Genomic DNA, 144,179 nt, shown 5'->3' on the forward strand with positions numbered 1-144,179 from the left:
GGTTTGGTTTTCAGTTCCCATTTCAAACTTTATATTTGTCATATCGGGCAAAGTTTTCACCTTAGTGATCAACCTACACCACTCTCCCCATAAAAATATAACTTTGTGTTAACTCTATACCAGTAATATCTACACTGATCAGCCACAACATTAAAACCACCTGCCTAATATTTTATAGGTCCCCCTCATGCCGCCAAAACAGCGCCAACCCACATCTCAGAATAGCATTGTGAGATGCTATTCTTCTCACACAATTGTACAAAGTGGTTATCTGAGTTACCGTAGACTTTGTCAGTTCGAACCAGTCTGGCCATTCTCTGTTGGCCTCTCTCATCAGCAAGGCGTTTCCACTCACAGAACTGCCGTTCACTGGATATTTTTTGTTTCTGGCACCATTTTGAGTAAATTCTAGAGACTGTTGTGTGAAAATCCTAGGAGATCAGCAGTTAGAGAAATACTCAAATCAGCCCATCTGGCACCAACAATCATGCCATAGTACAAATCACTGAGATACATTTTTTTTTACACATTCTGATCGTTGGTGTGAACATAAACTGAAGCTCCTGACCTGTATCTGCCAGATTTTATGCACTGCACTGTTGCCACATAATTGGCTTATTAGATAATCGCATGGATGATTGTTGGTGCCAGACAGGCTGGTTCGAGTATTTCTGTAACTGCTGATCTCCTGGGATTTGCACACACAACAGTCTCTAGAATTTACTCCAAATGGTGCCAAAAACAAACAAAAAAAAACATCAAGTGAGTAGCAGTTCTGCGGATGGAAACACCTTGTTGATGAGAGAGTCAACAGAGAATGGCCAGACTGGTTCGAACTGACAAAGTCTACGGTAACTCAGATAACCGCTCTGTACAACTGAGGGGGGAAGAATATCATCTCAGAATGCTATTCTGAGATGCGGGTTGGCACTGTTTTGGCGGCACGAGGGGGACCAACACAATATTAGGCAGGTGGTTTTAATGTTGTGGCTGATTGGTGTATGTGCACGTGGTATATTTCTTTGTGTTAGTGCCATTGTCTCTCTAGTGGCTTTAAAATCTGCTGCACAATGGACCTACTTAACATTGTACCTTTCTCACAATCAAGATGAGTTTCCTCCTCTCTCTCTGACCTTAAATAAGTATACAAGTGTTTGAATGTGTGTGTGTGATGTAGATGAGACTCTTATAGATATTCCCCACTCATGGATGTGACACACATCCATTGATCCAACAAGAACAATACATTTCCTTTCCCCTTTTTTCCTCCTCCCCCTTTTTTCTTTTCCTCCTTCCTAACACTCACAAGCCAAGAACAATAGCATTTATCTTATTAGAACACACACATAAGTGATTATTGATGAGGCCTGTAGCCACTCCCATTTTCAACTGAATATCCAGCCATGTTGCGTTATATGTAAGATGTCAACAAAACAAGAGATAAAGAAGAAGCTGAAGATGGATGTCAAGCTCTGTGAACTTCATCTGAAGTACTGGGTTGAATGTTGTTTGTGATCCCCAATAAGTAGCACAACATGCCAGTATTATGAATGTCCCGTAGCTATAACAGCCATCAGAAATGAACAATACAGATTGATTTTGCTGGTCCGCAGGCATACAATCGTCCAATTCCTTTTTCTGGCACTGCTAGATAAATGATACACAATGTATTCCCTCAGCATTCTTATCAATTTGTATTGAATTTTGTCCCAGAGACTCCCTTTCTCTCTCTCTCTCTCTCTCTCTCTCTCTCTCTCTCTCTCTCTCTCTCTCTCTCTCTCTCTCCCTCTCTCCCAGTAATGACACCTATGAATCCCTTAGTACTCTGTGTGTGTGTGTGTGTGTGTGTGCGTGTGTGTGTGTGTGTGGATACCATATATCTCAATTGAGACTTCATATTTATTATAGAATAGACAGTATTGTGCTGTAAAACTGTATTAGTGAAGTTTAAATTCCATATCATGACAATAATCATCTCTCATCCCAAGAGACAGAATCACTTTATGGTCAAACATTTTTATTTGAAACTAGGGCTGCTAATTTAACATTCTAATTTTATGTGGCTAATTATATAAAAACTTCAATTAAAAAAAATAACACAATTAACCATGCCACCTGGCCCGTTTGTAAATTCCAGAAAAGGAATTTTCTACCATTGGAGCCAATTTTGTGCTGTTTTTAAAACAGACTTCTTTTACCATTGCGTCGTGCTTTAGTGTTTTTGAGCGTTTTACAGGTAGGTATTGCTGCAGGCCTCTCAGATCTCCAAATGGGGGTGGAATATCCAAAACAGCGCTGGGTTACTCTAGAGGGAAGTGAGGTTACTCCAAAAGGAAGTTATGCCAACTCCAAAAGGGGGTGTCACTTTCACACACAGTTAGGGCTAGGTAAAGTGTTAGGTTAGGGGCTCTCTATATCTTGCTGGCAGTTTGGAGCTCCCACCCCTTTTTGTCACCGGTCCTACTCGACCTGCCTGAGCGGGATTCAAACCGGCGATCCCCGGCATCAGAGTCGGATGTGCTAGCAAGGAGGGTATAAAAGCCATGGCTTCTAGTCTCAGTCGCTAGTGTGTCTCTTAAGGCCAGGTGAGTGAGGTTTACACACTGCACAGCTCTCACGTACTTGCTGGCTACTGTTACACCCACCCCTTAAACATCACTCCCAACCAGATCATGGCACCAGTGTCACCAGTCATCCTCGACACACCCTGAGCAGGATTCGAACTGGGATCCCCAGCATTGGAGTCAGATGCACTAGCAAGGTGGCTATGAAAGCCATGGCTTCTAGCCTCATTCACTAGTGTGTCTCTTAAGGCCAGGAGAGTGAGGTTTACACACTGCACAGCTATCACTTAAAAGCTTGCTACCGTTACACCTGCAGATATATCCTTCTCACCTTTCACGTAATAGTGCTGCATTTTTTAGACTTGTCAATTTAAAAGGACTTCAGCTTTTAAAAACGCATCTTGAGGCACCTGCATTCTATTTTATTTGTTGCGCTACGTCTAGCTTTTTTAATGCAAGAAGTTGTTCGGACAGAACGGCCACTAAAGGTCCTTTCACACAGATGCATTCTTGCATTCAAAGGCAGCTGAATATTTGAGACCAGGACCATTTCTGAGCAAATGGGGGCCCTAAGCGAAATCCTACCTGGAACCACCCGCTTATACCACTTATAGTTAGAAACAGCCCTGTTTGAGACACTACATTTACCTTGACATGGCTTCTTAAAGAGGCAGCACTCATGGAAATGCAAGACATCGAAAACAGCGAAACACAACAAAACAGACAGAGGCATCTGTCTTGTATATATTACATATGTGAACAGCATCTAAAGCCAGGTGCACACTATATGATTTTTTGCTCTTTACAGTCCTTTACGATTGTTGCTTGTCAGACTGTACGAAACAATCCCAGTGAAAGCCATTTTTATGATGTCTGTTCAATGCTTTCAGCTGCCACAATAATGTTATGTCTTTGAATTATCTTCATTCCAGGGCTTTTCTTAGCCTAATTTGAAATATGTGATTATTTGCAATTCATTTAATTAACTGATATATCATAATAAATTTGATCCCATTTATTAATCAATTGACCGCCCTACTCAAAACATAAACTAATCCTTTCCCTTCTCACCAACGAATAATTCAGGCAGGGCTATTTTTAACCTATACCAGATTCTGTGTCTCTTATACACACATTCACATACAGACAACTAGAAAAGACAAACGACAAGTAAATGGAAGTAGGGTGAGGGTTTTCTGGGTCAACACACCGGTTGTGGGACACAGAAGAGTGAATTTAAACTCACAGAAGCATTGCTGGAAACTAAGGACACACATGCACACTGCTTTAAAGATTCCTTAAGATCCAGTCAAACTATTTCAGCATTACCCCATGAGTGTGTCTAACAGCTTCAGACAAACCTGTTGTTTTTTTTGAAACAAACAAAATTACATTGCTCTGTCAATGTGGTTTATGTCTGGCATTTTGCAGCTGAAGATCTGACAGTGTTTGCTCAGAGAAACTAATACAGAGCACCATATGATCTGAGCGACCCAGTCTTACGTTTCACTCAGGATGACCTTTTTGAGAGTGGCAATTTAATTTAGCATTTGCATAATTAGCTCATAAAGTGTCGATGGTGATTTTGTAAAGACGTGGGCCATAAAATCATATCAAGAGCTTTTTTACACTGGTTCACCTGTTGGGGCATTTGTGTGAAAACAGGCACCATAAATGCTTCTTATACCCTGGCTGCCTCCTATCAAGTAGTTTGCCCAGATATGAAAATTAAAAATAATTTTTTACTCACCCGCATGCCGTTCCAAACTTGTTTGGCTTTCTATATTCTGTGGAACACAAAAAGAGATGTTCACACCCAAGTATGTTCACACTGCTCTTTTCCATACAATGAAACTGTAAAGCGAATGTACAGTATATACTGTACAGTATATATTTAAAAAAAATAAAATAATAAAAACCCCATAAAAGTGACTTGTATGCTATATTCCAAGTTGTCTTAAAGTTGCATACTGTAAAATTGCTGCAAGTTTGACATCATTGATGCCAAACACCAAGGGTTCCCAACTCTCATAACATATCGTGACCTGCCAAGTTTAAATGTGTAGAAACGCAAATGAGATTTGAGGGCTATGAAGGAGGGGAAGATGTTCAGTATTACAAAACCTTGTGATTATTTGTTCATTGTCAGCTACACCGATCAGTGCTCATCTGTTCAATAAAACCAATCGAATTAGCGAAGGAAGTATTGAATTAATAAAAAGCTGTCAGGGGAGCCGACGACTTTTCCATCAGACCACATTCATTGTCAAGAATTTGCAGTTAACGTTTTAAGACCCGTTTTGCCACCCTGCATGTCTAATTAAAAGATGAAAATGTGTTTTGAAATCTCTTTGTGTTTTCTGGTCCTGAGGACGATAGTGTCTGTGAAGGTGACTGATGTTGAGTGATGTGTCAGTCGTGGTCACCTCTGAGAATGGACAGAGAGTGTCGGCTGAACAGGTGGCATCTTGGACAGGGTTCTTGGTGATGAATGACATCCGTTCAGGGGCACAAAATAGATTTTGTTTAGTCACCATCACCAAAAGAGAAAAATGTGCCTGTGTCGTTGCTAGCCTTGGCTTTCAAGAGTTCGGTCTCAAATGGATGAGTAAATGACCCTGTACAAATCCTTTGAGCCCTGGAATCATATTCAGAACAAGTAACCCTGTGACCTGTGAAACAGAGGAGGGCATGAAATCTGATAATTGGGAAAAATGTCAGGTCTAACTCATTTTTCTCAAATGTGTAACTTCTGAATGCTTTTATGGATATATCAAATCTATATAGATATATAAAATGATTAGAGAAATAATCACAGGAGGTCATAATAAATAGGAGATTAAGATCTCTCTTTATATTTCCCCCACCACCACCACCACCACAAAAAAAAAAAAAAAAAAAAAAAAAATGTTTATGTGACTGGATGATTCACTTTTAAAATCTGCTGCACAATGGACCTACTTAACATTGTACCTTAACATATATATATATATATATATATATATATATATATATATATATATATATATATATATATACTGTATATATTATTATTATTATTATTATTATTATTTCTGTTGACTTTGGGATGAAATATGACCAGGACACATTCTTTACAGGTTTCGTGAAATTCTTCCAAGCCCAAATATAAACTCTATTAAAGCAATAAAAACAAATCAGAAACATAGATAAAGATGAAAAGAAGAGGGAAAAGAGCAAGAAAGAGAGAGACAGAAAGAGAGAGTGTGTGTAGACCTCATTATAAAAGGCTGTCTTTATGTCAGAGATCTTTTAACGTCCATGAATGTTTTACACGTAGAGTTGACTCCTGTTTGACCCCTCGCTGATTAGCCCAGTCACACACAGCTCGCCTCTGAAATAAAAATGTATGCACAAAGGGACAAAGATTATGTTTTAAATCAACTGAGAGAGGGGTATACTGTACGAAATGAAACAGTGAGAGAAAATATATCCATCTGCATTAAAGGGGTAGTTCACCCAAAAATGAAAATTCTCTTATTATTTACTCACCCTCATGATATCCCAGGTGTGTATTACCTTCTTTCTTCACCAGGACACATTTGAAGAAAAATAGAAAAATATCTTAGCTCAGTAGGTCCTTAAAATGCAAGTGAATGGAGATTTCTCTTTTGAAGCTCCAAAAATCACAGACAGTCAGCATAAATGTCATCGATACAACTCCAGCGGTTAAATTATGATCGCTTTTGGTGTGAAAAAGACCAATATTTAAGTACTTTTTAACTATAAACCATTTCCGGTCAGCAGCTGTATACAAATTTACGAGAGCACTGATTTCACGTGGTCTCTCATGTAACGAATTCGCGTTGCCATACCGATGTAATCTCACGTTCTCCACTCGGTTGAGACATCAAAGATAAGCACACAAATGCACCACTGTGAGTAAAGAAACAGATAAATACAGATCTAAACCAAAACCAACCAAGCTTCTGTACCGCGTTGCTCCTTCTGCTCTTCCGGCTGTGACGCACATGCCTCAGTTCTCGCGTGTTTCAAATGCCAATGCGATTACGTAATGCGCGTACCGCACTTGACCGGAAGCATGATTTAGAGTTTAAGTACTTAAATATTTATCTTTTTCACACCAAAAGCGATCGTGTCACTTTAGAAGACATTAATTTAACAGCTGGTGTCGTATGGATGACGTTTTTGCTGACTGTCAGTGATTTTTTGAGCTTCAAAAGAGAAATCGCCATTCACTTGTATTTTTAGGACATACTGAGCTATTTTTCTATTTTTCTTCAAATATGATCTGGTGAAAAAAGAAAGTCATAAACACTTGGGATATCATGAGGTTGAGTAAATAATGAGAGAATTTTCATTTTTTGGGTGAACAATTACTTTAATGTAATATCTCCAGTATCTGTTTGGCATTATTAAAAGATGCAATTCATCTTGAGTGATTCATTTTCATTCATTCACAGCTGTGGGAGCCAGAACTCCATCTGGAGTGTTAACATCAGAGAGTCCTCGTTGTGACCTTCACTGTTCATCCTGTCTAAATTTTAATCTGAGAGTAAGTAAGAATCTTATAAGGCCCAAACAACCTGCCAACCTCACTGGACTCCACAAAACAAATATTTGACTTTTTAGAGTGATATTAGGTAAAAAGAATAATTTGCAAGTTCTGGTCTGATTTTTCTTCTGACTTCTTTAGACAGAGTATTGCTCGTCCAGATGTCCACCTTAAAGGTGCTCTCTGTAATTTATTTTCCCATTAAAAAAGATTTACTCCTAAAAAAAAATATTATAATTTTGAAACATTTGTTTAAAATCATGACCACTCACATGAGATGAGGACTCCAGTCATATCAGTAACCTTATAAAAGCAGTTTTATCCTACATGGGGGAGGGGCACCCTCATGGGTGCAGTCATGTTAGAATCACATGACCAGCTGAATACTACTCGCTTAATCTTAGTAACCTTCTTGTTATTGGACACTTTCACTCTTGGATTGAATTAATCATGGCTGATTGTGAATAGTGAATTTCTACAATGGCATTTGAAACTGAAAACTATTGATTTTGAATGATGCTGCATCCACACCACTAGGTGTCACTGTAAGTCCAAGATGACACGAACAAAGAGAACACCTTTAATTAAAACATTATGGATTTCTGCATAGTCAGGAGCCAATGATTGAAGATTTACTTAGACCTACTTGAAACCCTCATTGAATTAAGGCCGGAACAGACTCTATGCAAGTACAGTAAGTCAACGCAGATGCTTCTAGCAACACACACTTGATTTTGTGCTTTGATGCGTTTCAAAATGTGTCAAACCGCAATTCATAACTCAACACAAGTACGCACTGCATTCTCAACATTGCCACAAGGGGCGCTCTAGTGGACATTAGTGTTCTCTCTCCACTTCTACAGTGAGTTTTCTCTTTCAAGCCATCTACTGTCATGGCGGAACAATAGTTTGAAGAGAATATGGCTGAGCAAGTAAGTTAAAGTCAATTTATTTATAGCAATTTACCTAAATAAATCCAGTTTAATGGCACAGACTTATGAAAGGAAACTATATTGCCCCCTTGAGTACTGAGGTTTGTTATCGCCACAGTAATACAAGAATCCACATTAAGCATTTTCAACCAGACCGTGCGTTGACATTGCGTTGACTTAGTACTCGCATCTGCGTAATTGCGTCTAGTATGTTTTTGGCCCTCAAGTCAACATTAAGTCAAAGTTGACCCTAATCTTATTGTGGATGATTCATTGGTGCACATTATTTCAAAGAAAAACTTTAAGTCTTAGTAGTTTTTCATCAGAATGTAATAAATTGCTCTGCCTCTGAAACTACCTTTTTGGTTGACATCATCTAAGTTGTGCAGGCTAAGTATTAGCTAATGTTAACCAGTAGCCACATTTCTATTTAGACATTGTTTAAGGGTACTGCTTAAATCTTGTCAATAGTTAATAAAATAATTTAATATTGGTTCTATTAGATTTTGAAACTTTTCATGATCCAATCAATTCCTGATGGATAAGTTGAATTTCCTGTTTCACTCAGAAATATGTCACATTGCGGAATCAAAATGGTTTGCGATTGCAAATGTCGTTTCATTGACTCGTGTGACAGCTTATAAGAGATTATAAACCAGTTATTCCTAATTCTGAAAAAATAAAACTTTGAACCCAAAAATTGAACCCATTAATAGATTTGCAGTTTATCTACCTAAATAAGGAAAATGCACATAACTGATCAAATTTCCATTTAATGGAAAATTTGTTTGAAGTGTTTGGAGATGCAAATGAGAATTACAGCAGCAAGACAGGAAAAAAAAAAAATAATCCTCAGATATGAATCCATCACACACATTCCTCTGCACCCAAACCTGAAATTGAGAGAGCGAGAGACTGTTACATCGCGGTCACCTCATGCTCTCCAAAGAGTTTCACACTGAAACAGAAAAAATAAACTACTATTACCATATTTAAACTGAAAATAAGTTGCAATATTAATAATCACATTCTGGAAATCTCTGAAGATAGATACACATTTACATATTAACACCCATACTCTGCATAGTGCTCTAAATATCACGAGAAAACATATTCCTTTTCTGTCTAGTACGTCTGTGTGCAATAAAAGATGCCAGCTTACAATACAAGCACACAAAAAAGAAAAACTCCAGAGTTTTGACAGAACTAATACTGCAGTAGAAGGCTGAAAGCATGAACTATTCTCGAATATGTCACTGCAAGCCATTGTCACCAAGTATAATGTTTCATTTTATGTTCCCAATTCAGAAGCACTCACAAACAGTCAGGGACGAATATCTGGAGAAAGGGACCAAAAGTCTGAAATCTCTCTTTTTTTTATTTTTATTATTATTATTATATTATCGGCATAACAATCTGTGTGGAAAATATTAAGTATTTAAAGAAAAACATGAATTTCAGAATTTCTTTGTGTTTAAATGACAACATGCACTCTTGCTGCCATGGACTCAACAAGTTTGTGCAAAACCTGATGATCCATGTTAACCAGCTTGATTTGAAAATGTTCCAAAGAGCATCATGTGTGCTTTAATTGAAGCAAGGAAATCTGACCTTCTGTACGAAGTTAACATGGTCAGTGACACAAATTATAAAAATGTCTTTGTTTTACATTTTTCAGAATACTAAAACTTCTGTTTATTTCCTGGTTTAATTAGGTTTTGAAGGCCAGATTTGTAATGTAATTTCAGACTTTTGGACCCCACTTTATATTTGCAATAGTACCACAAGAGGTTCATTTTGGTCAGGTTACAGTTGATATCTGACTGACGTTGACATAATTTGAGCTAATGCTCTATGATATGCAGATTAGGAACTTTAAGCAACTTGAAACTCATTTAAGCATCTGATTTGCCAAGTATTACTGAGATGGCCTGATTATAACGAACAGTAAGAATGAATAACGAGTATCGCAGTATACTATAATGCACATTTAGTTGATTATGTCAGATTACACATCAAAAAATATCTCACAGGCTTCTTTGATAGCCACAGACATAGAAAGACACAGAACTCCGGTCACTCCCTTAGATTCTTCTTTGTGGATTCTTCCTTACATATTTTCAAGTGTATATCTTTCCTCTTTGTGATGAAGTGCTTGTTCCTGGGCTGTATTTGGTTCATTATTGATTTTTCGATTGCAGGGCAATGTGTTCTGCCTTCACACCCACACCTATATACTAATGATGAGGGGGTTTGAGCAGGTCTGTCTATTTGCCCCGGGCCCAAAGGAAAAATATGAAGAAAAAAAATAAAAGAGGAGGAATAGCGAATGAGAAGGAGAGACCGTTCTGTAGAGGCGAGGAGTTGGTGCATGTGTCCTAATCGGCGTATATGATAAAACCAGAGAAGGTGCTGTACTTGTTGTTGTTGCCTCCGTGGGCTTTGCCCCCATCTAGTTTTATGTAGACTTCATCTCCTGGCTCCAGGTGAAGAACGGCACTGTTACTGGCATAGTCATAGTTCTGATCCGCATCTTGGGCGATGGCGCTTGCACGGACCTGCAGGAGGAAAGAAACATTCAGTCATAAGCTCCAACTGTCAAACTTCAATACTTTATATGCATATTTTATATGCTACCCAAGTGTATAGGACAGACCTAAAAGTCTAAGCAGATAAATCTCCTGAGACCCAGCAAAAAAATTAATTAAAAAAGGTTTGGAGATTTAGATTACAGCATTTTGTGCATAAGAAACAAATAACAATGTTTATTATGTTATTGTCACACTATATCATTAGTATACCATATACTGTATTATTGGCCACACCCCCAAGTCATTTTCTTTGTATAGCACTTTTCACAATAAACACTGTTTCAAAGCAGCCTAGATACCCAGACCTTTGGTATCACAGAAAAGAGCAGAATGTTGTCTTTAAGATGCATCATGGCTTAAAACAGTGCCATGTATAGTTGTCCAGTATGATACATAACAATGACAACAAAAAATATCAAAATTAATGAGTGGGTCTCATGGGGGATAATTGTAAGCAATCAATGCATACTGTAAAATGGCCATATCTCTGAGAATTTTTATTCTAGGACCACAGAAAGAATAATGCCCTCAAATACTCTTTAATATAGTGTATTTCCTTCAGTCTACTTTTTAATGAGACTGTTCATAATGTATCTGTCGTGCTGGTGTTGCATGATACACGGAGAACTGCTTGAACTCACTGAGGCTGTTGCATCTATTAACAGTTTGTGTTTTTATTTAGCCGTGAAAAAAAATCAAATCATTCATTTTCACCTTGCAAACGTTTTTCTTAAATTGAACATACTGATTTGGGTTAGTGCAAAACCCAAATCATTGCTTTATGGAAAATAAAAAAAATGTAAGTTAATATCATTAGAGACAAAAGCAGTTTTCATAAAATCTCATGCTGTATTATTAATTTCAACAGCAGAACATCTGGTAGAAACGCACTGCTGAATGTTTTAAAATGTATTTCTCAAATCAGAACATCTGAGAATGCTACTAAAGGTTTGTAGGGTACAACGGTGCTAAAGGCACACCTTAAGGAAAATTAGCTTTGTTTCTGGTCACAAGGTGTATCAAGATTCAAGAAATACATTTACTTTTATTGAATATTGAAAGAGCAACATCATTTGTGTGAAAAGAAATAACAACAGAAGTTTGTTTTGAATATTTATTTATTTTATTGTATTTTTTAAAGTGGCAAGGGGTCTTTTACCCCACACTTGGGGTAAAAGGCCCCCAGGGGGGTTATATTGATATATTTTAGAGACCAGGGCAATAGTTATAGGGCACAATTTGTGAACTTTTGCAAATACTTTTAAGACTAATTCGAGTAACTAATTAAGATAATGCTTATTCAAAATAACCACTTCAGAAAAAGATGCATTATTTCTTGTTCATTTCAATCACATTTGACATTCCATAACATCTCAATTATTCTATAAACAAATGAACCTCCACTGTGATTGGATCAGTCAATTTCGCAGTGTGTAATGACAAACAGGTGTTTAGAAAAGTCCTGTTGGAATTTTTGTTGCTATTTTGTGTTTTGGGAGAAAATCAAATCAAAGGAGACTTTTACCCCAAGGAGCTTTTAGCCCTGTTGTACCATACATTAATTAACTGGTATTTTAATAAAACTTTATGACAACAATTAATGTATTTATATTGTTATATGATGATGATATTAATAATAATAATTAGTATATATATATATATATATATATATATATAGTATGATAAATAATACTATATAAATTATATTTTACAATTATATATTATTATAATATATATTATATATATAACATATTATATATGATAAATGATTATATCCTAATAAAATAAAATTATATAATATTTTTATATAACAAAAAAATCCATCAAAACATATCACAGAAATGATAGATAGATAGATAGATAGATAGATAGATAGATAGATAGATAGATAGATAGATAGATAGAAAGAAAGAAAGAAAGAAAGAAGATAAAATCCCAGTTTGAACTAAGAAGAAAACCTAAATTTTTAAGAAAGAAAGAAAGAGCTTGGTTTAAAAATGTTCTTCATTCTTCTGATGCATTGTATAATAGTCAGAATTTGTGTTGTTGTGTGTTGAGTGCGCGCTCACCTGGTTGTTCTTACACAGATCAGCCCACATGCTTGTTCCGTCTCCTCCTCGCATGAGCACATGGTAAGTAAAGAAGTAAATTCCCGGTATGGAGCAGGTAAATTTCCCCGTCGTGGGGTCGTAATGATTCCCGAGGTTCGTGACCACATCGTCAAACTTCAGCAGCTCGTAGCCCTCGTGTTGCTTTTTGAGCCCTGCGTAAAAAGCTATTTTAGGTACGGTGCTGTAGGTGGCCGCGCTGATGGCACCGGTGGCCACATTCGGTCCCGGTTGTCCCGGTAATCCAGGTCGGCCCGGGTCTCCTCTCTCCCCGGGAGGTCCAGGCGGTCCAGGTAGCCCCGGTTCCCCAGGCGGGCCCCTCGGCCCCGCTTTCCCCGGGCGCCCCGGTTCACCTTTCGGACCTTGTATAAAAGTTGGTAACGACTGCATTAGGTTGCTGTCCCGGACCGTGTCTGCTGAGACCGTGCTGGTCGGAGACTTTGTGCCATAAGTGTCGCAAACCATCCTGCAGGTGCCGAGCATCTCGTAGTGCGCTGCGGAGGTCCCGGCGGAACTCACCAAAACCGGGATCAGGATTACCAGCACCAGGACCATGACCACGCCGAGCACCCCAGCCGCGATCAACCGCTTCCTGCCGACGAGTCGTGTCAGGACCGGCCGGTCCTCCTGTCTGCTTTTGGGCGAAATTTTGATTGCTGGTGAGGGACCCGTACAGATGAGAAAAAAAGTCCAATTGGATTTGTTAATGAACTTTTGGCCAGGGCCCCAACCGCTTCTCTTTTTTTCTTCTTCTTCTGAACTTCTTTTCTGCTGATGTTGGCTTACTCAAGTCTCACCAAAACACACAGCCCTGCCTCAGCATCCGCACCTCTCCAGAAGCGCATCACCATCAGCATCTCTCCATGTGAACGCGCAAAGAAAAAAAAACTCCACTGACGGACGATAAAAGCACTCCGATACCTTTGCTTTTAGTCTTTCTTCTGCGCACAAAAGACGGGATGAGCTGGGAACAGCTGGATAAATGTGGGTGACATACAGATCTGGAGAAGTGAGACGCTCTGTGCGCGTGTGTGAGCGCGGCGCAGGACAGGAGAGAGAAAGAGGGAGGGAGAGATCGAGTCTTATAACACACCAAACCACAAGAATCTAACAGATCTAAAGCTCTCCAGGAGTGACAGACAAAAAGCAACTAAACCAAAATAAGATGGGACAAGCTAGACATGTCGAACTTGAAAACACAGCGGGGCATGTTGTCACAAAGGGAAGCTGCTGTTTTTTAACAGTGATTTGAGAATATATTTATTGAATTATAAAATACTATCTGAAGTAAAAGAAATTCCACAGTATACCTGTATTTAAAAGGAGTTGAGTTTCTTTTTTCATCTTTGCATTGCAGTTTATAGGAAATTTAATTAAAGCAGAAGATAATACATAAAAAAAGAGAATAAATATCTTGAAGTGTCTTTAAAAATCAATTACAACATACGTAAACCAGCACATAAAATTTATGCTTATAAAATATGTTTATAACATGTATTATATTGGTATTTAATGGCTTTTTAGTATTTTTAAATAAATATAGTAATATTATAATGATGTTTGAAGCAATGTTTAAACAGCAAAAATTGAAAGGTAACATAGAAAAATATGAAAACGTTTTGGCTAACAGGAAATAATCAACTGTATGAACTTATAAATTAGAAATCAAATGTGACAACTTGCCCCAACCCAACATTAATTAAACACTCCAGTCCTGAGAACACAGTTCAACCTTGCATTAAAATCTACGTTCATAAACCCTTGACTTAATTTATTACATTGTGGTTTTATTGTATTTGCTTGTTTAGCTAAGACAAACTGCAAATGTATGATACTGTAAATTTAGTTTGGAGGTTATAATTCACAAAATTAAATCCTAATGTTGAACTAGTTGTTTAAAACCAACATACAAAACCCTCTTAATTGAAAAAAAGCAATTTGTGCAATTGGACTTTTGACTCAAAGCCTTATAGTTATTGAGATATAGCCCCTGTGACAACTAGCCCTAGTCTCCCTGCATGTAAATACAGTATGTGTAACAGATTCTGTAATGTAGATATTTTTTGGCCTCATTAAATTGGGTTTCATTGGACATGCAACCCAAACTTTAGCATTCACGCAGTCCCTTTTTTAGTCAAGTTAATGTTCTAGGTCACAGCACAGTGAAAAAATAAGCTATTGGAAATGTTTATTCATTGTTTCGAACAAGTCCCTGAGAATGAACTTTCAAGGTAACTGCAGAACTGCTAAACGACATGACTGCCAATAGTATAGACCTGCCAGTGATGCGCTGCCACTACAGGACGCTAGAACAAATCATTCATTTAACTCCAATCCGAGAATCGAAATTCTTACAGCTGCACGACAGTTTTGGTGCATCTCTCATAAAATTCAACTGGTCATTTGAGTAGTGACTTCTGATTTGTAAAACTATTGGCTACACATTGTGCTTCATTGCCCTTCCAAAAAGTACTGTGGTGGTATGGTACAATGATGGATAGTTATACCATGGTACTTTGACATATACCATGGCCCTGAAATTCATGTACCATGGTATTTGCATGGTACTCCAAGGTACTTTGAAGAACACCATGGCACTACAATAATACGTGTAAAAAAAAAAAAAAAAAAAATAGTACCATTTTGCTACATTTTTGAATGTGTGTCATTGGACTGATCCTAGGGGTTGTTGTGTTGTGTTAGTGAATTAAAGCATATTTTAAACCTACAAACAGTGGCATCTCCAATCAGCATGCAAGCCATTTATGGTAACCTCTTTAGCAACTGTGTTGGCACTGAATCGGTTTTATTGTTCTGTTTTGATTCAGCGAGATCTTGAACACACCCAATTATTCTCAGACAGCACAATGGGCCACTATCCATACTGCTTACCTTGAGTGCTCGATGAAAGTCTGTGTTCAACAGTGTCTCAGACTACACCATTTCATTGGTCGGCCTGGGACCTGCTCTCTAGAGGAGTTTCCCTCACCCCATAAATCAAGTGGCAAAAATCAATGACCTCGGTTAGCGAAGGCCGTAATGCCCTTCAGCGTATGAGCTGCATAGAGAGTATGCCACGAGAAATCGTTGAAACGGGGTGATAAAACAAACTAAACAAACCAAAAAAGTAATCAAGCCAAGCAAAATTGGCTACAAATCTGTAACTCAAGGAAGAGAAAAAGACATTCAAGGATTTCACCGAAAGGTCAGCGAGTAATTGTTGGCAGTAATGCGTGTCGCCGTGCATGGTGATCCATCGCCATTCAGAGCCATTTTTAAACTTCAACGTCCCATTTCCTATAAACACTGGCAGAAGGATGGTACAAACTCAGGTTGGGATCTAAAGAACCGTTTCTGGAGCAAAAGATTGACTGCTTGATGACTTTGGCCAGCAATGAATGTCCAACAGTTTGTGCCAAACATTGAAAACCACACCTCTCCAAATCTACAAGACTTTAGAGATTGAAATGTTAGGGAATTGAGAAAGTTTCGAAAGCGGATGAAGAATACCAGGGGAGACAGACAGAAATGGAGAGAGTATAAGAATGGTATGTGGTTTGGACTTTGCCATGGACAGATGTTCATAATGAGTTTGAGAGTGTCAAAAGAAACTATATTGGGGCAAAAAGTATGCACTGGACAGATGTGCCTGCTGAGTGTGAACGAGCAGGACATGGTGGCACACACACAGCTTCTGGACAAGGTAATAATGAGATTAGAATATTAGATGAGAGGGGTTGAGACAGGAACTCCCATAGGGCTTTCATAGACCTTCTTCCAACACAAACCCTATCATCTGGCTCACAGCACCGAAAGGTCAGCTCTTTCACCCCCGATCACCTGTCATGGATCTGGTCAGGGCCATGACAGGGCCTCCAATGGGAAGATCCTTTTTAGATGTGATAATCTTCTTTAGCTCTTTCAGATCACACATTCCAAATCAAGCACTGTGCTTTATATAGTTTACATAGATTTCTTAATAACTTCTTTATAACTTTGAAATTCTTCCAAATAGAAAACTTCTGCTTCTATTTTTGAAGATGTTGCTCCTTATCTGTAATGCAAGAAAATCAATGAGTGTGTTTAAATGCACATGAGTGGCAAATACGTGCAGAGTTGGTTTTTGAACAAACATTGTGCCTCATTCATGAAACACGTGCGGATCAAATTTATGTGTAAATCGTTCTGAAAACCTTTTTTCGTAAACTGCCACATTGATGCGGCAATAAAAAAACAATACAATAAAATACATAAGACCTAATTCATTAGAAAAACAAGAGCAGAACCAATTTTTGTGTAGATAGTTCGTAAACCCATTTTTTTTTATTGCATTGATACGACAATAAAAACAATATAATAAAAAAGACCTTATTCATAAAACACTAGCTGAGCACAATTTCTGTGTAAATTGTTCGTAAAATAATTTAAGTAAATTGTCGTATTGACGTGACAATAAAATACATAAGACTTAATTAATGAAACACGAACAGAAATAATGTGTAAATCCTTTGTAAAATAATTTTTAGTAAATTGTTATATTGACGCGACAATAAGAAACAATACAGTAAAATACATAAGACCTAATTCATGAAACACGAGTGGAACAAATTTCTGTGTAAATCATTCGTAAAACCATTTTTCATAAATTGTCGTGACAATAAACACAAAACAGTAAAACAATACCTTAGACCTTATTTATGAAACACAAACAGAAGGAATGTGTCTTCATAGTTCGCAAAATCATGCTTTCGCAAATTCTCGTGATGTGCTTTTCAGAACACTATAACACTACAGGTCTTATGCTTCTACCAATTTACAATTTATGCTGAAATAAGAAATGCTGAATCGTCAAACAAAATGGTGACTTTATTTTCATGTAAAAAATTCAGAACATTGCACATGGTTTCATGTGCCCTAATAAAAGATTTAAAAATATTACAGCTTTATAATGTGATTGCAATAAAACATTCTGTGACCTTTTACAATATACAATACATCTGAAAAAAGTAAAACTTCGAATTTAGCCAAGCTTTGCAGAATTAGAAGATGTTAGTGTACGTAACCTAAAATCGTAGTGGGAGTCACAGTTATTGCTAAATTATTTCTACCACAATCCGGTGCTTTTTAAACACTGTCCTGTTCGGTAAAAAGTTGCACTGTCATGTTACATTGAAAATAATAACAAAGAGAAACAATGGCTGTTGTGTTGATGGTTTCAAAGAACACCATCTGTGTTTTGCTGCGATATCTTGTTGACCCTCTCAAATGGCCAGTGGGACATTTCTGTCTGGATTCTGCTGTGTGTACCATCTGAAGCTTTCGTTTGCAGCCATTCATATCTGTCATTAAGAGGCAGAGGAAGCAGTCAGTGGTGTCCCCCAAGAGACCTGACACAATCCTGCTCAGTCTCAACTAGACTCCAGAACTCTTGCTAAATCCCTGTACGGTTACACAAGCCTTGTCACTAGCCCCCAGAATTGACTAAGAAATGCTGCTCTCCATATGTGGATGGCTGGATAGGACAATACTTCCTCTGCCTCTCAAGAGATCTAGGCAAAAAAAAAAAAAACATGTTCAGAAACCTGATTTACGTCCAGTGCGAAATAGCTTACAAGAATGCTTACCCAAAAATGAAAATTCACATCCCATATTACGTCTTTTTTCAGTACAAAAAAAAAGGAGACATTTTAAGAATGTACTAAATGGTGACTAATGCTTTAATGACTCTTTAATGACTGCATTTCTGATGCAATACAATATATTTGTGTGAGTACTAGACCAACATTTAAGGGTTAGGAAAATTCTCCACCCTCCAGAAAACTTTGAACCAGTCACTGAATTTTATAACCCAAAACTGGATCTGTCGGATTTGTAAACAAATCATTCTGACTAGTTTTGTGAACCGGATCAACTGATTCATTAAAAAGATTCAACCTGTGAACTATTTGTTTGCGAATTGTGCAATTTAAATGTCGGCCTGTTCCTTACAAAAAGCTAAATGAATCACTTTTAAAATACTTTTGTGGTGCTTTTGCATCATTTTGAAAGCTTGAAAGCTCCAGTCCCCATTCTTTATAATTGCATGTAAAAGTAATTTCCTTAAAAATTTATCCATTTGTGTAACCGCGTAAGGCTTTAAAACAACATGAGGTTGAGTACATTATGTTTTCATTTTTGGGCGAACTATTCCTTTAAATCTAACTTTACAAATGCGGCACATACATTTGAAGTCAGAAGTTTACATACACTTAGGTTGAAGTCATTAAAACTCATTTTTTAACCACTCCACAGATTTCATATTAGCAAACTATAGTTTTGGCAAGTCATTTAGGACATCTACTTTGTGCATGACATGAGTAATTTTCCAACAAATATTTACAGACAGATTGTTTCACTTTTAATTGACTATATCACAATTCCAGTGGGTCAGAAGTTAACATACGCTAAGTTAACTGTGCCTATAAGCAGCTTGGAAAATTCCAGAAAATGATGTCAAACCTTTAGACAATTAGCTTCTGACAGGAGGTGTACTGAATTGGAGGTGTACCTGTGGATATATTTTAAGGCATACCTTCAAACTCAGTGCCTCTTTACTTCACATCATGGGAAAATCAAAAGAAATCAAGACAGGACCTCAGAAAAAATATTGTGGACCTTCACAAATCTGGTTCATCCTTGGGAGCAATTTCCAAATGCCTGAGGTTACCATGTTCATCTGTACAAACAATAGTATTCAAGTATAAACACCATGGGACCACACAGCCATCATACCGCACAGGAAGGAGATACATTCTGTCTCCTAGAGATGAACGTAGTTTGGTGCGAAAAGTACAAATCAATCCAAGAACAACAGCAAAGGACCTTGTGAAGATGCTGGAGGAAACAGGTAGACAAGTATCTATATCCACAGTAAAACGAGTCCTATATCGACATAACCTGAAAGGCTGCTCAGCAAGGAAGATGCCACTGCTCCAAAACTACTATAAAAAAGCCAGACTATAGTTTGCAAGTGCACATGGGGACAAAGATCTTACTTTTTGGAGAAATGTCCTCTGGTCTAATGAAACAAAAATGTAACTGTTTGGCCATAATGACCATCGTTATGTTTGGAGGAAAAAGGGTGAGGCTTGCAAGCCGAAGAACACCATCCCAACCGTGAAGCATGGGGGTGGCAGCATCATGTTGTGGGGGTGCTTTGCTGCAGGAGGGACTGGTGCACTTCACAAAATAGATGGCATCATGAGGAAGGAAAATGATGTAGTAATATTGAAGCAACATCTCAAGACATCAGCCAGGAAGTTAAAGCTCGGTCACAAATGGGTCTTCCAAATGGACAATGACCCGAAGCATACCTCCAAAGTTGTGGCAAAATGGCTTAAGGACAACAATGTCAAGGTATTGGAGTGGCCATCACAAAGCCCTGACCTCAATCCGATAGAAAATGTGTGGGCAGAACTGAAAAAGCATGTGTGTGCAAGGAGGCCTACAAACCTGACTCAGTTACACCAGTTCTGTTTGGAGGAATGGGCCAAAATTCCAGCAACTTATTGTGAGAAGCTTGTGGAAGCCTACCTAAGTTTGACCCAAGTTAAACAATTTAAAGGCAATGCTACCAAATATTAACAAAGTGTATGTAAACCTCTGACCCACTGGGAATGTGAAGAAATAAATAAAAGCTGAAATAAATCACTCTCTACTATTATTCTGACATTTCACATTCTTAAAATAAAGTAGTGATCCTAACTGACCTAAGACAGGGAATGTTTTCTACGATTAAATGTCAGGAATTGTGTAAAACTTAGTTTAAAATGCATTTGGCTAAGGTGTATGTAAACTTCTGACTTCAACTGTAGCCTTAAATGGTGTAAATAGGCAGATTGTTGGGAGAAAAAAAGGACAAACTTGACACAAAGACATTCAGAAATGGTTTTTGGGGCATATCTAGGGTGGACCCATCCAGAGGTTAGTGGTTAACATAATACTGCAGCAATATAAAACATATTTTCTGAATAAATATAAAATGGGAAGGCACATGCAGTGAGGTTCAGTACGGAGAGTTGGATCTTCTTCATCCTCTTCTTCACTTGTTCTTGGCCGCCAGGGGCTTACGGCTGATCTTCTTGGATTTGTCCATGTTCTTTTTGGGCGCCTCAGGGTTGGCCTGCATGTGTCTCCCATAAAGACTGCAAAACAAAAACAGACATTGTGTGATCACACCTGGCCGCTCATAGTTTCTGCAAAAAGGCTTGAATACAGAGTAGCGAGGAAGAGGAGTTATATTTTTAGTGTTAACCAGCTGAAAGAGGATTGAGTCCAACACACTGACGGGTCCCCCAGTGGGACACTGAACTCTCTGTGCTGTCCAACACCCTTCGGCTACAGCTGTGTATGGCACAGAGAGACAATTATCCACAACCACCCAACACAGAGTGGAGAGAGAGAAGACATGTAGGAAGAGCAATTTCCAGTCCAGTGGTCCCTCTCTATTTTAGAAGCACTCTACATAGAGTAGATTCAGTGATACAAGGAAAAAGAGAAAGAGACAGAGAGAAAAAGAGTGAACGAGAGAGTAAGAAAAGTGGACGAGAGTGACAATGTGTATTATGGAGACACGATCCAGACACTGGCTCTGTTTCAAAACCTAGAGCTGCCTTGTTTTCCACTGCCTTCATAGACAGCATCCTGAAATGAAATCTCTTAAATGACTGATTTGGAACACTACATAGGTGGCAAATTTGGGCATCATACAAATGGTGACATTAGCATGTTGCTAAACTAATGGCATTTGATTTAAAGTATTTTCATTTATGCGATTTGTTATTAAATAAATGTATTTATGATTGACTTATTTATTCATAATTAAGGCTTTCAATTGCTTAAAAGTTTGGTAACACTTTCTATGAAGCCCATATTTATAATGCATTGTAAAATCATTATAATGCATTAGTAATGTCTCATAATACACCTTATAATATGTTTAACGTCTCATAAATTATTGTAACAACAATTATAATATATTATATTACTTACAGTACCTGTTCATAGTTATACCTTAGAACATAATGCATTATAACACCAGCAACATCCAGTTTTATCTGCAGAATTTATAATGTATTATATATACTCATAACAAACATAATAGGTATGCTTTAAGTGACAAAAGCAATGTCTTCTTATAAACATCCATAAGATATTTTTAAGTGGTTATAAGACATTACAACTCATGCTTGACTTTACATGCATGCACAAAATACAAAATAACACCCATTCAGTGTACATTTTGAGATTTTACGAAAAACTACAAGGTTAAACTATATCAGAAACTCTCAATAAAATAAAATATGTATTTGAATCACACATGTAGCCAATCTTGTGTGTAAACACAACCAAGAATAATAATAAAAAAAAATAACAGAAATCAAACTGATTCTATACGGGACTCCGTTCAATAAACTTAAATGTTTGTGAATCTTATTTGGAGACTTATTTTATAAATAACTTGCACTGTATAAGTTTGACTTGTAAAATATTGTATGTTACAAGTCCATGTTGTGGCTGTTTATAAGAAGATATTGCTTTTGTAACTTAAAGCAGGCAAAGACCCCTTATAATATGATCAAGTCATAAAGCCTTTTGACTGTTTACACTATGCTGCTTTTGCATGACAGCACTTATACGATTAACTTTATTAGCTTCTGCTGCGTTAAAATTGAAGTGTTACAAAAATGTTGCTTGTGTTATGATGCATTATACTCTTAAGTATAACTATGAATATGGAAAGTCTTATAATGTATTATAAATGTAATTATAATTATTTATGAGAAGTTATAACTTATTATAAGGTGTATTATGAGACATTGTGAAAGCAGTATAATGCCTTTATAATGCATTATAAATATGGGCTTCATAGAACGTGTTACCAACATTTTTAATGGAATTAATTACATGACATGCTGATTAATTAATTAATCACAACTAATCGGAAATACACAGTTTTGCTGAGAAAGGCCCCAAAATAAAGTTAATTTAATACAGAAATTATATATATATATATATATATATATATATATATATATATATATATATATATATATATATATACAGAAATTATATATATATTATATATATATACAGAAATTATATATATATATATATATATATATATATATATATATATATATATATTACCGGTCAAAAGTTTTGAAACACTTACTCATTCTTTATTATATTTTTTTTCTTTTTTTTTTTTCAAATTTTAGAATAACAGTAAAGTCATTAAAACTATGGAATAACATAAATGGGACTATGGGAATTATGTTGTGACTAAACAAAATCCAAAATAAATCAAAACTGTGTTATATTTTAGCATCTTCAAAGTAGTCACCCTTTACCTAGAATTTTCAGAAATGTACTCTTGACATTTTCTCAACCAACTTCTTGAGGTATCACCCTGGGATGCTTTTTAAACAGTATTGAAGGAGTTCCCATCTATGTTGGGCACTTATTGGCTGCTTTTATTTTTATTATTTTGTCCAAGTCATCAATTTCAAAAAATTTTGATTTATAATTAAATAAATTAATATGGTGGTACAATTATATTTTGTCTACAAAACTAATTTCAAACATTTAAGCATACGCCTTCAGATCAAAAGATTTTTAAGATCATGAGAAACATTTCGGTCAAGTGTTTCAAAATGTTTGTCCAGTAGTGTGTGTGTATATATATATATATGCGTTCTTGTGTTCCACCTGTGCTGTTTTTAATTGTTGGTCTAGGTACATGTGCGTTAGACATATACCTCTAGAGCATCTCACTGGTTTTCAACGTCATAAATGCCCTGCTTTTATCAAGTTAAAAATAGTTTGAAACTTAAAAAATCACATCTCGAGACCATTGGATTCTGTTGTGCTTTGTCCAGCTGTCAAGAACGCGTCCTATGTGACCGACTCTCTGAGGTTTGTTGATGTGCGCTGACTGCCCCCTGCTGACGCGACTCACTTGAAAGCTTGAACTGCTCCGACGGTAGGAAAATATGTACTTCTACTGCAGAATTTACATACAGGTCATTAATTACGTTATTTTTTTTAACACATACTTTTTTATTTTTTATTATGATTCACGGGAAATAGTAACAGCTATTTCTAATTTCAAATCTATGTATAATTTATCTCTCTACGTTTGCCATCTTAGTTGGATTTCACTTATCTCAACACCATGTATATTATGGGATAGCCTTCTACTCGCAGGATACACACAATGCTACCTGACATTTGACCAAAAGAAGATATCTTAGAAGGCAGGATAATTATGCCTTTTACCATTCGGAACAGCCTTCATGTTGGGAGTGTGCCTCTAAACCCTTAAAATGCAGCACACAGCTTACTAAGTTTTGGACCTGAGCCTTTAACTGTACAGTGATCCCCTCTGCTGCTTTAGTAAACTAATTAATACTCATCTCTGAATGAAATAGTGGCTGGTGACTGTAGGGTCGACATTGCTGCACAAAGCAAGTCAGGCCCTTGACCATGACATTCCAAAAAGTTATTAAAGAATACTATTTGAGGGAGAATTCTAATTGCAGAGCAGCAAAATGTCAAGTGGCAGCTCGAATTCATGACTATAGTTCATATCAAATATTTACAAAGGACCACACAGGGCCAGAATCGAGAGAGCAGTCGTTGGTAGCTCAGTGTTTGAGCCGTTTTTATTATGTAATAACAAGAGAGATGTTAAATGTTCTTTTTGCAAGCAAGTAGTCATTTAGCAGACACTTTAGTGTAAAGTGACCTACAGTACACCTATTATTGGGTCAAATAGTTTATAGGCTATCCCTTGATGTGTTTGAACCCAAAGTCTTTCAGTTGGCATCTCGGAAATGTAACTACTATAACTGTATATTTATGTTTATGAATTTGGCAGATGCTTTTATCCAAAGTGACTTACAGTGCATTCAAGGCTCACACTGTATCACTGTGTGTGTGTTCTCTGGGATTCTCTGGGACTAGCGTTGCTAGTGACATGCTTTGCCAGTTGGGCTACAGAAACACATTTAACCAGTTATTCTCAAAAATCAACCTCCACTGTAGTTCTAAAAATATAATTTGCGGTTGCGTATAATCAAATAGGCAAGGCCGAATTAAAAAGTTGGAAAAGTTACAACAAATTTAAAAGTTGTGCATAATTTGACATCAGTGAAGTGAAACATCTTTGGTTCTTGCGTGTCTCATGAACTTGTCAGTGACATAAAACCTCTCTACACAAAATATTTGAATGTGCGTAAGGGCAAATGAGATTTGAGAGCTACAGCTTTTTGTTTCTTTAAACAAATTTGACATGGCCTCAAAACACTTGGAACATAACACAGAAGTTATGTTCCACATTTATGGTACTTTCTGTCATTTTTGTAGTTCAAAAGCCACCCTCTATATTCACTTCCATTGTATGATACAGATCAGCATGGACCTTTTGCTAAATATTTGTTCCACTGAGGAAAGAAAGTCATGCTTTGGACGACATGATGATGTGTAAATGATGACAAAATTTTCATTTTTGGGTGAAACATCCCTTTAAGTGCCTTGATCAAGAGCGCAATGGTGATATCTTTAACCACTACAGCACGCCATCGGAACACCTTAAAGCAGTTTTGAAAAGTAAAAACCATTTTCACTCTAAATATGTACATGATTTTGATACTTCTAAGGTTTTGTGACCTGTCTGGGCAGACAGGCCAAGCACATCTCTCATATGCATGATGACATCATTGCTAAATCTCTCCATGTGTTTCACAGTAAGTCTCTATCGTTCATTCTGTCTCTTTGTATCTCACTTAAGCACCAGGCAGTTGGTCTATCTATGTGGTCCTGTCTGACGATCTTCCCTTGGGGCCAAAGACCGCTGTTCCTTACTGCCTCCTCCAGAGCTGCCCAGTCAGGCATGGAAGCAAGAGCCCAGCAGGGAGGCACTACTGAGGCCCCTATGGACCCTCAGAGTACAGAAATATCAGAGACCTCCACGACAGCTTTCCATCTCATGCATCCCAGAAAAAAACTAAATAAAAAACACTGAACTTACATCACGTCCAAAAACTGCACAAAAAACTCAAATAAATAATACTGACTGCAAAGTGTGTACATGTGCTGGTTTGTAAAGCGTTACTTCAAATGTTTAGTTTAGTGTTTTTTTGGGGGGGGGGTTTCCCCTTTTTCACCCAATTTGGAATGCCCAATTCCCAATGCGCTTTTTTTTAAGTCCTCGTGGTCGCGTAGTGATTCGCCTCAACACGGGCGGCGGAGGACAAATCCCAGCTACTTCCACGTCTGAGACCGCCAACCCGCCCATCTTATCACGTGGCTTGTTGAGCGCGTTGCCACGGAGACATAGCACGTGTGGAGGCTTCACGCCATCCACCGCGGCATCCATGCTCAACTCGCCTCGTGCCCCACCGAGAACGTACCACATTATAGTGACCATGAGGAGGTTACCCCATGTGACTCTACCCTCCCTAGCAACCAGGCCAATTTGGTTGCTTAGGAGACCTGGCTGGAGTCACTCAGCATGTCCTTAGTTTAGTGTTTTTGATCAAGATACAGAAAATGTGAAAGCAAGATTTTAGAAACAGGCAATTGCAAAAAAAATAAATAAAAGAAATAAAAATAAAAAATGATAAAGACAACAATGTCAACATTCCAGACTGTTTTCATATTGATATTACTGTACAGGGGATGGCATGGAATCTATTTAATCAGTAACAGTTTACAATAAAGTTTGATTTGTAAACATTAGTAAATGCTTTAGGTATCAAGGACTAACAATGAACAATGTGTTTTAAAGCATTTATCATGGCTAATCTAAGTGATAGAATTAAGAGTAGCACTTTACAATAAGGTTCAATTCGTTAACATTAGTTAATGCATTAGGTATCATGAGCAAACTATTAAAGGGATAGTTCACCCAAAAATTTAAATTCTCTCATCATTTGCTCTCCCTCGTGTCATCCCAGATGTGTATGACTTTCTTTCTTCTGCAGAACACAAATTAAGATTTTTAGAAGAATATTTCAGCTCTGTTGGTCCTCACAATGCAAGTGAATGGTGACCAGAACTCAGAAGGTCCAAAAATGACATAGAGGAGGCTTAAAAGTAATCCATATGACTCCAGTGGTTAAATCCATATCTTCTGAAGCAATATGTAGATAAGGGTGAGAAACAGATCAATATTGAAGACCTTTTTTAATATGAATCTCCACCTTTGACCAGCCCCAACTAGTAGGTGGCTGAATGTGAGATTGAAAGTCACTTCCACACCAGAATGTGAAAGTGAAAGTGTAGATTTACAGTTAAAAAGTCTTATGGATTACTTTTATACTGCCTTTTGGGCCTTTAAAGTTTTGGACACCATTCAGTTGCATTGTGAAGACCAACAGAGCTAAAATATTCTTTTAAAAATCTTCATTTGTGTTCTGCAGAAGAAAGTCATACACATCTGGGATGGCATTTTTGGGTGAACTATCCCTTTAACAATATATTTTTTACAGCATTTGTTATTCTTTGTTAGTAAAAATACAATTGTTTATTTGTTAGTTTATAGTGTATTAACTAACGTTAACAAATACAACTTTTGATTTAAAAATGTATTAGTATATGTTGAAATAACATTAACTACTACTACTTCTTCTTTTGGCTGCTCCCGTTAGGGGTCGCCACAGAGGACAATCCATGATAAACATATTTGATTTGCCACAGGTTTTACGCCGGATGCCCTTCCTAACGCAACCCCCAGTGGCTAGGGTACTCTCACTCACACATACGGGACAATTTAGAGTCTCCAATTTCCTTAACCTGCATGTTTTTGGACTTGTGGTGGAAACGTCATGGTTACTTGTGTAACCTCCGTTCCCTGATGGAGGGAACGAGACGTTGTGTCGAAGCAGTGACACTAGGGGTCACTCTTGGGAGCCCGAGACACCTCTGGTCCTTGATAAAAGGCCAATGAAAATTGGCGAGTGGTATTTGCATGCCACTCCCCCGGACATACGGGTATAAAAGGAGCTGGTATGCAACCACTCATTTAGGTAGTTCAGCGTTGTGGCAGGAGGGACACAATGTCTCGTTCCCTCCATCAGGGAACGGAGGTTACACAAGTAACCATGACATTCCCTATCTGTCACTCACTCGACGTTGTGTCGATGTAGTGACACTAGGGGTCCCTATATGAAACGCCACAACTGGCTGAACTGTGTTACGTGAACTGGCGGTGTATGGTGGGCAGACTGCTCTGTGCCTCATAGCTAGCGCACCAGGTCGACACGTAACCTCCCCCAACATAGTTATGAGTGTTGAACGGCCCTTTTTGGGGACAAGTTGACTACCCAAAGATAGAGACAGGCTTAACCCAGTCATGGCCTCTTTTCCCCTTCTTTTTTCCACTCCCTAAAAAAGAATGGGGATTATCCGACTGGGCCGCCAGGTCTAGTCGGGGGGTGTCCCAAGGGGAAGACACCACGGAGACCACACCTCGCCCAAAGGGGGGGGGTATTTAAGTGGAAGAATATGTCACATGGTCTTTCCAACCATGTGGAGAGCCTTCAAGGTAGCTCCTGACCAATGGGGGAGGAATTACTACAAACATGGAGACTGGGGCAGAGGGGTTCTGCCCAAGGAAGACGCAGTTTGCCAGCAGGGAAACGAACTAGCGGAAGATATATATCGCATGGGGTTAGCCTTACAGGGAACCGCCACATGCGGAGCACCTACCCCAGAACAGGGCTCTTAGTTAGCGTGTGTACTGGGCCGGCAGCGAGTCTCTCTGAAAACTCAACTGCCACAGGGCTCGGAGGAAGTCAACCAGGGAACAAAGTTTGTGAACACTACTGGGAATTAATGGCACACGTTCTTTAGCTCCAAGGGAGGTGGAAGGCGCTATGTGCAAGCGATACACCCGGCCAGCTATCCCGGGCTTATCCGCTTGTGTTGCGTGCCACTACCTGGGACGAAACCAGTTCCACCCGGAGGTTGTAGAACCTTGCACAGGTGTTGGGTGTTGTCCAGCCCACTGCTCCGCAAATGTCTGTTAGAGGCACCCCTGCCGCTACACCCCTGGTAGAATGGGCTGGTAGCCCTACCAGAGGCGGCATGTCCTAGGCGACATATGCCATAGTTATGGCGTCAATGAGCCAGTGGGTGATCTCTGCTCTGCGTGCGATCCAAATAGATGCGTAAAGCGTGCACCGGACACAGCGATGACAGGGCTGGGTCTGCCTCCTCCTGGGGCAGCGCTTGCAGGTTCACCACCTGGTCCCTAAAGGGGTTGTGGGAACCTTGGGCACATAGCCCGGTCAGGATCTCAGGATCACGTGAGAGTAACCTGGACTGAACTCCAGGCATGTTTCGCTGACAGAGAACACTTGCAGGTCACCTGCCCTCTTGATGGAAGTGAGGCCAGCTGTGTGCCAGCGTGTCTATGCCGAGGGGGGCCTCAGTCAGGGCGTACCAGAGTGGGCAGAGGGGAGGATTCTTGGGAGGTGAACAGGTGCACCTGTGCCTGTCAAATCGACTCCAAATCGGCTGGACCACCTGAGGGTGGAGTCTCCACTCTCCCCTGAGGGTAACCTGTCGTGACAGCGCATCCGCTGTAGTGTTGAAGTTGCCCGGGATGTGAGTGGCTTGCAGCGACTTGAAGTGCTGCTGACTCCAGAGGAGGAGACGGCGGGCAAGTTGTGACATACAACGAGAGTGCAAACCGCCTTGGCGGTTAACATATGCTACCGTTGTCTTGTTGTCTGTCTGAACTAACACGTACTTGCCCTGGATCAACGGCCGAAACCTCCGCAGGGCGAGCAGAATTGCCAACAACTCGAGGCAGTTGATGTGCCAATGCAGTCACGGACCCGTCCAGAGGCCGGTGGCTGCGTGCCCATTGCAAACAGCACCCCAGCCCGCTTTGGAGGCGTCTGTCGTGACCACGACGTGCCTGGAGACCAGTTCTAGAGGAACACCTGCCCGTAGAAATGAGAGGTCGGTCCAAGGGCTGAAAAAACGGTGACAGACCGGCATGATGACCACGCGATGTGTCCCGTGGCGCCATGCCCATCTCGGGATTCGAGTCTGAAGCCAGTGCTGAAGCGGCCTCATATGCATCAACCCGAGCGGAGTGGCCACCGCCGAGGATGCCATATGCCCCAGGAGCCTCTGAAAATTTTCAGTGGAAACGCTGTTTTCTGTTTGAACGCCTTCAAACAGGCCAGCACCGACTGGGCACGCTCGTTCTTAAGGTGCGCCGTCAAGGAGACTGAGTCCAACTCCAAACCGAGAAAAGAGATGCTCTGAACTGGGAGGAGCTTGCTCTTTTCCTAGTTGACCCGAAGCCCTAGTCGGCTGAGGTGTGAGAGCACCAGGTCCCTGTGTGCGCACAACATGTCTCGAGAATGAGCTAGGATTAGCCAGTCGTGAGATAGTTGAGAACGCGAATGCCCACCTCCCTTAACGGGGCAAGGGCAGCCTCTTCGACCTTCGTAAAGACGCGAGGAGACAGGGTCAGGTCGAAAGGGAGGACTTTGTACTGATACGCCTGACTCTCGGATGCAAACCGCAGGAAGGGTCTGTGTCGAGGAAGGATCGAGATGTGGAAGTACGCATCCTTCAGGTCTACCGCCGCGAACCAATCTTGATGCCGGACGCTCACCAGAATGCGTTTTTGCGTCAGCATCTTGAACGGGAGTCTGTGTAAAGCCTAGTTCAGAACTCACAGGTCCAAGATTGGCCTCAACCCACCGCCTTTTTTCGGTATGATGAAGTAGGGGCTGAAATACCCCTTCTTCATCTCGGCTGGAGGGACAGTTTCTATTGCACCCTTCCGTAGGAGGTTAGTGATCTCCACGCAAGGTAGCAGTGTTTTCGTCTTTCACCAAGGTGAAGTGGACACCGCTGAACCTGGGCGGACGCCCGGCGAGGTGAATCGCGCAGCCGAGTCGGACGGTCCGTACCAGCCCTCGCGACAGATTGGAAAGCGCAAGCCATGCGTCCAAATTCCGCGCAAGGGGGACCAAAGGGACAACGTCATCGGACATACCGGCAGGTGGGGCCTCGCGGTGGGGTGGAGCTCGAGGTGCCACACCACATCATGGCCGTGCTGAGTCTAAGGACATCAAGGCACTAACCTGGCTCCTTGTGACCACCTGGGACAGCCTGGGACGGGGGAGGAAGAGGCCTGTCCTTGTGACCCATGGAGATTGTCACATTGGGGGCGGATTTGTGCCGCAGCTGGGCGCTCAGGGGCGGGAGACGGCCGTGCACACCGGACCCAGGGAACAAGGAAACTGCTCTTGCTGAGCTCGTGAGTACTGCAGCCACTTAGGCATGCAGCGCAATTAAATGCAAAAGGTAACAAAAAGATGGAGATCTGCTTACCAGCTCCAGAGCAGTGGGTTTCATTGTCCCTGGGTCACCCGTCTCAAGGGTGCTTTGAAGCCTTTCACGGGTTCTGGGCGGCCGCGAGACGGGTGGCGTCTGCTTCCTGTGGTGGGCTCCACGCCTGGGCCGGGCTGAAGGGGTGGGCTGCGGCGGAACCAGTGCAGTCACCGCAGGGGGACGCCCTTGGCGATGAGTAGACGGGGTACATCCTTCTACTGCTCTACTATCGAAAACTGCTGGGCAAAGTCCTTGACGGTGTCACCGAATAGGCCCGCCTGGGAAATGGGTGCAGCAAGGAATCGTGTCTTGTCGGCCTCACCCATCTCGACCAGGTTGAGCCAAAGGTGGCGCTCCTGGACCAGTGAGACCCGAGGCGGGAGCCTCTGGGGTGGCTTTCTTACTAAGGCGAGCCGCGACCGCAACGTTGCCATGGACATATTCTCGCAATGAGAACATGACCAACCACGAACGCTGTCTCCGCGTGAGCAGTGCCCAGACACGAAAGACAGTGATCGTGACCGTCAGAAGGTGAGAGATAACGAGCGCAACCAGGTATAACACACAATCAGAAAAGCATCTTTAAAAAGACACGTCTTTAAAAAGACGTTCCGTGTGTGCTGCTCTTTTAGAGAAATATACGCTTTTATTTCTGCCGAAGCGCCCAGGGGCATTCTCTGCAGTGCACCAGTGCAGAAGGGGGAGAAGCCGCTGAAATGCACCGTCAGATCCAGCAGAGGTGAATGAACAGTAGTATTCAGCTCAGTGAGCATGACCATTTGGCTCCGAAGAGAAAATCTGAATGAGTGGTTGCATACCAGCTCCTTTTATACCCGTATGTCCAGGGGAGTGGCATGCAAATACCACTCGCCAATTTTCATTGGCCTTTTATCAAAGACCAGAGGTGTCTCGGGCTCCCAAGAGTGACATTGACACAACGTCGAGTTAGTGACAGATAGGGAACTGGAGCACCCTGGAGGAAACCAACGTGAACACAGGGATAACATGCAAACTCCATACAGAAAGGCCCATTTGAGCCAGGATTTGAACCTTGGGCCTTCTTGCAGTGAGGCAACAGTGCTAACCACTGAGCCACTGTATTGTTGATTGTTAGTTCACGTTAACTAATGTTGTTAACTGATATTAACAAATTGAACCTTATTGTAAAGTGATACCCAATTAGGAAATACAATGTTTCATTGTTTTACTTAATGCATTAACTAATGTAAACATATACAATTTCTAATTTCAAAACTGTACTAGTATATGTTGAAATTAATGCAAACCAAGATTAATAAGTGCTGTAAAAGTGTTGGTCATTTAATTAATCAACTAATGTTGTTAACTAATGTTAAGAAATACAATCTTATTGTTAAGTGTTACCATTTAATCAAACATAAAAAAAAACATATTCAGAACAGAAAAATGACTGAAGTATTGGAGGATTACAGGCTTCCATAAATGTATAAATAAACAAGTGGGGTCTCATTCACTAACTGTGTATATGCATATACTGTATTTGTGCGTAAACCTGTGTGCAAATGTTTACACACAGAAATCATGATTCTTCAATAAGTTGTGATTTACATATTTTGTAAATTTAGGATATAAAACTTCTACCTTCAGACATCTAGTGAACTTACAGTAGAAACAAGTTTTATTTTATATGCCAAGGATCTGCAAAGCTGTCATTGCTGCACGTGGAAGATTTTTTGATGAGAACTCTTTGAAGTAGTTTATTAGTAGTTATAATTTTTTTCAAATTGTAATAGTAATTTTTCACGTTATTAATGTCCTGACTATATATTGTGATCAGTTGAATGCCACTTTGGTGAATAAAAGTACCAATTTCTTTCCATAAGAGCAAAATCTGTATATTATTCCAAACTTTTGGCCACCAGTGTGTGTGTATATATCTATATCAATATATATCAATATATATATATGTACAGGTGCATCTCAATAAATTAGAATGTCATGGAAAAGTTCATTTATTTCAGTAATTCAACTCAAATTGTGAAACTCGTGTATTAAATAAATTCAATGCACACAGACTGAAGTAGTTTAAGTCTTTGGTTCTTTTAATTGTGATGATTTTGACTCACATTTAACAAAAACCCACCAATTCACTCTCTCAAAAAATTAGAATACATCACAAGACCAATAAAAAAAAACTTTTTTAGTGAATTGTTGGCCTTCTGGAAAGTATGTTCATTTACTATATATGTACTCAGTACTTGGTAGGGGCTCCTTTTGCTTTAATTACTGCCTCAATTCGGCGTGGCATGGAGGTGATCAGTTTGTGGCACTGCTGAGGTGGTATGGAAGCCCAGGTTTCTTTGACAGTGGCCTTCAGCTCATCTGCATTTTTTGGTCTCTTGTTTCTCATTTTCCTCTTGACAATACCCCACAGATTCTCTATGGGGTTCAGGTCTGGTGAGTTTGCTGGCCAGTCAAGCACACCAACACCATGGTCATTTAACCAACTTTTGGTGCTTTTGGCAGTGTGGACAGGTGCCAAATCCTGCTGGAAAATGAAATCAGCATCTTTAAAAAGCTGGTCAGCAGAAGGAAGCATGAAGTGCTCCTAAATTTCTTGGTAAACAGGTGCAGTGACTTTGGTTTTCAAAAAACACAATGGACCAACACCAGCAGATGACATTGCACCCCAAATCATCATAGACTGTGGAAACTTAACACTGGACTTCAAGCAACTTGGGCTATGAGCTTCTCCACCCTTCCTCCAGGCTCTAGGACCTTGGTTTCCAAATGAAATACAAAACTTGCTCTCATCTGAAAAGAGGACTTTGGACCACTGGGCAACAGTCCAGTTCTTCTTCTCCTTAGCCCAGGTAAGACGACTCTGACGTTGTCTGTGGTTCAGGAGTGGCTTAACAAGAGGAATACAACAACTGTAGCCAAATTCCTTGACACGTCTGTGTGTGGTGGCTCTTGATACCTTGACCCCAGCCTCAGTCCATTCCTTGTGAAGTATACCCAAATTCTTGAATCGATTTTGATTGACAATTCTCATAAGGCTGCGGTTCTCTCGGTTGGTTGTGCATCTTTTTCTTCCACACTTTTTCCTTCCACTCAACTTTCTGTTAACATGCTTGGATACAGCACTCTGTGAACAGCCAGCTTCTTTGGCAATGAATGTTTGTGGCTTACCCTCCTTGTGAAGGGTGTCAATGATTGTCTTCTGGACAACTGTCAGATCAGCAGTCTTCCCCATGATTGTGTAGCCTAGTGAACCAAATTGAGAGACCATTTTGAAGGCTCAGGAAACCTTTGCAGGTGTTTTGAGTTGATTAGCTGATTGGCATGTCACCATATTCTAATTTTTTGAGATAGTGAATTGGTGGGTTTTCGTTAAATGTGAGTCAAAATCATCACAATTAAAAGAACCAAAGACTTAAACGACTTCAGTCTGTGTGCATTGAATTTATTTAATACACGAGTTTCACAATTTGAGTTGAATTACTGAAATAAATGAACTTTTCCACGACATTCTAATTTATTGAGATGCACCTGTATATGTGTGTGTGTTTGAGTGTGTGTGTGTGTGTGTGATCAAAATTGAATAAATTAGTAACCCTACAAAAAGTCCTTTTCTGAACACATAATTAAAAACAAATATGTAATTATTAGCAGATGTATGTGCTGTTATACGTGCAATTATTGATGGAAATTTTTAGAAGTAAACCTCATTTAATTAGGTATGACAGTGGAGAAAAAAACAGGAAAGAAGCATTAGAGTGGTATACAGTATTGGGAAATGCTGCAAGGCGTATTCAAATTCTTTTGTCTCCCCATGCACTTTAAACACTAGGCCATGGCGTCAACATAAGCATAATTAATTATTTTAATTCAAACATTCGTATCCGTCAGAACCAAACGATCATTTTAAAGGGTCATTAAGACACTTCAAAATCATAACTAACACTGAAGGGTTCATTTTTTATTCTTCTTGTGATTTGATCATGCAGACAGTAAGGTTTTCATGAAGCTGAGATCATGTTAGTGAGCTGATACATGCAAGTAAGAAAAGTATGTGTGTGTGTGGAGAGCGAGATGTTCAGAGTGTGGCTGACTGAAGGAATCAGTGTTGACAGATCCACGTAGATGTTTGCGCTGGTGTCAGGTCTAAATTGGGCTGTTTTACAGCAGGCTGATCTGCAGGGGGGTGTGAGCTGAATCCGAAAGCCGTTCTCTCTCTGTCAGTGTCCTGCTGGCTTGATGGCCCCCTCGAGCAGGAAGAGAACGCTGAGAGGAACTCCCACCACATCTAACACAATGTCTAAATTTCAACATGTGATAGTGTCATAAAACTGTCATCAACTGACCAAAGACTGCATCAGAATCCTGCCCAGCAAACAAGCCTCATCTCTTATGTGACCTCTTGTCAAAAATGTTATGCAGTCTAGACAAGCTAATCGAAAACATAGCCATAAACAGCATTATTACATTAATTTTAATAAAATACTTCATTAAAATAATAATTATTATGGTTGCCACTTCATGCTTCACTACTGTTTTGATACTTTGCTCCATTGCTTTTGGATTTTAACTTCTAATTTTCAAATCAGCAGTTCAGCACAGTGCTCAAATAACATAATTTACCCAAATTCATGTCCAGACTGAAAACACATTTGTTTAGCTTTGCATTGACTGACTGAGCACTGTACTACAGAGCACTGATTTCACGGTATCATTTTATTTCTGTATTCTTTTTCTATCCTTTTTATTCATTTTAATATATTTTTTAAATCAAATTTTTATAAATAACTTTTTATTCATATTTTGATTTCTTGTTCTTAATTGATTACAAAAATTATGTGACAAGGAGGAGGGCAGGGCTGGGCCGTGATGACGCATGCCAGGCCCCTAATCAGGCTAATAAAGCCGACGAGAGGGATAAAGGCCACCGTTCGGGAGAGAGAGAGAGCTACAAGCAGCTGCCCTGTATGTTTTTATGTTCGTGTGTTTTTGTTTAATTAAATATTACTTTGATGCTTGTCCAGTTCTCACCTCCTCCTTTCCCTTTTACCCTGTTACAAATTATTATTATTATTTTTTTTGTAACGTTTTATGTATTATATACACAGGCGGCCAAAAGTTTGGAATAATGTACAGATTTTGCTGTTTTGGAAGGAAATTGGTACTTTAATTCACCAAAATGGCATTCAAATGATCACAATGTATAGTCAGGACATTACTGATGTAAAAAAAAAAATAAAAGCACTATCACTATTTGAAAAAAGTAATTTTTGATCAAATCTAGACAGGCCCCATTTCCTGCAGCCATCACTCCAACACCTTATCCTTGAGTAATCATGCTAAATTGCTAATTTGGTAGTAGAAAATCGCTTGGCATTATATCAAACACAGCTGAAAGCTATTTGGTTTGTTAAATGAAGCTTAATATTGTCTTTGTGTTTGTTTTTGAGTTGCCACAGTATGCAATAGACTGGCATGTCTTAAGGTCAATATTAGGTTAAAAAAAAAAAAAAAAAAAAATGGCTTTCCCTAGAAACTCGTCAGTCAATCATTGTTTTGAGGAATGAAGGCTATATAATGCTTGAAATTGCCAAAAACTAAAGATTTCATACAAAGGTGTACACTACAGTCTTCAAAGACAAAGGACAACTGGCACTAACAAGGACAGAAAGAGATGTGGAAGGTCAGATGTACAACTAAACAAGAGGATAAGTACATCAGTCTCTAGTTTGAGAAATAGACGTCTCACATGTCCTCAGCTGACAGCTTCATTGAATTCTACCTGTTCAACACCAGTTTCATGTACAACAGTAAAGAGAAGACTCAGGGGTGCAGGCCTTTTGAAACAGAAAAACAAAAAGAAAATGTTAGAATGGGCAAAGAAACAGACATTTGACAACAGATAATTGGAAAAGTGTGTTATGGATATGTGGGATCAGCTAGACTGTAAGGTGCGTGAGAAGTGCCCGACAAGCCACAACTATGGCAAGTGCTACAGGAAGCGTGGGGTGAAATGTCACCTGAGTATCTGGACAAACTGACAGCTAGAATGCCAAGGATCTGCAAAGCTGTCATTGCTGCACATGGAGGATTTTTTTATGAGAAGTTCTGAACATATTTTTCAAATTGTAATAGTAATTTTTCACGTTATTAATGTCCATTGTCCATGATACATTGTGATCAGTTGTATGCCACTTCTGAATAAAAGTACCAATTTCTTTCCATAAGAGCAAAATCTGTACATTATTCCAAACTTTCGGCCGCCAGTGTATATGTACATACATATATTTCATGTCCATTTATTTATTAATTTGGTATGTAGCTACGTAATAAGCAGGGTAGTGTGCAGTCGAATGGCTATTATCCCAAAAAAGCAAATTGAAAAAAATAATTGTACTACAAAAATTAAACGCATAATGCTGTGCGGGGATCGCTGAACATTTTTGAATGATGATTCAAATTCACACAAATCTGTCAATCAATTATTTGAACAGTTCATTGAAATCTAAGCCTGTGAAACCATGTTACCACAGCAGTATTACAGTGCTGGTCGGCTACAAACTAAACACACATTTATCCCCCATTTATCTACTTTCCTCTTTGCTTAGAGCCAATTAAAAGCGCACTGGGACAGGAAAATCTACAGAATCTGTTTCCCGACGCAGTCAGAGACATTTTTTTTCTTTGAGTGCTCCAGTTCCACATGGGATAATTAATCTCAGTTACAGTCAAGGGTGTCTAACATAGTCAGGGTGCCCAGCCGTATGTGTGTGTGTTTCTTCAGAATGGTTTCTCAAGCATGTGTTCAGGTGTGTCAGCGGTGAGAGAGAATGAATAAATGATAGAGGTGTGGGTGACTGAAGGCTAATTAATTGGTCTTTGAGGTTGGAGGTAATTTGTACACGTGTTCTAGCTGCTATAAGTGGGTGTTTACACAGGACGTGTTGTTTAAAAACAGGGAGACATGGCGCATTAGTAGGCCACATCCACACTAATCCGTTTTTCTTTTGAAAACTCAAAAATCCATTTTCAGTTTCCTAACGTCATCGTTTCCCATAGTATGCGATAATGCAGAGCATTTTTGAAAATCTATCTTTTCGGTGGAGGAAAATGCCATTCTAGTGTAAATCAGAGGCATAAACGTAGCTAAATCAATTTGGGTCTCTGCACTACAGAAAGTCTACCATGGTTAAGGGGGTTTTAGGCACTGTGCTTAATGTCGTGAATAACACCCCTAAACCATGAATAAAATCAATGTGTAACAGCCTCTCATGGCTAATTTTATTATTTTTTTTTTCAAACAAACATAACTACAGTATATGTTGATGTTAAATGCAACCAATAAATAGGATGGAACAGAGTGAAAGACGAGAAAAGAGAGGCAGAGAGAGGAGGAAGCACATTTCATTGGTGGATGGCAGGTCGTTTCTCGTACCTTTAACTACTGCTTAACACAAAAGAACCCCACAGTTAAACTCCTTTCAGCATAAATACACAACCACTACACTCATCTCAGTATAAAATGCTATCCGTGCTGACAGGCCGAACGGAAATCCATGCACCGGCTAAATGAGAGTAAATTACAATAATGAAGATAGATGGCAAACTGGCAGCAGAGCCGCTCATAACTGATCTCTCCCCTGACGCCCACATTATCAGCAAGAGCTGCAGGAGCGACCGGGCTCCATTACAACCAATCACCGCAGGCTTTACCATCACATTATAGGACCCTAAACAATGAGAATAATATAGGAACCAGTGTTATTATCGTTGAAAGCAAAACGAAAAAAACAACAACAAAAAAACAAACAAAAAAAACATTTTTTTACTGTTATTGGAAAAATTAAAATGTAAAATATATTTTGATCACTACCAAACTAAAATAAAATAAAAATGACCACAAAATAATTTTAGTTTTAGATACACTGTATATTTTACAATTTTACAAGATGGACTTGAGAAATTGATTGTAATTAAACATATTTAAATGATATCACTTAACACATTAAACTTTCCTAAAAGCCCTAAAATACTAAAACTTAAAGCAATATATATATATATATATATATATATAAAATAAAATAAAAAATAAATTAAGTTAATAACAGCCCTGACAGGAATTTTTGTTTATACTTGTGCAATCTTACTAAGCACTTTCACATCGTATACACACAATGAATGTTTAATAAATCATTAATCGTGGGGTACAAATCCAAGTTAGTTGAGAAGTTACCCAGCACTTTCATAGCAGGTCTAGTCAGTAAGCAGAAGGTTTGTGCTTGCAGTTTGGGCTGTTAACGTGGCCTTTTATTGATGAACTCTAGCAGGAGTTCCTGTCTGTGCGTCCAAACTAATGAGAAGTGATGAAACTCTGCTCACCTTTAAAACCTCCAAAACCGAGAGATGAACAACACAAATTCAAAGACCTGAATGCACAACACAAACTCACGGACTGAACTGTGCTCTTAAAGGAGATAGTTCACCAAAAATGTCATTATTTACTCACCCTAATGCCATTCCAAACCCATATGCTGTTATTATTTTTTTCTATGGAACACAAACTGAGATTTTTGAAGAATATTCATGCAGCTCTTTTCAATAAAACAACAGTCCATAGTGACAACAGCTGTAAAGCTCCAAAAATGAAAACCAAAAATAAATAAATAAATAAAAAGAAAAATAATAATATTAATGCTTAATTTTAAGTGTTTTTTATTTTTTTTCCAACCCTTTTTGGATCTTGACAGAGGTGGTCACTGTAAACTGTTGTTGTAAGGAGAATACTGAAGATGTGTGACAATTCTTAAAGGTGCAATATGTAAACTTTTTCATGTAATATTCGCCTTTTTTTTGCCAATGTGTGAACGGCTTGTAACGCAACTTAAAAAATGATCCTGTAGACTGATTTTCATGCGAAGGGCGCGGGTCGCTTTTGCCGGGAAAATCCAAAGGATGTGACGTTTATGCACAGTCCCGAAAGCCTTGCCTCAGACAGTAGCTTCTCTTCCGCTATTCAACAGCGTCAACAGACAGTCTGTAACACTAGGTAACGTCATCTTAGAGATGGAATCCATCAAACGTCCGGCTCCCAGCACAACTCCGAATCCTACAGAAACTCTGAGTAAGCCCAAAAAAAAAAAAAAAAAAAAAAAAAAAAAAGTAAAAGGATTACTGAATCCTGTCTGGTTAAGCGGGAACGTGATCATCGAGCGAAAACTAGAGTGAACATCGGCAGGACATTTGATTCCTGGAGGGACCTTCGTTTGGTTTTGGGGATCAAAACCGACCCTGAATTGGCATTCTTCTTATTGGACAGGCAAGCTTACATAACTGCAAAGCATGTGAAATATAGTGCCATAAGGATTGATCTGTGTAATTTTAGCTAACTTGATCTTGCCTGCTAACGCTGATGAATTGCAAACTACCTTGCTTCGTAACTTTAAAATAATTTCAATGATCTTCTCTTTATACTTAAAGTCAGGTATGGTGATTCACAGTAACTGACAATGTTAATCTGTAATTATTCAGCAAGGTAAACTACAATAACACATGAAATGAATGCTAGACAATGTTCAGGATAATGCATAAAGACCCATTCATTAGTGTAACGTAACTTGGTTATACAGAAAATATATACAATCTATTTTTATAAAACAATAGCGCATTGATATATCAAAATGACAGTTGTGATGGAATCACATCAATACTGAATTGTGTCAACATATTTATAATGTACAGTCTATTTTATAAACAGCTACTGTCATCATCCACCAAATTTAGCAAACAGTTATTGATAAAGCTGGCTAGCTAGCTAACGCCGACATAAGCTTTCGTATAAATGCAGGCAATGTATCATGCAAAGAAAAGTGATTTCTTCAATCTACAGTCTCGCATATTCAGATTCACGAGCGTGATCACGAGCAACAGGCTGCAGTTCACTTAACGGCCACAGGTGTTATTAATAACAAGGGTTTCTGAATCTTACATACTGCACCTTTAAAAATGTTCCTTTTGTGTTCCACAGAACAAAATAACAATGTATGGGTTTAACAACAACTTGAGGGTGAGTAAATAATGACAAAATGTTCATTTTTTTTGATGTATTATCCCTTTAAGGGGCGTTCACACTGACAGCGATTAAACGGCTGAAGTTGCATTACTTGAATTTGGGTTTGGACCAGTCAATCGAAACAAAATGTGAGAGCAGTTTCACTGTAAAACCTAGGTCTCTTCAAATCAACACACCAATTTTCCTTCACTATTTCAGCCATGTTAATGATCACTTTCATGCACCATTTAGAACTCCCAAACTGAACAGAGAAGATCCAGCTTGCAAAGTGTGATAGGGCCACCACAAGTCAAAATGTCCAGCTGATCTAGAGACAGAACTGTGAGCACCTGCTGACTCTTTCCCCCTTTAAACTGCACGACTACAGAATAAGGGGCAATGTGGCAAATCTAGTGTCAGTTCCTTTGCAGCAGAGCTCGGTCTGAATGCTTGGCCATCACAGGAGGCAGCAATGCATGAATATAATTAGAAAGAATATGGAAAGGAGAGTCTGTCTGTGGCATTGAAACATGGGCGCTGGGTTTAACTAGCAAAGAAACTCACTCAATTAGGAGAGCAATGTGAGAATGCATAACAAAACGTACAACCTAGAGTTCGCTTAATACAGGGATAGCTCCTGTGGAATAACCTGAGGTTAATTGTATAGTTTAAGAGCCTAATGGTGATGGATCACATGTCGCCCTTTGTGCGGTTCTCACCTGCAGCATTTCAGGTACCAGCCCAATCTTTAACCAATAGGTTTTAAACAAGTAAAGATCTATAGAGAGCATATTGATTACCCAGTCGCTACAGACAATGATTTTGACTCATCTCTCAGTTTGTAAAGCAAAAATTCCTAAATAATCTGTGGCGACATGTGGCGGAGGACGAATCTCAGTTGCATCCGCGTTTGAGACCATCAAGAAAAAAAATTAAAAAAAATAAATAAAAATAAATAAATAAATAAATATATGTACAAATACAAATCTGTTATATACAGATGCAAGGGAATGTATGGCAGAAGACGTAGGATATGTTGGAAAATAGACTAAGCTGTGTATTGCACATAATTATTACTCAATGGGACAGATTTAACTGTTCACGAGATGGATAGCCTGAGGGAAAAACTGTTCCTGTGCCTGACAGTTCTGGTGCTCAGTGCTCTGTAGTGCCGTCCAGAAGGCAACAGTTCAAAAAGGAAGTGGGCTGGGTGAGTGGGGTCCAGAGTGATTTTTTTTCCCCATTAAATCCACAATGCGATCTGCTCTGAACAGCTGAAATCCCGGCAGATGTAACGCGCTGTCTGGAATGGCTTCACTCAGCCAGGTTTCTGTGAAGCACAAGGCAGCAGAGTTCTAAAAGTCCTTGTTTGTACGGGTGAGGATGCAGTTCATCCGTTTTGTTAGGAAGAGAGCGGAGTTTCACTAGATGAATACTCGGCAGTGCTGTTCGAAAGCAGCACTGACGAAGCCTGACCAGTGCGCCGGCTCGTTTCCCTCGCCTGCGTCTCATAGCGCGTATAAACAACATAGCTGCGCCTCTGACTAAAATGTCCAGCAAAATGTCCAAATAGTCAAAAACTGGGAAAAGATTGTTTGGTATGAGCTGCCGAATGTTCAGCAGTTCGTCCCTGGTAAAACTGATTGGAAAACAATTACTAAACACAGGACAAACAAACAAAAACAACAAAAGAATTGGAGTGCTCCACACCATGGCAGCCATCTATGGTGCCATCTTGATTGTGAAAAACTATGCACTATTTATATTTCTATGCACAATACCCAAATCTTCCATTCCTTCTTTAGAAGCAGCCCTACTCTTCTGTCAACAGACAGCTTTGACAAGTACTTTACAAAACAAAATAAACAAGTCTCTGTGTGTTTGAGAGACTAAGTAGATGATCAAGAGGTTTCATGGATTGTACAGACAATAACCCACATAATCAGACCATCTCGGGAGCATTTCAGAGTTGATATCATCTAATAAAGCTTTAATCCTGTTATGCTAACAGATGTTTTTCATTTCTATCACATCACATCATCGTGCTGCCTTTTTTCTGTCTGTACTGTGAGTTAATCATTAAAACACACAGCAAGGGGACATCTGACCCCAGACACTGTATGAGAGGGTCTCTCTCTGTATCATAAACATGCAACAATTTATGATCTGTGATCTTTCTTTCCAGCTGACTCATACTAGTAGCTTCTCATGCACAGGTCTGATCTGAGTGGATAGATCCAGGACTTGTGTGTGTGTGTGAGTGTGTGTGTGTCTGTGTGTCATGGTCAGTGCTGCTGGGGAAGTTAATTGCGGCTGGTTTTTCAGTCAGCTACGGACAGCTGTGAAGAGAAGTGCAGTGCTTGAACTGCGGTCAACAAGCGTTTAGAGTCGGAGATGAATAAAAGATGGTGGGGAGGCGGCTTTACAATATGTTAATGCATTATGAGCACGGAGAGTCTCCCCAATGCCGTCAGTCAGATATAAGATCTTTCTGTCAGGTTAACAAGCCAGCCTATGAAATATGCATGACAGGTTATTTCCCCCCTCTTCCACTGCCTACGGTTCATGCTTAGACTGAACCAACTGACAGAAGAGCGGCAAACAAGAGGAGTAAGGACTTGCTGTCAATTGCTTTAATTCAAAATATAAGAGAGCATGTTTGACCATATTGTGTGACATCAGAAGGAAGTCCATGAACTGATTTAAAGATAAAAGTACATAGAACATTCTAGTGCATCATCGCTCAAGCCAGAACGTGAGTCAGGTTTAAGACAACCACTGCTAATCTTAATGGCCAAACTAAAGATAAAATAGAGTGGGAAGCACTATAAAATATTGGCTCATTAATATTAAGTAGGTGATGTAATGCTCAACTAGAAGTCCAGACCTGATTTGCTGAAAGCAGACATTGGTAAGTATACACTAAACAGTAGGATTACCTCTTAGCGCTTGCACTGTTTTCTAACATTTAAAAAAAATACTGTTATCCTTCTATTGCAATACTTCAGTTTCATTCATTTACATACGTTTTCAATCTGAATAATAAGATTGAGAATATTTTTTCTCCTACCATAATATTACACCAGTTATAATGGTTATGGTTGCTACACAAAAAAAAAAAAAAAAAAAAAGAAAATGAAAACTGTTTTTAAACCAGTATATTTGTCTTGTTTCATGTAAAAAAAAATATATATATATATATATTTTCAAAACAAGTGAAAAAATCTGTCAGTGCACCAAGACAAAATACACTTATATTCACAATACATTATCTGAACACAGGCCGTTATATCTTATACAGATTTGCTTATCAGGCGAATTTATCTAATTTTAAACATAGTTCCCACACTTGTTGACCAATCCTTCGCTAAGCCCCACCTTAAACGCATTTCTGACCAATCCTGTTTTAGCAACTGTTGCCGGGCAACCATTATTCTGACACGTGTTTGCTATTTTCCAATGAGAGCCTATGGAAGTAATGTGTGTTTGAGTAATTTTGCAGAATTTTGACACGAGGTACCCAGAGAGGATACACGCGATGTTTTTTCTTTCTTCAATAATAATAACAAAAATGTAAATAAATGTCAAGAAGAGCATACTATGGATTAAACTGTCAGTCCTCATTCCCAAATGAACATGAGTAACATCAGCGAGGACACCTACATTTGCTCCAAGGTAAATTAAAGCTAATAACTGAACGTTAATTGATTTACTTGATTCAGGTCATGGTAGGGATGGGCACGAGTACTCGGATGTGGCAGCGATGATCGATGGTGGTCATGCATGATGTGACTTTTCACTTAATTCGAAATTCAGTGACAATTACCTGACAACTAAACACAAAGGTGTCAAAGAGGGAGCTTATTTTTAAATTTGAAATTGATTAAGTTGTGGTGTTTAGGGATACATTGATTGTCAGAGACGTCTCATAGCAACCAAACTGATATACAATGCTGCAATGCTATCATTATGATAACAAAAAGAGTGTAATTAACCATGTTTTGAACTCGTTAATGGATATTATAAAAAAATAAAAAATAAATAAAAAAAAGTGAATGTTTGTTACTAACTGTAAACCTCCCTGCCCTGGGCACCGACATGTTTGCGTGACGTAACACACACCTGCATCTCGACAAAATGGGAGATGAAGATTTCCACACGAGTTTCCAAGTTAGAAGTCCGACATAAAGTGTCATTCTGTTGCACTTTCCCCAGATGAAAGGTGGAAATTCCGACTTTCCGTGTTGATTGGAACGCTTCATCACAGCAACAACATGGAGCATAGCGGCTTTCCCCAAGGGAGCGAACACTTGGGGACACACACGCACACACACACACACACACACACACACACACACACACACACACACACACAAGGCATGTGGCAGTGGACTCAATGTGCTGAAGCAACGCATATACAGCGGGCGAATGTTTCAAAAAGCTAGACAGAGTGAAATGGAACAGAATGCAGCGACAGACAGACAGACGCGCACTGTGCACATTCTTTCACTGAGTTGGGCAGCGAATCTTCACATAATGACAAAATATGATGCATTATATTTTGATCTTTTATACATTTTGTAATGAATTATGTTATAACAGCCTATAATAATGAACAGACAATACACTGGAACAACAAGATGCAATGCAGCAGCCTCATACAATTGTCATTGCCCCTCGAGTACTCTACGAGTACTTAGTAATTAGTCAGAGTACTCGAGTAGATAAAATGGCCAAAATGCCCATCCCTAGGTCAAGGTAAAGGCAATAGTAAAAGAGTTCACAGCATCATTGTGAGTGTATTATGAGACGCTATAAGCAGTTCTGTTCGCTTACGCTAATGTTATTAGGTGTGTAATCACTATCAAATAACGTGTTTCTTTTTTCAAGTAAGTGTGATAATCGTTTGCATTTATTCTGATTCACAGTCTCCAGTTTTCAATCAAATTACTGTGCAATTGAACAATTTCTTTTACAAGAAACGTCAGATAAATATGCCTTACAATGTCACTCTTCATTCCGGCCAACTTGAGAATATTATCCATTCCGTATATTTATATTGAATATTTAGCCAAAAACAGTACCGTTCACAGCAATCTCCCATTCATTTCTATGAGGAGTTCTGCAAAGCTTGTCAGAGCGAGCAACCATAGCCAAGGGGGGGTGGAGCTTAGCAAAGGGTCAATTCCATGACTTTTCCAGGTGTTTCTGATTACAGAATTAAACAAAAATTATAATTTTGATTCAGGTCTCAATCAATTCACCAAGCATTCATACTGGTAGATGCAGCATTACACAAAAATAGAAGTTCTCAGTTACATTTAAAAAATGCACTATTCCCAGTGAGCCATGATTAATTTATTCCACAAGTGAAAGTGTCCAATTGCAGTGGATTATTGAGATAAATCCAGTGATATTTGTTTGGTCATGTGAACATTTTGGTACTCATTAATGTGCACCCAACAACATGTAGAATAGATACAGTTGAAGTCAGAAATTTACATTCACCTTAGGCAAATACATTTAAACTCAGTTTTTCACAATTCCTGACATTTAATCTTACAAAACATTCCCTGTCTTAGGTCAGTAAGGATCAGTACTTTATTTTAAGAATGTGAAATGTCAGAATAATAGTAGAGAGAATTATTTATTTCAGCTTTTATTTCTTTCATCACATTCCCAGTGGGTCAGAAGTTTACATACACTTTGTTAGTATTTGGTAGCATTGCTTTTAAATTGTTTAACTTGGGTCAAATATTTTGGGTAGTCTTCCACAAGCTTCATACAATAAGTTGCTGGAATTTTGGCTTATTTCTCCAGACAGAACTGGTGTAACCGAGTCAGGTTTGTAGGCCTCCTTGCTCACTCACGCATTTTCAGTTCTGCCCACATATTTTCTATCAGACTGAGGTCAGGGCTTTGTGATGGCCACTCCAGTACCTTGACTTTGTTATCCTTAAGCCATTTTGCCACAACTTTGGAGGTATGCTTGGGGTCATTGTCCATTTGGAAGACCCATTTGTGACTGAGCTTTAACTTCCTGGCTGATGTCTTGAGAGTTTGCTTCAATATATCCACATAATTTTCCTTCCTCATGATGCCATATATTTTGTGAAGTGAACTAGTCCCTCCTGCAGCAAAGCACCCCAACAATATGATGCTGCCACTCCCATGCTTCATGGTTAGGATGGTGTTCTTTGGCTTGCAAGCCTCACCCTTTTTCATCCAAACATAACGATGGTCATTATGGACAAATGGTTCAATTGTTGTTTCATCAGACCAGAGGACATTTCTCCAAAAAGTAAGATCTTTGTCCCCATGTGCACTTGCAAAATGTAGTCTGGATTTTTTATGGTGGTTTTGGAGCAGTGGCTTCTTCCTTGCTGAGCAGCCTTTCAGGTTATTTCAATATAGGACTCATTTTTTACTGTGGATATACATACTTGTCTACCTGTTTCCTCCAGCATCTGCACAAGGTCCTTTGCTGTTGTTCTGGGATTGATTTGCACTTTTTGCACCAAACTACATTCATCTCTAGGAGACAGAATGCATCTCCTTCCTGGGCGGTATGATGGCTGTGTGGTCCCATGGTGTTTAGACTAGCGTACTATTGTTTGTACAGATGAATGTAGAACCTTCAGGAAATATCTCCCAAGGATGAACCAGACAATTTTTTTTTTGAATTTGTTTTGCTGATTTCTTTTGATTTTCCCATGATGTCAAGCAAAGAGGCACTGAGTTTGAAGTTAGGCCTTAAAATACATCCACAGGTACACCTTCAATTCAGAACACCTCCTATCAGAAGCTAATTGGCTAATTGCCTCCAAGCTGCTTAAAGGCACAGTTAACTTAGTGTATGTAAACTTCTGACCCACTGGAATTGTGATATAGTCAATTAAAAGTGAAACAATCTGTCTGTAAACAATTGTTGGAAAAATTACTCGTGTCATGCACAAAGTAGATGTCCTAAACGACTTGCCAAAACTGTAGTTTGCTAATATGAAATCTGTGGAGTGATTAAAAAATGAGTTTTAATGACTTCAACCTAAGTGTATGTAAACTTCTGACTTCAACTGTAAGCTTTTCCTCTAAGACAGTGGACACAATTTTAAACAGATTTTTCAAAAATACTATTCGACTATTACTGTTTCTTTCTGTTAAAACATTTAACAATTCAACAAAAAATGAATATACTGAGAGCACCTTTAAGAATATGATTTTTTTTTTTTTCAGTGTGCACCCATGCCTGGTAAAAACGAAAGCAGCCTGTAATTGGATGTCTTTTTAACATCCTGTTTTGGTATTACAAGATGCTGGATCAGTTATCTTAAATGGGAAAATGTCCATCAGGGGAGAAAACTGGATGAGGTGAGGAGCGGTGAGAGAGACAGAGAGAGAGAAGTGCGAGTCTTGTGATTTCTTAGCTGAAGGACATTTAGGCAGGTGAGAGTGAAACTGTTGAACTGTGGACATGCAGCTACTGAGAATTACACACGTTAACACTTGTCTAATGTGAGACAGCCTACTTTCTCTTTTTCACACAAACACGCATTCACACAGACATATAAACAAACAGAAGAATACACACCAGGATCTCTTCCCTGTAATTAAAGGGATAGTTCACACAAAAATTAACATTCTGTCATCATTTACAAATATGTATGACTTTCTTCCATGGAACACAAAAGGAGATGTTAGGCAGAATGTTAGGTATCAGTCACCATTCACTTTCATTGTATGGGGAAAAGATCAGTCCCTAACATTATGTCTAACATATTTTTTTGTGTGTTTCACGGAAGAAAAAAGTAATATGGCTTTAGAACAATTGTTTTTTTGTTTTATTTTGGGTGAAGTCACACCTTATACCAACTCTGCTGAGCAAAACGTCACCACAAATACAAAAGAACTTGGAAAAGATAGATGGCAATTAGATCTGCTTAGTCTCAGATATCCGAGAAATCGAACGTATGTGGCGGTTTTGATGACTACTTGACATGAAACTGATGACAGATCCAAATGGCATTGATTAGCTTAAAAATGCAATGTCAGCTACAGTATCAGCGACGCAACCGTCAAACCTTATGGACTTTAATTCTATACAATGCAATGTACATGAAGTCTCAGACTTGTAAGCAATATTGTTAAGTTTCACAACACAAACAGCATTAGTCAATACCAGTGTTTTCTACGGGACTTCACTTTTGCAGCATGGACATTTGTTTTGCACTCTGAAATAGGTCTGATGTTTTTGTTTGTTTTTCAAATACCATTTATTACAACAGAAGCTCTGTTACAGATATTTAACTTTAACTACACATTGTCATATGAACAATCAGACTCAGTACAGATTGATTCAAGTTTCACTAACCTTACGAATGAGCATTTTTAACGCTGCTTTCAAAAAGTATACATAACACAGTAACAGTTCTCAGCTTATTTCAGCTTATTCAGTGAGGAACCGAGTTCAGTCCATGATTCAGACCAATAACTCCTATAATCGATTCAGTCTGATTCGCCAATTGGTTAGACTGATTCATTAAAAAGAACTGGACTAATCAAGAGATTTATTCTTGAATTGGACAGCAGGTTGCACTGTGCATTTTCGCACGCAATATAGAAATGTAGTAGAAATGCATGCAAAATTGAAAAGTAACAGAAATGCACCAAAACGTAAATATTTTTAATAGTCACTATATTTTACAAAACCATTAAAATATTTTAGATAGCAGTATCTGATTTTTACGCACTACAAAGACACACACTCCCGCACATACTGTCATGGTGTCAGCACACACTGAGAAGCGTGGTGGTTCTAGCTGTGCCTGCTGGGGAAGATCAGTTCTGGTAAGTGGGTTACGACGGTCCTCTCCAGACAGCGGCACAGCAAGCAGCTAAATGATCAAAAGGAGGGGGATTTGATTCTGCTGTTCAGGGGGATTGGTAAGTGGAACAGGGCCGTGAATCGTATGCTACAATTAGTGCGGAAACTTCTTTTCCCAGGTCAAAAGGATTTCGATAAGGTTTTTGTGTGGTTGAGTCATCCAAGCTGTTTTTCACTAAAGCAAAAAAATTAAAAATACTAATTTTTTTAATAAAATGCATTTTGTAGTATGAAAAGGAAAATAGAAAAAGAAAGAGTGCTTGTCTGTGACTGAAACAGAATCATAGCGACAAGACTTTTAGGGAAGCGCCTGCAGCTTTCATTTTAATTAGTTTGATTGTGCATTAAATCATCAGATCCTGAAATAATAAAATAAGTGCACCTTTCCTCTCTTTCATCACCATCCTTAGGGTTGTTCCAGAAAAATATGTGCCACAATAAAACTGGCCTGTATAAAGAGACTAAATTTATACCTCGTATTTAGTGAGAAGTTTCTCTAAAAGGTGCTGTAAGCGATTCTGTATGGAATGGCACACAGAAAAATGTGCTATTACCTGACAGATAAAAACTCAAATAGATGTCCTGAAATATCACACCTGTCTCTGAGACAACGCAAAAAATAAATAAATAAATAAAATCTTAATGGTACAGTTGTATCTTTATTGGGTGGGGTTTTGGAAAGAGGTGCCTGATTCAGAGGCTAAGACTGGAAGAAGTTCCAGAACAGCTAACATCGCTTACAGAACCTTTAAAGACCCAGAGAGGGCATTCGTATAAGGGTTGTGAGGTTATCTTGCTGATTTGCACTTAATCTGATCTAATGGGCTCTGAGTGCCGCAACTTGTGCCGTGTTTTACAGACTGCAGTAAGTTGTAGTATCCGATCCATCACAGAGCAAGCAGGACCGCTTGCTGGCCCCAGGCTGCTGGAAGACGGACACAGTGAGAACAGCACATCTGACCGCAGGTTGGGCAGTACATCAAGCAAACAGCCCTGAGCGCCCAATGATTTTTGAATGACTGATGCTGCGGTTTAAGAGTTTGTAAACCTGTAGATAGATGAGCTGTAGTTTGTGTGACAGGCTCTTTGAACACCGTATCTGTGATGTGTACACACAGTAAAGGACACAATCAGCTTGCTGCAAATCTGACACTAACAGAGGACTTGTTTATGTGGAGTGATCTGGTGCTAAAGGACTGGTGTCGTGTTTACTATGCTTCCTAAGGTCAGTGCTACAAGGGATCGAATCTGTAACCTTTGTGTAAGCAGCCAGAATTCTTAACCATTAAGCTACAATTGCCCACCATCTCTTTTATGTCAGTCAAATACACTGTAAAGGGCTGTGCCTTTACTTTTAACAGCACAGAAGGATGGACAGATCACATACTACTTGTAGGTCTCTGAGCGGATGTACTCAAACACATGAGAGACGCCCAGCTGGAACTGGTCTGCTATAGGAGTCACCCAGGGGTTATTCTCAGCCTTAAACACCTGCTTTGGGCCTGTCAGGTCCAGGTTACCTACAGAGAAAAACAGGGAGAGGGAGAGAGAGAGAGAGAGAGAGAGGATTTGAAACAGGAGAAGAGATTAGAAGAATGTGAAAATGGAAGACATGAGACAACATGAGACAAGAAGAAATGGGACAAAAGGTGTTAAGAGAGGAGACGAGATGAGAAGGCGGAATAAGAAGAAAACAACGAGACAAGTTGAGATAAGATGATACAAGATGAGAAGAGACAAGATAACAGAAGACAAGATGAGAAGAGATGATATAAGATAAGGAGAGACAAGATAAGGTCAAGAGGAGATAATACAAAATGAGAAAAGATGAGTTGAGATGAGAAGAGACGAGTTGAGACAAAAAAAAGTCAAGAAGGGTTGATAAGTGACAAGACGAGAGGAAAAAAAAGAAAAAAAAAGACAAGTCGAGGGGAGAAGAGACAAGTGAAGACAAAAAAAAAGAAATGAGAAGAGACAAGATGAGAGAAGAGACAAGATGAGAGAAGAGATGAGAAGAAAAGAGACGAGATGAGAAGAAAAGAGACGAGAAGAGAAGAAAAGAGACAAGATGAGAAGAAAAGAGACGAGAAGAGACGAGAAGAACAGAAGAGAAGAAAAGAGATGAGACAAGATTAGACGAGTCAAGAAGAGACGAGACAAAAAAGAAACGAGAACAAAAAGAGAAAAAAAAGAGACGAGATGAGAAGAGAAAATTCAAGAAGGGTTGATAAGAGACAAGATAAGTTGAGAAGAGACAAGAATAAACGGTAAAGAACAGAAGTAACAAAAAGAAAAAAAGAGAATTAGTTGAAACTGTACAAATGAAGCAGTACAGGTCAAAGTGCTAATGTGGCGCATCTTGGCTCACAAGGAGTCTAATTAAATATTTCTGATTTGCAAGCGTTGAGTGAGCTGTCAAAGAGGAGGGTGAAATTAAACCTGGAGACCGACACACAACACACAACTCACAAACACACTCAAATATGAGCCACTCCCCCCCCCCCCCCAAAAAACAAAACAAAACTGAGCTATATGTTCAACTGTCAAAAATAAATAGAACAGAAGACGATTGGTCCAGATTAAATTTCCACCCCCCTCTCTCGCTTTTCATATTTTATAACCGTTTAAAACATAAGCTTTACACTATTCTGAATAGCAAAGACAGTCTATCTGTCCTCTTTCCACTCTCTCCTTCACATCCCTCACTTTTTCCTCCTCTTCTCCTTTTCCATTCCTGCTCTTGGCATGTGCGCTTGGTTGCTCCTTGTTAGCCGGGCTCTCTCTCTCTTTCTCAAACACACACACAGAGAGAGAGAGAGAGAGAACGGCAGTCTTAACGAAGCCGGTCTATGGAGTGGGATTACAGGGACATGACAGAGGGTCCTAACAAGCTACACACAGGTCTCCCCTACAGAGAGCACAGGACAAAGACCTGCTGACCAGAGCTCATGCCTGAAACACTACATAAAACTAGATTTTTATATTTCTTAAGAAAATATTAGTGGCACTTGCCCGTGCAAAAGTCGCCACCGTGATGCTGGAGTGTTGTGAATGGTTGCCCGGGCGTTGCTACTCTGTTCCTAGAGTGTTCTAGGTGGTTGCTTATTGGTCAAAAGAGCCAACCCTCAAGACTATATGTTTAGGGCACTTATCAGCTGGTCAGCCTGGGGGACCAGTTGGCCGACCAACTAAACCAGATGAACACCAGCTTGGCCAGGTTGGGAGATTAGACCAGCTAGGTCAGTTTACCCCAGTTAAAACCAGCTAGGATTTTTTTTAACATGTTTTACCATCTTAAATGCTGAAAATCTGACAGCTTAGAAAAGTAATAACACACCTATTATTTATGTCCGTACTTATTATTCAAGTAAATTATCCTCTTAATTCCCCCAGGAAACATAGGGAGGGAAAAGTGAGTGTGTGGTGTGTCCATACTGAGGAACTGTACCAGATGATCTCAATATTGTCAGAAGAGCAGAAGACAAGTGCTTATTTCAGAGGATGTGTTTATGTGACACTTAAGGTGAGTGCTGACATAATGCTTGTATACTAACACACTAGAATAGATTGTTGGAATGGAACAAGACGGAAAGGAAAAATTGCAGTCAGAAGGGCAGTCAGTTCTTGTGTGCTGATGCGTGAGTGTGAGAGCAGTTTGACACAGGTTGACCGCCAGTAGAAACACTCTGTGGGGTCAGTGAGCTGTAGTCCCCTCTGTAAACCTCCAGCCAATCAGAGAAGAGAGACTTATCTACAGCAAATCAGTGTGCCACTCTTGGTAGTAAAATGTATGTGTGGATGTCTTTTGAGATGGGTGTGCAAAGAATTGTATTTGTTGTATGCATCCCTATCAACCAATCATTGCCCTCTGGTTTTAGGATTAAATTACATGCAGACATTTACACATATAATTTAATGTCTTACCAAGTTCAGGAGGCAGTACTGTGAGTCTGTTCCCCTGAATGTGAAGTTCCTTTAGCTGAGCCAGATCTCCAGTCTCCTTGGGCAGAGAGATGAGGTCATTGTCCCTCAGACTCAACTATGAAGAGAGACACAGAAGAATTGGAAACTGTTGTGCATCCAAAAAATCCTTCACATTAAGGGACAGACAATATTACAGACGACATGAAATCAAAATTGACCTTTTTTGATTGCTTAAAGGACCAGTTCACCCCCAAATGAAAATTGTGTCATAATTGACTTACCCTCATGTTGTCCCAAAACCAAATTACATTCTTTCTTCCATGGAACAAAAAGGTGAGTGTTTAGTCTTCACAGGGTTTATATGCCATATAATGAAAGTAAATAGTGACTCCAGTCTATCAAGCTCAAAAATAGACAAAAAAAAAAAACAAACAAAAAAAAACACAGAAAGTAAAAGTAATTGATACAACTTGATGCACTATATTACAAGTCTTCAGAAGCCATTCAATCACTTTGAATACTTCTACTGTGGTTTCATGGTTTTTGTCCTTTTTCGAGCTTGACATTCACTTTTATCTTGCATTATGTGGCAAATAAAACCCTGTGGATAAAATCAAGCCCAGCCTTTTATTATTTCCCAATAAATATTCGGTTTCACTCAGAAATACATCAAATTAAGGAAGTTAAATGCATTGTGAATGCAGTTTCATGTTGTCTTGAATATTTTAATATTATATGATATATTGTAAGCTAAAATATCTCAATTTTATGTTTTTAAGTTACAAAAAGTTAATTATCATCCGTTTTATGTGACTGTGCTAGGTGAAAATCAGCCTCTAAATCACATCTCACTGCGTCTTAAAAAAGAACACACGGCATGAAGAATAAATCCAACACACATGGCACACAGCACTGCCACAAAAGCAATTGATTTCAGATGGAATTTAGATAAATTACTCACTATCTGTAGCTTGGCCAGCTTGCCGATGTCTGGGGGCAAAATCTCAAAATCGTTGTCACTGAGATAGAGCGCACGCAGGGTGGCTGAAATGAGAGAGAGAAGTATGAGTGAGTGAGTGAGTGTGTGTGTGTGTGTACAAGGCTGGTATATTGCAACCACTGATCAATACAAACGGTCATCTCTGATTGATACAACATAACTACAATCTTGCACGCACGCACGCACACCCACACACACCCACACACACACACACACAGTGTACTTCAGTGCAAAGTGACAAGAGATAAACTCAAAAGGCACACTTTCACAGACAATAAACAATTAAAAAAAAAGCTAGTAAACAATATTAAATTTTCTGTACCAAGATAATTTTACAAATCCTATAAAAAAAGTAGATAGTGACTAGGGCCGTAACCAACAAAAATTAATCTGTCAGTTGTTTCTTAAATTAATTGAATAATGGGATTTAAAGGAATGTTCATACCAAGTTTTTTTTTTTTTTTTTAAGCAAAAATCTCATGGTTACAACAAAAGTAGAAGGGAAGTTTTTCCTTAAAAAATAAATAAATAAATAAATAAAAAAATACAAAAAAAGTGTATTAATTAGCTGTAAAGTCTAAATCATAATTTTAGCTTTGAGACTGCAGTTATTTGTGAATGAACCTCTAGTTATTCATTACCAATGTAATTGTCATGTTTGGAATTAAATATTGGCTAGAACATCTGACATAACTTTGTACAAACAACTTTTAGAAACACCTCCATCCATGTTTAAATGGCAAAGAACTGGTTACACCCACTTCCTCTCCAGCCAATGCTATGATTGGCTAAAGCAATCGGTGGCTCATTCATGAATCATATCCATTTCAACTTGCTTTTAAGAAGTCAGAGTCAATTTCACAGCCGATATGACAGCCACTCCAAACAGCATGTGTGTGTGTGTGTGTGTGTGTGAGTAGCTAGGGATCAGAGACCTTGATTAATGTTAAGATGGTGTTTTCATTATGTGACTGGCATTAAAATTACAGGTTATTAATGCTCCATCACTAATCATCACCATCCTCTGATGGGACCAGCTGATTGGACTGATGAAGAGTATGATGATGATGAAGTTAACTGTTATGTTGTTTGCACACTGTTAGTAAAATATCTCACTCAGATTTGATCTTGCAATTTTGAATGTATATTAGCATGCAATATGCATCAGACATGAATGGTCCTTCAACAGTTTGTGGGCTTGCCATTCGAGGCCAAGACAAGTATGTGGTGAAATGTTGTGTGTTGCTGACTCACTTAGGTAAAAGAAATTCCCAGGCAGCGAGGACTCGTTCAGGTTGTTGTATGTGAGATCCAGAACCTCCAACGCTGGAAGAGATCCGAACCCTCTTGGAAGAGTACTCAACCTGTTCATCCTACACACACAGACAATAAAACAGCATTTTAAGAAAGTCATCAGCTTCAACATACGCACAGACACACAAGCGAACGTAAAAGGCCGTCAATTCTTGACACAGGAGAACCAATTGAAAATCCATAGCAGACTGACTCGTCTGAGCAAAGAGAGACTGACAAACGCAGGCCGCACAGATCCATCTCACTGATTATGATTGATATTTCAAACACAACACCGATTTATAACACAGCTCACATTTATAACTTCAAAGTTATATACAATGGGGTCCAAAAGAGACTAGTAGTAGTAAAAATGCTTATATTTAGCATTTTTCTAATTTAATAGAACTTTTTAATTATTACAAATTATATTTTCAGCATAGGCATTTGAGTGAAAAGTTTAACTGAAAAATTAACATGAATTTCAGAATTTCTTAGCATTTGGTTTGTGCCCCTTTTGCTGGCATTTTTTATTTTTATTTTTTTAAATCCTAGAACTTTTTATTTCCAGGTTTAAATTAGATTTGAATCCCAGATTTCAATGAAAACTTTTTGACCCCACTGTATACTTCTTAAAGGGGTCATTTAATAAAAGTTTCAATAAAAGCATTTATTGAAACTAAGCTGCAAAATGCCTTGTTCTCTACTTACGAGACTTCGCTACATCATTAGGGAGTCCATTAATTCATGACCGCCTCTACAGTAAAAACATCAATGCCTACTTTACATCACTGCACCCTTGGCCCCGCCCACTGGTGCTCACTTTTGTAAGCAGAGAGAGTGCAGGCGAGACTGCAGGCGATAACTGAAATGTATTGTGTCCGTTATTGTTAAAATCATATGCGTTCTTGAAATGTTACAGATTACATTTTGGCTGGAAAACTTAGACAGAGAACATGGAATTTGAAATTAGTGATCAAGGTGCCCAACAATGAGGATAAAACAAGGAAAAATACAGAGAGAGAGAGAGAGAGACAGAGACAGACAGACAGAGAGAGGGGCGCCCAAATCAGATGCTGATTAACTCTTGCTATTTAAACGTCTGTCCTGTCCATGTGTCCTTCCCTTCTTCTCATTTCTTTCCTTCTCTTTCTTACTTCCTTTCATGTCCTTCTTTAATTCCTTCTATTCTTTTCCTTCCTTTCAGGTCCCACCTTCCTTCCTTCCAATTATTTCCTTCCTTTCACATCCTTTAATTCCTTCCTTTCTTTTCCTACCTTTCACGTCCCAACTTCCTTCCTTTCATTTCCTTCCTTCCTATTATTTCATTTCAGGTCCTTCCTTCTAATTAATTCCTTCCTTCCATGTCCTTTCTTTTTTTCTTTCTATTCCTTCCTTTCTTTTTTCTTTTGTATTTCTACCCTCCTTCCTTCCAAATGACACTCAGTTGCCGTGAAGACACCCAAACTTTTTAACAGATTTAAAAGAAACAAACAAATTGATTCCACCACATGTTTGTGAAGCAATTACAAGCGAAGGGGAATTGTTTTGACAAATGAGATCAGAAAAGCGGGCTGGCACACACTTGTGCACACCCCCACACAAATACGCACATTTGAGTCAGGAGTCGCAGCCGGGAATACAACAACCCGGCTTATGTTTTCAAGATTATGTGTAGAAATGGTGCGTCTGACAGCAAATCAATAAAAATGTGCAGTGCCAGACGCAGGGCAGATCGTGTCGCACTTTAATCCTGCGTGACATTGCGGAGGCTCCGCCCTCAGTGGAGAAGGAGAACCCTTGGGATTTGGGTGGTGCTCAGGTGGGTTCTGAATACCAGTGGATGACCAGATGACCAGGGATGAAGAGAGTCAGAGAAAAAGAGAAGAATAAAGAGAGCAGCGCTTCAAATAACCAGACAAAGAAGGATTGACAAGCGCTCCTTTGTCTTTTTAATAGTTATACTTTGAAAACCGTGAAATAAGAGATTGTGCAAAACATACAAGACTGATGCTACAACTGTCTCCTGTCCAAGCAAAATGCAAACAAAGCTTTAAGGACAGGTGAGGTCAGGCCAGGTGATAAAATTAGATATGGAAAGATATGAGACAAGACAAATGGACAAGAGAGATGGCACAAGAAGAGGACAAGAGAGATGGCACAAGAAGAGAACAGGAGAGACGAGATGAGAAAAAAAACAAGGAGATGAGAAAAGAAAGAGATGAGAAAAGAAGGAGATGAGAAAAGGATGAGAAGAGAAATGAGATGAGAACAAGAGAGACGAGGAGAATGGAGAAAAGAGAACTGAAAAGGCAAGAACAGACGTGAATGGGGATGAGATGAAAATAAAAGGATATGAGATGAGTAGATAAGAGATGAGAGAAGGGAACAGAAGAGATGAGATGAGAAAAGAGAGGAGACAAGGAACGAGACTAGAAGAGGATGTGAGATGGTAAAAGACAAGGGATGAGTCAAGAAAAGAGATGAGACAAGTACCCAGTAGACAAGACTGCAAGAGAAGGAGATGAGACAAGAGATGAGATAAGAAGAGAACAGAGGAGACGAGAAAAGACAAGAGATGAGACAAGGATCCAAGATGAGTCGAGAACAGAAGAGACAAGACTAGAAAAGACAATAAATGAGACAAGGAAATGATATGAGACAAGAAAGATGAGATGAGACTAGTAGACAAAAAACGAGACAACAGAAGAGACAAGACAAGAAATGAGACAAGAAGATGAGACAACATAAGACAAAGCGGGAAAAAAGATGACGAGGCGAGTAGACAAGAGACGAGACAATGACAGAACAAAACATACAAGATGAAAAAAGACGAGATGAGGTGTGAAGAGTAGGACATGAGACGAGATGAGAAAAGAGATAAGACGATAAGAGTAGGGCAGATAAGAGATGAGATAAGAAGAACAGAAGAGATGAGATGTGTAAAGACAAAAAAGACAAGAGAAGATGAGATAAGAAAAGAGATGAGACGAGTACACAGGAAAGACGAGACCAGAAGACAAGAACAGAAGAGAAAAGACGAGACAAGACAATAGATGAGACAAGGAGATGAGATGAGTAGACAAGAAACAAGCCAAGAACAGAAGAGACAAGACAAGAAAAGACAAGGAATGAGAGAAAAAGAAGATGAGGCAAGAATGAAGGAGATGAGACGAGATCAAGCAAGAAGAGATAAGAGAAAAGAGATGAGGAGACAAGACGAGAATTAGAGGAGAGGACATGAGACAAGAAATGTAATGAGAAGAGAAGAGGTCACACTAACCCAAGGTTCAGGTGTTTCAGTTTCTGAAGGCTACTGATCTGGGTTGGAAGCTCCTCAATCTGGTTATTGAACATGTTCAACACCTCCAAGTTCTTGAGGTCTGCAATGTTTGGAGGCACAGCTAAAGAGAGAGAGAAAGGGTGAGAAAAATTAGCACAACTATAGTTTTGTGGATATCAATCTCACATCAGTCAAAGCATTTCAATTGACTGTCTACTAATCACCAATACAATGTTCAAGGTAAAGAGTTCCCAAATGACCATTAAGGTCTAACAAGCAAACAGCGAAGGCTCTCTGGTGACCTGCTGAGGAAAGATGTTCTGTGTTTGATGGCTCAATTATGGGTCACTACTCCAGCGATAGATTTGAAATTTTAATGATGAAGGCCTTAGCATAACGGATCAGTATCGCCCCTCCCTTCCCACAAGGCCATCCTGCCCCCTTCTGTTGCCGACAGAGATCGATGGGCCAAACAGGAGCTCTATCCGATAACTGGCTGATCAATGGCCCCTCATTACGGAGGAGGGAAGGCAGGAGAGGTTTACACAAACAGCATGACATGAATACCTCCAGAGAGATCAACGAGAGCTGGTCAGCCCAGGACACGGAGGAGCAAATGATTCAGCTGTCACACCAATGATTTTTAATATTAATTCAAGTTTCATGACATTTCTAGCTATTTGCATGCCCATTAACTAATGATCTCTTATGCATTATATAATGTTAAATTGTTTGTTAAAAATATTTGTTTAAACAACAATTAATGAAACACCAACAACAACAATGTTAAATGACAGTTATATACTATACAATTGAATTACAAATGTTTTGTATTACTTGCTGTATATGTAAGGGACAATGTACTAATTATCGCCAAGTAACCCTGATAAGGGTATCATCCTGAAAAAGTTAATTCAGTGATAATGGCCAGCTGAATGTACATTTTCTTGCATATTATTTTTACCAGCCAATTAGACAGTTTAGTAGTCACTATACAAAAATATTTGATTGTAGAATGCCACGATTGACCAATCAGAATCAAGTATTCCACAGAGTGTTCTTGAAATATAAATTGTAATGAATTTTAGATATAAAAAATTACTCCACCTTGCCCATCCAAGCAAGTAGAGAACATTTGAGTCAGTTCGCTCAATTTTTACATCCATCCCCTGACCTATCCTCCCATAAAAGATACTTGAAATATATAACTGTGTTTCCCTATGTCCCATCGGACCTATGATTGTGTTGAGAGACACTGCAGGACCCTGAACCTTGTACCGTATGTCAGGGTCCTGGGACAGGCCACACAACACATCTTCAAATGATACATAAGATTGATCTCAGCTCTGCCATTTCCCTCCTTAAGACATGTCCCTTCACCAGACCTCTACACTTTATCATCTTAAGCCAGAGACAGACCTCTAAAGTGCAACCGGCTGCTGGAGGCTGTCCTTTTACAGGGCTCTCTAGTACAACGGATTGCTGATTGTGAATACAAGATCTGCTTGAAAACACATGCACATCTACATATAGCTGTGTACATTTTAAGTGTATGTGTGAGTCCTTGACATTAGTAGTGTGTCTATAGCAGGCAGAGAAAGCTGATGCTAACAGGACAAACAGTATGGGACTATATAGAGTAGAAAGGGTTTGCAACTTTGCCAAGATCTCCTCTCCTCATTACCTGAGCTGCTGCCTGCGTGGCCTGAACAGCAGCCCTGCTTTACTCACAAGCCACTAATGAAAGGGTTCCAAATGTCACTGTAATTCATGACTACCTTGAAAAGTTCAAAAGATGGCAGATTCCTTATCTCTGCTCTTTAAGCTGCCAGGAGGAGAGGAGAGGGGAAAGGAAAGATAAAAAGTAAAAAAGGAAAGATGAAAAGAAATTAAAGGAAAGAAAGAGCAAAGGAAAATGTAAACGCAAAGGAAAGGAAGAGGAAGAGAAATATGGAAACGTAAAGGAAATTAAACAGGAAAAGGAAGGGAAATGAAAAGGGAAAGGAAAATTAAGGAAAGAGGAAAGGGAAAAAAGGAAGGCAAGGAAAGGAACGGAAAAGGAAAAATAAAGGAAAGAGGAAAAAAGAGGAAAAGGTAAAAGGACAAAAACTGGAAGGGAACAAAGAGAGAAAAGGAAAGGAAAGGAAAAGAAAAGAAAGGGAAAGAGGAAAAGGTAAAAGAACAAAAACTGGAAGGGAACAAAGAGAGAAAGGAAAGGAAGGAAAGGAAAGGGGGGGAAGAGGAAAAGGTAAAAGGACAAAAACTGGAAGGGAACAAAGAGAGAAAGGAAAGGAAAGGAAAGGGGGGAAAAGAGGAAAAGGTAAAAGGACAAAAACTGAAAGGGAACAAAGAGAGAACGGAAAGGAAAAGGAAAGGAAAAGGAAAGGGGGGGGGGGGAAGGTAAAAGGACAAAAACTGGAAGGGAACAAAAAGAGAAAGGAAAGGAAGGGGGGGGGGAGGAAAAGGTAAAGGAAAGAAAAAGGAAAGAAAAAAGATAAAAGGGTGAGGATGAACACAGTGATCAAGAACATGAAAAATGGAATCTCAGGATAGATTAATTCATTATAGAAAATATACAAATGTCCCACCTTATGGATCTATATGCAACTGAAAACTACAGTATCATTTCCTCACTCATTTAAAGTAGCGACAAACAAGTAGTGTGACCCGTAACTGAAAGTCTGCTTATAAATCGTATTAAAAAGCTTTGATCATACAACAGACAATACCTGACAGAAATGTGCATTATCACATCTTCATGGAGATTAAGAATAAGATTCCTGCAAAAACAAACAAATCCCCAACCAAACACTGCCTGTACAAATCAGATGAGAGCGAACATGGCTCAGGGTGATTACTGTGGACCAAAGATTATGCGGATGAGGAAAAATCTTAATTTTGAACTCCAAACTACACTGACAAACAGTCGACCAAATATATACCCCTGAACACGCAAGTTAGAAGAACACGCAGAAAGATTCTTCATAAACTCAGATAGGTCTTCCAAATATGACAGTTAAAAACAATGTTTATAAAATGCATACTAGTTTCATATTCAAAATGTATAATTATCATATTCTCCCCTCTCTCACTCTGTTATGCAGTTTAAAGGGATAGTTCACCCAAAAATGAAAATTCTCTCATCATTTACTCACCCTCATGCTATTATAGATGTGTATGACTTTCTTTCTTCTGCAGAACACAAACATAGATTTTTAGAAGGATACCTCAGCTCTGTAGATCCATTCAATGCAAGTTAACGGAGGCTAGAATTTAAAGCATATAAAGGTAGCATAAAAGTAATCCATACGACTCCAGTGGTTAAATCCATGTCTTCGGGAGTGATATGATAGGTGTGGGTGAGAAACAGGTCAATATTTAAGACATGTTTTACTATAAACCTCCACTTTCACATTCTTATTCATTTGTTGTTTGGTGATTTGCATTCTTCGTGCATATTGCAATATCTTGGGCAGGGAGGAGAATTTACAATAAAAGATGACTTAAACTTGATCTGTTTCTCACCCACAACCATCATATCGCTTCTGAAGACATGGATTAAACCTTATGGATTACTTTTATGCTGTCTTTTTGGAGCTTCAAAGTTCTAGTCCACATTCACTTGTATCGAATAGACCAAGAGAACTGAGATACACTTCTAAAAATCTTCATTTGTGTTAAGCAGAAGAAAGAAATTCATGCACATTAGGGATGGCCTGAGAGTGAGTAAATGATGGGATAATTTTGAACTACCCCTTTAAGGAAACTTAAATTGAGCAGAATAGAAAATCAGAACAACCTGTGATCAGCAATGACAAGACAGCCCTCTAGTGGAGTTAACCAGATTCTACCTGCAGCTTTTAGGAACCTAAAGTCTCCAGTCATCATCAAATCTCTGCTTTGCATTTATAAAGCAGCTTTAGAATTATTCATATTGTAAAAAGCACCTGACAACCAAATTTGAATTTTTTAATTTTTTTTAAACGATAATTGTGTATTGACTGTGCAGTGTTAATATAAGCTTTTGAAAACTGATCAAATTATTTAAAACATATGGCTGTCAAAAATTGGCCAAATAAACCTAAATTCATCCTTTAAAGATATACAGGATGAATCAGACACATCCATTGTACTGTCTAAATGTTCAGTTCTATGTGCAATAACTGTGCACTGACTCCAAAGAATTCTCAAATAAAAAGCTTTCAGATCAAAACGTTGTAGGTTTAGTGTTGAGCAGGATTCATCACATACTTAACAATAAAAGGCTTATGCTGATATAACTGATTTTCATGTCTCATAAATAGACATGAAGAGACTGATACTGAAAATATCAATAACTTACCATTCAGCTTGTTGTGACTTAGCACCAATTGGGTTATATTGGACAAGGTGACTGCAAAACAAAATAACAACAAATTTACATGACGTCAGACTGATGATGTCATTCATTTGCTACTGTAAACTTGTAAATATGACACTACAGATCATAACAGCTATATATTTACAGTGTAAACAAATCAGATTCATTCTCCATACATGCATTACACAAGATGTAACTTTAAACTTGCAACTGTCTATGTTGAAAATAGCAGACAAATGATCCGTCCACTCACACAGCCCAGGAATATCCAGTAGGTTTGATATTCCCCTGTCACACATGTCCACCTCTGGCAAATTCTTATCCCGACTCTCCTCCACTATCTTCTTCAGGGACTTAGACATTTTCTACAAGAAATGATAATATACCCGACAACAAGCAGAGAATATATTAGTAAGAACAAAGTTTGGTCACATTAGCTTAAAATACTGATGAAGACTAAGGCACTCAAAACAAAATAAATTACTTAAGTTATTGAGTTTTTACCTAACTGTGCGGAATGAACGTAAACATACAGGAAAAACGGAAAACAAATATTCAGGCCCTCGGGGCAGTAAAACCAGATATTTTTGTTTCAAGTCAATCGCACACACCCAACCGGAAGTTGATAGTATGTCTGTAAAAGTCTCCGCATTCCTTCCATTTCCGGGGTCCGGAGATAGAGGGAAAGAATGGCAGGCGAAATTATGTTCCGTTGTCCAATCTGTTGCTAGAGGGTTGAAAAAAGGGACAGGAATGTCCAATCAAAACGCGCACCGCTGTAATATATTGTATCCTTCGACCAATCAACGAAAAGTGGTTGGAATACTATACAGACACCAGAGACGTGTGTAAACGCTATGGTAACATTGCTGTCACATACCCCCTGACTACGTGTTTTCTTTTTATTATTATTGTAGTTCTGAATATACGTTTAATCCGTTTGATTAAAACTAAAGGCTTTAACCATAAACCAGTGTATAGCTGTAATTCTTTTTAAAATGTGCATTTCAAGATAATGCCACCTGTAAGGATTTCCTCACACACACACACACACACACACACACACACACACACACACACACACACACACACACACACACACAATACAGATGTGAATTTTTAGTTGTATTTTTTTCTGTTTATATATATATATATATATATATATATATATATATATATATATTATTATTATTATTATATAATATATATTAATAGATTTAGAATGTAACACATTCTAACAATTCTCTTTAATAAGACTAAATTAAGTATTTTTTACCTTGCCGATAGTCAATCGTGAGATTTTCTTGAAAAATCTACTTTATAAAATGCTTAAAGGTGCACTTAGGAACTTTCTGATTGTGTCATCTTGGACTTACAGGAACACCTAGTGGTGTGGATGCCGCATCGTTCAAAATCAATAGTTTTCAGTTACAGATGCCATTGTAGAAATTCACTATACATAATAAGACATTATTAATTTAATCCAAGAGTGAAAGCGTCCAATAACAAGACAGTTACTGACATTAAGATGACTAGAGTCATCTCATGTGAGTGGTCATGATTTTATACATATGTTTCAAAGTTGCAATTCATTTCTGTAGGAGTAAAACCTTTTTAATGGGGACAAAAATACTGAGAGCACCATTAAATAAAACCTAAACAGTTTTTATGCAGTTTTTACAACCAATAAACCTAATTATACTCATTTTAAGCTTTTATTTCGCAGTTACAAAGAGCACTTTGCCCTCAACTTTTCTATTCAGTGCATGTCAGTTCAACATCCAAACTTTACTTTTGGAAAATTTTGCCATCAAATAATGTCTAAGCAGGTGTCTTGATAGGGGCAGCATTACAACCTACCTTACAGGGAAGACACATTGTTAAGTCGTCTGTACAAGGTGGTCAGAGCAATATGAGCCTTCTATGTTTCCTCCTGCATACATATATGCCCTGGCATTGGGCAGAGATAAATCCACACGCCTCTCCTCCTTTGGTTCCAGGTGAGACCACCAACAGACTCTCTCTGTCTTGTGTCCAGTTCTTGCATCGTTGATAATTTCTATAGGGGACTAAAAACAGTAGCTCTATTTATAGGCTTGAATATATTTGGTGAGTGGCAACAGATGCTTCAGCATGATTGAACTTTGCATTGCAGAGAGGGAGTTCTGGATTACAGGGCCACAGTTTGTTTATGTTGTCAGATCTTCAATCTTCACCCTATGCCAAAAGGAGAGTGGACACAATCTGACATGGTAAGATGGCATGGGGGTAGATTTGGCTTGAACATTGGTAGCATTTGGGGGGGGGGGGGGGTAGTATGTTCATGAGGAACTTTAGTGTACCAATAGTAGAGCAGACCACCGCTGTGTTTTATGAATATGAGTTACACATTAAAGCTGACAATTTTATGATATGTATGTTTCTGAGTAGAAGCTATTTATTTTCATATGTTATGGTTGTTGAACCAACTATTCTTTTTTTTTATTTTTTATTTTTTTTAGTGTAGTTTGCCCTGAATGAATGTTGATGCTCTGTTGTAATTGAAATATTTGTATTATAATTTCTAGTTAAATTGTCAGAATATTGGGAAAATGAAACTGTTGGTTGATGGTTGGAATGAAAAATTGTTTTGGTGCAGGTCAGATGTTTTCACTGGGCAAGTAATAGACTATTTTATTCATATTCATTATTCTTGATATGATTATTAGACTTGATATGAATAATTTTGTGTGAACATTTATACAGTAGATGTATAAAGCATATTATAAATAAAATTACTATTGTTATAAAAGTATCAATCTCACCAAACCTGTCAAGAACACATCTAGGTCATATTTTACTCTAAAAAATTAATCTCCCTCTCTCTCTCTCTCATATATATATATATATATAGATCAAAGAGTTCACCCCCCCCCCCCAAAAAAAAAAACAAAATATAATTTTGACATTATTTACTCACCCTCATGTAGTTCCAAACCTGTATGCTGTTTTGTTTTGTGGAACAGAAAAGGAGAATTTCTGAAGAATTTTCACGCAGCTCTTTTCCATACAATAACAGTTTATAGTGACCATGCATATTATGATAAAAAAAAAAAACACCATAAAAGTAGTACATATGCAATATTTCAAGTCTTCTGAAGCCATACGACAGCTTTGTGTGACAAATAGATAATTATTTAAAGGGATAGTTCACACAAAAAATAAAATTCTCTCATCATTTGCTCACCCTCATGCCATCCCAGATGTGTATGACTTTCTTTCTTCTGCAGAACACAAATGCAGATGTTTAGAAAAATATCTCAGCTCTGTAGGTCCATACAATGCAAGTAAATGTTGATCAGATCTTTATAGCTCCAAAAATCACATTAAGGTAGCAAAAGTAATCCATATAACTCCAGTGTTTAATAATTTATCTTCAGAAGTAATATAATAGGTGTGGGTGAGAAACAGAAGAATATTTAAAGGAATAGTTCACCCAAAAATGAAAATTTGCTGTATAATTTACTCACCCTCAGGCCATCCAAGATGTATCAGAGTTTCTTTCTTCATCAAAATAATCCACACGACTCCAGTCGACAAATAAAGTTCTTCTGAACCCAAACGACTGATTATTTTTTAGAATCAAAACAATACTTATATACTTTTTAACTACAAATATTCACTTCAGTACATCTCTGTGACACACGCTCATGAGAGGGATGACGTAAGCCCGTTGGTAAGGTCACGCGTCACGTGGAGGAGGAGTCAGGAAGCGCATCATTGTTTACATTGTTTTTTTTTAAATTTTATTTATTATTATTTGGAAATTATTTTTTTTTATTTTATACTGTTTTGAAATTGTTTTGGACTGTTTTGGTTTGTGAACGGCACTTGGTCTGTGGTCTGTGCAAATTTCTATTGTGTGGATTATTTTGATGCACCCTAAATATGCAGTTTGGACCGTCAAAAAAAAATGGAGGACATTCACTTGAATTGTTTAGAGGAGGAGGCCCGAAATAAAATCCTAAAAGTCTTAAATTCTGTTTTGATGAAGAAAGAAACTCAGATACATCTTGGATGGCCTGGGGGTGAGTAAATTATCAGCAGATTTTCATTTTTGGGTGAAATACTCCTTTAAGTCCTTTTTTTTTTAACTTAACTCTCCACTATATCTTTCACTTTTCAGATGTGAAAGTGAAAATAAACAGGCACCACATTTGACTTTCAGATGTAAAACTGAAAGTGGAGATTTAGAGTTAAAAAAAAAAAAAAAAAAAAAAAAGACTTACATTTGTATCTGTTTCTCACCCACACCTATTATATTGCTTCTGAAGATATGGATTTAAACACTGGAGTCTTATGGATAACTTGTATGTTTCTTGTATGTGATTTTTGGAGCTACAAAGGTCTGATCAACATTCACTTGCATTGTATGGACCTACAGAGCTGAGATATTTTTCTAAAAATCTTTGTGTTCTTCTGAAGAAAGAAAGTCATACACATCTGGGATCAGTAAATGAGAGAATTTTCATTTTTGAGTAAACTATCCCTTTAAGTCATTATTCACTCAGTATGTTTCTAGTCAAGTTACAGCAGGTTTTGCATAGTCGAGCTACAATCTTTATCTGGCTGACCGAGTAGACATGACACAATGCATAATTGAATATTTGAAGGAAGGATGACAAATACACAGGGTTAATACATGTTCATTCAGAGCATGTGCACAACACTGAGGCCAACTGTGGTCCGATTAACATGTATATATGCTGGACAATCGCATTATCTAGATCTGTTAGCCCGATGACAGCAAACAATAAACTGTCGTTGTATGTAAAAGAGTTGTGTAAAGATTCTTCAAAATTCTCCTTTTGCATTACATATACAAAAATGACAGCATAGGGGGTTTAGAACAACATGAGGCTGAGTAAATGCTAACAGAACTTTCAGTTTTGTGTGAACTATTACTTTAAAGCTGCTTCAGTCAAAGGTCTGTCTTACTGTCCACTGCTCTGTAGGTGGCGTTAAATCCGCGTGACACGGAGCCGTCCGAGATGAAGTGCACAATTGATTACTGGCTGAGATGAAAGGGGCGGGTACTATATTTCCACAGAATGATCCAACCAATGGATAGTGATCACTGTCACCATCATAGATCTACAGATGGCTGAGAAATATTGTACATAAAAGAGAGTCTGTACATTTTGCTGATTTTACATTGTAATAATGACAGTGACTGGCATTACCTTGACATAGTCATATCTGCAGAGGTTTCCAGTGGGACCTTCTAGCTCAAAGTTGTTGAAAGTGAGATTAATGGCATTACTGACATCAACAGCAATGGTCCACATACAGTCCATACGTGGCAAGTATTGCCCATCCATATTAATATCAGGAGAACCAAACATGCCCGTGGAGGAGGATAAGTAGCCACCGCAACCCTGCTGAGGACCTGGGAAAGGGAATCGAGTGGGGCAGGGGATGAGGACAGAGAGAGAAAATTAGATATGTTCATATTTTAAACATACTTTGGGTTGGTGTACTTTCAAGACACCACCTGCAGGAAGCACAAAAGCATGCCAGAATAGGACCAAAGAGTCAAAGACATCAAAATTGGTTTTCTGGCTTGAGTCTGTCTGTTATTGTAGCTAGGAGGTCATCCATACGCTAGAGGACTCCTAAAAATTCACCAATTTTGATGTACCAATTTAAAATTAACAGTCTTCCAGAAGAACACGTAAAAGATTGATGACTCATCTTGTTTGCAGGGACGTAAACCATTTTTTTTGTCCACTGAAATGTTCAGGACGAGTCCTTCAATATGTCCCACCTAGGGTTGCCACTTTTGAAGTTCTAAAATAAGGGACACTTAAACGCAGTTTTAGCAATAAATGCGTTAATATGCATTATTAATAAAAATTGTATATCCTTTCTTACAGTGCATCCGGAATGTATTCACAGCGCTTCACTTTTTGTTATGTTACAGCCTTATTCCAAAATGGATTAAATTCATTAGTTTCCTCAATTCTACAAACAATACCCCATAATGACAATGTGAAAGAAGTTTGTTTGAAATCTTTGCAAATTTATTAAAAATAAAAAACGAAAAAAATCACATGTACATAAGTATTCACAGCCTTTGCCATGACACTCAAAATTGAACTCAGGTGCATCCTGTTTCCACTGATCATCCCTGAGATGTTTCTACAACTTGATTGGAGTCCACTTGTGATAAATTCAGTTGATTTGACATGATTTGGAAAGGCACACACCTGTCTATATAAGGTCCCACAGTTAACAGTGCATGTCAGAGCACAAACCAAGCCATGAAGACAAAGAAATTGTCTGTAGACCTCTGAGACAGGATTGTATCGAGGCACAGATCTGGGGAAGGGTACAGAAAAATTTCTGCAGCATTGAAGGTCCCAATGAGCACAGTGGCCTCCATCATCCGTAAATGGAAGAAGTTTGGAACCACCAGGACTCTTCCTAGAGCTGGCCGCCTGGCCAAACTGAGCGATCGGGGAAGAAGGGCCTTAGTCAGGGAGATGACCAAGAACCCGATGGTCACTCTGACAGAGCTCCAGCATTTCTCTGTGGAGAGAGAACCTTCCAGAACAGCCATCTCTGCAGCACTCCACCAATCAGGCCTGTATGGTAGAGTGGCCAGACGGAAGCCACTCCTCAGTAAAAGGCACATGACAGCCCACCTGGAGTTTGCCAAAAGGCACCTGAAGGACTCTCAGACCATGAGAAACAAAGATTGAACTCTTTTGGCCTGAATGGCAAGCATCATGTCTGGAGGAAACCAGGCACCGCTCATCACCTGGCCAATACCATCCCTACAGTGAAGCATGGTGGTGGCAGCATCATGCTGTGGGGATGTTTTTCAGTGGCAGGAACTGGGAGACTAGTCAGGATCAAGGGAAAGATGAATGCAGCAATGTACAGAGACATCCTTGATGAAAACCTGCTCCAGAGCGCTCTGGACCTCAGACTGGGCGAAGGTTCATCTTCCAACAGGACAACGACCCTAAGCACACAGCCAAGATAACAAAGGAGTGGCTCCGTAACAACTCTGTGAATGTCCTTGAGTGGCCCAGCCAGAGCCCAGACTTGAACCCGATTGAACATCTCTGGAGAGATCTGAAAATGGCTGTGCACCGATGCTCCCCATCCAACCTGATGGAGCTTGAGAGGTCCTGCAAAGAAGAATGGGAGAAACTGCCCAAAAATAGGTGTGCCAAGCTTGTAGCATCATACTCAAAAAGATTTGAGGCTGTAATTGGTGCCAAAGGTGCTTCAACAAAGTATTGAGCAAAGGCTGTGAATACTTATGTACATGTGATTTTTTATTTTTATTTTTATTTTTTTTTATTTTTTTATAAATTTGCAAAGATTACAAACAAACTTCTTTCACGTTGTCATTATGGGGTATTGTTTGTAGAATTTTGAGGAAAATAATGAATTTAATCCATTTTGGAATAAGGCTGTAACATAACAAAAAGTGGAAAAAGTGAAGCGCTGTGAATACTTTCCGGATGCACTGTATATGCTAAAATAAGAACTTTCCTGACCCATGACTTATTTAAAAAAATACATCATTTATATGTTAAAAATATATTTATTTTAATTTTTTCTATTATTTGTCTTCTTTATCTTATGTATACATTTTGGATGGTTTATACATTTTTATTTTTTTATTTTTTATTTTTATAATTTTATTTATTTTATTTTATTTATTTGTTTTCCCTTCACCTGTACTTGTCTTTATGATTGTATTCATACATTGTTTGATCTTATTGAACATTTATATAGAAAAAAACTCCACAGTTTTACCACCATTTGTGGACTTTTCAGACGGTCCCTTACCACACCCTCCACAGTAGCTATTAGCACATTTTAGCACAATGTGTGGACATTTCAGATGGTCCCTTTCCCACCATGGGCAAATTTTCCAATTTATATAAATGTTAAATTGGCGATCTGGAACTATTTCACCGTGACGCCAACTGACCAGCTTAAATACGTGACAAATCGCGTCCCGTATTGATACAATATGGGACGCATAATTTTATCTTTAAATACGGGATGATCCCATATTTTACAGGATGGGTGGCAACCCTAGTCGCACCCCAAATTCCTGTTTTAACAGGAAATGTGTAACCACAGGAAATTAAACTGTGGATGCAACATGGATAAAGTTCTTGAATATGTAAGTAGAAAACAGTTTAATGTCAATAAATTTGTACATTTGTATTAAACACATGTAAGGTTCAGTGGTATATAGCTTAAAATTGCTCTACCTTTAAAAATGCTTTTAAATTTTAAAATTTTATTTTTAATTTTTATTGGTACTACACACTCAGGTTCTATTCGTTAACATTAGATAATGTGTCAGGTATCATGCACTAACAAATGCATTTATTTACAGCATTTATTAATTTTGCTTAAAGTTAATTTATGAAAATACTATTGTTCATTGTTTTTTCAAGTTATTTCATATTGCATTAATGTTCAAGTATACACATTTTAATGTATAAAATGTATTGGTATATGTAGAAATCAACATTAACCAAGTAATAGTGCAAAAGTGTTTGCTTGGCTGTAAAAGTTTAGCGCATTGTTAGTTCATGTTAACTACTGCATTAATTAATGCTAACAAATACAACATTATAGTAAAGTTTTACTGTTTTACTTATTGTAAATTAGTGATCAGAGTACACTTGGCTTCACTTCCATGAAAATTAGCACACACGTTAACATTTCTAACTGGCTGGGAAAATATTGCCTTCATTTGCAAATAAATTGTAGAACAGAACCAAAGAAATGGGGAGTACTTTATCAGTCAGTGCTTGACATCATTGGCTGACAAAAAGCTATGTCTTGTTATGGTGAGCGAACAGATTCTATGTTGTGAATGAGCTCTGTTGTTCTAAAAGAATAACAAGGATTGTTGTAAGAATGGGCGGTTCTCTCACCCCCCTAATAGATGCCCTACAAAAGTGTTTACCATTCAGTTCTTTTAAAGCCTGGTCTTCTTGAAGTGACTGGTGCATTAAATCACAAAGCTGATACACAGAACACTATTTATGCCTCTGAACTCTTTGTTTCCTGGTTCTCAGAGAGTGCTTTGTGTATGTGATTCACTATGAAATCATCCCCACATTTTTCATTCTATTTCTATAGGAGAACCATAAAGGAACAAGCTCTGATTAAAAGCAAGTACCATCAATTTGATAAATAAGTAACAAGTCTGACACTATCCTTTGAAACCGATACCTATAAATAGACAATAGCTCTTTTCCAAAAACTAGTGAGCTGCCTACCTAGACAAAATTATAAGTGAACTCACGACACAAAGACTTTTCCAAAACAGAGGCAGCTGCCTTCTGCTGCCTTCTAAGATCACTTGTTTAGTCCAAAATTTAATTCAGCTTTGCGTTTATTTTTTTGCTGAAAAGACAATTGCAACAGTCTTGAAAATTGATCCAAGATGTCGGATGAGTTGAGAGAAAATCAAAACATATTTCATTCAATACCAAAAAGTAGCGATAAAAATAGTCAAATCTAATGGAAATGACAATGAAAACTTATCCATTTGAAATTCCCATTAGTGGAAATTTAAATCTGATTGCGTTGTTAGCTTAGCAACATGCTAATGCCAAACTCTGCTGGAATCAATTGTGAGTCAAGTCTCTCCCGTGTTTCACATGAAGAGTGCTATTTATGTGCCCTGTGGAGTTGCTGTCTATGTTGAGCACTTCAATTTAGTCACTTATGGTGTTAAATTTTCAGTTAGTATCCTGCAATATGCAGTAGACAGCAAGGCTGCTCACTAGGTTTGTATATCAAATAAATCAAGATTTGATTTCTGAGAAGATGTAAAAACTCTACCTAAAGTCTCAATGTAGGTCACTCTCCAACCCTCTGCCGTAACTTACGAATCTTTAACAAACTCAAAAAACATCTGATTGAACGAGGACCTGAGTTTGGGTGGCAACTCGCATCCACAGAACTTCCCCATCAGTGGGGAGAGAGTGCCCTCTCTGTCATACACAGCCACGTAGTCATAGCGACAAGTTGAGGAGGCCTCTAGACTGAAAGAGTTGAATAGATACAGTTGATGAGCTTAATTACTATGGAAACCTTTATAGCCATGCAGAACAGTCCAGTTCCTCTGACATTGATGCCACTAATGGGAAAGGGGTGTTTCCTTAAAAGAAAGCCTCTCAGGACAGATGATGGATGAAAGGCGTCCTGTCTGGTAGTGACACAGCATCTCAGTAGGGTTTACCATACAAAGAGAGAGACAGATGATCAATACCAACATGCTTTACTCTCTGAACATCTGTGTTCTGACTAATTTAAGAACTTTAAAAACATAAATTGGTGTAACCATCAAGCAAAATGTACTACAATATTTTCCTTACACAACATTTTTTAAGGTAAATAATATTTGAATTTTTGAGTCATGAATATCAATATGTTTTTGTTTGTTTGTTTGTTTGTTCACTCCATTTGACCTGAATAAAATGTGCCTTTTCTTAATTTTTTTTTTTTTTTTTTTTTTTAATGACAACAAAATGGCTACCTGCATGTTGGTTACACTATTTGACTTTCATTTTGTGGCCAAAAGTTTTACAAATATTAATAATATTAATAATTTGTACATGGCTTCACTGCTTATATTCTAAGATATAATAATAAAAGATTATTAGATTACAAACTACCGGTACTTAGGCCAACAATTATTTTTCTTTCTTTCTTTCTTTTTTTTTTTAGCTTTTAATGAGACTTCTTTTTATTTTATTTTTTTATGTATGTTTCTGTACTGTTACACCAGTTTTTTGTTTTTTTTTACTTAAACCCCAAACATTTGTATAAAAAAAACAACAAAAAAGAACAAATTGAAAACATGTTCATCATACTTGTCGGTGTTTTCAAGTATTATGTTTGTTTGAATTGCATTTTAATATATTTTCAATAACTTAATAGATATGAATGAAAAATGAGTTTCACATCATTGACCTAGCTGGCCCGATCGGGGGCAGCCTGCGGAGTGTCGGGGATCCGGACCACCATTCCCAGCTCCATCACAGGGCATTGATCCCAGAAGTGTCCCGGATCCCCGTAACTCCAGCAGACCGGCCAAGGCACCACGCCTGCACCTGCGTCGGCAGGGCACTGTCACTGCTGTGGGAGATGCAACACCTCACATGCGGGGAACTGGCTTCGGTGGTGGGACTCCTCGCCTCCGCGGGGCAGGAATGGGCTCTGGGGAGAGAGCAGAGTGAGAGAGAATAGGGGAGGGGGAAGAGAACAGGGAAAACACAGGGGGAGGGGAGAGAGAGGAAGGGCTCTTCCACCCTCTGGTACGCCGCCATATGGTCCTCCGCCAATCGAACAGCCTCCTCCAGCAATGCCAGGCGGTGGCATTGGACCCATTCCGCCGTTCATTGCGGTAGCCGATGGACGAGCTGCTCCAGTACCACCTGATCGATTACTCCCTCGACATCGCGATCCCCTGCCAGCAGCCAACTCCGGCAGGCGTCTCGGAGCCGTTGGGTGAAGGCAAATGGGTGGTCATCACTTCAACGACTGGAAGAGCTGGTGATGCTGCTCCGGACTGCGGCCAACTCGCTGCAGGATGGTCTTTTTCAGGTCCTCATAAGCCAGTAGGTTCACTGCCGGCAGTTGTTGTGCTGATCACACGGCCAGCTCCATATCTCAGCGGTCCACTCAAATAAGTCGAGGAAAGCTTCCGGGCTGTCCTCGGCCCCCATCTTCATAAGCGTGGGTGGGGGCATGGCGCTATGGTTGTCCGGGGCTCTCTCTTGGCTGACATCACATATAACAGCTACTGAGTCAGCAAACATGCCAAAATCATAATGAATCAAAATTCACTATGATGAAATCAAAACTGCAATGCAGTTTTAAAATAATGTCTGTATGAGAGAAAACAACTCAATGAATCTGAAATATGTTGAGAGGGTGTATGGATTGTGATGGGCATCTGTGTGGCATAGAAACACCTATGTGTCTGTGTGTGATCATGTCTCTAAGCCCTGTCTCTAAGCTTTGATTTCAAGTTCATTTCTGCCCTGTTGACTCTATTCAGTGCTACAGTGGAGGTCAGCATTCCACAAGTATACATTGTAAAACAATCTCACAGAGACTGGCAGGTGCAAATGGGGCATGAACAGGCACACACACCCACACAAACACACTCTGAATTTTGTAATCTTATTATGATGGATGTGTAAGGCATTTTGACTGTAATGGACAGAATATCACCAAATAGTCTTTAAAGGTAAAGACTCTTCTGGAGTATGTAGACGCTGTTCTGGATGAGTCAATATTCGAAAACCAAAGTTTGTTCAATCAGTCTTGGACAACACTATGTTCACAATGGAATACTAGCATACTGCTCACAGCATACAGCACGAAATATACTTTAATACTGCATACTGTGCGTTAAAAAATAGTGCACTGAATGAACTTGAAGTATGTAATGATAAACATTTTAAACAGCAGAATGCAATATTGTTCCTACACAACCTTAATATGTCTATCTTGGATGTTACTCTCAAAAATAAGTACAGTTATTTTACATTTTTGATCCAATTTTGTGAAGAAAATGTTTTTGTTACAATTTCATTCATCACATTGAAAATTGAAGGTCAGTGCATTGCATTGTAGGATATACTGTAGTATCTAAAATACAGTATGTATTTACAGCATGAACCCACTACATTTTCTACAAGCACACTGGGTAGTAAACTGCACATTTTAGCAAATGCAGTAAGTCATCTAGGTATTCCATACATGCAGAAAATATGTTTATTATATGCACAGTATACACACTAAACAGTGCAAAAAATAGTATGAATAGTATGGTAGTGTGGCACTGCGAACTTGGAGAACCAAAAACTGATTAGCCGATCAATTCAATTCAAAAACTATTTAGCCAATTATGAAGACAGTTCTTGTTCCTTGCAGTGATGTACTTTGTCTGGCCCTCAATGTCAGTGTCATATCACATTTGAGACTTATCTCAGAGAGTGAATGTTGGAGAAACACAAATTTGTGGTTGTACCTCCAGCTTGTCGTAGCTGCACTCAGGGTGATACTCTATGTCAAAATCAAGAATGGTGATGGAGATGCTACTGCCAAGGCTGTTGTGGATGTACCAGATGCACTCACGGCTTGCTGAGTATTTGTTAGGATAACCTGGGCTGTTGAAGGAATCAGAGGGCCCAAAGAGCTCCCCGCCACAACCTGCAGAGTGCAGAGGGTTTACACATTTAACACATCTAAATAAGATCTAAGCTGAAAGTGCAGACTTGATGTAATGAGTAGAGGTAGACTGATATATCGGTTATACCAATTAATCTGTGCTGATATTTGCCTTTTGGGGCTATCAGTTATTGGCAAATATCCACGCAGATATTTTTTAATTATTATTCCTACTTGTTCCTCTGTGGCCTGCGCTAGAGTCAACAGTTAGAACAGCTTGACTCTACAGTATAACAGTGGCCTCAAGAGGTGAAATAAAAACAATCACTGACAGATAATATTCATATGCTAATATAAACTGCGTCTGGGATTGTATTCATTTTGGGCTCTTGTAGCCTCTATGTCTGTGCCCATCACAGCAAGAACATTTCATTTTTTACATTCTATAAATCAATTATAAAAGGATTAAAGGAATGTTCCGGGTTTAATACAAAATCAATTAACAGCATTTGTGGCATAATGTTGGTTAACACAACAAATTTATTTCGACTCGTCCCTCTTTCTCTTTAAAAAAAAAAATAAAATAAAAAATAAATTAAAAAAAAGCAAAAATCTGGGATACATTGAGGCACTTACAATGGAAGTGAATGGGGATATTGAAAGTGAATGTGGCCAATTTTTGGAGGGTTTAAAACCGGAAATGTGAAGCTTATAAGTTTATAGAAGCACTTACATTAATTCTTCTATTAAAATGCATGTATTATCTGAGCTGTAAAGTTGTTTAAATAGTCATTTTTACAGTCGTTTTAGGGTTTTGTTGACATTACATCGTCATGGCAATGAAGTTGTAAAATTAACTTTACACAGAAAAGGTTAGTAAATGATTTTATCACCATGTTAACACACATATTGTTTATGTCTTGTGGCTAAACTTTTGAAACAGTGAGTATTTTAAGACAAAAAAATTGCATCTATTCACTTCCATTGTAAGTGCCTCACTGTAACCCAGATCTTTTTTTTTTTTGTTTGTTTTTTTTAAGAAAATGAGGGACGAGGAAAAATAAATTTTTGTGGTAATCAAATGCTGACGATTGAGCTTAACTTATATTGAACCCGGAACATTCCTTTAATCTGTAATTGGCCTTTTCCACTTAGTTATCGATATTGGCAAAACCCACTATCAGTCAACCTATAGTAATGATCTAATTATATTTTTGTAGATTTGTCTTGTTTGTAATCCAACTGGGACACCAGAAATCCTCTCAGCTATATCAACAGTTACTGATTTCTGTTGAAATAGCTTTGAGCTTGGGTGGTAGGAACTCTGATTCACATGCAACCTAATATTTTGGTACTATCATGGTATTCTTTGAAGCACCATTTAAATACTATGGCTCATGTTATGGTAAAAATTCATCAGCATGATGGTATATACAGTATATGTCAAAGTGCCGTGGTTTTCCCATATGATTTTGATTCCATCACTATACTATAATGCCACCACAGAACTAAAGGAATTCTGATTGTATCAGCACTTTAACAGTTTAGTCATTTGTTTTGTGTAAGTTCCTGTCTATAAGTAAATATGGTTTAAGATGCCAAAGAGGACAGACGGTTACATTACAGTATCCAGAGCAGACAGTGATAAATGTCTCAAACCAAGCTTGTATGATGCCATATTGTCTCTCACTGCCAGAAAGGCATTAGCAACCTGATTAAAATGTGGTCAATGTAACATGATCGGTCAGAGCAGATTTATTCTCTCCACCCCCATTGTCTTAATCAATAAGATCAATCTGTGCAGCGTCCACAAGTCTGAGAGAGGATGAAGGAAGGGTGGAGCTACTTTTCAGTCTTTCAAAATGGATGAATTGGTGAAGTATATCTGTGATGAGGAGGAGGGCGTCACCGGGCCGTGAGGATACACGCCCGGTGCTGAGTTGCTTATTCAGCGGGAGGGAGATAAGGGAAGAGCCGGTGATGCCAGAGAGATAGAGACACACACGTGGCCTCTCTGTGTGTGTTTTTATGTTGCTGTGTTTTCAGTTTTATGTTCTGTTTGATTAAACTTTTGTTGTTTGCTACTCCTGTTCCCGCATCCTCATTTCCCAAACTGTTACAATGTCATTTCTGCATACAGCATAACAACATAATTACATAAATTACGATTGCTTAAAAACTGGTTTCTCAAACACTCCTTCCACCCATCCACCACTGTTCACCAGACAGGTAATCCCGCCCCAAACTCACACCATTGATTGAGACATAAATTTGCATGTTGGGCTGCTCATACATGCAAAGCAATGTTTTGATAGCACCATAGAGCCACAGTGTTTAAACGTTTTTTACTAATAGTTTGGTACTAATTCTCTGAATATAATACTGCCGTTGGAGTAGGGTTGGGAACTGAGAGCTTGTTATAATTTGGAACCGGTTCCATTTTAAGACGAATACCATAACTTTATGGTTTTCATGATTTTAAGTTCCGTTAATGTTTCTTGAACGTGTTCTTCCACCGATGTAGATGGAACATCGAAGTGTTTCCTGCTTCACAATTCAGCGGGAGCACTGCCCCGCAACTGAATCTACAGCATGAACACACAGTGCAACCAGTGTAGTCCGATACTCGTACTAATCACCCAGTTCTTTTGAATCTACTGTGCAACCAGTGAAGTGCATTTTTTTATCCCCTTTTTCTCTCAATTTGGAATGTACAATTCCCACTACTTAGTAGGTCTTTGTGGTGGCGCGGTTACTCACCTCAATCCGGGTGGTGGAGGACAAGTCTCAGTTGCCTCCGCTTCTGAGACCGTCAATCTGCGCATCTTAGCACGTGGCTCACTGTGCATGACACCGCGGAGACTCACAGCACGTGGAGGCTCATGCTACACTCCGCGATCCACGCTCAACTTACCACGTGCCCCATTGAGAGCGAGAACCCCTAATCACAACCACGAGGAGGTTACCCCATGTGACTCTACCCTCCCTAGCAACCACACCAATTTGGTTGCTTAGGAGACCTGGCTGGAGTCAGTCAGCATGCCCTGGATTTGAACTTGCGACTCCAGTGGTGGTAGTCAGTGTCAGTACTTGCTGAGCTACCCAGACCCTATAAGCCGGTTCTTTAGAAAAACATACAGTGAGACCAGTATAGTGCGCTTCCCAAATTAATGACTTTTATGAGCCCGTTCTTTTGAATCTTCAGCACAAAACACACTGTGCAACCAGTGAAGTCCAATTCCAGAAAGAATGACAGTTATGTGCTAATCAGTGAATCTGACTTCTGAATGAAGTATGTTGGCATATTTTTGTTTGGTTAGAATTTTTTAATATATAGTTACAGAAGGAGCAATTATTGGATTGAACGTACAGAATGCCTTTAAAAAAGTCTGTGTGAACATGTGTTTTGCAAGAACTGTATTAAATGTATCTCTGATTTGTTATACTGTATCTACTCTGTTGCAATCTGAAATGATCTCATCATTCAGCAACAGACTGCTGAGGGCAGTAAATGCAATAAAAATGGCATTTCTCATTTCCAAATATGTCTTCCTTAAAAGAAAGAATCGTAAATGGAACCATTAAGGAATCAGAATCATTAAAGGAATATTCTGGGTTCAATAGAAGTTAAGCTCAATCGACAGCATTTGTGGCATGATGTTGATGATTTGTGTCACCTTTTCTTAAAAAAAATAAATAAAAAAGAAATCGAGGGTACATTGAAGCACTTACAGCAGGGCCATTTTTTGGAGGGTTTTAAAGGCAGAAATGGGAGCTTATGATTTTTTATAACCATTTACATTTATTCTTCTGTTAAAATTTGTGTATTATTTGAGCTGTTGTTTAAATTACGTATTTTGCAGTCATTTTAGGGTTTGGGGCGTTATGTCGTCATGAAAACGAAGTTGTAAAATTGGATATAACTCTACACAGAAAGGTTAGTAAGCGATTTTATCACACTAAAATCATGTTAACACGCATATTGTTTATGTCTTGTGTCTATACTTTTGAAACAGTGGGTATTTTAATATTTACTTCCATTGTAAGTGCCTCATTGTAACTCAACATTGTAAGAAAAAGAGGGACATGTTGAAATAAATTGTTGTGGTAATCAACACTGTGCCACAAATGCTGTCGATTGAGCTTAATTTGTATTGAACCCGGAATATTTCTTTAAGAGGAATCAGAACTGGAATCGTTAAATTCCATACGAATCGCTTACCTAAACTGAAGTATTTCAACACACTTCAACTCTAATATTTAGGGACATCTCTTTCGTTTTCTATCCTTGTATCTGCGTCCTCCAGAAAAGTCTCAAAATGTACTGTTTTTGACTTTTTGTCTGTCGTTTTTCTCTTGTGGAAGGTTTTTACAGCTGCAGAACAGTGCTGTTCACATGACATAATCGCACTGCTCATTTTCTACACATTGTTGCCATGGAAACTAAGAACATTTCCTGCCAAATAATGACATCATTACAGTTAATAAATGATTAAAGGTTCCAGTGTGCGTTCAGAGAGTCTCTCTCTCGCGCGCGCGTGCTTGGATCCTGCTCTGACTGCAAACATAACAGTGTCCACACCCCTTAGCTCTTTGACTCAGTGTCTCACGAGCACAAAGACATACATATATACACATCAGAGCACTCAGTTAGCAGAAGATATCTGACTCAGTATCAGACAGATCAATGTCCTGTTTTTTCCTCTGTAATATAAGTAGACGAAATTAAACCTTTGATATAAAAATAACATGGAGTAAAGTAACTTTGAAAAAAGGATGTCTTCTCCCAGACAAAGAACAAGGATTTCTTTTTCAATCTGTCATTCTTGAACAAATGAGTATGAACAGTTTTTACAGGATACACACTATAACACATTCACAAAATAAATGATAAATCCTTAAATTCAGCAAAAACAGCAGTAGCTACACAGAGAACCTGAGACCTGATGTATTATCTTCCTATTTTTTATTCGTTTATCACTGATAGTTTGCTCCCTCCATTTGCCAGCCAATCAAAGCAGGAACCATACAGCCAGCTAGCCAGTCAGAGTGAATCCTTCCTGAGTGATTTCACTGCTTTGCCCATTAGGACTGTCATTTTTCTTACAGATCCAATGACATCATCCTCTAGAGACTACATGTCACTGACCCCTGTCTTCCCAACAGTGACTCTGCAAATGTAAATTCCTTCTCATATTTCCTTTTATTCTGAATATCTCATTTGTCTTTCCACTTTCATAAATGTCCAGCTGTTTCACACAATGCTTTAGGGCTGGCAAGTTGTTCTTTAGTTGTGTTGTGGATCTTACCATTTTAGTACCAGTCCATTTGAAAACCTCTGAATGATACGGAGACGTCGGATGTGGAGGCTGCTACTGGTGGTGGTATTGGCTGGGGGAGGTACGTTCCCACAGAACATACCAATCAAAGATCCTGCTCGTTTGGACCATCGTACAGCTAGATAGGATAAAGAGTGTTTATTTATACACAACAATACAGAAAAAGACTAATCTGTCATATGATATAAACAAATCCTGACTTCAAAACTATGGACAGGTAAAATTGTGGGATATTTTGTCCCATGTCTCAAGAATCAGTGTCCTTTCTAATGACATCACTAATAGCCCATTGGTTCTACTGCTTTTGGAACAAAAGTATCTTGTGCTATTGATGGCTTCTGTACCAAATCTCACATTCCATAACGTAGAAGTCATCAAAATATCTAACACAACTTTGAGGATGTTGTACTGTATGTGTATCAATAGAATGAGGTTTATGAAAACAGAGTTTAGCATTTCCCAAGACTGCCCGGGGGAAAACAAAGCTCAGAAAATAGCTCCAGCTTTCCGAGAGGCACCAAGATGTCATCACTGTTTGGATTACTATGGTGATGAGTGAATTCAGAGGAACTCAATGGCCCATTGTAAGTTTTCAGAGACTTTGCCAGTAAATCAGTGTGGTAATGCTTGACAAAGTGTCCAGAACGAATTAGACTTATTGACCCTTAATACAGGGAAATAATAAGATAATAAAAGGTTATAGAGCTCTATAGCCATGAAAAGACATGTAGATGGTCCTTTAGAAAGATAAATTTGACAGTCTCTGAACATTGACCACTGTTCTCTAAAAAGTCAACAAGAAATGACAATCACAGCTCATTTTATTTTTGCAATGTGACTAATTTCCGAGTCGAACTGAAAAATAAATAAAAAAATAAAATAAAAAAATTCTACAGGAATAGTTTGGATATTGAAAAGTGGGTATTCCCTCCTAAAAAATTACTGGCACCAACATTTAAACTGGTTTTTGACTGGGACGTAGAGGCTAAAGGTCAAGTTTACCCTAAAGAGTATCTCAGTGTGTCCCAGTGGTAACACTTCTATTTAAAATGTATCCTTATTAGCTACTATTGCATTACATTCATGTTACCTGGCATTAAATTACTGATTTAACTATTGTAAAAATATTTCAGAAGGTAACATTACCTATAACAGTGGCATAAAACAATGTATTAGTAAGTAAATATGGTAATTTTTCATTTTCATGTTGACTTTAAGCAGTGATTTAACATTAAATTTTAGAGTTTAATGTTTGACATAACATGTGCTGACCATCACATAGTCGAAAGCACAGCCCATGTGTTGCTTCAAGTCAAAGACAATAAATGTTTAGTTGATGGTGTTGCCAATGGAGGCCTGGACGGTCCAGCTGCATTTGGAACAATGTGGGTAGCTATTGGGGAAGTTCAGACTCTCGATTCTTCCCTGTGTCCAATTAGCAATCACCACACCATGGCAAACTACATAAGAAAAGACCTGTTTAACACCCCGAAAAAGTCTCGATTAACACCATTTATAGAACAAGCACAATATTATATGAAGGGGTTTATTCAATTACTGGAAATTTTATGTCTCAGGGTTTGATTTTGACTACTACTGACACATATCAACTTTTTCTGCCTGTCACATTAAAAAATGGGGAAATTTTCACTGCTTTCATACCATGTCTTTATCATTTATTTTTGCTGCTTTGCTCAGCAGCCTTTTGTATAAGATTTCATTGTCCTACTCTTGTCCCAGACTTTTAATCTTAAAATATGCAATTCTATTATATATATATATATATATATATATATATATATATATATATATATATATATATATATATATAGATAGATAGATAGATATAGATAGATAGATAGATAGATAGATATACTGTATATTTACACTGGTGTCCAAAAGTTTGGAATAATATACAGATTTTGCTCTTATGGAAAGAAATTGGTACTTTTATTTACCAAAGTGGCATTCAACTGATCACAATGTATAGTCAGGACATTAATAACATGAAAAATTACTATTACAATTAAAAAAAAAACAAACAAAAAAAAAAAACATTCAGAACTTCTTAAACTACTTCAAAAAAATCCTCCCTGTGCAGCAATGACAGCTTTGCAAATCCTTGACATTCTATCCTTCAGTTTGTCCAAATACTCAGGTGACATTTCACCCCACACTTCCTGTAGCACTTGCCATAGATGTGGCTATCTTGTCGGGCACTTCTCACGCACCTTACAGTCTAGCTGATCCCACAAAAGCTCAATGGAGTTAAGATCCATAACACTCTTTTCCAATTATCTGTTGTCCAATGTCTGTGTTTCTTTGCCCACTCTAACCTTTTCTTTTTGTTTTTTTGTTTTTGTTTTGTTTCAAAATTGGCTTTTTCTTTGCAATTCTTCCCATAAGGCCTGCACCCCTGAGTCTTCTCTTTACTGTTGTACATGAACATGGTGTTGAACAGGTAGAATTCAATGAAGCTGTCAGCTAAGGACATGTGAGACGTCTATTTCTCAAACTAGAGACTCTGATGTACTTATCCTCTTGTTTAGTTGTACATCTGGCCCTCCACATCTTTTTCGGTCCATGTTAGAGCCAGTTGTCCTTTGTCTTTGAAGACTGTAGTATACACCTTTGTATGAAATCTTCAGTTTTTTTTTTTTTTTTTGGCAATTTCAAATATTGCATAGCCTTCATTCCTCAAAACAATGATTGATGATGAGTTTCTAGAGAAAGCTGTTTCTTTTTTGCCATTTTTGACCTAATATTGACCTTAAGACATGCCAGTCTATTGCATACTGTGGCAACTCAAAAACAAACACAAAGATTATGTTAAGCTTCATTTAACGAACCAAATAGCTTTCAACTGTGTTTGATATAATGGCAAGTGATTTTCTAGCACCAAATTAAATTTAGCATGATTACTCAAGGATAAGGTGTTGGAGTGATGGCTGCTGGAAATGGGGCCTGTCTAGATTTGATCTAAAATGACTTTTTTCAAACAGTGATGGTGCTGTTTTTTTACATCAGTAATGTCCTGACTATCCTTTGTGATCAGCTGAATGCCACTTTGGTGAATTAAAGTACCAATTTCCTTCTGAAACAGCAAAATATGTACATTATTCCAAACTTTTGGCCACCAGTTGTGCTCAAAATTTTGCATACCCTGGCAAAAATTGTGAAATTTTGGCGTTGATTTTGAAAATATGACTGATCATGCAAAAAAACAGTCTTTTATTTAAGGATAGTGATCATATGAAGCCATTTATTATCACATAGTTGTTTGGCTCCTTTTTAAATCATAATGATAACAGAAATCACCCAAATGGCCCTGATCAAAAGTTTACATACCCTTGAATGTTTGGCCTTGTTACAGACACACAAGGTGACACACACATGTTTAAATGGCAATTAATGGTTAATTTCCCACACCTGTGGCTTTTTAAATTGCAATTAGTGTCTGTGTATAAATAGTCAATGAGTTTGTTAGCTCTCACATGGATGCACTGAGCAGGCTAGATACTGAGCCATGGGGAGCATAAAAGAACTGTCAAAAGACCTGCGTAACAAGGTAATGGAACTTTATAAAGATGGAAAAGGATATAAAAAGATATCCAAAGCCTTGAAAATGCCAGTCAGTACTGTTGATGGGTAACCATCAGCACAACTGTATATAAAATAAGACCCATTATATAAACAAGAGTGCAATAAACAAACCATTTCAATATTTTTTGGTATGAAAATTATTTTTATACATTTTAAACAAATTATGACTGTCTATTGGTTGTGGCGTAATTTCCATAAAGAAAAATCCAGGTAAATATCACAGAATATATTTTTTAGCGTCGAGTCATTTCCAATCATGCTGTAAGCAAAAAGTGTGAAAGTATTATTTAATTGTGTATTTAGGATACATAAATACTTTCTATGAAATTAGCCTCTTCAAGACAGAGTCTGTCATTTTAATACAAAAAATGTTAAAATGTAATTTCCACCACAACATGAATGGTGATTTTGAGATGTGGTGAAAATGACATTTGTTTATGATTGTTCTGTGATGAATGTATATACTATGTTGGACATTGTTAGATAAGCTGTGTTTAAAAAAATAAAAAAAATAAAGAAGTTTTGTTTCTTAAAGTCCACATCCAAAAGTGTCTATATTTGAAGAAACGCATAATCATATGAGATGGGAAGAATTATGTAACATCAAGAGCTTGCTTAAGTTTTTGGAGAAGATTTTAAATGCAGTACAGGGAAATGGGACTTAAATTGAAGGTACAGCACACATTTACACTAGAGGCAACTTGTCATGAGGAGTAGAGCTTGGATTTGACACTGCAGTAAAGTTTTAGAGTCTGGGAAACACACAGGCATGTGGCCGTTGACAGCCAAATAAAAGGCAAACAACTTGGAGACAGCACAAAGGAAGATAAACAGTGCTCTCAACAGTGACATTTCACCTTCACCAACATAATTAAAACAAGACAAAAAAGCAGAATAAAAAAAAAGCAGTGTCCTTTCACTGAACTTTAAAGGATAGTTCACCCCAAAATAAAAATTTTCTCATTTACTCACTCTTATGCCATTCCAAACTCGTATGATTTTCTTCTGCAGAAAACAAATTTTGATGGATATATGATGCGTTTATATCCATACAATGCAAGTAAATGGGGACCAATATATAAAGGTAATCCATATGACTCAAATGGATTAATCCATGTCTTCTGAAGCAATACGATGGGTTTTGGGTGTGAAATAGATCAAAATAGAACTTTCTTTATGAAAATAACAATTCCTTGTGCATACGCAAAGAACTCTACACGTGCTCTGACCCCATTTACTTGTATGAATATTTTCACATCACATCTCTCTCAATATCTTCGTTTGTGCTCCGCAGAATGAAGAAAGTCATATGAATTTGAGATGACATAAGTGTGTGTAAATGATGAGAAAATTATCATTTTTGGGTGAACTATTCCTTGACCACTGTGATACTTAGGCCGTTATTCATGGATTTAAAACTGAAGCACTACAGTTTGTCTTTACTCACAGTGTAAAAACACTTAACAGTGTTTTTCTAAGTATGAGCAATAGTCATGCTTCCCTTAGCAAGTACCACTAACAAACCTTCATAGGTGATTTGGAGATCGAGGTGTGTATTTGTTTCTTGTCACTCAATGGTTCGGTATTGGGCCAGAAATCCCCCTGAGTGGAAGATCTCATCTGTACGTATTTTCATATACAAATTCTTTCTAGAGGAGTTGATGGGTGTAGGAATCTGACTTCCACACAGTTTAGCCAACTGTGGAGCATTAGTGCTGTTGCCATCCTACACCTGGTGAGCCATACACACATCAGAGAATATTGTGGAACACAAAAGTTAATGATGACAGAATTTAGATTTTTGGGTGAAATATCCCTTTAATACCACAAATCACTATGCAATAAATCAATAAATTGTCCAGGTTGTCTAAGACAACACTGTCTAACCACCAAGTAGTCGTAGAAGCAGTTAAAAGTAGTCTCCAAGTGAAAGTCTCCGAAGCTGAGCTCAACACTTCTTCCTGCGCTGGTTTTGATATGCCAGTAGCATTCAGCATTGGGGTGGTAAGGCAGAGGGTAGTTGGGGGAGGTGAAACCTCCGGCACTAGTGGTCAATGTTCCACCACAACCTTTGAAAGAGACACACAATAAAGACTGTTATACAGCCTGTTTACATGCACTTGTAAACAGTGATTTCAGTCAAACTAAAACAATAATTAGTCTTTTTAAAATGTCACGTAAACGCTATAGTACACCTGAAATCATGCCAGTCCAGTTTTTGTGAATTTGGACTAACACACCTAGATAATGTGATTGTAGCTCGGCTCCACCTAGCATCTATACATGTTAATAAGACCACAACTGGCTTCATTATTTACCATGTGCTCCAAAAGTTAGATGTGATGCGCAGCGCACATTTAATATTTTATAAGACTTTATGCCAATAGTCTTGCTGGTGTGTATTATATTTTGAAACAGTGCCTAATATTCAGTTGATGCAATAAGCAAATACACAAATACCATTCCTGTGGGCTTTGAACCCCCTGTAGGTGACCGAGCCATCAGATCGAAGCTTCATCCACAGCCTGTTGCTATGGGATACTATTTTAGGTGGACCTTTTGTTCCACAGTAATTAACAATCAGGGGGGAAGTTCTCTATAAAAGAAGTGTTACAAAATTATTTTCAGCTAATTCATAAATAAAGGACCCCATTTAACAGTATATAATAATAATTAAACATTAAGGATTAGCCAAAATGGGGTTAAAAAAGAAGTGTCTCACCTTATCTCTAAATAGTCAAAAGTGCAGGAAATGGATCCCTCCAGCTCAAAGTCTGTGATGTTAAGAATGATCTGCATGTTGACTTCCACTATGATTCTATAGACACACTCCCGAGTGGTGGGATAATTGTCAGGGTAGTTGGGTGAGTTGAACTCCCCAGTGGGTGTCCTAAACGCCTCGCTGCAGTCTAAATGATCAAAGCAAAGAAATGAAATGAAATAACTGGAAATAACATTAAAATAGTGTGAGTTTACGCTGTGTCAGTAAGCAAAAAAAAAAAAAAATTGTCTTTCCAGTAAAAACATCCTTAAAACAAGATCAATGTACTTGAAAAGCAAAACTGCGTAAGGGGACATCAATAGGGCGTTCAGAATGGACACGTTCCTGCGTCATAAAACAAAAAAACAAAACCTGGTCACAACATAATGCATTTAAAAGAACGCATGTGTCTTTTAAAAATTTAGCTATTCTTTTTTGGCTGATATGGTGTCTAAAAAACAGGGCTGAAAAAACAAAGTGAGATGTGGCGCAATGGTCAGAGAAGTCCTTCTTACACTTGTTTACAAACAGAAGGAAACCCTTTATAAAAGATATATTTCTTTAAGATTTATTTGTTTATTTTTCTTACCCCATTGGCAAATTGTTTGTTCTTGAATTAAGCATAAATATTTCAAAATTTGAGATTTGTTTTTGATTTGTTTTAAGGATGTTTAGATACTTTTACTGGAAAACAAGAAAAACAAAAATGCATTAATTTCAATTTGGGATGACACTACAAACCAAAATTAACATCTGTTAAACCAATTAGAATTTCAGAGAGGCAGGTCCATATGTACTTTCGGAAATCCAATTTTCTGTATTCTCACTTGATTTCAAACTGACCCTGCTCTTTGCACACCCTCAAACACATTCAATCACATTCCAAGCCTTTAAACACTCCATTAAAGCTTTCTTAAGTGTGTAGATGCCAATACTAAGTCTCTTAAAGAGCAGCATAATAATGGTACATTCCCTTTTGGACCAGCCATTGCAGTGGGAGCATGCCTGTATTGCCTTAAAATGCTGTCTAAGTGGCAGGTTTCAGAATGTAGTATGATTTATTTAATGTATAATCTATATTCAAAGGAAACTCCTACCTTGCTCCACAGACCCAAACTCAGCAGTAAACCCATGGTTGGAGATGGATGAATCAGTTTTGAAATGGATGAACATGGACCGCTGTGAGGACTGCAGCATGGAAGGCATCTCAGTTCCGCAGTATCGACCAATCAGAGGGGAGCTGACAGAAGGACCATCTCTTACCTGAGCAAGAAGAATGTGAAGTAAAAAATATAATTCACCCCAAAATGAATTTTTTTTTTTTGAAAATGTTAGGCTTGGTCACCATTCACTTGCATTGAATGGAAATAAGATGACTGAGGCACACATTCTGCCTAACATTTACTTTTGTGTTTCATGGAAGAAAGCAAGCAAATAGGTTTGGAACAACACGAGGAACAACATAATGTTATAAATAAAAAAATAAATAAAAAAAAACTGAAAAAAAAAAAAAAATTAATATATTAGCATCAAACCAATTTTATACCTCCACATGATCAAAGAAGCATGTGTTGCTTCCCTCAAAGTCAAAGATGAGGAAGCTGAGAGTGACCACAAAGCCCATGGGTTGGTTAATGACCCACTCACACAATTTGTTGTGGGGATAGGGGTTAGGTGCAGGGGAGTCCAGATCTGACCAGATCCAGAGAGAGTGCCACCACAAGCTAGCGGAAACAGTGATGTTAATCTTAAGATCAATTCTGGACTGGACAGGGTTCATTTATCACTGATATTAAAGAGTAAACAATGAATATAGTCAAAACACCAATTATTACTGCCCGAAACATACTCAACGCAAACACATGAACACAGATGCTTCTAGTTACACAAGCTCGATTTCGTGCGTCGTTGCATTCCAAAATGTGTCACATCACAATTCATAATGCAAGAACATGTTGCATTGTCATCGTTGCCGCAAGGGGCACTACCTGTATAGCGGACAATGAAGCGAACTGTCCGCTTCTACAGTAAGTTTTCTCTTTCAAGCCTGTAATTATCGAGCAACAGTGTGTAGACAATATTGCTGAGCACGTAAGTTAAATTCAATAAAATTATAGTAACATACCTGAATGATAACTCATTCAGTTTAGTGGCACAGACTTTTGAAGGTAACTCTATCACCCCCTTGAGTACTAAGGTTTATTACCACCACAGTAATGGAGGAGCACATGTGAAGCATGATGAACTGGACTGCACATTGGCAATGTGTTGGCCAAGCATTCACGCCTGCATTCATGTACTTGTGTAAAGTATGTTTTTGGCTGAAGAGACAGCTGGGACCTGTTTAAGACCCTGTACTTCACCTTCACTTATTCACAAAAAAACAAAACAAAAAAAACAAAACAATTACAGACCCCTTAAATTAAATCATTTGATGATTTGTACTAGGGAAAAGGCCATTCTTACTCTAGATAACCTTTAAATGGACAAAAAACTGATTAGTGCAGGATGTCATCAGTATTTAACAGTAGGTCTGTTCTCCTGGAAAAGAAAGGCTGATAAAAGTGAATTTCATCAACGTTTAGGAGGACACTAGCCTTTAGAATGCCTCAAAGCTAACACACATTGACTTAAAAACCTTAAGGAAAAAAATCTAATTTTTGCATAATGGCTATGGCTTTCACTGATTTCATTTTCAGAACAATGAAAGAAGTAAAACTAGTGGTGGCAAGTTTTAGCATTGGTGGATATATTCAGTTGGAATCGAGGTTATGTACGTAACCGAGACATTCCCTTACGACTCAGTACACTTGACATTGCGTTTGCTAACACAAATTGGGAACAGAATCCCATCACGCCGTACTACATTACATAACCTTCCAGAGAGGAAACAAGATGCCGCAGTCCTGCGGGACAGCGACCAACATGAGTATGCCGCAAGTGAGTGATCCTCATCTTGGCCCAGGAGGGGAGCACTCAGAATGTATATATATAGTCATATAGTATGAATTTACCCCTTCACGAACCCAGTCGAGAAGGGAGTTTATTTATAATGAAAGTGCTTGTGACTTTATAGTAAATTACAACAGCCTGAATGCAGGCAGTTGTGTAAAATTATGGGGAGCCTGTACTTAAAGGGAGGGGCATAAGTATATGTTTGGCAAACAAAATAGCAAGCGCGAGAGGACTTGTGAAGAGAGAGGCGTTATGTCTAGGTTGTAAAACCTTGCGAATGTGTTTTGAGAAGACCATCCTGCTGCAAGACACACTGTTCGTTCATGCTCATGAGGAGGCCATGTCTCTAGTTGAGTTTTAACACCAATTGGGCAAATCTTACCCTGCAACTCGTAAGCCAGGGCAATTGCATCAATGATCCAGTGAGAAAGTCTATGCTTGGAGACGGACATTCCTTTCGTGCGTCCTCTATAGCACACAAAGGGCTGATCAGACTGGTGGTGCGCTCAACGTATGAGTGTAGCGCCCGCACAGGGCATAACAAATGCAAGGATTGTTCCTCATCCAAATTAAATGGAGGAGGGAAGAGGCCTTGAAGGTGAACCACCTGTGCTCTGAAGGGCGTGGTTAGAACCTTAGGCACATAGCCTTTTCTGGGTTTGACAGTGGCTTTTGAAAGACCGGGGCCAAATTCCAGACATGAATTGTCAATTGATAGAGCATGTAAGTCACCGACCCGTTTTACTGAGGCCAGAACCAACAGTAGTGTGGTCTTAATGGAGAGCATGCACAAATCAACAAGTCCAAAGGCTGGAAGGGGGGCCCTGTGAATGCTTTTAGGACCAAAGTTAGGTCCCAAGTCGGGACTGTAGCCGGCCGAGGTGGATTTAATCATTTTGCTCCTCTAAGGAACTTTATGATTAAATCATGTTTGCCTATAGTGGCACCGGCTTCAGGTGCATGATATGCAGATATATTCGCCACATAAACTTTGAGCGTTGACGGAGTGAGTCCTGCATCTAATCGCTCTTGTAGAAATATGAGAATTTCATGTATGGGGTAGTTTACTGGGTCTTTGCCATGTGAAAGACACCAATCAGTGAACACATTCCATTTTAGCATGTAGATGCATCTCGTGGACAGCACTCTGGCCAGTAAAATGGGGTTTGTGACTGAATGCGTCAGTTCTGGTGCATTTGGCACGCACCATTCAAAGGCAGCATGTGTAGGCTTCGCAGCTCTGGCTGGGGATGCCAAACCGTCCTTTGTTTTTGAGAGAGAAGATCTTTCTTCAGCGGTATTTCCCATGGAGGCCCGTCCAGTATTTCTATCATCTCCAGAAACCAGGACTGATTGGGCCATTTCGGCGCAATTAACAGAACTGTTTCCATGTCCACTCAGACTTTGCTGATGACAGAATGAAGGAGGCACACCGGCGGAAGCACATACTTGCATTTCGCCAGCCATACGTGGGCCAGCGCGACATGGCGACATATATATGCCACTACTGTTCTATTGTCCAAACAAATCAGAATGTGGTGATTCGCAATATCAGAATGAAAAGCTCTCAAAGCTAGAAAGACAGCAAGTAGCTCTAGGTAGTTGACATGTCACGGCCGTTTTGCACCTGTTTCCAGGTGTCGAAATTTGGGCGTCCATTACACACCACTCCCCAACCTGTGTTGGATACATTTGTGGTCAGCACTTTCTTTCTGAAACTTGATCCAGCATAACACCTTGTTGGTAGAAGGCTGGCACTGTCCATGGTGCAAGAGCAGCCAGACTGTGGCAAGTTACTGTGATGCACATGAAAATGAAATGACTTCAGTGGTAATGTTTTTTTCAGTTTGAACTGAAACAGACATGAAGAATAGTCTGTACGCACTTGTTCATGAGGTGCGCACGCATGAATTCCTAAAAAAGGAGATTTACTGGCTGGGGAAAAGCGTGCTTTTCGCCCAGTTGACATTAGACCAGATTTTCCATATGGCAAAGCAGCAAGTCTCTGTGTTCTCTCAGTAGTGCCTCTGATTGGCTAGAAATAACCAATCGCTGAGGTAATTCAAAACACACACACACACCGTTCATTTTCAGTGGGGCGAGCGCCGCATCGATACATTTCGTGAAGGTGCGGGGAGCCAGAGACAGACTGAAATGAAGGACTTTAAATTGATACACAGTTCCCTCGAACATGAATCTAAAAAGCTGCCTGTAACGTGGTGCAATTGGTACATGAAGTATGCGTCCTTCAGATCTATTGACGCAAATCAGTCCCAAGGATGTGCGATAAGATCCATTTCTGAGTTAACATTTTGAATGGGCACATCGCGAGTGCGTGATTCAAGTGTCTCAGAACTAGAATGGGCCGAAACCCACCGTCCTTCTCCAGAACAAGTGCAGGGCTTGCGCTGAGATGGCTGCCTTCTTTTGGGCTATGGCTAGCGTGACTTTACCAGTGGCTCGGCGGTGATATTTGGCGGCGCTGAGGCAGCTAGTGTGGGGTTTTTAGCCAGGCGCTGGACCGAGACAGAGCAGGAGTGAGCCGGTTGTGATGAAGTACTGCTCCGTTTTGGCATAAAATGTCAAATAGCCTGTGATTGTTGCTGAGTCGTGACGTAGCGCTCCGCAATTCTATTCACAGAGCTTCTGAAAAGGCCGGCTGGAGACACCGGAGCATCAAATAGAGCGGGTTTTCCTGCATCATGCCTTTCTGTGAGGGTCAGCCAGATGTGACAATCCAAAAACACCAGGTTGCTCATTGACTCATTGTGCAGTGACTTCATAGCAGTGCGGAGCTCTTTGAACATCTCTGGATTGTTGGTTACCCATTTGCTTGAGGAGCTTAGCTTGGAAATCTTGGAGCACCATCATCGTGTGGAGTGCTGAACCAGTTTGGCCCGCCGCTGAGTATGCTCTCCCAGTCAGTGTGGACATTAGTCGTCACGGCTTTGAAAGATGAACGGGGTGTGTGTTCCAAGCCCTGCTACTCGCCGGGCAGAAATGTGCCACTACCGCCTCTTTCAGTGGGGGTAGTTGGGCATAACCGTTTTGTATGTTTGGATTAACAATGAAATGTACAAAATGAACCTATTCACAGCATCTAACACGTAAATGCTTTTACATGTGTAGCCTACAGCTTTTAAGATGTACGATGTTTTGAAATTATTATGGAATATATATATATATATATATATATATATATATATATATATATATATATATATATATATATATATATATATACACACATACACACTGATCAGTCACAACATTAAAACCACTGAAAGGTGAAGTGAATAACATTTATTATCTCATTACAATGGCACCTGTCAAGGGGTGGGATATAATAGGCAGCAAGTGAGCAGTCAGTTCTTGAATTTCCTGTGTTGGAAGCAGGAAAAATGGGCAAGCGTAAGGATCTGAGAGACTTTGACAAGGGCCAAATTGTGATGGATAGACAACTGGGTCAGAGCATCTCCAAAATGGCAGGGCTTATGGGGTGTTCCCGGTATGCAGTTGTTAGTACCTACAGTAATAAAAGTGGTCCAAGGAAGGACAGCCGGTGAACCGACGACAGGTCATGGGCTCCCAAGGCTCAGTGATGCATGTGGGGAGTGAAGGCTAGCCCGTCTGCTCCGATCCCACAGAAGAGGTACTGTAGCACAAATTGCTGAAAAACTTAATGCTGACCATGATAGAAAGGTGTCAGAACACAAAGTGCATCACAGCTTGCTGCATATGGGGCTGCATAGCCGCAGACCGGTCAGAGTGCCCATGCTCACCCCTATCCACCGCCAAAAGCACCAACAATGGGCACATGAGAGTCAAAACTGGACCATGGAGCAATGAAAGAAGGTGACCTGGTCTGACGAATCACATTTTCTTTTAGATCATGTGGACGACTGGGTGCGTGTGCATTGTTTACCTGGGGAAGAGATGGCAGCGGGATGCACCATGGGAAGAAGGCAGGACGGTGGAGGCAGTGTGATGCTCTGGGCAATGTTCTGCTGGGAAACATTGGATCCTGGCATTCATGTGGATGTTACTTTGACACGTACCACCTACCTAAAGATTGTTTCAGACCATGTACACCCCTTCATGGCAATGTTATTCCCTGATGGCAGTGTCCTCTTTCAGCAGATAATGCACCCTGCCACACTGCCAAAACTTTTCAGGAATGGATTGAAGAAAAATGACAAAGAGTTCAATGTGTTGACTTGGCCTCCAAATTCCACAAATCTCAATCCGATTGAGCATCTATGGGATGTGCTGGACCAACAAGTCCGATCCATGGAGGCCCCACCTCGCAAGTTACAGGACTTAAAGGATCTGTTGCTAACGTCTTGGTGCCAGATACCACAGTACACCTTCAGAGGGCTTGTGGAGTCCATGCCTTGATGGGTAAGAGCTGTTTTGGCGGCACGAGGGGGACTTACACGATATTAGGCAGGTGGTTTTAATGTTGTGGCTGATCGGTGTATATATATATGTATGCTTTGAATGTTGGTTTTGCATTTAAAAACAAGAGGTAAAAATGAGAAAACAGCTTTTGATGATTTGGACCTGACACAATCATATAGTAGGACTTGAAAGACAGCATATTTAAGTATAAATGAAATCCAGATAGCACTAATAAAAGTATAATTCTTTCAACTCTTTGTATTGCTAAGTATCATCAAAACTCAACAAACATTAAATATAAGAGAAACACTGTTGATGTTACTGATATGTGTTTGCTGTCATGATTGTTCTGAAACTCGAGATTCTTTTAACTCCAAATGATTTGTTGACATTGTATTTGTATTGTATTTGTCTCTAAAGTTGTTCAAACATAAAAGAGTTTGTTTCAGATGCTGTCAATAAGGCCCCATTTACACCTTGCATGTGTTTCATATGGATATTCTTTAGCTGGATTGCATTTACACCTTGCAGTTTAATGCGTCTATACTGTTAATCCCCTCCATAATTAATTACTCACATAGTTGCATCCAGTTAACAAAAATGCATTTGCATTTACACCTTTGAATGTGGTCAGAATCTGTCCCTGACCACCTCCAAATTTATTTGTAATAGAATCATACTTTACATACAAAAACTTACAGATTAGCAGTGAGGGTGTTGGTTTACCTGGTGGCTTGGATTCCCAGGACACTGTGAAGCCGCCACGACTGACCGTGTTATCAGAGTGGAACCAGAAGTACAAGGAATTGTGCGAGCTGAAGAGTTCGGCTGGGGCGGCAGTGCCACAGTATTTCCCAATCACATAGGCTGAGGCGCTTTCACCATCATGGACCTGCAAGAAATCGAAGTTGCAAGAGGCGCTGTTCTCGATGTCAAAGAAAGGGAATGTAATCCGCAGAATCTATAAAGAAGCAGAGGTCAGAATAATTAATTTCTTGTTTGCACTGATCTCAGGAAAGTACAAAAATCCAAAAATAAATCTAAAGAACTACTAATATAAGGGGGATCGGGGTCACACTTTTACTCAAGGTAATATTTCTTAGGATAGGTTTATTTTTTAGTTAATTTCTGTATAGGCACATTCCTTAAGATCTTGGCTACAAATAAGCTTTTGAACATTTCTACTGTTATTGCACAGGAAAAAAAGATAAAGCTCATTGAACAAAAGTTAATATTTTGTGACAACCTAGTCTAAATGTTTTTCATAATGGAACCTGCCATTATACAGCCTGTTATTGGCTTTTCAGCCTAATTTAAACAGTAAAGCAATTATAAAACACTAAGCAAATTCATGAAACAGCAAACATGATAAGCCATTGTTATGACTAACAAATATTATCATTAACGCATTTATATTTGTAATTGTAACATATAAAACTACTGCTTTAGAAAACACACACATGTGTGTATTTGGTCTTTTAACTCAAAACCTCATGGTTACAGAGAAATAGCCCTTGTGACAACTAGCCTGGGTCTTTCCTAATTCCTCATGGCCCTATTTTTAATTTCAACGACATGATGCATAACTGCACTAACCTTGCTAGGGTCAGTTCTGACAATCCAGGCACAGCTAATTTGGTGATCATAGTCACCAGTTCCAGTATTATTGGGGTACTGAAGGTCCCGGCTGGACATTCCAGAACTCCTCCACACTCTAACACAAACATGAGGTCATGAAGTCGCTACATGGAAAACACATACTATTTTGTGCATTAGACACACACCATGCTGTGGAGTTTGGCACTGCGGACCAGTCCATTGGGAAGGGCAGGTACATGTGTAGCCATTGATCCCATCAGTGCAGGTGCCTCTGTTCTGGCAGGGGTTACTAGAGCACTCTTTCACATTCTGATCACAATTCTGACCTGCCCAACCTGGGTCACAGCGACAGATGTACCCAGTGGCTGTATTCTGAGAATATAAACACAAGAAAAGCATTCATCAATATTTTCCAATTTGATGATGGAAACTAGAAGTTATAAGAAATCATTAGAGCTATAAGCCGGGACACTAACCTCACACTGGCCATTTACACAGGGTTTACTAGTGCCACAAATATCGCTGATCTGAGTACAGCCTGTAGGACCGTATCCATTAGCCACATAACCAGGTGGACAAGTGCAAGATGGGATAATACTTCCTGAAAGGAGGGAAAAAAATTAACCCATTTAGAACATAATTCAGAAATTATATTTAACTTTTATCTATTGAGTAGACAGAGAGACAGACAGACAAGTAGGTACATAGACAGACAGACAGTCAGAAGATAGACAGACAGGTAGGTTGGAAGATAGGTAGGTAGACAGAAAGGTAGGCTGGTAGACAGACAGACAGACAGACAGACAGACAGACAGACAGACAGATAGATGTCAAAGCTACCAATCCAGCGAGACTCTTAAAATCTTAATTTACTAGCAAGACTAACAGACAGCTTTGCTTCAATAAACCCATCTAATGCATCTCTCCATCTCTAGCTCTCTATCTTCATCTCTCCCAGAGAGAATATAATGAAACCTCAGCTCACACAAGCATCTGTTTCTCATTTCCAACATATTAGAGTGAAAAAACATGACTCGGCAGTGGTTTACAGGCCAGCTTGCACAAAAAACAGGACAACTGACCCATAAATGCTCAAGACTAACTAACAATAGACATATCTGATTTCCCAGCCCTCTTTAGAGGCAAAATATCGAACTAGAAGAGACACCGCCCAAGAAAATAAAGACCCTGCAGAACAACCCTACTGACTAGACCCTGAAGATTAAAATATTTATGGCGACAGTTTTTATTTTTACAAAGCAGATGAGGATGAGGATGTGAGTGAGACCTGGAGGACACTGTCTGCAGTGGAAAGAGCCCATAGTGTTGAGACAAGGAACCATGGGGGAGGTGGAGCTGTGACCATTACCCTGCCATCCTGGAGGAACCAAAATGACATAATTAACCACATGACATTTTATCCTAAGCAGCTTCTTTGAAATTATTGGACCATACCGGATGGAGGAAACATGATGCAACTGGGTGTTTTTTTGTGTGTGTGTGTGTGAATCACACTAAAAAGCTCTCCCATTGTAGAAAAATAGACTGATAACTATGGAGTATTACGTGTAAGAGCTGGTGTGTTTACACATGTGGCCCCGTTCTGACAGCCAAGAGGAGATCCTGCTAAGATTTGACACTCATTCACATCTACAGCACATGTAGAGAGAGAGAGAGAGAGAGAGAGAGAGAGAGAGAGAGAGAGAAGAGATTAATATCACATTAAAATATGCTGATGAATAAAAATGATGTGTTACAGACATACAGTTCTGTGTATGTCAACAAATAGAATGGCCCCACAGAGCCCGGATCTCAACATCGAGTTAGTCTGGGATTACATGAAGAGACAGAAGCAATTGAGACAGCCTAAATAGATAGAAGAACTGTGGCAAATTCTCCAAGATGCTTGGAATTTCTTATCTGCTAGCAACCTTGAAAAACTGGGTGCAAATGTACCTAGGAGAATTGGTGCTATTTTAAAGGTAAAGGGTGGTCAAGCCAAATAAGAATTCGTTTTTTTTATGTACTGCACTCTGTGAAGTTGATAGCATTATTTTTTGAAAACATCCTCCCTTTACTGCAATTTGCATACAGAGAGAGAGAGAAAAGGGAGAGAGAGAGAGAGAGAGAGAGAGAGAGAAAAACTTGCTCGCCGGTTCCCGGACACACTGTCGCCCGGTCCTCAACCGCTCCTTCGCCCTCAGGCGGACGACAGCTCGCTCCTCCCCCAGCGGATGGTAGCAGTTCCTCTGGCTCTCGGCAGCCGGCAGCGACCCCTCCGTCCCCATGTAGACAGCCGCGGCTGCTCTTTTGGCAGATGGCAGCGGCGAGGACTCCGCGACAGCGCATCCCTCCTCCCTCCCAGGTTTCGGCACCATTGTAACAGTTAAAGGATGGGCAAGGAGGAGGCGGGAACCGGCTGAACAGTAAATGTAACTTTTAATGACTTAAAATAACATAAAACATAAGAACACACAGACGCACATTTTGTGTGTGTGTGTGTGTGTGTGCGTGTGTGTGTGTGCGTGTGTGTGTGTGCGTGTGTGTGTGTGTGTGTGAATCACACTAAAAAGCTCTCCCATTGTAGACACACATGCAGTGCACCCTCACAGCCCAGCCATGCCCTCCTCCTCATCACAGATAGGCCATTAATCACATGATGAGCAATAAGGCTTGAGTGAATTTGATGATTATCCTGTGCTATGGTCTGAACCTTTGACTCAAGTGTAGTTACTCTGGTGTTGAGTTGATTCAGCTGGTTTGTGATATCTGGAGATGGGCCGCTATTCTTTATGTTATCAATGTCAGCTTTGTTAATTTTGATCTGGAACAGTTGCACTCGCATAAGCTTCAATGAAACTTTTACCAGTTGCGGAGTTATTTTAAACAAAACAAAACAAACAAAACCCTAAAAGCGAACAAAAAACAACAAAACAAACAAACAAACAAACAAACAAAAAAACAATACTGAACAAAAGCAAAAAGCAAACAAAAACAACACACACAAAAAATGAAACAAAACTTCATAGTATTAAAAGATTTAAAAGAACTTGAACCACAAAATATTTTCTAGCCTAAATTAGTTCGAAATTTTCTGTAAGGAAAAAACATTGACTATCAAGAGCCTTATGAACCGACTGATCTGTCAAAACTTTTAAATGCACTTCAACAAAAAGGTTTCCAATAGGTTCCACAATATCAAACGTTCAGTGTCCTTCAAGAATTTCGAAATATACATACTGGTCATTGCTGATGTCCCTTTTTTGCCAGTCATGTGGTTGACCACTGTAGTCACCCTGAAATCCAGAGAGGATGAGGAGAAGGATGAAGGGCCAGGAGAAATTTAGCATCCAAGCCATGCTGAGAGAGCTCATCCAAGGACACTCATCAGACACTGTACTGCACCTTCACACCAAGATCTGTTTAAAGCCCAACCAGCAGATGCACTTTGACCCTGAGCTGTCCCAACACCAATGAATTTCCCAAAAATCACTCAAAAAGAACAAGTAGGTGGCAATAGGGCATTTAAGTCCATTTTTTCACTTTATTGGGTGACGGTCAGGGGCTGTCACATGTTTTTGGAGATCAGTAACCAAAGTTAAGGCTGTGAAAATTCTGCTTTTATATCAGAAGTCAGAGCTCATTTTACTCTGAATATGAACAGCTTCATAGTGCATGACCGGTTGCATTAAAACTGATATAATGTGTTATTTAACGTTGCAATACATTTTAATCTAGATTTTTCTCTGTCTTCTGTACAGTTATACCGTACAAGAAATAGTATAGCTTGGATAGAGTACAAGCCAAATATTTGAACACACCTGACTGAATGCAAGTTTCTTATGATCTTAAAGACCTTTTGATCTAAAGGCCAGTACTTAAATGCATTAAATAAATTTTTAGAGAAATATAAATAGTACCCATGCATGACTTTCTTTACAAACTAAAAGTCTGACTTTTTAATGAATGAGATGGACCAAATAGTGCAGGAATGCAGCCAAAAAGTGGCCAGCAAACATGGAAACTCCTTCAATTAATCTATTTGATAGTGTTTTTTTTTGTTTGTTTTTTTTTTTGCTCTTTTCTTTTTCTGTTTTTGCTTTTGGAAAGGCACTATATAAATAAAACTTGCAATTACAGTATTTACTATTAATCTCTAATCTATAAGGGCAAAGCTACTTTAAAGAAGTTCATATAACTTTGATTGCGCACTATTTTTTGGTCATGACATAATTCCCATCCTTCCATCTTTTTAGTTATTTTATAGTTTTTTTTTTTTTAAAAATTTTTTTTATATACTGATGACTTTAGTTATATTTTAAAATGTGGACAATAGTAATAATAAAAAAAGAACATTTTTCTAAATGTTTAAGTTGTACTGTATTTTGAGGTAGTAAAATAAAACATTTTACTATAAAAAAAAAATAAAAAAAAAAAAAACATTTTATTTATATGTTCAAATATGACAGAAAATATAATCATATATAAAATATACTGTTTATACATAATAGAAAGTCCCGTGTAATTAGTTCCTCTGCACATGGTAACACGGCATCGTCCTTTTCAGCTCAAAATTTAAAATATTATGACATCATGAGCTGGAAGAGATTTGAAACCACGTGAACGTTCAGGCTGTTCCCCAGTTCACGGTACTGCTGGTTAACAGAAATGTGCTTTGGAAAGGCTGAAACATACAAAATAGAAATGCATGTTAAAAAAAGTCCACTGCCTGCATAGGTAGCTGCCTTCAAAGGCAGCATTCTATTATAACTGCAAAAGAAAAGACAGTAAGTAATTGATTTAGAATGCTCTACATAGGCATCAACATCAAAAAAGACATTGTCATGTAAAATGCACAGGAGACTCAACTCACAATTGATAGAACAGAGTTCAATAGTTTCCAATTAGCATGTTGTTCAGCTAATTCAATGACACTACCTCAGTAAACCTTCGATTTTTGATTAGATTGAACTATTTTTAAATCAACATTTTATGGTATTGAGAAAATTATATTTACAATCGACATTTCTCTCTGTTCGTCCTCAAACTTGAATGGAATTTTTCACAGAGCTAATCGTAATCAGCTCACTTGGTTTTGGTAGAGAGCCAGTGGGGCTGTCTGTACTGCAGAAAGTATGTGCGTGCATGTGTTAAATTATTAAAGTAAAGAGGGGCAGGATCACTCTAATCTTCACTCCTTGTCTTCACATTGGTCTTGTCTGTAAAGTCCTCTAACCGCTCAAAAACCATTACAAAATGATCAAGACCAAAGCTTCTTAACTTTAAACCCTTCTGCTATTGTCAATAAAATGATCAGCTCGGAGGCAAAGGCAGAACCTTCCTAAAATTCCTCACATTAAGAAAAACCAACCGAATTTTTGACTTTAGTATGCTAAACAGCCTATTACTCAGTCTAAACATAAAGGCTGAATACATATATGTATGTATGTATGTATGTATATACATACATACATATATTTCACAAAAACATTTATCTTAAAACGGTTATGTATATCTTCAGCTTTAGTGTGTCAATAGGAAATATAAATGTTAGACTCACAAACATTATTTTTGCAAATAGAAAATATTAGAATAGAAGAACAGGGAGCCCTGCAACAGATAGTATGGCCCCCACAGACTCCCTACTGAACATCAAGTCAGTCTGGGATTAAATGAAGAGATAGAAGCAATTGAGACAGCCTAAACAGACAGAAGAACTGTGGCAAATTCTCCAAGAAGCTTGGAACATCCTATCTGCCAACAACCAAGAAAAACTGTGTCCATGAGTACCTAGGAGAATTTGTGCTGTTTTGAAGGCAAAGGTGGTCACATCAAATATTGATTTAGCTTTTTTGTCTTTACTGGACTTGGCATGACATTAATTGATAAATGAAAACTATTTATGGCATTATTTTTGAATAATCATTACTATGCAACATTTTTCACCAGTGCCTAAAACAGATGTGGATGACTTCTTTCTTCTGCAGAACACAAATGAAGATTTTTAGAAGAATATATCAGCTCTGTAGGTCCATACAATGCAAGTGAATGGTGGCCAGAACTCAGATGGTCCAAAAAAAGACAAACGCAGCATAAAAGTAATCCATATGACTCCAGTTGTTCAACTGATATCTTCTGAAGTGATATGATAGATGTGGGTGAGAAACAGATCAATATTTAAGTCTTTTTTTTACTATAAATCTCCACCTTTGACCAGTCCCAACTAGTAAGTGGCTGAATGTGAAAGTGAAAGTCACTCCCAAACCAGAATATGGAAGTAAAAGTGAAAGTGGAGATTTACAGTAAAAAAGGACTTAAAAATGGATCTATTTCTCACCCTCAACTATTATATTTCTTCTGAAGATATGGATTTAACCACTGTAGTACTTTATACTTCCTATATATGCTTTTTGGACCTTCAAAGTTCTGGTCACCATTCACGTGCATTGTATGGGCCTACAGAGCTGAGATATTCTTCTAAAAATCTTTGTGTTTTGCAGAAGAAAGAAAGTCATACATCATCTGGGATGGCATGAGGGTGAGTAAATGATGATTAGAATTTTCATTTTTGGGTGAGCAGTCCCCTTAACAATTATTGAAAACTACACAATACTGTACATTTATAATGGAGGGATGGAAAATGTGTAGAATTTTGTGACCTCAGTTCGAATTCTATGGAAAAATGTGCATCTGCAGAATCACGCAGATTTCGATAGAATTTTAATTTACCTGTCATTCACAAAGTTCTACATATTCCCCACCACTTGCATCTTCATTTATTTAATACTTTGGCTCATCATAAGTTCACCACTTTGCCTGATCCTTGGAAGAGGTAAATATTATGATAATGGTAAACGTGTTTGGCTTGCTGTCCAAGGAGAGGGAGAGCTCAAATGAGAGAGAAGGCCTGATCTTAGATACCCCCTCCCCCCATTTGTTTATTAACTAATGGATGATGAGAATAGGTGGAGTTGGGAAGGTGGAGGGTTGCCAGAAGCAATGAGTGCTGGGAGAGAGGTGAGCTCTGCTTATCTATGTTTTTGCGTAATTGATTAATAGGATCAGATTAGTAGGCTACTCCCGAACCTTAGTTTTCTACTAACTATTATTGTGTAGTGCTTTGTTTAACACATCTTGCAATATTGAAATCCATTGTGGATAAATTTCTCCCTCAGTCAGTGCAGAAAATGCTTAAAAAATGTGCACATTCCATGATGGCACAATAGGTTATGGAGCTGTAGGTCACACACCATTTTGTAAAGCAGCCTGATCTCCTGTTGCTGGGCTGAACTATATCTATTAGTAGAGCGTATCTCAGCAGAGATTTGGGAGGCAGCAGATACTGATCCATGTTCTCTTTCTCATCCTGCAGGAAGTCCTGCAGCCTCTGGACTGTCTCTTGTCTATCCTGGTTCCTCTTCCGTTCCAACTCTTGTTCCGTCTCAAGCTTAAAAATGATAGTCCCAGTCTTTTCTCTCTGAGACTCAGTTGGTGAAGGGTCATTGTTTGGAAGAGCTGAATTATCTGACGTTTCACTAAAGGTTGATTTGGGGAAACCCTCTATAATCTGCCAAAAAGATGATAAACATCCTTTGCAGAACAGAAATAACAACAAAACTTAAAGAAATAACTTATTTTTGCATGTTCATACAACATATCAGCTTTTAAACACTTTAATTAATTTGCATGCATGTTCAAAACAGTAAATTTGATGCCATTTTAAACCAGTGCAACCCAATGTAAAATAACAGTACCCCTATTGATGAATGAAACAAGAAGGATTCTGGTGGTCTCTTTGCAATAAGAAAATATCTGAGCTTAGAATTTGGTATCCCAAGCTGTGGCAATAGAAACAAGAGAGGAATACAAAAGATTTTATAAAACAAAGAACTAGTTTTTAAGAGTTAATGGGTTTTTAAAGAGTTAGTAGCATCCAAGAGTGCTACTTGTTCAAGTAAAATGACATGCTTACAGATGTTGGTGAGATCAGAAACTCCTGAAAGCTGTAGATACATTCTCTCAGTGTCTTAACCAAAGCATCCCTGTAGATTTAAAGATCAGATAAAATAAATAAATAAATAAATAAAATAAAATAAAAAAATTAAAAAAATCAAATGAAAAAAAAAAGTTTAGTATTTCTTCTCTTTTAGCTACAGAGCCCCTTAGAGGACATTGGTTTGCGTTCACAATAATTTAGCGTATTCTCACAAAAATTGCCATTGTTTTACTACAGTAAACATATTATAACCATGATATTTGTAGTGAAACCATAGTAATAATAATTTTGTGGTTATTATGGTTTTGCTACAAATACCATAGTTTAACTATGGTTACTGTAGTAAAATCATGGCTTTACTATAGTAGTATCCATGAGAGTTCCATGTTTTTGTGGCAGAAATATGGTTGTAATATTATAGTAACCATGTTTTGTTTTTTGTTCTTTTGTTGATTCTATGGTTTTAGTATTGTAATACTGTAGTAACTGTGACTGAGTAACCATGTTTTTTTTTTTGTTTTTTTTTGTGTGTGTGTGGAAACAATAGTTTTAATATAGTGATATTGTTGACTGTAGTAACCAATAGTTCCCCTTCTGTCACTCACGTGACGTTGTGTCGATGTAGTGACACTAGGGGTTGCTCTTGAGAGCCCCAAACACCTCAGATTTTTGAGAAAATGCCAATGAGAATTGGCGAGTGGCATTTGCATGCCACTCCCCCAGACATACGGGTATAAAAAGGAGCTGGCTCGCAACCACTCATTCAGATTTTTTCTTCGGAGCTGAGAACTGAACACTACTGCTGTTCCATTCACCTCTTAAGAAGCGTATGCTGTTGGATATATGGCGCATTTCCAGCGGCTTTCTCTCCTTCTGCATGACGAGTGCAGATTTCACCCCTGGGCGCTTCGACAGCGCTAAAAGAGTGTATATTCCTGCTAAAGAGTATATTTTCTCTATTAAAGCACACACATTGATGTTGAACGTCTTTTTAAAGACGCGTCTTTATAAAGATGCCTTTCTGTCTTTGTGTGATACCTGGATGCGGTCGCTATCTCTCCGCTTCCGACGGCCACAGGCGCTGCCTCACATGTCTGGGCAGTGACCACACTGAGGCAGCGTTCTTGGATGGTTCATGTTCTCATTGCGAGAATATGACCATGGCAATGTTGCGGTCGCAGCTTTCCTTTTTCCAGGGGAAAGCCACTCTAGCCGCCCCCTGTGCCTCGCCTTTTACCTCCGGGTACGAGGCCGGCCCGGCTGGCGCTGGAGGCAATTTGGGGGCTTCAATGGGTGTGGCTCCACCGGGTAAATCCCTGTGGACCTCCCATTCTCCAGCACGCTCATTTGCTTCCGGCGAGTTCCGAGAGGAGACCAGATCACCTCAGGGCCAGCTTAGTGTCCCTTTCGGAGCTCCTGAGTGGGATGAATGCATGATCGCTGCATCGGAGAGCGTACTGGCAATGTTAGACCACCTTCAGGTCGGCCCGCCCAGTCTGAGGCTGATGGCGAGATGACCGCCATGCTTGCCTGGGCCGCTGCATGTGTCGGGTTGGAGTGGAAACTTCCACCCTCCCCTGAGCTCTCGTGGCTAGATGATTGGTTCCTGGGTTCGGGGCGCTGCTCACAGCCATAGACCCCCCCCACCTGGTCCCTTTCTTCCCGGAAGTGCACAACGAGCTGATGAGGTCGTGGTGATCTGCCCGAAACTGACCTCCCAGCTCGTCTGCTCTCACTACCCTCGATGGCAGGGCGGCCCACGGGTATACGGAGGTCCCTCAGGTGGATAAGGCGGTTGCGGTGCACCTGTGCCCGGCACTCCCTTCCAAGGCCTGTAGGACAACATCGTCTCTGACAGCCAAAGCCTACAGTGCCGCTGGTCAGGCTGCCTCTGCCCTGCATGCCATGGCCCTCCTGCAAGTACACCAGGACAAGGCACTAAAGGAACTCGGATTCAGTTCGGCAGGTGCCCGACCCAGTTCAGCGGCGTACACTTCACTTTGGTGAGGGGCGAGAATGCCGCCACCTTGCGCGCGAAGATCACAACCCTTCTGCGGAAGGGCGCGATAGAGTCTGTCCCTCCAGCTGAGATGAAGAAAGGGTTTTACAGCCCTTACTTCATCGTACCGAAGAAAGGCGGTGGGTTGCAGCCAATCTTGGACCTGTGAGTTCTGAACCAGGCCTTACACAGACTCCCGTTCAAGATGCTGATGCCAAAGCACATTTTGGAATGTGTCCGGCATCAAGAATGGTTCGCGGCGGTAGACCTGAAGGACTCGTACTTTCACATCTCGGTTCTACCTCGACACAAACCCTTCCTACGGTTTGCTTTCGACGGCCGGGTGTATCAGTACAAGGTCCTCCCCTTTGGCCTGTCCCTGTCCCCTCGCATCTTAATGAAAGTCGCAGAGGCAGCTTTTGCCCCGTTAAAGGAAGTGGGTGTCCGCATACTCAACTACCTCAATGACTGGCTTATTCTAGCTCACTCTCAAGAGTTGCTATGCGCACACAGGGACCTCGTGCTCAGATACCTCAGCCAGCTAGGGCTTTGGGTCAACTGGGAAAAGAGCAAGCTCTCCTCGGTTCAGAGCATCTCTTTTCTCGGCATGGAGTTAGACTCAGTCTCTGATAGCGTGCCTCATGAGCGAGCGTGCACGGTCGGTGCTAAACTGCCTGAAGTCATTCAAGCAGAGAACAGCAGTTTCACTGAAACAATTTCAGAGGCTTCTGGGGCATATGGCATCCTCGGTGCCGGTCACACTACAAGGGTTGATGCATATGAGACCGCTTCAGCACTGGCTTCAGACTCGAGTCCCGAGATGGGCATGGTGCCAAGGCACACATCGCGTGGACATCACACCGAACTGCCGCCACTTGTTCAGCTCTTGGACAGACCTTGCATTCATTATGACAGATGCCTCCAAGCAAAGCTGGGGTGCCATGTGCAATGGGCACACAGCCGCTGGCTCCTGGACAGGACCGTGACTGTGTTGGCACATCAACTGCCTCGAGTTGCTGGCAGTATTGCTCACCCTGCAGAGGCTTTTGCCATTGGACCATGTGTTGGTCCAGATGGACAACACAGTGACAGTGGCATATATAAATATAAATCCTCTCCTCCTATGTAGTCAGTGGTGACTGAGGTCGCTGCGGGCCACTCACATCCCGGGCAACCTCAATGCCACAGCGGACATGCTGTCATGGCAGGTGACGCTCAGGAGAGAGTGGAGACTCCACCCCCAGGTGGTCCAGCTGATTTGGAGTCGGTTCGGCAAAGCACAAGTAGACCTATTTGCCTCCCAAGAAACCTCCCACTGCCCGCTCTGGTATTCTCCAATGGGGGCCCCCCTTGGCCCAAACGTGCTGGCACAGAGCTGGCCCCGGGGGCTGCGCAAGTATGTATTCCCCTCAGTGAGCCCACTTGCACAGACCCTGTGCAAGGTCAGGGAGGACGAGGAGCAGGTCACCCTCGTGGCCCCTTATTGGCCCACCCAGACTTGGTTCTCAGACCTCACGCTCCTCGTGACAGTCCCTCCCTGGCGAATTCCCCTGAGGAAGGACCTTCTTTCTCAGAGACGGGGCACTATCTGGCACCCACGCCCAGACCTCTGGAACCTCCACGTCTGGCCCTTGGACGGGACACGGAAGATCTAAGTGGCCTACCACCAGTAGTGGTAGACACGATCACTCAGGCCAGAGCTCCCTCCACGAGGCAGCTTAATACACTGAAGTGGTGTCGGTTCGCGAATTGGTGTTCTTCCCGAGCTGAAGACCCTCAGAGATGCGCTAGTGCTTTCCTTCCTGCAGGAGAGGCTGGAGGAACAGCTGTCTCCCTCCACCTTGAAGGTGTATGTGACCGCCATAGCGGCACACCACGATACAGTGGACGGTAAGTCCTTAGGGAGGCACGACCTGATCATCAGGTTCCTGAGAGGTGCCCAGAGGCTGAATCCTCCTAGGCCACACCTGTTCCCTTCATAGGATCTCTCCGTGGTCCTCCTGGGCCTTTGCGGAGCCCCATTTGAGCTGCTAGAGTCAGTCGAGTTGAAAGCCCTCTCCTTGAAGATGGGCCTCCTGATTGCACTCACCTCCATCAAGAGGGTCGAGGACCTGCAAGCGTTCCCCGTCAGCAATACCTGCCTGGAGTTCTGTCCGGGTGACTCTCACGTAATCCTGAGACCCCGGCCGGGCTATGTGCCCAAGGTTCCCACAACCCCCTTCAGGGATCAGGTGGTGAACCTGCAAGCGCTGCCCCAGGAGGAGGCAGACCCAGCCCTGTCGGTGCTGTGTCCAGTGCGTACTTTGCACATCTACTTGGATCACACGCAGAGCTTTAGACGCTCTGAGAAGCTCTTTGTCTGCTTTGGCGGACAGCGGAAAGGGAGCACTGTCTCCAAACAGAGGCTTGCCCACTGGACCGTGGATGCCATCGCTATGGCATACCAGGCCCAGGCTGTGCTCGCCCCTTCGGGAATACGAGCACACTCCACAAGGAGTCTGGCATCCTCGTGGGCACTGGCCCATGGCACCTCTCTAGCAGACATCTGCAGGGCAGCGGGCTGGGTGACACCCAATACCTTCATGAGATTTTATAATCTCCTGGTTGAGCTGGTTTCGTCCCGTGTTCTGTCAGGTACGAACAGGTAAGTTCGGGAATACGGACAGCTGGCCGGGTGTACCGCTTGTGTATAGCGCCTTTCCCCTCCAAAGAGGCGAAGATGTGCACTTCTTTTCCCAGGCGAGTTCACGAACCCATGAACCCTGGATGTCCTTCCTTCCTAGCCCTGTGGCTCACGAATTCAGCGGAGGAATTCACAGCCGGAACCAGTATGTGTGCTAATATGCCCTTACTGATGTATGTGCTCCACAGGTGCCGGTTACTCCGGTAACCCCCTGTGATGTATTTTCCGCAGTACGGTCTCCCTATCGGCAGACCTGTGTCTCCCTTCGACAGAGCCCTCTCTGTCCCGGTTGCCATGTTTGTAGAGCTCCTCCCCTTTCAGGCAGGACCTACCACCTGACGTGCTTGCCACATGTTACCTCCCCTCCGGGCAGGATGTGGTCTCCGCGGGGTCTTTTCCCCCTGAAAGAATAGGATAGGAAAAGAACACTTTCCCCGGTGCATATATTGAGAATTAAAATGGCCCCAGCCGAATAACTGAATACTCTGTGGAGAGAAAACTTAGAGAGAAAAGGGAAGGGAAGCTGGCTGCTTCCATACTAGATACGTCTCTACCCCCTGAAATTATGGTTTTATTATTGTAATCTTGTGGTAACAATGACTGTAGTTGGCTAACATAGTTTTTCTTTTTTTTTTTTTTTTTTTTTTTTTTTTTTTTTGTGGTAACCATTATGTTAATATATTAATATTGAAGTTACAATGAAAAGTAACCATGGGTCTTTGGCAGAAACTGTGGTTTTTAATACAGTATTGCCTACTGTATCCATTTAGTAACCATGGTTTTACTACAGATTAACTATGGTTAATCTTGTGGTTACTATGGTTTTACTGCAAATACCATGGTTAAACAACAACAGTAAACATAGTTAAACAATAGTATTTATGGTAAACCATAATAACCACAAAACTATGAAATTTTTCATTTTCCCGTATTAATACTATGGTTTCACTTCGAATATCATAGTATATTAAAATATGGTTACTGTAGTAAAACGACGCAAAACTCATTGCAAGGGAACACAAACTATTGCAAGGAAATGAAAAACGTGTTTGAAGGTGACAGTGGTACAGAAATTTTACAATTCGCCTTTAAAGAGAGTTTGATACAAACCGTTGGCATGATTCTTATTAACACAATCCATGGTAACAGCACAACAGAGAGCAAATTCATGACCCCATTGGCTCAAGGCCACGTAACCATGGCGATCCCCCTCTGTAAAGGCTCTTGTGCCTTCCTGGTTACCTTGCAGCAGAGGTCTTGAAGCCCTTCACATTCCTCAGCAGAATGAAGCGTGGACACTTGCCGAGCCTGTGGGAGAAAGAAAGAAACATTCTTTCACAAAAAGATCAGGAAAAACAAATCTGGCAGAGCCAGTAAAGAAAACAATGGACCTGAGAAGGGGCGAACAGAAGGAGAGAAAAAGAGAGAGGAAGCAATTCTTCATTCATTTGTTAGTCATGAATTAATAATGTCAGATGTGCAAAAATAAAATGTACATTGCCAGGAAATATGGCTTGTCCATAGGAAGTAATACTAAAGGATTAGTTCACCCTAAAATGAAATTTATATCATTATTTACTCACCCTAATGTCATTCTAAACCTGTTTGCTTATATTTTTTTAGTAGAACAATGAAGTAGCAGTTTTTGAAGAATCATTATGCAGCTCTTGCCATGCAAAAAAAAATATAAATAAAATAAATAATAACAAATAAAGTCCATTTGACACTTACGCTAAATTCCAAGTCTTCATATTATAGCTTTTGTGAAAAACGGCTTAAAATTCGGCCTGTCCCACACACAAACCTACCTCGTATAGTTTCAGAAGACCTGAAATACACTGCACGAGTTGTATGAACTACTTTAATGATAGGGTACAATGGGTCTAAAGGCACACCTTAAAGGAATATTCTGGGTTCAATACAAATTAAGCTCAATCGACAGCATTTGTGGCATAACATTAATTACCACAAAATAAATTTTGTCTTGCCCCTCCTTTTCTTTATAAAAGCACAAATCTGGGTTCCAGTGAGGAACTTATAATGGAAGCGAATGGGGCCAATTTTTAAACATTAAAATACTCACTTTTTCAAAAGCATAGCCACAAGACATAAACAATATGCACATAAACAATTTTAGCGTGATAAAATCCCTTACCAACCTCTTCTGTGTAAAATTATAGCCAATTTTACAACTTTGTTGCCATGACAATAGTCAACAAACCCTAAAATGAAACAAATTAATGTAAATGTAAGTGTATAATTACATTTTAATCCTCTGAAAATTGGCCTCATTCACTTCTATTGTAAGTGCATTACTGAAACAGAAAAGACAAACACAAAAATTATTTTGTGGTAGTCAAATTTATGCCACAAATGCCGATGACTGAACTTGTATTGAACGCGGAATATTCCCAATGATTATAAAGTGTATTATAAAATTTATCAAGATTCAAGAAATACATTCATTTATATAGAATATTGAACATAATTGTGTGGAAAAATTGTTTGGTTGTTTTGAATAAAATTCTTTTTTTTATTTTATTTTTTTTTTTAAAGGTCATGATAGGGCCTTTTACCACACAGCTGAGGTAAAAGGCTCCTTCACTTGGGATAAAAGGTCTCCAAGGGGGTTATATTGATATAGATACTGGATAGTTGTAGGGCACAATTTGTAAACTGAAGCAAATACTTTTAAAGGGATAGTTCACCCAAAAATGAAAATTCTCTCATTATTAACTTCCCAGATGTGCATGACTTTCTTTCTTCTGAAGAACACAAATGGAGATTTTTTCAGCTCTGTAGGTCCATACAATGCAAGTGAAACAGCAATATGCTTTTTGTTTTTTAATAACAAATTAAGACAATTCTTATTCAAAATTACCACTTCAGAAAAGGGTGCATAATTTCTTGTTAATCTTAATCACATTGGACATTCCATTAAAAAAATCTCCATTGTGACTGGATCAGTCAATGAGAGCCCACTGTGAACATTTGTCATATGAAATCTATTCATATTGTGTTTGTAGATTTCATTGGCTGTTGTGTTTCCATCCAAAGCAGCCACAACTTCAGCTGAAACTGAGCTCTCTGAAAGAAACATACACATTCATCATAAATTGTGTCTAAACTCTTGAGAGATTAGCTGGTCGAGTCACAGCACAAATCCATTCTTTTTGTCTGATAAGCAGACAGTGTGTGAACCTATAATATTATATTAATAAAGGAAATGCTTTGTAAACGTTCAGTATATCTGAGTGACTCTGAGAGAGAGAGAGAGAGAGAGAGAGAGAGAGAGAGAGAGAGAGAGAGAGAGAGAGAGAGAGAGAGAGAGAGAGAGAGATGGTAGCTGGTTTCTAGCTGGTCCAATCTTGGAGACCAGCTTTCAGCTTGTCATACCAGCTCAAGGTGGTCAAGCTGGTTTTTGGAACATGGTAGCTGATCAGCTAAGGACCAGCCTGGACCAGCTACCATGTTCCAAAACACAGCTACCAGTTTAAGCTGGATTTTCCAGCAGAGGGTAATTGAATAAGTAACTGAAATTACTTATCAATTAAACAATTTAAAAAAAAAAGAAAGATTATGTCTAAGTGACCATGATCTAGTGATAGAGCGAGGAAGACATCACAGGTCCTGGTTACCGAGAGAGCAGAGGATATGCAGACAGTGTGATACAAACCAAACAGAAGATGAGATACACTTCCTTTTTATTTGCCCAAAGTACCACACTGTCAGAGAAACATTCTTTAACCAATCTGAAACATTTCAGCATTTATTCCATAAACTGTCTGATACAGAGTAACTCACATATGTACTTGGAGAAGATGACAACACAACCACAATAGTTGCTAAATACTGTATGTTTCTGCCATTCACAATATAAGAAATAGTTAAGTCCAGTCTTCTTCTTCTTCTTCTTCTTCTTCTTCTTCTTCTTCATAATAATAATAATAATAATAATAATACAATTAAAACGGATTACATTCGATAGTTTAAGCTTTGAGGTGCACATTTTTATTTCGCCATATTCATTTAATTACTGCTTCTACATAGCCTACAGTAGGTTACATCTAACAAATAAATAAAACAAAACAAATACAAATAAAAATAATTAAAAATAAGTTGTTTAATTTAAATTTATGCTGCACATTTAATACACAATTGCAACTCAATGTGCTTTGCATTTTGGATAATATAACTAATAACGACGTAAAAGTCTATTTTAAAATCATTTAAGAATTTAAAATAGGAAATAAAATAAAAATTAAAAAAAAAAATTGGAAAAATGAATAGGCTATACAGTATATGAACTTATAAGCAAGGCTATTTGATATTGAAAATACATAAATAAATAAATAAATAAATAAATAAAGTGACTCTCCCGGATTTGCTATAGTGAAACCCTCTCATTGATCTTTATGGAGGAAGACATAACCCTCCACCAACCAGGCGGCCCCTCTACGTCACTAAAACTCCCGCACCGTTATGTCATTTGCATAGGGAGTGGACTATAAATCCGAGCCGAACTTCTGCAGTCGTCTCGGTTGGGCAGGACAAGCTTCGGGTCGTCGTTGCGCACGAGTTGGGAAAAAAGTAAAAACGAGCGTTGACTTCGAGAAGACAGCTAAAATAAACTAAAGGATTACAAACATGAGCCGAACAACCACATCTTCTTATAAAAGGATGTTCGGTGGCGAGCGACCAGGGATGGCTCGGTCCACTTATTCAAGTCGCCAGTATAGTAGCCCGGTGCGCACAACATCATCCCGGGTGTCCTACAGCTCGTCTTCCGCGCCCATCTACTTGTCCAAGGGCGCAAGAGTGCGCAGCAGCGCGCCTCTGCCCAGGTTGTCCACCGATACTTTGGATTTCGGGCTCGCTGAAGCCATCAACACCGAGTTTAGAGCCAACCGAACCAATGAGAAGGCTGAGATGCAACATCTTAATGACAGATTCGCCAGTTACATAGATAAAGTGAGATTCCTGGAGCAGCAGAACAAGATCTTGATCGCGGAGCTAGAGCAGATGAAAGGGAAAGGCACGTCCCGGGTCGGGGATCTGTACGAGGATGAGATGAGAGAATTGCGACGGCAAGTGGATCAGCTCACCAACGAGAAGACCAGAGTCGAAATTGACCGGGACAATCTGGGAGAGGACATAGAGCGCCTCAAAGAAAAGTATGTGCAAACATCATTGTGTCCCAAGACAAAAATAAATAATAATAATAATAATAATGTTTTAGCTATATTAGAAGAGTGAGATAATGTGAAATAATTGACATAAAAAAAAAAAAAAAAAAAAAAAAAAACAGCTAACTGGTCAGTTGGGTAGTTTAGATGGGTTTGGGGCACTTTTTTAAGATGGTCAGGCTGGGAAACCAGTTTGAACCAGGTTTTCTTTTTCCTTTTTTTTTTTTTTTTTTTTTTTTTGGCATGCAGGAATAATGAAGTGCAAGTGCATATATGTGCATTTTGCAAAACAAACCTTCTATTTATGAGGAAAAATAAATGCATTCCTTTTTCAGTAATAGTGCATTTAAACAAATCATTACATTTTATGCATGATTTGGTGTTTTAAACAGTCTGATGTTACAGATTTTAAATCTTGGGAAACACTGATATTAAAATATAATTGTATGTCTCTGATTTGATGTTTTCATTGATTCTGGTTAAATGTTACTTAGGACAAAGCCCTTCTGTGTAGGTGAGGTTTCTCTTTACTAGGTCAAAGCTCTTGTCTAAAGCTGGTTTAATTTTGTTGATATAGGAAATTACAAGAAATTGTTTTTCATTAGTTTGATGTCAGAAGTACAGTAATAAGGATTTTAGAAGGTGTAATTATTGTCCTGGTGAGATGCTTGGATGCAGTGAGATATGTTAGTGTGTTAGAGTGGGTTTGGCTGCTATAAAGGGCGTGGCTCTTCTGTAATACTATCTGGAATTTTCAGACTTCAAGAAGAGGTGCTTCAGAAGGAGGATGCTGAGAACAGCCTGAGGAGTTTCAGACAGGTATGTGTGTGTATTTGCATATGCATATGCATGTTTTTTTTTTTTTTTTTTTGACAAGGAAAGCACTCATTAATCAACAGAAAAATAAATGTAAATGAGCCAGAGTTAGCCATATAGGCTAATTTTCATCTGTTGTCCTCTGCCAGTTCTTAAAAAGCAACCTAAAATTAAAATCAAATAACATCACAAATATGACATACAGATAGTACATACAAACTAATACCCAAACCAATACAATGCACACCCACAAAACACTCAGAAGTTTCTGCTTATTTAAAATTTGACAGCTGAGAAAGGTGTTAGGTTTCTGATTAAAAACTTTGAGGGTTGAGCAGCTTGCTTCTTTGTGCAACCATGTGCATAAATTACTGTATCATCTGCAAATAACTGGATCTCTACATCAGGACAAACAGAAGGCGGATCATTAATGTACAAACTAAATAAAAGTGGTCCGAGTATAGATCCTTGTGGGGCACCGGTAGGGGTGTTAAGAACAGTGGATTTATGATTATAACCGTCTCATATTGTGTTCTTCCATTTAAATATGATTCTATCCATTTAAGTGAATCGGCTGAAAAATTAAAGGACGATAGTTTATTAAAAAGTATTCTATGGTTTACCATGTCGAAAGCATTTCAGAGGTCAAGAAAAACAGTCCCTACAGTACCACCCTTATCCATCATTGATTTAATCTTTAAAAAAACAACAAAAAAACAAAAACAAACAGGCAGCAGTCCCTGGAATGGTGAGCTCTAAATCAAAATTGTATGGGATGCAAGGTAAAAGAACTGTTATTTAAATAAGAAACTATCCGCTCTGACACCCACTGCTCCACCAACTTGGATACAACAGGCAGAATGCTAATAGGCTGATAGTTACTGATAGTGTTCATAAATAAACTAACCTAGAAGGTATTCACACCATTTTCAGACCCATTTTAGATCCTCAAGTAATTTAATGGAATCCTCAACTTGTTATACCAAAGCTCATTACATTGTGATCAGTTAGTTTCAGTTCAAGTATCAGATCAGTCATTACCAAGTGTGACTATCTGAGTTTCATCACAGTTAGGGTCAGTGCAGGCCAGATCAAGCTGCCTCCAGTCTGGCATCAGGATTAGACACAAAGAGAACAGAGAGCTTTGTCTGAGAGAGCAGGCCTGTGTGTTCATGACAAAGCAAACTTGTAGTAAGACTGGGATGGGCCAAAGCTTGCATGGGGACATTGGTGACTTATGGCCACAGAGAAGAGGACATGTGTGTGTGTGTGTGTGTGTGTGTGGGCGGGTTTGGGTGGTTTACAAGGAAACAATTTTAGGTTACAAATTGGTAATTACAAGGGTATTATGCTATAAATGTGGTTTATGAGGACATTTCTAGTGTCCCCATAATTTAAATCGCTTAAAAAAAACATACTAAACAATGTTTTTTTTTATTTTTTATTTATTATGTAAAAATGCAGAAAGTTTTTTGTGAGGGTTAGGTTTAGGGGTAGGGTTAGGGGATAGAATCTATAGTTCGTACAGTATAAAAATCATTATGTCTATGGAGAGTCCTCATAAGGATAGCCGCACCAACGCGAGACCAATGTCTCCATAAAATTTACAAATAATGTGATTTTTTATTTATTTATTTATTTATTTATTTTTTTGTGCACCGACATAGGAGAACTTTTTAATATCACTTTTATAAAGTCATGCTGTAAGATCACTTCAAACTGAATTTCCAATAAAAATTGAGTTTCGAAATAGAGTTTTCAGCCTCCAGTGCTCTCACGGTGGATGGTTAAAACTTTGAAGGGAGTAGGGCATAAGGATAAACACTTCTAAATGGAATACACCCATAATATGGCCAGTTTTTTTGTTTATTTGTGCTCATGCAACCGGTCCTACTTGATCCGCTCTGAGTAGGATTCAAACCGGTGTCTCTGGCATGGGAGGCGGGCACGCTAACAAGGAGGCTAAAGGCTACAGCCTTTAACATCAGTCGTTTGTGCGCCACTTGACGCCAGGGGAGTGAGGTTTACACACACCGCACAGCACGTACCAGCTGGCTACCTTTACACTTGGTCAAAGAAAAAGTTAAATGTTTCAAACCATGTAGCGAACACTGAAAAGCAATGTAATACAATCAGCAAAACGTTCCCATGCTGTTTTCCTGACCAACCACTTGGCGGCACCATGATTGCAGCGGGACAGTTTTCTGGTTCCGATCTCTGGTTCCTGGTTCAAGACGGAGAACAACAACCATTTTAAGTGTTGGTTGGAGTAAAAACAACTCGAAGTAGTTAATGATTTCAACATACCTTGGGCCATAGCTTCATGCCATCTACCAACTCAAAAATCGAGAGTTCACGGCAAATTTGCGGCAAACTTGCCGCAAATTCGCCACTGACAATTTTCACATGCAAATGAGCTTTGCGGCAAACTTGTGGCAAGTTGCCGATTGTCGTCAAAGGTTTGCTGCAGGTTCACCACCTTTGAAGAGCTGCAAACTTCTGGCAAACATTTGCGGCAAATCACAAGCTCAATTGCATGTGAAAATAATAAGCGGCAAACCTTTGGCAACCGTTGTGTTATGTTTGCGGCAAGTTTAGGTTTTTTTGTAAGGGAGGCACTGTCAAAAGACAGTCATCGTGACTCTGTAAAGTATAGACACTATGGAGCCACAGGTTGTTGTTTTTTTTTTTTATTTGCCAATTTTTTTATAAAATTAATACACTAAACATTACATTATCTGTTAAAAATATATGCCGATGCTAGTGAAAACACTGGAGATGAAAATGAAAACAGGCTTCCATTATAAATTGCGAAACACTTCCACGTTCAGGAAAAAGGTGAAGTGGACTGGTGTCATGCAATATTGAGTCCCCCAATGAAATTCTGTTCCACTAGGAATCTAATGCGATTTCATTGGCTGATAGAAGCTGTTTTAGGTATTCTATACAGTGCCTGATTAAAAAAAACAAAAAAAAAACATACAATATCTTGAAGATTTATGTAGTCTTACTCATGAAAATACATCAATTAATGTCATCTAAGCTGTCCTGTATATGATATTTCACATGATATAACCAACACAACAAACGGTCAAATTAAACATTCCTCTTTTTTCATTTTCCTCTTATATATATATATATACTTTTTATATATATTCATTTTCATGCTATATGGTAAAGTGGCTATGGTAATGTTGTATTTACTGACTTTATTAATGTGATCAGCTACAAAAGAAAATAGTAATGGACACATTTGATCAGGCATTACAAAAAACTACCCAAGGGGGACAGGATTCCATGGATAGGCTCAGTGTTGCATGACGCTGAAACTGTCGTAGCCTATAAGTTCCTTAATAAAATAAACAACATAAAAGAACATTTGTTAAAAGAAAGTAAAAAAGAGTTTAAGGTCAACGTTCTCCAACGTGCACAAACAGAGAGCTGAAATTGTAATACTTTTTTACTGTTTTATGTATTTTCCTCAAAGGATATTGATAACGCCTCCCTTGCTCGTCTGGACTTGGAGAGAAAAGTGGAGTCCTTGCAAGAGGAGATTGCTTTCTTGAAGAAGCTTCATGATGAGGTACAGAACAATTCAACCATTCTGCTCACAAGCTTGTTAAGATAAGGATAATTACAGGTAAATAACAGTGGTTAAACAGGCCAAAGGAAAAGGTAGTAATACCAAGAGAAAGGCACAGGGCCTTGTTTCATAATCAGAACAAACTAGTACATGGTGTTGTGTCTGCATTTCAGAAACAGGTTCTTTTGAGCTTTTGTTAACCCTTTTAGTCCTTTTCCCATCATCTCTCTGCAGGAACTTGCGGAGCTGCAGATTCAGATCCAGGAGCAACATGTGCAGATTGATACGGAAGTGGCCAAACCTGACCTCACTGCGGCCCTGAAAGACGTTCGCCAGCAGTACGAGACTCTGGCTGCCAGGAATGTCCAAGAATCTGAGGAATGGTACAAATCCAAGGTCTGTCTTTCAACTTTATGACTTATTGATAATTTCTAATCACTTTTGATTAAACTTTCTTTTGTTTTGTTAAATAAACATATTCATTGCATTTGTAGGAAAGAAAACTCACAAATGAGATCTCTTTAATTTCTCAATAGTCAATATATAGCTCATCTCAGACAACAAGGAATCTAAATAGAGAGCAAATGGAGATTTTTGATTAAGTCTCCTGCTTCTCTGATTATTCTCCTAAAAAAAAAAAAAAAAAAAAAAAAAAATAATAATCTCACATAAGTCTCCCCTAGTTTCAGAAGAGATTTCTACAATGTTTCATACTATGCTCGTCAGAGATTTCAAGATGTACTACAAAATTTCTCAGCAAATTTGTATCCATCTGTCCATGACCAAATTACCTGAGCTATTCAGTCCACATTACATAATTGTATAGCTTTATACTACATGTCAACAATTGTTTTTTTTTTTTTTATTTAATTAAGGGATTTTAACCTGTAGTCATAGCAGACACTTACATGAAACAAAAGAACTCCAATAAGTTTCCTTAGTCATGAAAGAACAACTTCTGAAGAATAGCATAATCCTCTCTAGGAGATCGTGGTAGAAAATTAAATGAAATAGATTAATTAAAATGAACTTTGAATTGATGTAAGTGTCAAATGGCATTGTATCAGGGCAGAAACCATGGCGATCTGGTAGGACAGGCTCAGTTCAGGATCAGCTTCGTAAGACACAACAGATGGTGACACTGATGCTTGTTAAGATTTTGAGACCATCTGTTCCTCTGTATTGATCATCTTAATGGACCAATAGATCTATAATTACCTTACATCTTCAAACATGAAACTAGCACAGTCATCAGTGTCATTGAGAATGGAAGCTGTTGTAAACAGGAAACAAAAGCCAGAGAGGCAGATGGAGTACAGAGCTTTTAAACAGTTTATTGTGCGATAGTACAGCCCTTTATCTCGGCTTCCCTTTCTTCCTGTAGTTTACTGACCTGTCAGAAGCTGCTGCTCGTAACACCGAGGCAATTCGTCTGGCCAAGCAGGAAGCCAATGACTACCGGCGTCAGCTTCAATCACTCACTTGTGACTTAGAAGCTCACAAAGCAACGGTGAGTACTTGATAATGATATGTTAGTATTTATTGAAATGCTTTATATGGGTGGTTCTCAACTACTTTTGCTTTAGGACCCAGATTTTATACTGCATCAAGTACCAAAGTACCAAAATTGTTAATCGTACAAAAGTAAATATAAAAAAGTAAAAAATAAGCAATATTAATACAATATTACATCGTCAAAATTATTTTTATGATCCATGCATTTTTTTACTTTATAACAAATATGCTTCATATTCAACTGAGAATTCTTTGACAAATTTTAATTAAAAAACTTCCAATATTTTAAGTTTTGTTAATTACATTTTGTTAAAGATTGCACAATTCAATATTGATAGAACTTTGTTATGAAATTGAAATGCATAAATCTTAAAAATAGGCTTAAATATGTTTTGAGGGTAAAAATACTGTAATACACTTAATAATTAAAATAATCAGCCTGATGCCCTGAACTCATTTACGTGGTTCCTTAAGGCCAAAGAATACTTCTGTTTTCCGTGTCGCTGATCTCTCCGTGCGCAGTATGCGTGACTCATATTTCATCAGCACAGTCTGCACGGACTGTCCGAGTGTGGCCCAGATTTTCTTGACCTGTGAACAGTCCTCATCTGTGCGCATCGTTGGCGCATGTGCCTGCCAGTGACTGTACTAGAAGAGGTAAGTGCGCAAGTGCGCATGCGTTGAACATGTTCATATTCACTCATGGTCAACAGAGTATACTTTGAAAGGCAACACAGTTGGTCGGGTGTGATCCAATATGGAACGCAGGTAAAGAAGTATACTCAGACCCTTACATGTATTGCTGCAGTTCAGAGGTGAAATGTCCTCTGTGTGGCGCTAAAAGCAAGTAAGACTTTCTCCCAAACAGATGAGATTTTGTAAGGTTAATGCTTTAGTTTTAAATGAACAAAACCTACCTTCATACCCTAAACCTTAAACCTTAACCTACGTAACTGATAGTGTCAGAAAAAGCAAATGTGAGGTGAAAATTGCAAATGTTGAAGCAACCATATCATTTTGTGATGCTTTTTTATACTTTGATACTCATTTGTCGTCGACTCACATGCACTTCGGGACTCATACCCCCGGTACTTTGCATCACAAGTGTAACGCTCTATCAGTTGAGCTAGTAAATACAGACCCATTTTTGGGTTAAGAACAAATGATTTATACTAGAGCTCCTTTTATTAAAAAAAATAATTATTTGATCCATACTTATAATTTCAGAATGAGTCCCTGGAGCGTCAGATGAGAGAGATGGAGGAGAACTTTTCCATCGAGGCATCTGGTTATCAGGACACCATTGTGCGTCTAGAGGATGATATCCGTAACATGAAGGATGAGATGGCACGTCATCTACGTGAATACCAGGATCTGTTGAATGTTAAGATGGCCTTGGATATTGAGATCGCCACCTACAGGAAGCTGCTGGAGGGAGAAGAAAGCAGGTGAATTTTCGCTACAGAGAGTGAATTTTCGTGAATATTCTAGCTAGCTAGCTAGAGTCCCCTAGCCACTGGGGTTGCGTCAGGAAGGGCATCCGGCATAAAAAACCTGTGCCAAGTCAAATATGCAGATGACGGATGGTCCGCGGTGGTGACCACTAATGGGAGCAGCCGAAAGAAGAAGAAGAAAAATATTCTAGCTAGCTAGCTAGATATCTAGCTTTTTTAATTAATTTTATTATATTCTTTTATAAATACACTTTATTTATTTATGGGAATCTTAAATTTCCTTTAATATTTGAGTACAGTGTTTCTTTATTTTAGAGTTTAGATATTATTATCATTATTTTTTTATTTTTAAATACATGTCTCTCACAATGGTCACAATGTGTGATCTCTTTCTCTAATACAGGATCACCACACCTTTTCCCAACATCACGTCATTAAACCTACGAGGTACAAACTCTTTGATTTCAACAATATCCTTCTGAACATGCTTTTGGGGGGAATTGAAATATGTCTTATGGGGCTTTTCCACTGCACGGTACAACTCGACTCGATTTGACTCTGCTCGCTTTTTGGGGGTTTTCCACTCTGTATAGTATCTGGTACCTGGTACTTTTTTTAGTACCACCTCGGTCGAGGTTCCAAGCGAGCCGAGCCAATACTAAATGTGACGTCAAAACTCTGCAGATCACTGATTGGTCAGAGAGAATTGTCACTACCAGTGGCACTGGATTTGCGACAAGGGACATCAACCCTCTAGTTTCAAAGGTAGCAACAGCGATAGCAGTATCATTTGTTCACGCGACTTTCGAATTGTAAAAAGAAATGGCTGTGCGCAAAACCATGGCGTGGTCAATAAACAAGGTGCAGACATTCCTCTCGTTAGCGACGAATGAAACAACGCAAAACGGAAAAGTCTTTCAGGAACTGTCTCAGCTGCTGGCCGCACACGGCTACCACTGGACCTACCAAAAGCATAGGGAAAAGTAAAAAATACTTAAAAGTGACTACAGAACCATCAAAGACCACAACAGCTGGAGTGAAGTGAAAGTGGAAGTGGTTCGACCAAATGGACACTATCTACGGCAATAGACCGGCGAGCAATGGGAGGGAGAGTGCCCTAGACTCGGCGTTGTTGGAGTCCACGATGGAGGATGGTACGTTTTGTTACGTTAACTCTATATTCTGCTTGAAAGCTTCACTTTATTTAGTTGACCAGCTACTGGAAAGCTTGCTTCTAAAACAACCAGGCCAATTTAACTGTTACCCTTGTGTAAAATCACCATGCAACAACTGCTTTATGCAGCACAATGAGCTAGTAGCTAACAGCTAGCAGTCATGTTATTGTTTATGGTCAGTAATTTTTGTGTCGCATTTAAGATGATGTCACGGCTGTAGAGGCGGTGCAATTATGACGATCAGCCTATAATCCCACCCACGTTGAGGCGGCACTAAACTGCAGTGGAAAAGCAAGCTCAGAAAAGTAAAGCGAGCAGAGTCGAGTCGAACCGTAACGTGCAGTGGAAAAGTGCCATTAGTGTTGTGTTGAGAGGAATTGCTCATTTTAAGTGTGATAGCCGAGGATTGGCTGAGCTCTCTGTGATGAATAAATAATACAGTAGAGTGAGCAGATCTCGCAGGACTAGACGGGCCATGAATCAATATAAAAGATGCAATTACAGCCAGAGGCTTGTCTTAAAGGCTTGTAGTAAAACTAACCTGCATTTTTCTAATGAAATTACTATGTACAGCATATTAATATTCTGCCTCCAGAGTCCATGAAGGAAACCAGACCTTTGATTGACAACCTGTCTAAGAAAGTGGTGATAAAGACCATTGAGACAAGAGATGGACATGTGAGTTACAGTACATTAACAATCAGAGAACATTATGAGTTTGTTCATTTTAAATGAAAACAATGACACATTTTGGCCTCTCTATCTAATGCAGATAGTTAATGAGTCCACCCAAAATCAAGATGATCTGGAATGAACTGGATGTGAACCTGTGACCAGTAGGGGCACTGGAAAGCTGAAGAAGGCGGCACTGGAGTAGAACAAGAAATGTATTTCTGTTGTTTCTGTTAAAAGTTAAAAAAAAAAAAAAAAAAAAAACAGCTTTAAAGTGCCTTTTTGGCATTGCCACACTAGAGAGGTATGTTCAATAGATATGTTTTAGAGCTGAAAAGACAATGTAGGCCACTGAGTAAACCAGCTTTATTCTGGTTTATGTTTGCCACAATGTCTGTAGTTTACACTGTTGAAGACCACAGCAATACTGCTAGTTTTTTTCTGTTTTGTATAATTATTGAAGTTGACCAAAAACTTGATGAACTTGTGTCTCTTGCACCAGAAGATGACCAAAATGTCATCAAATTTCTACAAATTCAATAAACCTTTTCAAAATTAATGAGATGAGAGCATCTTGTATCTGATAACACTGAGCAGTATGTTATTTCAGCTATTTTTTTTTTTTTTTTAAATCATATTTGCATTTATTCATTTAGCAATTGCTTTCATTGAAAGTGACCAACAAACTGGGAAACGCTGATTCCGATTTCTCCTCTTGTTGTGAAAGGTGTATTTTCTTGTTGTGTTTTTCTGGACATTTTTTTTTCCAAAAAAGCATTCCAGAAAAAAAAAAAAAAAAAAGCTTTTGCACAAACCCTTCCACGTCATAAAATTAAACGGATTACCAGGATCTATCCTAAAAGCGAGCAGCATAAGAACATGATTTATGGTTCAGTTAAAGGTGGAACACAATTATAAATCCTAATGAGGTAACCCTTATGAGATTATCATGTCATCATGTTTAATAAATATTTCATCTGCATGATTAAATACTGTAGGCGCGAAACAAGAAAGGCACAACCTGTTTTAAGAGATCCGGATAGCACAATCTACATTCAGTAGTGGTTTGAGAGTGAAAAAGTGTTATCATAAGACATCAGAGTGCCTTTAGGGTAAATTTTATTTTTATTTTATTTTTTTTTAAATTTATTTTATTTGGCTTGTTTGGATGGGGGTAAAGAGCTTCGTATAAATTCTCCCACAAGTATGGAGGGAAAGGGCAAAGACCAAGGAATAGTCCCAGTCTGAGGAGGGATTTGGTATATTGGCATTAGTACTGTGGCAGCATTAAGATATTACAACAAATCTCTGTTGAGGGCGACATTAAACCCAAAGCTTGATGCAGTTTTGTACAAAACCTAATTTAGAAACAAACCAGACAAGGATGGGAACTACCAAATCCAAGAAAATGGCAAGTCTAATTCTAAAACAGTATAATGCTTCAGTTCATATCATCTCAGCCATGTTTTGGGGACTGAATATTTTAATATTATATAAACTACACTACAGTATAATATACAGTATATACTTCTTTCTGGAAGGGGTTGATTTTTAAGCATGCATAAAACATTTTTTATTCAGTTCAAATTAACTGACCATGTTTATATGGACTGAATCATTGATTCAAATTTAGTCTGAGAAAATGCAGACATCCACTGATATTCTGAAAGATGTACAGTATAGCCTTCATGGAATGATGTGATTAAAATGGGATCACTTGCATTTCCTTCACTGTTCATTAATTCGATTAGACATGTTCCTGCATGACCTTTACATGTTTAAGGTAAATGAAAAATATTGACTATTGCCGGAGACAGAGATCATACATATAAGCACTTATAAAGACTTTATTGCAGGAGTTGGCAGAGTTCAGACCAACAGCTGCCTTGACTGATGGGGCCTTGACAAGACACAACATTCAGTGAGTGACTGTGGACGCAGGCTTTATACCCACGAGACACCTAGAGAAAAATGGCGAATCATACAGAGATAACATTTTCATTTAGCAACAGTCTAATCCACAGAACATTCCACGAGACTTCCTACACACAAACAACACACACAGATGCAATTAAAATAACAGTAGAAACAGAAATAACAGCTGGATACTTTGTATATTTTGAGAGTAACAGACAAAAAAACACAAACATACAACTTTCAGTGACAGCTCTGGGGTAAGTCATCAATGCCATCACACTGACATCTAAATGTTTTTCAAAATGCATTCATTAGTCAGATTACTAGTGTGCATATAAATGCAAATGTACATTAAAACTGCAGTCAGCTCTATTCCAAAGGCCCAATATTTTCCTTGTCTGCTCTCTAGTGGACGTTTGGTGTATGTTTTATGTGGATTTACCATGAAAAAATGGCTTGCTGCAATAAGGGAAATGTGGAAGCACAATATTAGTGATTGCATGGTCAATTCCACCAAACAGTTCAACTACAAGAACAAACAATATTGAATTGTCTTTTTGAATATTAACAATGGTATGGTTACCTATGGTAAGAATAGTATTTTGTTACTATGCCAACCACAGACCATATTGTAATTTGCCAGAGGTTTTTAACCTCATCTGATCTGAGGCATGTGGGATTACATGAATTTTGATTCATCCCACTGACTTGAGTCTTTTGAATCCGTATAAAATAATTAAAAAAGAGCTTCATTCAGATTCATTCACAGAGATCAGAAACCATTTCTGTAGCTACAATTTTTCAAAGAACTTATGATTGTATGTGTCTTTTCCTCTGGATCCACCAAGTCCAGATGTGATGACTGGTGAGGAATGGACTCGAGGAAGATCTGCTTACTTGCTTGAAAAAAAAAGCAGTGGAGGAAAGAGTACTGAAAATCTTTACTTAAATACAAGTAGAAGTACTGAGAAATAATATGACTCAAGAAAAAGTAGGCAGTTTGATGAAAAAAAATACTCAAGAAATTACTTTACAAATTACTTTATTATATTTAATAAAATTGTATTAATATATTAATAAAATTATATTATACTGTATATAGTATACAGTTGTAATGGGTAAAAGATGGGCAAGCAGGAGGTTGGAACTGGCAGAACAGTTAAAATAACTTTAATTACATAACTGAACTTAAACATAACATAAAACACACAGATAGCGCAGCTGCGTGCGTCTCTCTCTCTCTCTCGAACTGGTGTCCCCGGCTCCTCTTTATCCCTCTCCCACTGATTGGGCTGATTCAGCGTCGGGCGTCAATCGTTACAGCCCGGCCACGCCCTCCTCCTCGTCACACTCCTCCACCGCCCGACTTAGGCCGGGGAAACCGCCGGCATGACATACTCTTCTCCCCTCCCTTCCGGCCGTCCTTCTGCTGGCAGGTCTTCCCTGCCTCTCTGGAGCCCTGGGAGAGACGAGGGGAGGGAGAGGGGAGAGGGAAAGAGCGAGGGGGAGAGACAGAGAGAGATAGAGAGAGGAGAGAGAGAAAAACTTGCTCGCCAGTCCCCAGACACGCCATCGCCTGGTCCTCAGCCACTCCTCTGCCTTCTCGCGGACGACAGACACTCCTCCCCTGGAGGACGGCAACGAGTCCTCCGACCGCTGGCAGACGGAAAGGCTCCTCCCCTTCCTGGCGATGGCAGCTGTTGGGCCTCATGTATTCAGATAGAAGACAAAGGCAGGCCTAACAGTCATAAAAACATTCCTCAAGCCCCCTCCTTCTAAGTCGTAAATTTTACTGATAAAAATCGCGTCAAAGTCAAACAAAGGGAGTCCAAAACAGACTACAGATCCATGAAGCCCTGCCCTCTAAAGGATCGAGCTCTCAACTCCTATTGGATGAGGCACACAACAGAACGTCCCTCAAACATGACATCATCAGGACTTCAAATAATTCTGAAATGCTTCCAAAGTTGCTTCCAGCGACTTAGTTCACCGAATACAGACGTAGCTTTTTGCTGCTCTCCGGTGCAGCCTCGTGGCATAAGGAAGTAATGTCCGACTTGTAACTGTAGCCATACAATCTCCATCTCGCTGGACGAGTTGAGATTACTCTGTGTTCAACCGAACACTCTGACGGATCCGAAGGAGACCACCGAGCAATTCGCATCTTCATCCGTTGGCCTACAGAAGTGAAGAGATTAAAGATTTCTCTTCCATCTTCAATCAAGTCGACATTTCTGAGTTCTCCGCCAGCCCGCCGAGAATCAACAGCCGTACCGCCCGCCGACAGCGCGAGGAAACGGCCTCTCGTCATCACACGAGCCTCAAGGAACCGGGTCAGAGTTAAAGGACGGAGGAAAACACATTCTACCTGTGTCCTCATGCGATTCAAGTAAGAGGTTACATCTGGGCAGAGATAGAATATTATAGCGTGTTATTCTTGTGTTTCAAGGTTTTTGCTTGTACAGTTTACGGATCGCCATGTCCGCTCATTATTAATACACAGGGTATTAATTATCACAAATTTGTTTGCTGTATTGTGGTCCAACCAAATTGGATTGTTGTGCATTTTCGCCATCACGGGTGAGACAGAAACTGAGTTCATCCATTAGAGTCAAATAACGCAGGACTTTTATGAGCCCCGCTCGTAAAACCGCATCTCTGAGTGATGAACACGGCTGCTTTATCTCCAACTATCGCGAACTCAGCTTTCGGGCTGTCACTGAATAATCTCTCTCTCTCTCTCTCTCTCTCTCTCTCTCTCTCTCTCTCTCTCTCTCTCACTAACCACACTGACACACACACACACACACACACACACACACACACACACACACTGTCACACACACACCTTATGTGTTATAGGATTATTTTTATTTCCACATCTAATCATGTCACTGTTTAGTTTGTAGTTGGAAGTTGGAAGTTTATTGACTGCATTGTATTAATTATTAATTGATATTACTGCATAAATAAACTTTTGTTTATATTACAAAGAGAAGTGTTTTGATTTGTATCCATCTGCTTCTACACAATGTTCTCTAGTGTGTCTGTGCATGTCTTTTGGGGTTTTGGAAAGAGGGGGCGTGGCTAATTCAAAAGCTGGTCTGGTGGAAGTTGCAGAACGGCTAAAATCGCTTACAGCATGTTCTAAGTGACAAGACGGTTGACTTTTTCCGCTGGTATCATGCCAGTTTTTAACTCCCTAGTCAGTGTTGACAAACCAAACCCTAATGTCCTGCCAAACCTCAGTATGAAGCCATGTTTTCCATACATCCGAAAACAAGTACCACTCACGTCTATTTACAGTCAAGGATGATTTACGACTAGCTGTTGGGGTATTAACCACACTGAATACGGTAAACATCTTTTATTTTTCGGTATGTGTATTGCTTGCACCACTGATATTATTTAAATAGTATGTCAAGCAGTATGCCAACGGTGTTAGCACACATAATGAATTGTGGGATGAATTTTAATGGATTGCATGTCCTGCAAATTGTCTCAAAAGATCCCCTCATGTTCACACAAAGGTGGACATCCTAGCAGAGTAACCACAAGTGTAGTTCATCACATTAACTCTGGACAAATGGAGATTATCTAAACACTAAAAACAGTATATCTATTATTTTATAATTTAAAACTTAAATCATTTCTTCTTTTGTGCAAACTAAGTTATTTTACACTTTAAGCTTTAATGTGTGGACTATATTTTAATTAGTTTTAGCTATTCTATCTCAGAGCATGAAGATGATGCACCTTGATAAGATTACTACAACAGTACAAACTATTGTTTTAGTTCTCTCTTTTCACAGTGTTTGATTAAGTAGGACTCCAGGAAATGATCTGGGCTTGATTACAATCATGACCACACTGAGTGTTATGATTAGTTGAAATCTAGAACCCTCATTTAATTACTAATAGGGTCCAAATGCAAAAGTGATGAATAGACAGAGATGGACGAGTCTGTGGAACAGACTAGAGGAGACTGAATAATAATTATAATTCTATAGTTCTATTTATATTTACACTCCTTACACTTCTACAGTATATTTCTTTTAATATTTACACTCCTTACACTTCTACAGTATATTTCTCAGTATACAAAAATATGTTTAGTAGTTGCACATATCTCTTGACAATTTAAGTACAGTCAACATGGACCTTGCCATGGACGATTCAGCCTTTAAACTGTGTTTAATAAACTCCAGCATGGAAGTGCCTGGCTGGAGTGTTCTGATTCAGTAATTATAGGTCTAACAGCTGCAGTGACACAGATCTCAGGCATCTAAAATGGTACACAGCTCTGCTGTTCCATTACAGATTTCATTACCTCCTCCAGAAACACTGTGAAGAGCAATCTGTGTCATCATCAGGGAAATGGCAGAAGTGAGAGAGATTAAGAAAGAAGGAGAGAGACAGGGAAGGCAAAGTGTGACTGTTTCGATCTCTGTCAGACAGTGAATGTTACTTTTTACAGACTGACAACCAAAATTGTTTACGTTTGAGTGCAACTTTTGATACATTCTGTTTGGAGCCTCCACATACCAAGACCTGCTCTGATTCACAGCCCATATACAGCATGTATATGTAATGTTTATTAATTATTGTGTACTCACACTGCAAAACAATACGTTTTCTACTCAGTATTGTTTTGTCTTGTTTTCCATTAAAACATCTAAACATCCTTAAAACAAGATAAATGTACTTGATAAGAAAAATTGTGTACGACAACAAGACTTGTTTTCAGAGAATATATCTTGATTTTTTTTTTTTACCCTTTTGGCAAATTGTTTCTTCATGATTTAAGCATAAATCTTAAGGCAAGAAAAAAAAAAAAACTTTACACAAAGAACACATGAAAGTACATAATGAAAGTACATAATAATAAAAAGTACACCATACATTTTTAATGCATTATTGTAGATGAAAACTTTGCATGCTGTATCGTTCCCGATAGTGCTTACAGCAATTTCAAGTGAACTGAACTGAAAGGGAACGTCTCTGGTTACACATGTAAACACGGTTCCCTGAGATGAAGGGAACAAGACATTGCGTAAGCTGGCCACACTACTACTTCTGAGTTTCATAATATGTGTGACTCACTCTTGACCCTCAGTCGGAAAATTCTGAAGAAATGGTGACTGAGCGCCCGCTTATATAGGCCTACTGCGTGCCTAAAAGGGCGGGGCTCAGACACCATTGGCAATCATATGATTGCCGTGATTGTATAAGGGTTTCAACAAGGTCATGTGAAGGACACTTTTATGACTTTCTTTTTTCTGCAGAACACTAAAGAAGATTTCTAGAAGAATATCAAAGCCCTGTAGTTCCATTCAATGCAAGTGAATGGTGACCAGAACTTTAAAGCTCAAAACGGCAGACAAAGGCAACATTAAAGTAATCCACACGACACCAGTGGCTTAATCAATGTTATCTGAATCGATTAAATCGGTTTTGGGAGAGAACAGACCAAAATGTAACTCCTTTTTCACAATAAAGTGTGACAGCAGTCTCCTTGGCGATCATGATTTCAAGCTTGACTACACTTCCTATATAGCCATCTAGTGCACTGAGCATGCATTAAGCATTAGGAAGTTTAATCGAGCTTGAAATCATGATCATGCCAAGAGAATCCAAGGGCAAGATGTGCAGTGAAAAGAGTTATATTTTGGTCTGTTCTCAATCAAAATTGACTGGATTACTTCAGAAGACATTGATTAAACTACTGGATTCAAATGGATTACTTTAATGTTGGCTTTATCTGCTTTTTGGTGCTTCAAACTTCTGGCCACCATTCACTTGCATTGAAATCTTAGATATTCTTCTACAAATCTTCATTTGTGTTCTACAGAAAAAAGAAAGTCATACACTATGGCATGAGGGTGAATAAATGATGAGAGAATTTTCATTTTTGGGTGAACTATCCCAAATACCTCTTTGGAATACTTGATTCTGATTGGTCAGTCATGGCATTGTGCTGTCAAATATTTGTGTACTGTTAACTGACTAGTTCTGCTTTAAAGGTACATGCACACACACATACACATTTTTTCCCCTCATTTAAAACGTTTTACTTCTAAAGAAATGAATAGTAATTTTTAAACATGTATGAAATCATGACCACTCATGTGAGATGAAGAGTTCAGTCATATCAGTAATCATATAAAAACTATTTTATTCTACATGGAGCAGGAGCGTATCATGGGGGCAGCCATATTAGCGTCACATGACCAGCTGAATACTACTTGCTTAATCTCAGTAACTGCCCTGTTTTTGAACACTTTCATTCATGGATTAAACTGATCCTGGCTTGGACTATGCACTATGCATTTCTACAATGGCATTGGTAACTAAAAACTACTGTGTTTGAATGATGCAGCATCCAGGCCACTAGGTATCAGTGTAAGTCACACTTTGACGCACTTCAAACATTTAAATTACTGAGTGCACCTTTAACACTTAGGGAGCAAATCTATTAGGTGTTGTATAAGAGGGCAATGAAATTCTCTTGCTTCCTTACAGATTTTTTTTTTTTTTTAACATACAGGTATATTGATAATTTTCTATGTTCTGTTAGACTAACAGAGTGAACCTTGAGAAAGAGCTTGTGCTCAGATGGGACTTCACTTAGTGTGCCTTTTGTGGATCATTTATGCAAACTTTGAACTTACAGTTTCAGAGATCAGAGCTTTAAGGTACAGAGATGGAGACTTGACTCCTCCGCTAAAGCCTGTGGTCAGTACAGTATGAATATATAGTAACACTGTGGTCGAAACTAACTTGAATGCTACAGTGGTAGCCAGCTAACAAGGAAAAAAGGCTGTTATCATGGGTCTATGAGAGTCAAGCTTCTGGCCAAAGTCATAGGTCAAATTAGTGGGAAGGAAGGAGGGTCAGATGTTAAAGGAGCCCAAGACAGTCATGATTTACCCAGTCTATAAGCAACATTATAAGTTGTGAGCAGAGGAACATTTTGATACTGTATCGGAAATAAAAATATTTAAGATTCGAAGACATTTGAAGCAAATTCAATCATTTGCACACGGCTGATGAGGAATATGACAGAAGAGCTCAATTAAACTGTGTTTGTGTTTGACATGTTGTGGCCATAATGAAGATGAGTGTTTCCAACAACAACAACTTCTTTGCGATACAAGGACTAATGGCTAGGGATGAACATTTCATTATACCATAGTCCTTGGTGAACTTTTTTCACTCAAAGCTATGAGAGCAGAGCAGAATTAATTGCAATCCTCAGAAGGGGCAAATTAAACAGAAGCATTATAACTGAGTTCTGGTGTCAGATTATGACAAAAAAGCTGCCAATTTCAGAGTGAACTTTAAAAACAAAAAAACACTTTAATGCTGTGAGATTACTAAATAAGACAGGTTTACCTTGTTTAACATCACATCTGTTTTCTGGTCTTCTGTATAATTGATTCCAGAAACATGTCCGTTCAAATGTGAACCAGTAACCAGTAATATTTGATTTTGTGAATGACAATGATGGATAGACTTAAAGGAACATTCTGGGTTCAATAGAAGTTAAGATCAGTCTACAGCATTTATGACATAATATTGATTACCACAAAAATTAATTTTGACTCGTCCCTCCTTTTCTTTAAAAAAGTACAAGTTCTTTTCTTTCAAAAATCGAGGTTACAGTGAGGTACTTACAGTGGAAGGGTATTTATGTTATATTGGTGCTATTCATATACACTCAACAAATACAATCATTCTGACATGATTAGAAAGCAGCATTTATATGTCGACCGGCATAAGTATGTTACAAAGAAGTTCCAAAAAGATATTTAAATGCAGCATTAAAATCTGCATTAGTTGAGGTGTGGAGGTGTCTAAGAGTACCGAGGTGGGCAGGGTAGATCTATAGATCACAAGCTCTCCAGAAGACCTGCAGTGCACTCTGTTCCCATTACCTGCAGTTAAACCAGCTTGATTGTCTGCTAGAACCTAACACATCGCTTTTAGCAGCTCAATCATACAAGCCCTTGAACACGACATCTGATGCCACGAGCGCAGCCAAGCATGTTAGAAGCAATAGTGTATTGGTTAACAGGGCTGTTGAGGAGTGATAGAGTTTCTTGCATGTGTTTGATTCTCTCACTGGGATGAGCAGGTAACCGGAGCGGAGCCGATGAAGTGTAATGTGTCCGATTCACCTCACCCATGAGCAAGGCACTGGGGCTCCTCAAACATTCATGAGCATGATAGAAGCTCCTTCAAGCTCCTTTTTGTGAGCTTAAATTAAATTAGTGGATTGTTTTACATGTGACCTTTGCATTGTACTTACAGGTGATTTAGACAACCATTCAAAGTTCAGACAGCTGTGACACGCTGGTACCCTAAGAATGATAATCTGATAAAACACTATCTCAAGGACTTCAGACTCTGGATAACTAGTGAAAGAAGAACCACCCAGAAGGAAATTTTTATTGCTCAGAGACTGCTTGCAGTTAAGTTTCTTATAGGTATCAGCTTTGTGTCAACTATGTTTCTCTTAAAATTCCCTAGAAGAAATAAGAATAGAAACAAATTAGGTAATAATTGAAATATGGTAAGAGTATAGAGCTATATAGGGCCATTCTGTGTCAACTGAACCAGAGGTCCCCGATTCAATTACATTTTTTATTTTATTTTTTACTTGTGAAAGAAATACAGAATTGATGATGAAAGCCAAATTATTAAATTGCATTGATTAATAATTTATTGAATAATCTATTATTTTGAAAAAAAAATTCTTAAGACTTTGGAACAAATCTACAGGTCAAAAAACAACATTAGAAAGGTGGCAGAGTCCTTATTTTATTTTTACACATTGGTCAGTTGACTTCAGTGTCCCTTGTTGCATAAAATGCCAACGTTAATAGTCAAAAAATTGGAAAAAGTTCTTTTTTGTGTTGTTTTTCCAAAGTTGGAGTGTGACTAAATCCAGAAGTATTTTGACATTATTATTTTTCTGTGAATATATAAAAGTATATTTCTAGCTTCAACATTATTTTTACTTCAGACCTTTGTTTTGTTGGACAAGAAAAACTAGCTTCATACCATGTGACCCACCTTTGGTTTTGCACCATTGAAAATGGGTAAAATTGAATACAGTACAGATTGAGCCACATTGAGAGCCTCAAATCTCTGGGTTTTAACCATATAGGGCCTTAAAAATGAAGATACAAAGAGAAGCAAAATAAAAAATGCTCATATGATATTAAGATTTCTTTTATACTTCTGGAGTTATAGGCTCTCCAACTTAAAATGTTTTGCTTTTTTCCCAAATTTGGGACACTCACCCTTGGCATATAATGCAACAATGGGTACTGAATCAACCGATTTTTAGTAATAGACCTACTTATCCCTGAGTAATAATAAAATATTGATGCTGCCCCCTTTCTAAGATCATTTTTTTGACCTGTAGTTTTGCTTCACAATCATTGATGGAAATGGCCATTTCGACCCCCATCAACTAAACAATGGATTACTCAGTAAATATTAATCCATGGCATTTAATGTTTTGGCTTTCATCACCATTTACAGTATGTTTATCTTTTTTCAGAAAAAAGTATTTTTTAAATCTGCTATGGAAGTTTCTGAAATTTGGTCTTTTGACAAGAAATCTTGGAAGAATTTAATGAGAAATGTTTGAGTTCATATCAAAAACTAAATTGCAAATTCTGGTTTCCTGGCAAATCTGAATCATTGTTGAGATCTCTAGAGGAGACTTTTGAGATTGCAAGGGCCTTTTTCTTTGAGAAAAATCTGAGAAATGGGAGACTAGTCTCCATTTGCTCTCCACTTGATCTCATTGCTGTCTAGGAGCAACAATCTCATTTGTGATTTTTCTTTCCAACGGGCTTATCACCTACAATCACCTACCCAAACACATTTAACCAACCACACAGCAGTAAATACACTGAGTATGGAGACATCTTACATGTAGTAAAACCTCAAAAGGCACTGTTTTTAACCTGTGAGCGGCCGTGATTGGTTGCCATGGAAACCTGTGAGTCAAGAGTCCTGGGTGGAGTTTTGTGGACTATGGTCTTTTCAGAATCAGATAAACCAAGCTTTTATCCTGCTACACCCACTCAGGCATGGAGAAGTTAACCAGCTTTGTTCTGCTCTAAACGCCCTTGAGTTTTCTCCCTTTTCTCTCTGCCATTCTTGCAGGGTGTCAGTGTAGGCTGACCCAGGTTTTTATTTCACTTGTTGCATTGATTGAATTGGTGGCCGTGAACTGATTAAGTGGCAGTTCTCTAGCAAAAAACTAACAGAAAACCCACCACTGCATTCTGAATAGATGTGTGAGGTAGCCATCTGTTGTTATAAGTGTTGTTATTGATTGTTTGCCTTAAGTGCTACATAAAAAATGAAGTGATTATTTAAAAAGTGCTTACCATATTAAAACTAAAATTACATTTTCAGGTTTTATCTGACTTTAAAAAGGAACATTTCACCCAAATATGAAAATTCTGTTTCAGCATGTACTCAAACTCATGCTTTTCTAACCATGTATGTTTTTCTGGCTTCTGTTGAACACAAGGAGATGTTTTGAAGAATGTTCATGCTGCTCTTTTCCATGCAATGAAAGTACTGTAAATGGTGATCCAAAAATGCTCCAAAAATGACAAAAAGTGCCAAAAAGTATAATAAAAGTAGTCCATACGATGTATGTGCTATTTCCCAAGTATTCTGAAGCCAAAAGACATCGTTGTTTGAGAAACAGACAGAAATGTAAGTCGTTATTCCCTGAAAATGTATCCCTTTGACAAAGCTCTCAAATCTCGTTTGCACTTTCGCATATTCAAACTTGGCACATCGTGATCTGTTATGATATGCATGAGAACCAATGACATTTGGAATCAACCTGGTTTGATGCGTCTTGATACACTTTATTTGAATGCATACAAACGAGAATGAGATTTGTGAGGTGCTGCAAGATTTTGAGCGAATAGCAATTTTGCTCTATTCCTCACATAAAGCAGTCATGATTTCAGAAGACTTGGAATATAGTGCACAAATCTTATGGACTTCTTTTGTGATGCTTTTAAGGTGCATTTTTGGAGTCTGACTGCACTCAGCTTTATTCTGCTAAACGTCTCTTTTTATGTTCCACATGAAAGAAAGCCATACGATATGAGTTTGGAACAACATGAGGATAATAGAATTAAAATTTTTGGGTAAAGTAACCTTTTCATGACTGCAGTAAGCCTTAATTCTGCAATAAATTTTACATGATATTCCTCTATTTGCATGACTCTTAGATATTAAAGGTGTGGGTAAATTGTCACAGGTGTTAAGACACTTATATATGTGTAAATCTATAAATAATAAAGGGCTGTAAACAAAGATGTCATGTGCTGATGTGTGAGGTGTGTTTGGTAGAGAGAGAGAGAGAGAGAGAGAGAGAGAGAGAGAGTGTGAGAGAGAGAGAGAGAGAGAGAGAGAGAGAGAGAGAGAGAGACATGCCGAATCATCACTCTCAGATTTTAATCTCAGCAGGGCTTTATAGCAGGTGTTTCTGGGTAATGATGATGCTGTACTTTTGTCTCTGCTATCTCTGCAGCTGGGTGCTCAGAACAGGTGCTCAAAAAACACTGCTGATGATCTGGGATGGGTTCACTCTTATTCGGTGTGTGTGTGTGTGTGTGTGTGTGTGTGTGTGTTTGATCAGTGTTTCCCAACCTGTTTTGTGTTATGTATCCACATAGTACCATTAATAAGGCTCAAATACCCCTTCATCGACAATAAAACCAGAAATGTGTTCCTTTTGACTTATATAATACTATTATAATTTATGATTATCATTAATATGATTAAAGTGACAAGTTAAAAAAACAAAAAAAAAACAACTATTGATTCTCTGGTTGGAAAGCCTTTTTCTGTCACACAGTAAAAAAAAAAAAAAATTGGAAAGGTAATTGAAAAAAAAGAAAAGAAAATGGTAAGGTAATTATGACTTTATTTCTCATAACTGCGACTTTATTTCTTAAAAAATGCAGTTTTCCCCCCCATAACTCTGAATTTATTTATTTGCAACATTATTCTTTGTAACTGCAAATTTATATCTTTCTTATAATTGTTATCTTTTTATCTTTATATCTCATGAATGCTTCTTGAAACTGCAGCTATTTCTCGTAATTGCAACACTATTTCTTATAATTGTGACTTTATATCTTGCAGATGCAGCTTTATTTCTTGTAATCTTTATATCTTTATTTCACATACTTGCGCATTAATAATATCTCACCAGTGCTACTTTAAATCATGTAATTGCGAATTTATATCTTGAATGTCATACACACAAATTTAAAAACCTTGCACACATTAAATAAAAATTCATCAGATTTGTTATGTTATTGTTATTTTAATCTTTTTTTTTTGTTTGTTTTTTTTTGTTGGTATTATTTATTTATTTATTCGTTTACAAAGCAAAATCACAATCTTTTAAATACCCTCTAGGTAAATTCCCTGCTTGGGAATCAGTGTGGTAGATCACGTTGCAGCAATGTAGGTGAGTACTATACTGTATATGCTATATATATTAATACAGTGTGAATGGGCATTATCCCCGCAGGATCAGACTGATATGACAGTTTAATTATCACCATGAGAAAGACACATGACATAGCACCTTCATCTCTTCTTTCAAAGAACATACACCCAGACAACATTCATTTTTGCTTAAATGCACTCATCCGATTTAGATCCAACACCTGCTGACACCATACGGGACCTTAGTGAAAACAGATCACAGCAATAAGACTGAAATATAAAGGAAACATACTGACAAACCCCCCAGCAACCACTCTGATACACAGCAACAAAAATATATGTATTACTTTTTAGTTCACCTGGTGTCTAGAGTAACACATTGTGAATGGAGACATACATTTTTATTGTGGTGATGTTGTGGTTTGTACCAATATACCAGGTATTGTCAATACTTTAAAATTGTTATAAGTTATTATGGGGCCTCCTTCAACCAGAGTAAGAAGCTTTCAAAATCTTCCAGTTGTTTCGTTATTTTTTTTTTTATTTTTTACAAAGCTTCCCTGTCTACTCTTTTAATCCTTGTTCCTGGTCTTATTATGACAGGTTCATAAGTGCATTTATTTTTCTAAAGAAAATGTTTGCCTTCTTAACCTTTCATCAAAATGTAACAAATTGCAATGTCTCTGAAATGAATTTCCTTTTCGGTTGACATCACATTGGCTATAACATGATGCTCTTGAGGCTAAACTTAAACTTGACCTTCAGTTTCCATGTCCTGGACAAAAAGTCTCTTCAAAATTGCATGCAAGGTTGTTTCAGGAGGGGATGAATCCTCCACAATCCACTGCAAACTTACATTCAGGTCTGGCCCCATTCTGGTATGCAATGCTCGCTTTTCACAATACATTAATTTCTTGGATGAAATCAAATCCCATCTTATTTCATTCCAGAATTCATCATATTATGGGCATAAATGGGTTGCGAATTACGTTTCATGTTGACCTTGGCGAATACAAAGTTACAACAGTTTTAGTGTAGTAAATATCTAGTAACTATGGTGATTTGTTGGAAACTATGGTTACTTCTTTCCTTTTTTATGCAAGGGGAGAAAGGAGTGTGCAGCACAAACAGGTAAATGAGTATTTGCACAATCATACAGGAGTTCAAAACGCCCCCACAGCACTACAGGATCCTCCAATCAGATTCTGGAGTAGCTACTAAAAGCTAGAGTTAATGCTAAATCTCCAGACATCACATGCATTAATAATAAAAAAAATGTCTTAATAATGTAAAATGTCTTTCCGGAATATGATTCAACAGAACTTTGAATAGAGATACAGAATGGATGATGCTTTAGTTTGTGTACGTGTAAGGTGCTAATCATTGAGTGAATTGAAATGCCACAGGGTTGTAACATAACACCATTGAGTGATGGGTTGCATCACTAAAATAAACTCAGAGTCATGTTTAAAAGAGCTCTATCAAAAGAAGAACTAGCACAAAGCAGATTCTAACTGATATGTGTGCAACTGGATTAAAAAAAGGTTATTTTTAATGTAAACTAAATGGTACCACACTGTAAATGTATTTTGTCTGGTAACCTAAACATTTGATTCATGTGGTAACATAAAATGTATCTTGTTTTAAGTAAAAATAAATAAATAAATAAATAAATAAATAAATAAATAAATAAATAAAATAATATTACTAAATCTACATGACCACATTAGACTACACAAACACAAGTAATTTTTAATGGTCAGTTTAGTTAGAAATAGCTTCTTAAGGTGGTGCTCATTTTCACTAGTTAGCGGCCGTTCACACAGAATGCGTTTTAGTGCATCTGCGCTGCTCTTCAATTAGTTTTCTTGAAACTGACTTTGACCATTGCGTCACAACTCATAGTTTTTCAGTGGCTCGGGCAGGAGTGACATATTTTCTAGATGCTGTGACAGGTTAGAAAGAATGCCAACTTTTAATACATCTCAGGCCACATCCGCACCAATTCGTTTGCATTTGAAATATCAGTTTTCAGTTTCCAAACATTATCATTTTTCAAAGCTTGCGGTAATAGAGAGTTTTCAAAAGGCTCAGTTTGGAGAAAAACACTGTTCCAGCGAGGATAAGGGGCGTAAACGTAGCAAAATCGATGTGTTTTTAAAAACGAAAACGTATTACTGGGAATTTGCCCTCGGACACCTGCTCTGTGTTTTCCACAGTTTTCCTGAGCAACCACTGGGTGGCGCCATGATGATTCTAATTGCCTGTTTTCTGTTTCGGGTCTCGAGACACAATGTAAAAACTACTGAAACAAGCTATCCAGATGGAGAACAACAACCATTTAAGTGTTATTTGGAGTAAAAACTGGTTTTTTGACCATTTTAAAAAATATAATACTTTAAACATCACATTACCACTGAGAATATACACTGATGGGAGTGAAAACACTGGAGACCGGAAATTGAAAACAGGCGAATCATGGAATACTTCTGTGTTCAGGACAAAGGTGGATATTTGTTAAACTGCGTCTAGCTCTTTTTGTCTTTGGTGAGAACTGAGGTAACTATGGTACAGTTTTGTAATAGAACTGGAGACCTATTAGCAATGGTAAAACTTTCTCATGTTATAAAATTGTAGATAACCGTTGTTTGTTTTGTTATGGCAGTAAGTCTGGAAATCATGAATAAAATGTAATTTGTAATTTCTGTGATTGTGTAAATGTCTGTTTGTTTTTATTTCATACACTATGACCCTAGAACCTTGTTTTAATCTAATCTGTGCAGTGTTTCTGATGGAGTGTTTTGATTAAACATTGTAAAAAAGTTTGCTGTACACACATTCAACAATGCTTGTAAACCCACACTCACCCACACGTATAGTAACTACACAGGTTTGATGCCAAGAATAAACATCAGTGCGTATCACTGACTCAGATCGGTGAATACATATGCTTATCACTTAAGTAAATGTGTGAGTGAGTATGATAATGAATGAGAGAGACAGAGCGAGCCTATAATCAAGCACAGTTTAGCAGTGGGAAGGGTCACAGTGTAAACGGGAGGAGGAAAGAAAGAGAGAGAGAGAGAGAGAGAGAGAGAGAGAGAGAGAAGCATCTCCCATCTGTGTTTATTCTCTGTACAGTGTAAGATAGGCAGTCAACAGAGTATGCCAGAGACAAACAGACCTGTATGAAGAGCTCAAGAGGAATTTTTACTGATGGGAATCTGTCTCTGCTGGACATGTCAACCCTGTGACTTTCTTTGCAAATGATCCTCTCTGATCTTTGACGTCTCTGCTCAGAGCACGCTTTCCCACCTGAGGAGTCTGTTTCTAGAGTCAGGTCTTTTGCAAACAGACCAGTTGACAGAAGAGTTGAAAATGTCAGAGCTCAGCTCCAAAAAACAAGGATTTAAAAAATGCCGGAGTGCCACTTTCAGCATTGATGGCTTCAGCTTCACTATTGGTAAGAACAGCTGGGCAGGTGTGTGTGGGTGGACGTGCGTTTCTTTGGCAAGCACTCATTTTTTTATTATTTTTTTTTTACAAGCGAGTGTGTTGCTGCTGTCAGTGGTTTTGTGCGCTTTTATAATTATACATTAGCACATAATACAGATTTAGATTGAGAAAGCTAACTTTGTAAGGGTTAAAGGTGATGTAATCTTTTTAATGTTTCAATGTTATTGTTAGTACTTTCTCCTTTCTCAGCTTAATATGCAGAGACAACTATAAATAAGCCATATGTAGGTTGCTTTGTCTAAAAAATGTAAACATTTTGGCTCTGTGGCACTATGAAAACATTGAAGACATTGTTTGTTTGAGCATCCTGACCAGTCCAACAAAGCAACACTGGCTCAACCGATGGCATGAGTTTGGGGCGGGACTACGTTTGGACGACCAATGGAAGATGGAAAAAGCTAGTGGCACAGATATTACTTCACCTTTCAACACAGTCTTATAACAAGTCGTAATAATAGTAAGTAATAATTTTGTACGAGTTGTCGTACAAAAATTTGTGGCTTTTACTCCCATTGAGAAAAGTTGATGAAACTACAAACAATGGGCCTCATTCACTAACCGCGCATTCGCACATACAGTATTTGTGCATGAAATCTGCATATGAAAGTTTTCACGAATAAATCATGATTCACCAATAAGTTTGCACAAATTTTTTTCTACATTTGCAGAAAAAATGTAGAACCAACTGAAACCACACGTACACAAAAATCACATACTCCCGGTGTCCTTGTAAACATAGAATAATCACGAAATGAATGAAATTATACACACACTATAATATATATAGAGTACTGTGCAAAAGTTTTAGGCACTTGTGAAAAATGTTGCATAGTAAGGATGTCTTCAAAAATAATGACATAATTAGTTTTCATTTATCATTTAATGTCAAGCTAAATCAATATTTTGTGTCACCACCTTTGCCCTTAAAATGGCACCAATTCTCCTAGGTACACCTGGGTTTTTCTTGGTTGTTGGCAGATAGGATGTTCCAAGCTTCTTGGAGAATTCGCCACAGTTCTTCTATTTGTATAGGCTGTCTCAATTGCTTCTGTCTCTTTATGTACTCTCAGACTGACACGATGTTTTGCACAGCACTGTATATATAGTATATATACTGATCAGCCACAACACTAAAACCACCTGCCTAATATTATGATATGGGTCAGGAGCTTCAGTTAATGTTCACATCAACCATCAGAATGGGGAAAAAAATCTCAGTGATTTGGACCGTGGCATAATTGTTGGTGCCAGATGGTGCCAGACCCGACACTGTGTTGTATAAATAAATATGGAATGAGTAACCAAATTTGACGTTTCCTATCTTTAAATAAAGTGTAGAA

General features: G+C 38.8%; 5 protein-coding genes across 7 annotated transcripts; 1 reads left to right on the forward strand and 4 right to left on the reverse strand.

Annotated features, from left to right (window-relative positions):
- Positions 1-8,843: 8,843 nt before the first annotated feature.
- LOC127434393 (complement C1q-like protein 3) lies at positions 8,844-13,535 on the reverse strand. The gene is made up of 2 exons (XM_051687098.1): positions 12,712-13,535; positions 8,844-10,609 (listed from the first exon to the last, which is right to left on the reverse strand). Exons 1-2 carry the CDS (start codon positions 13,303-13,305, stop codon positions 10,430-10,432), a joined length of 774 nt encoding a protein of 257 aa, XP_051543058.1. The 5' UTR covers positions 13,306-13,535; the 3' UTR covers positions 8,844-10,429.
- A 4,063-nt stretch (positions 13,536-17,598) lies between these two features.
- Positions 17,599-64,595, reverse strand: LOC127434406 (ras suppressor protein 1). Of its 3 annotated transcripts, none has more exons than XM_051687133.1 (10): positions 64,449-64,595; positions 64,198-64,309; positions 63,927-63,977; positions 59,585-59,705; positions 56,263-56,381; positions 54,970-55,052; positions 54,009-54,123; positions 51,472-51,604; positions 20,787-20,933; positions 17,599-18,299 (listed from the first exon to the last, which is right to left on the reverse strand). In XM_051687133.1, the coding sequence occupies exons 2-9, from the start codon at positions 64,304-64,306 to the stop codon at positions 20,831-20,833; spliced, it is 834 nt and encodes a 277-aa protein (XP_051543093.1). In that variant the 5' UTR covers positions 64,307-64,309; positions 64,449-64,595; the 3' UTR covers positions 17,599-18,299; positions 20,787-20,830. The 3 variants fall into 3 exon arrangements, with proteins under 3 accessions (XP_051543093.1, XP_051543092.1, XP_051543091.1); XM_051687132.1 differs by having other exon boundaries at positions 20,783-20,933; XM_051687131.1 differs by having other exon boundaries at positions 17,599-20,933.
- Positions 64,596-87,912: 23,317 nt separating this feature from the next.
- LOC127434651 (CUB domain-containing protein 2-like) lies at positions 87,913-88,629 on the reverse strand. The gene is made up of 2 exons (XM_051687545.1): positions 88,562-88,629; positions 87,913-88,170 (listed from the first exon to the last, which is right to left on the reverse strand). Exons 1-2 carry the CDS (start codon positions 88,617-88,619, stop codon positions 87,920-87,922), a joined length of 309 nt encoding a protein of 102 aa, XP_051543505.1. The 5' UTR covers positions 88,620-88,629; the 3' UTR covers positions 87,913-87,919.
- Positions 88,630-97,076: 8,447 nt separating this feature from the next.
- LOC127434532 (tRNA (cytosine(38)-C(5))-methyltransferase-like) lies at positions 97,077-113,966 on the reverse strand. Its single transcript, XM_051687352.1, has 12 exons — positions 113,951-113,966; positions 113,420-113,582; positions 111,738-111,803; positions 105,790-105,859; positions 105,572-105,655; positions 105,024-105,384; positions 102,408-102,501; positions 101,058-101,113; positions 98,294-98,418; positions 98,003-98,189; positions 97,815-97,932; positions 97,077-97,110 (listed from the first exon to the last, which is right to left on the reverse strand). Exons 1-12 carry the CDS (start codon positions 113,964-113,966, stop codon positions 97,077-97,079), a joined length of 1,374 nt encoding a protein of 457 aa, XP_051543312.1.
- A 1,063-nt stretch (positions 113,967-115,029) lies between these two features.
- On the forward strand, positions 115,030-125,455 carry LOC127434642 (vimentin-like). The gene is made up of 9 exons (XM_051687527.1): positions 115,030-115,669; positions 116,440-116,500; positions 119,985-120,080; positions 120,315-120,476; positions 121,465-121,590; positions 122,823-123,043; positions 123,453-123,496; positions 124,820-124,902; positions 124,997-125,455. Exons 1-9 carry the CDS (start codon positions 115,143-115,145, stop codon positions 125,036-125,038), a joined length of 1,362 nt encoding a protein of 453 aa, XP_051543487.1. The 5' UTR covers positions 115,030-115,142; the 3' UTR covers positions 125,039-125,455.
- Positions 125,456-144,179: the final 18,724 nt, after the last annotated feature.

This window comes from Myxocyprinus asiaticus, chromosome 44, assembly GCF_019703515.2.
Source record: "Myxocyprinus asiaticus isolate MX2 ecotype Aquarium Trade chromosome 44, UBuf_Myxa_2, whole genome shotgun sequence".
NCBI classification, from domain to species: Eukaryota; Metazoa; Chordata; class Actinopteri; order Cypriniformes; family Catostomidae; genus Myxocyprinus; species Myxocyprinus asiaticus.

Excerpts from the sequence above, each read along its gene's own strand:
- LOC127434393 (XM_051687098.1), bottom strand. The coding sequence starts at position 13,305 with ATGGTCCTGGTGCTGGTAATCCTGATCCCGGTTTTGGTGAGTTCCGCC. Across the intron at positions 10,610-12,711 it reads ATCTGTGTAAGAACAACCAG|GTCCGTGCAAGCGCCATCGC; the intron begins GTGAGCGCGCAC and ends TTCCTCCTGCAG.
- LOC127434406 (XM_051687133.1), bottom strand. The coding sequence starts at position 64,306 with ATGTCTAAGTCCCTGAAGAAGATAGTGGAGGAGAGTCGGGATAAGAAT. Across the intron at positions 63,978-64,197 it reads ACTGGATATTCCTGGGCTGT|TCACCTTGTCCAATATAACC; the intron begins GTGAGTGGACGG and ends TTTGTTTTGCAG. Across the intron at positions 51,605-54,008 it reads AGTACTGCCTCCTGAACTTG|GTAACCTGGACCTGACAGGC; the intron begins GTAAGACATTAA and ends TTTTCTCTGTAG.
- LOC127434651 (XM_051687545.1), bottom strand. The coding sequence starts at position 88,619 with ATGAAGCTTCGATCTGATGGCTCGGTCACCTACAGGGGGTTCAAAGCC. Across the intron at positions 88,171-88,561 it reads GTTCAAAGCCCACAGGAATG|GTTGTGGTGGAACATTGACC; the intron begins GTATTTGTGTAT and ends TCTCTTTCAAAG.
- LOC127434532 (XM_051687352.1), bottom strand. Across the intron at positions 111,804-113,419 it reads TTTTTAATGGAATGTCCAAT|GCTCGGCAAGTGTCCACGCT; the intron begins GTGATTAAGATT and ends TTTCTCCCACAG. Across the intron at positions 98,190-98,293 it reads GTGTAAATGGCCAGTGTGAG|AATACAGCCACTGGGTACAT; the intron begins GTTAGTGTCCCG and ends TTATATTCTCAG.
- LOC127434642 (XM_051687527.1), top strand. The coding sequence starts at position 115,143 with ATGAGCCGAACAACCACATCTTCTTATAAAAGGATGTTCGGTGGCGAG. Across the intron at positions 115,670-116,439 it reads ATAGAGCGCCTCAAAGAAAA|ACTTCAAGAAGAGGTGCTTC; the intron begins GTATGTGCAAAC and ends TGGAATTTTCAG. Across the intron at positions 121,591-122,822 it reads TAGAAGCTCACAAAGCAACG|AATGAGTCCCTGGAGCGTCA; the intron begins GTGAGTACTTGA and ends TTATAATTTCAG.